Source organism: Dasypus novemcinctus, chromosome 8, assembly GCF_030445035.2.
Source record: "Dasypus novemcinctus isolate mDasNov1 chromosome 8, mDasNov1.1.hap2, whole genome shotgun sequence".
Lineage (NCBI taxonomy): Eukaryota > Metazoa > Chordata > Mammalia > Cingulata > Dasypodidae > Dasypus > Dasypus novemcinctus.
In genome coordinates this window covers 96,170,228-96,286,400 of record NC_080680.1, presented here as the reverse complement: position 1 = coordinate 96,286,400, position 116,173 = coordinate 96,170,228, and the positions used below count along the sequence as shown (strand labels likewise).

At 38.6% G+C, this 116,173-nt stretch overlaps 2 protein-coding genes and 1 pseudogene across 2 annotated transcripts; all 3 read left to right on the top strand.

The window, feature by feature from the left end:
- Positions 1-47,322: 47,322 nt before the first annotated feature.
- LOC101428013 (olfactory receptor 1J2-like) lies at positions 47,323-48,252 on the top strand (annotated as a pseudogene).
- Positions 48,253-65,827: 17,575 nt separating this feature from the next.
- LOC101427583 (olfactory receptor 1J4-like) lies at positions 65,828-66,772 on the top strand. Its single transcript, XM_004460270.2, has one exon. The coding sequence runs from the start codon at positions 65,828-65,830 to the stop codon at positions 66,770-66,772; it is 945 nt and encodes a 314-aa protein (XP_004460327.2).
- Positions 66,773-94,655: 27,883 nt separating this feature from the next.
- Positions 94,656-96,321, top strand: LOC101427132 (olfactory receptor 1J4-like). Its single transcript, XM_058301358.2, is given in 2 exon segments — positions 94,656-94,676; positions 95,368-96,321. Coding segments are annotated over 2 exon segments (975 nt in total).
- Positions 96,322-116,173: the final 19,852 nt, after the last annotated feature.

Sequence of the window (116,173 nt, the reverse complement as noted above, 5' to 3'; positions counted from 1 at the left end):
AACTCTTAGACCTTGAGAGAACTTTGAGCAAGCCCAACCCAGATTTCCTGAGGATAAGAGACCACCTGGAGAATAAACAAGATACCTCAGGATGTAAGCAGCCACCCCCAAGTAACCTGATAGGTGATGGCAGAGACATGTGGCCTCCTGCATAGATGAGGCTGGACAGAGCAGAAGCACCATTCAGCTAAGCTCAACCTCCCCCAAAATGTCAACCCACAATATTGTGGTATAAGTAATTACTATTTAATCAAAAGTTTTGTGATGATTTGGTTTATAGTGAAATACAGTGTCAGACCTTGTCTCAGTTATCCTCCAAACTTTTCTTTTCAATGCTACTTTCTTTTTTTTAATCCCTGGTAAGAAATCCTTACCTGATTGTGTTTTTAGAATCCACAGAATTCATAACCTGCTGGTTCACAGATATTCTTTGTTAAATTTCATGACCAGTTGCATTAGCTTTCAGTATATTCATTCCCCTTTTTTCTCATAACTCTCGTCTAGGGCATTGCCTGTGACTCTCATTTCTGTCATGTCAAGTGTGAGAACAATATTCCTAATCAAGTTAAGGGACTGCCTTATTTGTTGGAATGATGTGAATGTCTTGCTATGATACCAAAATACATAAATCCTTTTTTCTGAAGGATTATACTACATTAGGAATATATGTTCCCTCTTTAAGAAGAGAACCACTTTCCTACTAAGATTAAAAGTCTGAAGAATATCACATTTTGGATAACATATCTTTTTACTCCTTAATGAGCACATAACTTATTGAAAAGAAAAGAATTCTCAAATGTAAGATGGTACATGTATTGATTTAGGAAAAAAATCATTATAATCCTTACAGTTGAGTTAATTTCAAGATGGTAAATATTATTTTAGAAAAATATAAAAAATGTAATTTGAATTTTGATGATAAATCATTATGTAAATCTTTTCTGTAAATGGGATAGCAATCAGATTTTTGGCTTTGTCATCTTTTTGTCTTTCTTTTTCTATGGTTATAGAAAGTAAATATGCTTCTAAGAGTTTAAGGTAATAGAGTTCATAATGCTTACCTTTAAAAGTATTTACTAGGTTGTGCATTTTGTTTGTTGATTTGCTAAAATATAAACATTGAAAATCTTTTGGCTTTATTATCTGTACATTTATTTGTCTGTGCCTGTGTGAAGAATCCATCAGAGAACAGACCAGTTAATCCCATTTCTACATTCCCAAACCAATGTAAAATGTTTTCTGTGTTAGACTTGGTGGGTACAGCCTAAATCTGCCTGTTTTATTCTAAACTCTGAAAATGAATTATCTTTTACTGCCAAAACAGCATTCCTGTGGATTGTACCCATTTGTAAATATGAACCAATGAAAACGTATTATCAGCTACATTTTGGACTCCTATTTACATGTTACCAAAATGGAATCAGGGAGTGCCTTGATCTGTATTTCCGGATGCCTTAAGATACAAGACCAGGAATCCAAGGGTTGTGACAAGCCTGCACCAGGAGGTATAGACTTCATGGAGAAAGCAAGGAGCTGATGAGCCTTGATTTTGGATTTCTTATTTCTGAATTTGTGAGCCAGTAAGTATGTGTACTTAAGCAAGCCATTTTGTGGTGTTTATCATATTAGCCTTGGCAAACTATGGCAGAGGGCGAGAGGAATGGGGAGATACACTCAATGGGTGCAGATTTCTGCAGAAAGGGTGATGAAAAACATTAAGCAATCAATATATGTGGGTAATAGTAGACAATATAGGGAATATAATTAATATCACTTAATTATACACCCAAAAGTAGATAAAATGGGAAATTTTCAGTTGTATATACATTATTACAATAAATGTTAAAATTTAAAAGTCCAGTTTTGTTGAGAGATCAAGAATGATGGAATAGGTTCCAATTTTAAGTAGTGCAATGAAGATTAGTTATATTGAGAGGAGAAATTTGAACAAAATATTTGTTTTAGTCTGTTAGGCTGCCAAAAACATTACGTAAGAATTGGTTTGGCTTTTACAATGGGGATTTATTGGCTTACAAGTGTATGGTTCTGAGGCTGAGAAAAATATACAAATCAAGCCATCATCAAGCAATGCTTTCTCCTTGAAGACTCACTACCAGCAATCCTGGACTCCTCTGTCACATGGCAAGGCACCTAGTGGTGTTTGCTGTACTCTCCTTTCTCTTCCTGGTTTTGTTACCTCAGCTTCTGACTTTTGTGGTTTTTTCTTTTGGTTCTGTGGTCTTCTCTTTTCTATCTCTGAATTACGTTTTTTTTATAAAGGACTCCAGTAAGGAGATTAAGACCCACCCTGGACCATTCCTTACTGAAGTAACCTAATCAAAAGGCCTACAATAGGTTTATGCCCACAGGAATGGGTTAGCTTTAGAAACATGATTTTCTGGTGTCCATATATCTTCAATCCTTTGCCTGCCATCCTCTGGAACCCACAAAGACATGTTTTTTTTCATGGTCAAAATTCATTTATTCCATCACAACATCTTATAAATCCTTACATTTTTTAAGTAACAATATCAATTACCAAGTCTGATCAAAATTGGTTATATGTATGGCCTCTTCTGGCACAAAATCCCCTTCTGGCTGTGGACTTGTGAAACTTATCAAACGAGTTATGTGCTTCCAATACACAATGGAGAGGCCGTTATATTATAAATATTCCCATTTCCATACAGAGAAATTAGAAGGAAAACAGGGTTACAGTTCCCCCCAAATAACTCCAGGGAACATTACATTAGATTTCAAGTTCTGAGAGTCATCTACAGAAAGATGGTTTGTTCTCTGGGCTTGTTGGATAATCAGCCACACCTTTTTCAATGATTTGTGCAGCAATGCTGCTTTCTCCAAACAAGGAAGGAGTTGAGGGCTCCAAAATCCAAGTACTGGGGTGATGGCCATGCTCTCAACTCCAGCCTCAAGAAACATCTCTGTGGTGGCTGAACTCTAGGTTCCATCCTCTTCAAGAATCTGGGTACATGGTAGAACTCTAGGCTACAACCTCTTCAAGCTTCTGGGCGGCAACCAGCCTCTTCACAATCCCCCAGGCATCTGAGAAACCATAGGTGGTAACACTCTTCCTGAACAATGTGTGGAAGGCCTGCCATTTCCCAGAACCAGGCCATACTCACCCTTTCCACAAACCTCGTTAGGTCTGCACTCTTGGCTCAAGAAGATATCTTAAGTCCAGACATCAGCTTCCATAGTTCTGTCTTTGAACTCAATTTTCCTTCAACTGCCCCTTTTCTGTCCCTTTTAGTAGCAACTGGTAGTGATTTTTTTCATACTAATCTAACAAAAAACTTGTTGGTTTAACACATAGCATACAGTGGTCCCAACTATCAGACAATAAAACTTTACACAAATCCTTTCTCAATAACTGCATTTCCAATTCTGACTTTCATTGAAATGGCTGACTTGTTTCATGTTCTGTTCAGTCTTCAAATGGGGCACTATTCTTTGGGGACTCACTTTCCTGAAGCTCAGAATTTTCCAAACCATCAATTTCTGTTTTCTTTGTGCCCAGCAATTCAGATCTCAGCTTATCCCTTTCCTCTTGCATTTGCTATAGGCTGCATAGAGAAGCTAGGGGGCATTTTCCACATTTACTTTGTAAATCTCCTCAGCTAAATATCCAAGCTTTTCATCACTTTTAATTTCTGCCTTCTATTAGACATCAGGACTCAATTTTGACAAAGTTCTTTGCCACTATGAAACAAGAATCACCTTTCTTCTAGTTTGCAATAACCCATTCATCATTTTGGTCTTTCAGCATCCATAATTCTGCCAACATTCTGTTCAAAGCAATCTAGGTCTTTTCTATGATGATCTCAAAATTCTTCCCATCCCTATCTGTTAACTAATTTAAAAGCCTTTTTAAATTTTTAGGGCTTTGCTATAACAGCACCCCACTTTCCTGGGACCAAAACCTGTTTAGGTCTGCTAGGCTGTTGAATCAATATACCAGAAATGTGTCGGCTTTTACAATGTGGATTTATTGGAATACAAGCTTACAGTTCCAAGGTTGAGAAAAATGTCCATATCATGGCAACATCAGTTGATAATGTTCTGCCCCAAAACAGCTGCAGGCAATTCTTGACTCCTCTGGCTCATGGCAATGCACAAGGCACATGGTGGTGTCTGCCGGTCCCTTCCTTCTCTTCTGGGTTACATTGTTTCAGCTTTTTGCTTCTGTGGCTTATTCTAAAATTTCTATGGCCTCTTCTCTTCTCTCTATGAGTTGCATTGTCTTATAAAGGACTCCAGTAAAAGGATTAAAACCCACTCTGGGTCATGCCTTATTTAAGTAACCTAATTAAAAGGCCCTTAATAGAAGTAAGCTATTCCAAAGGAAATACTTACAAGAGGTTTAAATCCATAGGAATGGATTACCTTTAAGAACATGATTTTATGAGGTCCATGTAGCTTCAAACTATCACAGGATTGAAGGTGACAAGGTAGCTAGGCAATGATCGTATTTGTAGGTTAAGCATTCAAGGTAGTGGAGACAACAACTGCAAATTGCTGATATGTGATAGTTCCAGCTATGCTCCAAGAATCAAAAAGAGGTTAGCATGACTGGACAGAAGTGAGAAGGTAAAAAAGCAATCAGAGACCGTTTTGGAACTAACAGTAGTTAAGATCTTATAAGTCTGGTAACTTGATTTTTCCTGTGAATTATTTGTGAAGCCCTTGGAATCTTTTCAGCAGAAGACCAACATAATTCAGTTTTAACACACATCTTTCTGTATGTGTGTTTGAAGTAGATAGTTGGAAACATGTCAGGTGTAGAAAGAAGGAGAACATCTGGGAAGCTATTACAATATTCCAGTTAAAGGAAAAGGGGGTGATTCAGCCTGTGCTGGTAGCAGTGGAGGTGGCAATCTAGTTGGAAGCTAGAACGGGGGTTGCTGATGAATTGAGAGCAGTGTGAGAAAGATAAAATGAGGGTTACTCCTACTTTTTTGTTTGAATAACAGCTGTTCTGAGCTACGGGGCTATGAAACCAAAATTGTACCTAGGTGTGAGCATCAGAATGCAATGAGTCTATAAATAATAACAATAAAATAACTGATATTTATGAGGCCCTCTATTAATAAATTCCAGATAATCTAATTATGGGATGTGTTTTCACTCATTTAATCACCTCACCCTTTTTTAGAAGTAGGTTTACTACAATGCACACTGCACAATTTTAATGTGGGAAATGGTAATGATGCCTTACTGATCGCAACTGGAAATGCCAAGGAAAAGACACTGGCAGACATTACAGAGAACTCCACATAGAGGATTTCTTTGGAATTCTTGGAGAATCCATCATTTTCCCTATGACCCCAGTTGGCTTGTTTCAGGGAATAATATCAAGTGTGGCCAAATTAATAAATTATGGTCAATCAGTTTACTGGGAATATCTCCAGTTTTCTTCGTTCTCCATCTGCTTTTACCCCTTCAAGGATAGCAGCCTAATGTTTGTTCATCCTTGTTTATTATAGTAAATATCTAGCAAACTCCAAAAGGAAACTAAATGCATCTGAGTTATTGGTTTTCCTTATTTAGAGAAATTGCCAGTATACAGAAAAATTGTGCATCAAGTACAGAGTTCCCACATATACCACCACCTCAAACACAGGATTTCTTATTAACAGTTTATATTATTGTGGTCCCATTGTACAATAGATGAAACCATATTATAATTATTATACTAACATCTAATTGTTTAATTTAGTGTCCTTGATGGTTTTGAACAGTTCTATGGTTTAAAAATGTTTATTCTTGTAATATATATATTACCTAAAATTTCTCTATTTAATCGCATTCAAATGTATATCTCAATGATGATGATTACATTTACAATGTTGTACTACCATCATCGCTATCCAAGAGCAAAACTTTTCTATCACTCCAAACAGAATCTCAGTACCATTTCAGTATTCTATCTCCATTTCCAACCTACCTTGCCCCTCTTATCCTGTATTCTAGTTTCAAACTCTATAAATTTATATATTTTAATTATTTAATATCATTGAAATCACACAATATTTTCTTAGTTTTTCTTGCTTATTTAAGTCATCATGATCTCCAAATATCATCAACATTGTAGTATGTATCAAACCTTCATTACTCATTAAGTGTGAATAATATTCCATTGTATATCTCATCACCTTAGGAATACCTCCATTTTAAAGGATTCCAATGCCTCCTCTACTCCTTCTGAACTGGACCCACCCCCCACGCCCACCTCCAGGGTGCTCTTCTTGTATGGTATAAAGCAGGTAATCCTTTGCCTAGCCTGCTTTGACTTAATTGCTTTTAACATTGCAGTAGCTGTATCCAACTGCTTATCGGCAACCAAAATTTTGGGAGGTCAAGCTGGAGACAAATATTCTAGTTGTCTATTTCTAGCTGCCACCCAATAATTGGCACCAACATATAGGAACCTCAGTATGCACAAAGGGGTTATTCTGTTCCCTCCAGAAATGATCCACTAATCCACATAAGGAGTGCAGGCAAGCTCGATATCCCATTGGGGTAGGGGTATTGATTCCCATAAAGCCACCCCTACTCCTCCCCCACTTGCCTCCACTAACAGCATCTTTCATTAGTGTGGTGCATTTCTTACAATTGATGAACACATACTGAAGCATTGCTATTAACCATGGTCTATAGTTTACATTTTGCACCAAGCAATTTTATAAGTTTTGACGAAAATATATAATGGCCTGTATCCATCACTGCAATGTCATGAAGGACAATTCCAATGTCCCCAAAATATCCCATGTTATACCTATTCTTCCCTCTCTCTCCCATCAGAACTTCTGGTGGTCAGTGCCTTTATATCAATGACAGAAATTCTTCCATTGCTAGAAAAATAGTAAGTCTATTTAGACCATAGTTGCATTCCCCCCTTATGTTTGTTCGTTCCTCAATCTTGAGGATTCAAGGATGATGATGCCCACTCTGTATCTGACTGAAAGAGGACTTAGATCCTTGGGACAGATGGATGGAACTGTCTTCTTTGAAGTTATAGATACTCTGCTTTTTGGGATGAGTGTTGTCTATCAACATCCTTTTGTTAGTTGTCCTGGGCATTTCCGATGAACTGGAGCATAGGTGTTGCAACTCCCTGAGATTCAGGGCTCACCTAGCATATGAACAGCTAGAACATTTAAGACTCTGGGACATATATTTAATGAGTATAGTGTTAATTATTGGTACAAATAAAAGGGGCAGAAGAGTCAGGTGTAGGAAAGTTATAAATGAGTCTAACTCTGTTACATTGGGAAGCATATATTCCAAAATAAGGCTTACTGACAGGGTGTTGAATCCTGAGATTGTCTGCCCTGCCTATAGTGCCTAGATGTTTCTAGAGCCCTCAGAAGCCCCATCATTTGAGGCACTGTTTGCTGTGGCAGTCAGTCAGAGCCTGCTGAGACATGCATAAGTGTAATCTTTGGAATGACCTCTCAACTCACTTTGAGATTTCTTAGCCATAAAAACTCATTTGTACTTAATATTTCCCCCTTTTTGTCAAGATATTTTTCCAAATGCTTGGCTGGTTGACACTTGGTAATAATCCCTTGGTGCCAGGGAAACTCATCCCTAGGAGTCATGTCCCACACTGGGGGAAGGTAGTGCATTTATATGCTGAGTTTGGCTTAGAGACAGGTCACATTTGAGCTACCGGAGGTTTTCAGGAGGTAAATCTTAGGTAATATGTAATACTAGGCAAAGTTTCAATTTCACAAGAACAAGGTTCATGTGTACAACCATCAGTATCAAGAGCCTGGCATAATGGTCTGTCCTCCCTCACTAGGCACTGCCCATGTACTCAGGGGATTCTTGCAGTGGCAAGAATCGTGTGGGTCTCCACCCACTGAGACAACACCCCACAACCATTTGAATATATTCATATGCCATACAGGCATGTCCCAGGTGTACTCCTCCCCACATATCCCCCCTTCACTGATACCCTGCACCAGTAATCCCCACCTGCCACAGTTGTGACCCTTATGTCACCCAAAACCTCCCCCAAATCAAAGCAAAAAATAAACAAATAAAAACAATAAGAAAATAAAATAATAATAATAATAAATAAAATAAAACTTTTTTCATTATGTCTTTCATAACTACAGTATAAGTTGCCTTTTATGTACAGTGGAAATTTCTTCCATGTATTCCCACAGGGTCTTAATTTTTTTGCTTTATCTACAAAGAAGCATTAGGTTACAGAAAAGTCACATAGAAAATATAAGGGATTTCCCTATACCCAATCATCCCCTTCTTCCACTCTCCCCCACTAATATCATTTTACATGTGTATGGTACATTTGTTACAATTGATGTACAAATATTTAGGCATTGTTACTAACCATGTGTAACAGTTTGATATTATTGATGAATTTCAAAAAGAAATATTGGATTATTTTTTGTAAACTGATCTTTTCGTCTGGGTATATTAGATTATATTGGATTCATAAGTTTACTTGATTAAGTAATTATGTAAACCTCTTGTGCCAGTAGGGATATAGCATGACAAAGGGTTCTTAGTGTTGGAGTTTGATGCTGAAGCTGGAGCCCTGGGAGGAGAGGAACTCTCAACGGAGAGAGAAGCAAAACCCAGGAAGGGAGGAACCCAGGAAGCCTGAACCCTGGCAGATATTGGCAGCTATTTCGCTCCAACACATGAAAATAGACTTTGGTGAGGTAAGTAACTTATGCTTTATGGCCTGGTATCTGTAGGTTCCTACCCTAAATAAATACCCTTTATAAAAAACAACCAATTTCTGGTATTTTGTATCAGCAACGCTTTGGCTGACTAATACACCATGGTCAATCGTTTACATTATGGTTTACATTTTATCATGTATACTTTTACAGGATCTCACAAAATTTTAAATGACCTATATCCATTATTAGATGATCATGCAGAACAATTTCAATGCCATAAATTGCCCTATGTTCCTTCTATTCTAGTCTTCCCTCCCAATCCCCTCAGAATCTATGGTAACCACTAAGTTTCAGTTTTTGAAGGATAAGTTTCATAGTTATATGCAATAATAATGAGGTCTTTACATATTTCTCTGTTTCCTTTTATTAGATATTTCCTATGTTCTTGAGATATTCTTGCCCTTCTAAGTGAGAACATAGCAGGACACGCCAGGATGGGAGTTTAATATATTTTTTTTGTTTGTTTATTGTGTGGATCTCCACCCACAGAGATAACACACTATGACAAGATGGACGTTTTCATATTCCATAGAAGCATACCCAGGTGTGCCCTATTCTGTATACCCCACCAACACAAACACTCTGCACCAGTAACCTTCTCCTGCCATATTTGCCAAAAGGACATTCCCACCATTGTACTTTTAATCCCAAACCTACAGATATCCAGAGTTCCCTGCTCTTCCTCAAGCCCTTCTTCCAGTTTCATAGATAGTCCAACCTAACAACACCACCCTACTACCCTCACATTCCAGCATCATTGAATTCAATCGCACCACTGCACTACCTTCACCCCATCAACTACCCAATCACCCCCTTCCACCTTATCATAGATTTTTGCCCATATGGGCATCAGCTTACCACCCTCTACTCCCTTTCTGTCTCCTGATAGCCTAGATACCAGACACTAGCTCCGTGAGTCTGCTCACTTTGCTTAAGTCATATCATTGAGGTCATGTAATATTTGTCCTTCAGTTACTAGCTTACTTCACTCAACAAAGGTCTTCAAGATTCGCCCATGTTATCCCATGAGTTCATAATGCATTTCTTCTTACAGCTAAGTAATATTCCATTATACATATATACTATATTTTGCTTATGCGTTCATCTGTTGATGGACACTAGGTTGGCTTCCAACTTTTGACAATAGTGAAAAATGTGCTATGAACATTGGTGTGCATAAATCTGTTCATGCCCTTGTTTTCTGTTCTTCTGGATATAAACCCAGAAGTGGCATTGCTGGGTCATATGGCAGTTCTATTGTTAGTTTCCAGAGGACCTGCCAAGCTGTCCTCCACAATGGACAATTCTACATTTCCAACATTAGTGGATGAGGGGTCCCTTTCCTCCACATCCTTTCCAACACTTGTAGTTTGTATTTTTTAAAAATAGCAACCAGTCTAATAGGTGTAAGATGACATAACATTGTAGTTTTGATTTTAATTTTCCCAATACCTAGTCATGTTGAGTATCTTTTCATGTGCTTTTTATCCATTTGTATTTCTTCTTTGAGAAGGGTCTATTAAAATATCTTGCCCATTTTTAAAATGGGTTGTTTGTCTTTTTATTTTCAAGATGCAGGATTTCTTTATATATGCTCAATATTATACCCTTATTAGATAAATGGTTACCAAATGTTTTCTGCCATTGAGTAGGCTGTTTTTTTTCAAATTCTTGACAATATCCTTTGAAGCACAAACATTTTTGATTTTGAGAAGGTACCATTTATTTATTTTATCATTTATTGCTCACACTTTGAGTGTAAATTTATGAAACCACCTACTACAAGATCTCCTAAATGCTTCCCTTCATTACCTTTTAGGACCTTTAAGATCTTGGTTCTTACATTTAGGTCTTTGACTCATCTTGAGTTAATTTTTGTATAGAACATTAGGTGGTGATCATCTCATTCTGTTGGATATGGATATCCAGTTCTTCAAGCACCATTTATTGAAGAGACCATTCTGTCCCAGTTGAGTGAGCTTAGTAGACTTGTTGAACATCAGTTGACTGTATATGTGAGGATCTATATCAGAACTCTCAATTCAGTTTCATCATCAGTATGTCTATCCTTGTACCAATACCATGTAGTTTTGACCACTGCTTTAAAGTCAGGTGTCATGATTCCTCCAAGTTCCTTTTTCTTTTTCAATATACTTTTTGCTATTCAGGGTCCCTTGCCCAGCCAAACACATTTCTTTCTTTTTTTATATAGCTTTTTAAAAAAATTGTCTTTTTATAAAAGATACGTAGATCACAAAAAATGTTACATTAAAAAATATTTGAGTTCCCATATACCCACATGTCCCCCACTCCTCCCACATCAACAACCTCTTTCATCATTGTGGCACATTAATTGCATTTGATGGATACATTTTGGAGCACTGCTGCTCCACATGGATTATAGTTTACATTGTAGTTTACACTCTCCCCCTGTACATTCAGTGAATTATGGCAGGATATATAATGTCCAGCATCTGTCCCTGAAATATCATTTAGGACAACTCCAAGCCCCCAAAATGTCCCCACATCACATCTCTTCTTCCCTCTCCCTGCACTCAGCAACTACAGTGGCCACTGTCTCAACATTAATGATGCAATTTCTTCCATTGCTAGAGTCACAATAATTCTATAGCAGAATACCAGTAAGTCCAGTCTAATCCATATTTTATTCCTCCATCCTGGGGCCCCTGGAATAGAGATGTCCACTCCACCTCTAAATTGAGAGGGGGCTTAGATCCCACATGGTTTATGGATGTGATTCTCCTGCTTGGAGTTGTAGGCAATCTCAGTTCCCTGGTGTGGTGTATGACCATCTTCACCTCCCTATTAGTTGACCTGGGTAAGCCCAACGAACTGGAGAGTAGGAGTTGCAACTCTGCTAAGGCTCAGGGCACTGGCACATGGCTAGTCCAGAGATTCAAGTCTCCTGAGTATAGACTAACCCCAGCACCAACAACAGGTTCAGTAAAAGAGACAGAAGAGACATGTGTAGAAAGGTCACATCTGAGTCCAACTCGGTCACACTCAGGAGCACAAATTCCAAAGTAGTGCCCACTGACAAGTCACTGAACTCCAGAGCCATATGCCATGATCATAGAAACTGTGTGGCTCCATAGCCCTCAGGAACACGAGTACCTGTAAATTTTCCAATTCAATAAAAAATGCTCTTGTAATTTTTATTGGGACTGAGTTAAATCTGTAAATCTATTTGGGTAGGACAGACACCTTAGTGATATTTAGTCTTCCAATCAATTAACACATCCTTTGTTTAGGTCTTCTTTTATTTCTTTTAACAATATTGTGTAGTTTTCTGTGTATAAGTCCTTATATCTTTATTTATTCCTAGGTATTTGATTATTTCGGTTCTATTGTAAATGGTATTTGTTTCTTGATTTCCTCCTCAGATTGTTCATTATTGGTGTACAGAAATGTTACAATTTTTGAATGTTGTTCTTATATCCTGACACATTACTGAACTCATTTATCAGCTCTAGAAGCTTTGTTGTAGGTTTCCCACAGCTTTCTACATATAGGATCATGTCATTTGCAAATAGGGAAATTTACTCCTTCCCTTCCAATTTGGATGCATTTTATATCTTCTACTTGCCTGAATGTACAAAGAAGTACTTCTAGCACAATGTTAAATAAGAGCAATGACAGTGGGCATCCTTGTCTTGTTCCAGATCTTAGAGAGAAAACCTTTTGCCTTCCACCATTGAATATAAAGTTATCTGTGGATTTTTTATATATACCCTTTTGCATGTTCAGGGAGTTTCCTTCTACTACCTACTTTTGAAATATTTTTATCAAGAAAGTGTACTGTATTTTGTCAAATGTTTTTTCTGCATCAAAAGAAAAAAATGACTTTTTAAAAAATCTCTTAATGTGTTGTATTACATTGATGTTGAACTATCCTTGCATATTAGGAATGAAACTTGGTCATAGTGTATAATTCATTTGATGTGTTGTTAAATATGATTAGCAGAATTCTGTTGAAGATATTAGCACCCAAGTTCATTAGAGAGATTGGTCTGTGGTTTCCTTGTGGCATCTTTATCTGACTTTGGTTTTAGGGTGATGCTGGCAACATAGAATGAGTTAGGCAATGTTCTCTCCACTTCTATTTTTTGTAAGAGTTTAAGCAGGATTGGTGTTAGTTCTTCTGGAATGATTGGTAGAATTCATCTGTGAAGGGATCTGGTCCTGGGCTCTTCTTCATTGGGGTTTTAAAAATTTTTTTTTATTCTTTCATTTTTTTAACTTTTTTTTGTCTTTGTTTTTTTAAAATATTACATTAAAAAAATATGAGGTCCCCATATACCCCCCACCCCCCTCACCCTGCTCCTCCCTCCATAGCAACAATCTCCTCCATCATCATGAGTCATTCATTGCATTTGGTGAATACATCTCTGAGCACCACTGCACCTCATGGTCAATAGTCCACATCATAGCCCACGTTCCACCCAGTGGGCCATGGGAAGACATACAATGTCCGGTAACTGTCCCTGTAGCATCACCCAGGACAACTCCAAGTCCCGAAAATGCCTCCACATCTCATCTCTTCCTCCCATTCCCCACCTTCATTGGGGGTTTTTTGATGATTAATTCAATCTCAGTACTTGCAATTCTGTCTGTCGAGTTCATCAATTTCTTTCATCAGTGTAGGCTGGTTGTGTGTTTCTTGAAATTTGTTCATTTCATCTAAGTTACCCATCTTCCTGGCATATATTTTTTTAAAGTATCCTCTTATGATATTCTTTATTTCTGTGGGATCAGGGGCGGTATCTACACTTTGTTTTTTATTTTATATATTTGCATCTTCTCTCTTTTTATCTTTGTTAGCCTTAATAAGTGTTTGCCAATTTTATTAATCTTCTCAAAGAACAAGGTTTTTATTTTGTTGATTTTCTCTATTTTTTAAATTCTCCATTTCATTTAGATCTGCTCTAATCTTTGTAATTTCCTTCTTTCTGCATACTTTGGGATTAGTTTGTTGGTCTTTATCTAGTTCTTCCAGGTGTGTAGATAGGTCTTGATTTTAGCTCTTTCTTCTTTTTTAATATAGGCACTTATGACTAAATGTCCCTCTCAGCACTGCTTTTCCTGAATCCCATAGATTTTGATATGTTGTGTTCATTTTTATGTAATTACTGATCTATTTTGTAATTTTTTCCTTAACCCACTGATTGTCTAAGAGTGTGCTGCTTAATTTCCATATCTTTGTGCATATTCTGACCCTCTACCCTTATTGATTTTCAGCTTCATTCCATTGTGGTCAGAGAAATAATTTTGTATAATTTCAAACTTTTTGAATTCATTGAGAGTTGTTCTGTGACCTAGCATGTGGTCTAGCATGGAGAATGTTCCATATGTGTTTGAGAAGAATGCATATTCCACTGTATTTAGGTGTATTGTTTTGTATATGTCTGTTAGGTCTAGTTCTTCTAACATATTATTGATGGTCTCTGTTTCTTTATTGACCCTCTGTTGAGATATTCTCTCTAATGATGACAATGGTATATTAAAGTCCCCTACTATAATTGTAGAGACATCTATTTCTCCACTTATTTTTTCCAATGTATGCCTCATGTATATTTGGGCACCCTGGTTAGGTGCATAAATGTTTATGTTTGTTCTTCTTGATACATTACCCCTTCATTAATGTATAGTGTCCTTCTTTGTCTTTTACAATAGTTTTTCACTTAAAGTCTAATTTGTATGATTTTTCGGTTAATGTTTGTATGTAAAATCATTTTCCAGTGATTCACTTGCTACCTCCTTGCATTCCTGGTGAGGCTTGCAGACAGCATATAGGTGGATGTAGCAGTTTGATATTATTTATGAATTCCTAAAATAGATATTGGATTATATTTGTGAACTGGTCTGTTCTTCTAGGCATATTAGATTGTATTAGATTCAGAGGTTTCACTTTTACTTGATTAAATTATGATCAAGGCTTTGATTCAGCCAGGTCAGAAGGACATTGAGTCCCTGCCCCCTTGGTGGGTAGGGACTCACAGAGAATATGACAAGACAGAGGAGAAAGTTGGAGTTTTGATGCTGGAGCCTTGGGAATTAAACACACAGGAGAAGAACATAAAGGAATGAAGATGGCTCCATAGACATGGCAGAGGTTCTGGGAAGAGAACCTGGTACTCTACAGCTGACCTTGTGAAAGACCAGAGAAACTGAGGCCTGGAAGAAATGAACCCCCAGGAAAGTCTACAGCTGAGACCAAAAGAAGCTGGGACAACAAAGACTGAAGAGAAAGGTTGATCCCTCACAAAGACCTACAGCCATCTTGCTCCAACATGTGGCAATAGACATTGGGTGAAGAGGTATCTCTTATGATATCTTGAGTTGGATTCCTTAGTGCCTTGTGAATGTAAGCTTCTGCCCAAAATAAATACCCTTTATAAAAACCAACCAATTTCTGGTAATTTGCATCAGCACCCCTTTGACTAATACAATGGGTCATATTTTGTATTCCATTCTGCCAATCTGTGTCTTTTGTTTGGAGAGTTTAATCCATTGATATTCAATGTTAGTCCTGTCAAGGCAGTACTTATATTAGTTATACTTCTTTCAGTTTATATATGTCATATTTTGTTTTGATTTCTCTTTAATATTTTTAATAATCTTCCTTTCTACACTCTCCTCTAACCCTTGGTCTTAATTTTTCCTTTAAACCTGCAGAACTCCCTTTAGTATGTCTTGAATGGCAGGTTTCTTGTTGATGAACACTTTCAATTTCTGTTTATCTGTGAATATTTTGAATTCTCCCTCATTTTTGAATGCCAGCCTTGCTGGATACAGAATGTTTGGTTGAACTTTTTTCTTTTACCACCTTAACTATGTCATACCACTCCCTTCTCACCTCCATGGTTTCAGATGAGGAATTAGTGCTTAATCTTAGCATCCTTCCTTTGTACTTATCATGCTTCCCTTGTACTTGATGGATCTCTTTTCTCTTGCTGCTTTCAGTTTCATCTTGAGAGTTTCACAATTTGATAAGTTCATGTCTCTGGGTAAGGTTGTTAGGATTTATATTGTTTGGAGTGTGCTGCACTACCCATTCATGGACATCCATGTCCCTCAAAAGAGTTGGGAAATTTTTGCCATTATTTCCATCAACACTATTTTTGCCCCTTTCACTTCTCTTCTCTCTGTGGGTTGCCTAAAATGCATATGTTAGTGTATTTCATGTTATCTTTCAATTCCATGAGTCCCTGCAGAATTTTTTCTATCTTTTGAACTATCTGTATTACCATGTTTGATTACAGACATTTTCAATGTCACTAAGTCTTTCCTCTGCCTCTTCAAATCTAATTTTACATGCAGTGTGTTTTTTAATTCTTTCACTGTGCCATTCATCAACATCAAGTCCATTATCATTTTACATTAATTTGTGACTTCTTCAATATGTTCATCCAGTGTCTTTTAATAGCCTTTACCTCTCTCTTCACTTCATTAAGTTGGTTGATGATGTGTGTTTGGACATCCTTGATTAGTTGTTCCACATTCTGCATTTCCTCCTGTTTTTTTAGTTTGTTCATTAGACTGCATTATGTCTTCCTGTTTTATAGTTTGGCTTCTAAATTTTTTTTTTTTTAGGCATCTCTATCTTGATAGGCTGATTCAGATTATTAGTATCTCTTTCTAATCTAGGATTTTGTTTTATTGTGTGTGTGTTAAGGTTCCTTTTTGACACTTGGTTCCACTTATTCTATACCCTTGTAGTTGTCTGTGTTCCTTTGAAACAATATTAGTGCATAGAAAAGGAATGAAGGAGAAGAGAAAAAAATAGTAATATTTTACAAGATAGAAAAGGAACCATGAAAGATGCAGTAAAATAAATGAGTGAAAAATCATAAATATACATAGGAATAAGAATTAAAAGATGGAATAAAAAATGAAATGAGAAAAAGTAGAGTAAAATAAAAGACTGGAAAACTTAGAAGAGAATAGAAAGAAAAAAAGAAAAGAAAAATAAATGAAGACCAAACAACAAAAGGTGGAATGAAAGAAAAGCAGCATCAGAGGGAAAAGTTAAAAAAAAAAAGCAATGAAGGAACTAAGGAAGAAAAATTAAGGGAAAGAAAAAATGGAACCAGCAAGATGGTGGTGAGGTAAGGAGCACATAGAGTCAGCTCACGGGGTAGTTAGTAAACACCCGGAGCTATCTGGAACTATCTGAAGCACCTGTATGGGGCTTCAGGAGTCCAGAAAAGCATCCTGCAATATACTTGAAGGAATGGAAGGAGGAAACTGCCCATCTGCAGAGAAGATTTGTAAGTAGAGAGCCCACACCATAGAGTTTGGTACCCATCTGCCATTGTTATGTGGCTGGAATTGAAAGCTCCCCTACCCCAAAATAGGGGAGGAAGAGATGATTGAGCACCAACTTCAGCTACTGATGAGTAAATTCAGTGGGCTAAAGAATAATCCTAAGAACAGCTAAAGTTTGAGACTGTCTGAGACAGAAGGAGGCCAGTAGCTGCCATTTTAACACCATGCCTGGCATGAGGGGAAGCAGGGCAGACTGAAAATCACAGTGCTGATAGGGACTGGCTTCTTTCCATCCAGATCAAATTTCACCTTTAGCCTAGACCCCAGTGCCATGCCCCACAGGGAGGAAGTTGTGGGGACCTGTGCCAGCCTTTCCTGGAGATTACTGGGCAAGCTGGGGAGGCTGGTGATTATTCTACACTGGCAGTGGGTACAATCCACCCCAGGAACTGTTCTGTGTCTGGGATTGGAAGCTCCATTTCCCAAAAACAGAGGAAGAGGAGAGAGTTGGCTACCGATTAGGAGATTCAGCTGGCTAAGGTAACCCTAGGAAGAGCTGGGGTATGAATCAGTCCAAGTCAGACAAAGGTCAGGGGCTGCCATTTATTTATTTATTTATTTTTTTATTTTTTTATTTTTTTAATATTACATTAAAAAAATGAGGTTCCCATATAACCCCACCCCCCTCCTCTCACTCCTCCCCTCATAACAGCAATCTCCTTCATCATCATGAGACATTCATTGCATTTGGTGAATACATCTCTGAGCACCACTGCACCTCATGGTCAATGGTCCACATCATAGCCCACACTCTCCCACAGTCCACCCAGTGGGCCATGGGAGGACATACAATGTCCGGTAACTGTCCCTGCAACACTACCCAGGACAACTCCAAGTCCCAAAAACGCCCCTAGATCTCATCTCTTCCTCCCACTCCCTACCCCCAGCAGCCACCATGGCCACTTTCTCCACACCAGTGCCACATTTAGTTTGGAGATTTTTAATGACTGATTCTATCTCTTTACTTGTGTTTGGTTTGCTGAGATCATCAATTTCTTCTTTCATCAATAGAGGATGCTTATGTGTTTCTAGGAATTTGTCCATTTCCTCTAAATTGTTGTTTTTGTTGGAATATAGTTTTTCAAACTATCCTCTTATGATGATCTTTATTTCTGTGGGGTCAGTGGTGACATCTCCTTTCTAATTTCTCATTTTGTGCATTTGCTTCTTCTCTCTTTTTTTCTTTGTTAGTCTAGCTAAGGGTTTGTCAATTTTATTGATCTTCTCAAAGAACCAGCACTTGGTTTTGTTTATCTTTTCAAGTGCTTTCTTATTTTCTATTTCATTTAGTTCTGCTCTTATCTTTGTTCTTTCTTTCTTTCTTCTTCCTGTGGGGTTACTTTGTTGTTTTTTTACTAATTCCTCCAAATGTGCAGTTAGTTCTTCAATTTTGACTCTTTCTTCTTTTTTGATGTATGAATTTATGGCTATAAATTTCCCTCTCAGTACTGCTTTTGCTGCATCCCATAAGTTTTGGTATGTTGTGTTATCATTTTCATTAGTTTCAAGGTAGTCATTAATTTCTTTTGAGATTTCCTCTTTGACCCACTGTTTTTCTAAGAGTGTGCTGTTTAATGTCCATATCTTGGTGTGAAATCTGGGCCTCTGGCCCTTGCAGATTTCCAGCTTCACTCCACTGTGTTCAGAGATATTATTTTGTATGATTTTGATCTTTCTGAATTCATTGAGTCTTTCTTTGTGGCCTAGCATATGGTCTATCTTGGAGAATGATCCATGTGCACTTGAGAAAAATGTATATCCTGCTTTATTTGGGTGTAATGATCTGAATATGTCTATTAGATCCAGCTCCTCTAATATACTGTTCAAAGTTTTAGTTACTTTATTGATTCTCTTTTGAGATATTCTGTCCAAAGTTGATAGTGGTGTATTAAAGTCTCCCACTATAATTGTAGAGGCATCTGTTCTTTCACTTAGTTTTTCCAGTGTTTGCTGGTGCCCTTGTTAGGAGCATAAATATTTATGATTGTTTGTTCTTCTTGAAAGATTATCCCTTTCACTAATATGTAATATCCATCTTTGTCTCTCACAATTGTTTCACATTTAAAGTCTATTTTGTTCGATATTAATATAGCTACTCCTGCCTTTTTTTGGTTATTGTTTGCTTGTGAGATTGTTTTCCATCCATTCACTTTCAACCTCCATGAATCTCTGGGTCTAAGATGTGTTTCCTGTAGACAGCATATAGATGGCTCATATTTCCTTATCCAATCTCCCAGGCTGAATCTTTTGACAGGTGAGTTTAATCCATTGACATTCAGTGTTATTACTTTCAAGGAATTATTGATGTTAGCCATATTTTCTTTGGACTTGTGTTTGTCGTATTTTGTTTGCTTGTTTTTTCCTTCTCTTTTTGTCTTTTTTGTTGCTCTTACACTCTCCTCCAACTCAACTTCTCCTGTTTTTTTCTTTCTTCCTGCAGAACTCCCTTTAATATTTCTTGAAGGGCAGGGTTCTTGTTGGCATACTCTTTCAGTTTCTGTTTATCTGTAAATATTTTGAACTATCCATCATTTTTGAATGCTAGCTTAGCTGGGTAGAGTACTCTTGGTTGGAAATTTTTTTCTTTTAGTACCTTGACTATATCATACCACTGCCTTCTTGCCTCCATGGTTTCAGATGAGAAAGCAGCACTTAATCTTATCCTTTGTATGTGATGGTTCTATTTTCTCTTGCTGCTTTTAGAATTTTCTCTTTGTCTTATGCATTGGTTAATTTGACAAGTATATGTCTTGGGGTGGGCCTGTTGGGATTTATGGTGTTTGGGGTGTATTGTGCTTCCTGGACATGTACATCCATTTCTCTCAGTAGATTTGGGAAGTTTTCAGCCATCATTTCCTCTAACAGCCCTTCTGTCCCCTTTCCCTTCTCTTTTCCTTCTGGGATGTCTATAATATGTGTGTTTGTGCATTTTGCATTGTCATTCAGTTCCCTAAGTCCTAGCTGGGTTTTTTCTATCTTTTCATCTATCAGTTCTACTCTCTGTTTGATTTCAGATGTACTGTCTTCCACATCACTAATTGTCTCCTCTGCCTCTTCTAATCTGCTATTTGCTGAGAGTGTATTTTTGATTTCTTGAACTGTGGTGTTCATTACCATCATATCTGTTATCTTTTTGCATATGTCTGCAATTTCCTCTCCAAAATGATTTCTTCATATTGTGACACTCTTCCTTTACTTCATTAATTTGGTCTCTAATATATGTTTTGAGATCTTTAATTACTTGTCCGATGTTCTGTTCCCCTTCCTGGTTTTTAGTTGTTCATTGGATTCAGCCTTGTTTTCCTGATTATTGGTTTGGTTTGTAGTTTTTTTGTTGCTGTCTGGTCATCATTTTATCTTGACAGGTTTAATCAGTTCCTTAGCTTCTTTGTCTTATCTTGGGGGTTAATTAGTTGTTGTTCATGCATAAGTGTTATGTCTTCTCTTTGTCACTTTGTTCTTCTTACTCTATTTTCTTGTTGCTGGCTAAGTTTACTTTAAAGAAAAATATTAGGACCAGGGAAAGCAAAATGAGAAAGAAAAGAAAATGTATAAAGTAGTATTGGTAAGAAATGTTAACAGAGCAACAGTGAGATCTAGGAGAATGGATATTAGACTCACGTAAGTTGTGTAGATTTATAGCAGTAAGTAGAGTACTGATAATGAGATAGTTAACTGAATATGGGGAGGAATATTGTATGAATTAAAAGGCCAGTGTTTTCATGAGAGAGGGGAAGAGAAAAAAATCAATAATATCAAGAGTGGATAAGAGACAGAAAACAGAACAAAAGTATTAGAAATAAAAAGTCAGATGGGAGCCAAAGAAAGGGAGGTAGAATGTAAGAGAAACAGCAGATGATGGAGGTTAGAAAGATATGGGGGAAAGGGCATAGTGTAGGTGGCGAATATCAATACACACAGAAAAGAAGAAATAGAGGATGAGGAAATACAGTAAGTGTGAAGTGCTCCCTGCAGCACCTATTATATAAAGAAAGTAAAATAAAAAAAGAAGAAAAATAGAGAAAAGAAAAAAAAAAGAGAAGAGAAAAGTGTGTGTGGGGGCAAATAACAAGGAGGGGAAACAAGCAAGAAAAAGAAAAAGAGAAAAAAACTAAATAAGTGAAAAAGGACCTTGGCTGATACAATGGGAGAGAAGACCAGGAGACAATGCAATATTAGCAACCATGCCAAAAAAAAAAAGAGCCAACGTTTCAAGCTAGGAATCTTCTTTGCAGTTAAATAATACACTTAGGGATCTGATCTTCCCCCTTTCTCCTTTCCTCACTTCTCTCTCTCCCAGGGCAGCAGGAAAGCTGCCTGACAGGTCCTGTAGGAGATTCACGTAGGTCCTTGTTGAACCAACTCAACACAGAAGACTATGACTCTTTATTTCCAGCGTGAGAGCACCTACACCTCACCAGAAACCTCAAATATATTATTGGAAGCTTGGATAGCACCTCCTGCAGTTGCTTCCCCTTTGGTGTGCTAGGGGAGGTCTAATTGATTTTCTGACTCCACCTTCTCCCAGGCCAAGTTTCCTATCCCAGGATGTTTAGGTAAATTGGTCTTTCTCAGCAGATTCACCTCTCCTTTCTTCCTAGACTTCCCCCAAGACAGCTGGTACACTCCTCCAAGTTCAAGGAGAGAGAGGAAAAAAAAAACCCACAAACGCCAAGGTCTAGGGTATTCAAGGACCTCAGATGGACCTCAGGATGCAGTGGATTCAGGGATGGGAAATCTGTGATACTGCAGACTCAAGGTGTGTGAGTCTCTGGAGTGTGGGCCACCAGGGTTTAGGGGACACAGACCCGGGAACCATGCAACCAGTTAACAGGGGGCCTGGGTCACCACAGCACTTCACAGCCTTCAGGGATCCCTGCAGTTGGGCGCCCACCCTAGGGCGAGGGGTCCCACCTGCAACCTCTGACTTCCATGTCAGAAACCCAAAATTCCACCTCTCACAAGAATCTCTTCTGTCACTGTCTCACCAAATCAACATCCAGACACCTCCTGCCCTGCAAGCCCCTGAAACAGCCCTCTCAGGGTTTGGGAGTGCTGCAGCACAACATAGATTTCAGGGACCACCGCGGATGGTCAGCCCTGGCGGGGGGGTCTGCGTTCTGCCTACAACTTCTGAAATCCATGTCAGAAACCAAAAGTTCCACCTCTTGCAAGAATCTCTTCTGTCACTGTCTCACCAAATCGACATCCAGACAGTTCCTGCCCTGCAAGCCCCTGAAACAGCCCGCTCAGGGCTTGGTAACTCCCCAGCATGGCAAAGCCTTCAGGAATTGCGGCCACTGGGCCACCAGCCCCAGGGGGAAGGGTCCCACCCACAACCTCGACCTCTGTGAAAGAGATCTAAAATTCTACCTCTTGCAAGAATCTCCTCTGTCACTGTCCCAGTAAATTGATGTCCAGACACCTCCTGCCCTACAAGCACCTGAAACAGTCTGGTCAAGCAGGACTCCAATCCTACTCAGCTGCTTCTTTGCAGGAGAGATTATGAGGTGCACTCACTCAGACGCCATCTTACCCTGCCCTCCCTCTATAGTGGGGGGCTTTAATATACTACTATTACCATTGGACAGAACATCTCAAAAGAGGATCAATAAATAAACAAAGACTTTGAGCCACATATTAGAGGATCTGGACCTAATAGATATATACAGAACATTACACACAAATACAGCAGGATATATGTTCTTCCCAAGCTTGCATCGATAATTCTCCAAGAAAGACCACATGCTAGTCCACAAAGAAAATCTCAAGAAATTCCGAAAAATTGACATCATACAAAATAATTTCTCTGACCACAGTGGAATGGAGCTGGAAATTTGCAAGCACCAGAGACCCAAATTTGACACCAAGATATGGAAGCTAAAAAACACACTCTTAGAAAACCAGTGTGTCAAGGAGGAAATCACAAAAGAAGGCAATCACCTAGAAACTAATGAAAATAATAACAAAACATATCAAAACTTATGGGATGCAGCAAAAGCTGTACTGAGAGGGAAATTCATAGGCATAAATTCAAACATTAAAAAGAAGAAAGAGCTAAAATTGAAGACCTAATGGCATACTTAGAAGAATTAGTAAAAAAAACAAAAAATTAAACATGAAGGAAGAAGAAATAAAGAAATAACAAAGGTCAGAGCTGAAACAAACGAAATAGAAAATAAGAAAGCACTTAAAAAATAAACAAAAAGCTGGTTCTTTGAGAAGATCAATGAACTTGACAAAACCTTAGCTAGACTAACAAAGATGAAAAGAGAGAAGATGCAAATACACAAAATAAGAAATGAGAAACAAGACATTACCGTTGACCTCACAGAAATAAAGACTATCATAAGAGTATAAATTGAAAAGCTATATTCCAACAAGAAGGACAATTTAGAGGAAATGGACAAATTCCTAGAAACACACAAGCAGCCTACATTGATAAAAGAAGAAATTGATTAACTTAACAGACCAATCACAAGTAAAGAGATAGGAGGGCTTTTCGGCAAGATGGTGGCTGCGTGAGCTTGCCTGGTAGTGTCTCTGCAGGGGGCGGCTGGGCAACGTTGAAGGCTCTTTGGGACCGTGCTGTTTCAGGGATTTTTGCTGGTTGGAAGGTGTCTGGACGTCAATTCGGTGGGAAGGTAACAGAGAGGATACATCTAAAATATATAAACGGAGGTCCCAGCTGGGCTCGGGAAGTTCCCTCCTTGGGTGGGCGGAGCCGCGGTAGCCGGCGCTCCTGAAGCTCCGGAGCCGCGGCGGCCAGGGTTTTTGTTTTTTTTTTCCTTTTACTAGAGGCTTTGCGGTGCTGAGAAATTCGCGGATACTGGGCTGGCTGGTGAGGGATTGTTGGGACAAGACTCCTTTGCAGATTGATTTGGGGAGACAGACGGTGTTCTCTTGTGAAGCGGGGGACGTTTTTGGTCGCGGGACAGGGAGGAAAGCGCTTCGGCCTGGAGTCCCATCCCCACAGGTCCGGCTGCCGATCTGCAACGGAATTGGATTTTGGACAATAAGGGGACACAATTGGGAGACTGTTGTAGGGTGCAGTGAGGGAGGAGGACACGTCTGGAAGCTGATTGGGGGATATTTTGCGAAGTTTGGGATTTCGGATCTTAGAGTCTGTTTTCGGCGTTTCCAGCTGAAGCCCACCCCACCCAGCGGGGCTTGGGATCTGGGTCATTGAACTGGCCGTGGTGTAGAGGCGCCCTCAAGTGGCCGTTGTGAGGGAGCACAGGGAGGGAGCTGTCCAAAGGCTGATACCCCGAGGAGTTAGGTGAATTTCAGGGATCAGAAATTCAATATAAAATTCACGGATCTGGCTTCCCCCACAGGGCTGGCACCCAGCTACGGGGATCCCTGAGGGCTGTGTTGCACTGCGGGGCTCCTAAGCTTTCTGTGGACCAGATTTGAGCTTGCCAGGTCTGGGTCCCCTGAACTCTGGCGGTCCACACCCCAGACTCACACCTCTTGAGTCTTCAGTGTCTCAGACTTTCCACCCCTGAATCCATCACGCTCTGGGGTCTACCTGGGGTCCTTGAGTGCCCTGGACCTTAACGTTTGCGTTTTATCTTTATTGGTTCGTATTGTTTTGTTTTTATTTTCACTTTATCTTATTTTTTTACTCTTTTTGACGCCCTGATTGCTAATATTTCATTATTCCCTAGTCTTTTCTCCTTGCGTCTCCCCCAAAGTCCTTTTTTTTTTTTTATACAGATATTTAGGGGTTTTTTTGGTTGTTGTTTTAGATAGTGTTGCAATTGTGACACGTGTATACCTGGATCTCTCTTCCCCCTATCTGTTCCCCACCGTTTGCCTATCCTCTTTTTCTTTCTTCCTTTCTTCTTGTCTTTCTTTTTTTCTTTATTATAATTAGTGGTTTTTTTTTTTTCGGTTCTCTCTTTCCCTCTTGTCCCTCATTTTCCACTTATTTTATTTTAATTCAAGTACACAATACGTGCTACAGGGAACACCTCACATTTGCTGGGTTTTCCCATCCTCCACTGCCTCATTTCTGTGTGAACTGATTTAGGCTACCTACACTATCCCTCTTCCCCTGCATCTTGATAACCACTATCATCTACTGTCTCTCCTATATTCCACCCCCCACCTCCCATTCTTTGATCCACAAAGTGTCTAACTCTTAATTTCTAATACCTTTGTTCTGTTTTCTGTCTGTTATCCACTCTTGAAACTATTACCTTTCTTTTCTTTTTCCCTCTCTCATGAAAACAATAGCTTTGTAGTTCATACCATATTCCGCCTATATTCAGTCATCTACTTCATAAAAGATACTCTACCTACAGCTATAACTCTATACAATCTACATGAATCTAACCTCCATCCTCCCAGATCTCATATTCTTGCTTTGTTAACATACATTACCAATACCACTTTACACTTTACCCTTGCTTACACAATTGCCTTTCCCCAACACTAATACTTTCTTCTAAAGTGAACTTAACCAACAACAAGTAACTTGAGTAAGAAGAAAAAAGTGACAAAGAGAAGATATAACACCTATGCAAAAATAACAACTAATTAACCTCCAAAAGCAGACAAAGAAGCTAAGGAACTGATTAAATTCGTCAAAATAAAGAGATGACCAGAAAGCAACAAAAATCTACAAACCAAACCAATAATCAGGAAAACATGACTGAATCCAATCAACAAACCAATAATCACGAAGGGGAGCAAAACTTGGCACAAGCAATGAAAGAACTCAGAACATTTATCACCGACAAATTTGATGCAGTAATGAAAGAGGTTAACAACATGAAGACATCACTTGGAGGGGAAATTGCAGACATATGCAAAAACATAACAGATATGATGGGAATGAACACCACAGTTCAAGAAATCAAAAATACACTTGCAGCAAATATCAGCAGACTAGAAGAGACAGAGCAGAGAATTAGTGATGTGGAAGACAGTACCTCAGAAATCAAACAGATAGTAGAAGGGGTCAATAAGAAGATAGAAAAAATCCAATTAGGATTTAGGGACCTGAATGACAATGCAAAACGCTCAAACATACGTATTATAGGCATTCCAGAAGGTGAAGAGAAGGGAAAGGGGTCAGAAGGAGTGTTGCAGGAAATAATGGCTGAAAACTTCCCAAATCTACTGAAAGAGACAGATGTACATATCCAAGAAGCACAGCGCACTCCACAAGTCATAAACCCCAACAGGCCCACCCCAAGACATATACTTATCAAATTATCCAAGGCTCAAGACAAAGAGAAAATCCTAAAAGCAGCAAGAGAAAAGAAAACCATCACATACAAGGGAAGCTCAATTAGATTAAGTGCTGATTTCTCTTCTGAAACCATGGAGGCAAGAAGACAGTGGTATGATATAGTCAAGGTACTAAAGGAAAAAAACTTCCAACCAAGAATACTCTATCCAGCTAAACTAGCATTCAAACATGATGGAGAGTTCAAAATATTCACAGACAAACAGAAACTGAAAGAGTATACCAACAAGAAACCTCCCCTTCAAGAAATTCTAAAGGGAGTTCTGCAGGAAGAAAGGAAAAAACAGGAAAGGCAAAGTTGGAGGAGAGTATAAGACCAACAACAACAACAAAAAAGACCAAAAAAATATACAAACAAAATATGACAAACACAAATCCAATCAAAATATGGCTAACACAAATAATTCCTTGATAGTAATAATACTGAATGTCACGGATTAAACTCACCTATCAAAAGATTCAGACTGGGACATTGGATAAGGAAATATAACCCATCCATATGCTGTCTACAAGAGACACATCTTAGACCCAGAGACGCATGGAGATTGAAAGTGAATGGCTGGAAAACAATCATACAAGCTAACAATAACCAAAAAAGGGCAGGAGTAGCTATATTAATATCAGACAAAATAGACTTTAAATGTGAAACAATTGTGAGAGACAAAGAAGGATACTACATTTTAGTCAAAGGGAAAATCTGTCAAGAAGATCGAACAATCATAAATATCTATGCCCCTAACAAGGGTGCCTCTAAATACGTCAGGCAAACGCTGGAAAAACTAAGTGAAAGAATAGATACATCTACAATTATAGTGGGGGATTTTAATACACCACTATCAACTCTGGACAGAACATCTCAAAAGAGAATCACCAAAGAAACAAAACATCTGAATAGTATATTAGAGGAGCTCGATCTAATAGACATATATAGATCGCTACACCCAAACACAGCAGGATATACATTTTTCTCAAGCGCACATGGATCATTCTCCAAGATAGATCATATGCTAGGCCACAAAGAAAGGCTGAACGAATTCAGAAAGATTGAAATCATACAAAACATTATATCTGACCACAGTGGAGTCAAGCTGGAGATTTGCAAGGGACAGAAGCCCAGATTTCACACCACGATTTGGAAATTAAACAGCACACTCTTAGAAAAACAGTGGGTCAAAGAGGAAATCTCAAAAGAAATCAATGACTACCTTGAAACAAATGATAATGATAACACAACATACCAAAATTTATGGGATGCAGCAAAAGCAGTACTGAGAGGGAAGTTTATAGCCATAAATTCATATATCAAAAAAGAAGAAAGAGCAAAAATCGAAGAACTAACTGCACATTTGAAGGAATTAGAAAAACTACAACAAAGTAACCCAACAGGAAGAAGAAGGAAGGAAATAACAAAGATAAGAGCAGAACTAAATGAAATAGAAAATAAGAAAGCACTTGAACAGATAAACAAGACCAAGAGCTGGTTTTTTGAGAAGATTAACAAAATTGACAAACCTTTAGCAACACTAACAAAGAAAAAAAGAGAGAAGATGCAAATACACAAAATAAGAAATGAGAAAGGCGATATCACCACTGACCCAACAGAAATAAAGACTATCATAAGAGGATATTTTGAAAAACTATATTCCAACAAAAATGACAATCTAGAGGAAATGGACAAATTCCTAGAAACACATAAGCAGCCCATATTGACAAAAGAAGAAATTGATGATCTTAACAAACCAATCACAAGCAGAGAGATAGAATCAGTTATCAAAAATCTCCCAACTAAGAAGAGCCCAGGGCCAGATGGCTTCACAGGTGAATTCTACAAAACATTCCGGAAAGAACTGACACCAATCCTGCTGAAACTATTCCAAAACATCGAAACGGAAAGAACATTACCCAACTCCTTCTATGATGCCAACATTATCCTAGTACCAAAGCCAAACAAAGACATCACAAGAAAGGAAAATTACAGACCAATTTCTCTGATGAACCTAGACGCAAAAATACTTAACAAAATACTTGCTAATCGTATTCAACAATACATTAAACGTATTATACACCACGACCAAGTGGGATTCATCCCAGGTATGCAAGGATGGTTCAACATAAGAAAATCAATCAATGTAATACACCATATAAACAGATTGAAGGAAAAAAATCACATGATTATATCTATTGATGCAGAAAAAGCATTTGACAAAATACAGCACCCTTTCTTGATAAAAACACTCCAAAAGATTGGAATACAAGGGAATTTTTTGAACATGATAAAGAGTATATATGAAAAACCTAAAGCCAATATTGTTTACAATGGAGAAATCCTAGACTCCTTCCCTCTAAACTCAGGAACAAGACAAGGATGCCCACTGTCTCCGCTCCTATTTAACATTGTCTTAGAAGTACTTGCACGAACACTGAGGCAAGAACCAGAAATAAAAGGCATTCAAATTGGAAAGGAAGAAGTCAAAATTTCATTATTTGCAGATGACATGATCCTATACATAGAAAACCCTGAGAGATCTACAACGAAGATTCTAGAACACATAAATGAGTTTAGTAAAGTTGCAGGTTATAAGATCAATGCGCAAAAATCAGTAGCATTTCTGTACACCAATAATGAGCAAGATCAGGAGGAAATCAAGAAACAAATACCATTCACAATAGTAAATAAAAAAATCAAATACTTAGGAATAAATTTAACTAAAGAGGTAAAGAACTTATACAACGAGCATTATACAAGATTGTTCAAGGAAATCAAAGAAGACCTAAATAAATGGAAGACTATTCCTTGTTCATGGATAGGAAGACTGAACATTATTAAGATGTCTATCCTACCAAAACTGATCTACACATTCAATGCAATCCCAATAAAAATCAACGCAGCCTTCTTTAAGGAACTAGAAAAACTAACTATGAAATTTATTTGGAAAGGAAAGAGACCCCGAATAGCCAAAGACATACTGAAAAAGAAAAACGAAATTGGAGGAATCACACTACCTGACTTCAAAACATACTATAAAGCTACGGTGGTGAAAACAGCATGGTATTGGCATAAGGAAAGACACATAGACCAATGGAATCGAATTGAAAGCTCTGATATAGACCCTCACATATATAGCCACATAATATTTGATAAAGCCACCAAACCCTCTCAATTGGGAGACAGTGGCCTATTCAACAAATGGTGTCTGGAGAACTGGATAGCCATAGGTAGAAAAATGAAAGAGGATTACCATCTCACACCTTATACAAAGATCAACTCAAGATGGATCAAAGACCTAAATATAAGAGCCAAGACCATAAAAACCTTAGAAAGCAGTGTAGGGAAACATCTACAGGACCTTGTAATAGGAAATGGATTTATGAATATCTCACCAAAAGCACGAGCAGCAAAAGAACTAATAGATAAATGGGACTTCCTCAAAATTAAAGCCTTCTGCACCTCAAAGGAGTTTGTCAAGAAAGTAAAAAGGGAGCCCACACAGTGGGAGAAAATATTTGGCAATCATATATCTGATAAGAAACTTATAACTTGCATATATAAAGAACTCCTATATCTTGAAAATAAAAAGATAAACAACCCATTTAAAAAATGGGAAAAAGACTTAAACAGACACTTCTCCGAAGAAGAAATACAAATGGCAAGAAAGCACATGAAAAAATGTTCCAAATCTCTAGCTATCAGGGAAATGCAAATCAAAACTACAATGAGATACCATCTTACACCCATAAGATTGGCAGCTATGAAAAAAACAGAAGAATACAAGTGCTGGAGAGGATGTGAAGGAAGGGGAACACTCATCCACTGCTGGTGGGAATGCAGAAGGATCCAACCATTCTGGAGGACAGTATGGCGGTTTCTCAAAAAACTAGCCATAGATTTGCCATATGACCCAGCAATACCACTGCTGGGTATATACCCAGCAGAACTGAAAACAAGGACACAAACCGATATATGTACACCAATGTTCATAGCAGCATTGTTCACTATTGCCAAAAGTTGGAATCAACCCAAATGCCCATCAACAGATGAGTGGATCAATAAAATGTGGTATATACACACAATGGAATACTACTCAGCTGTAAGAACAAACACACTACAAACACATGTGATAACATGGATGAATCTTGAGAACCTTATGTTGAGTGAAGCAACCCAGACATTGAAGGACAAATACTACATGACCTCAATGATATGAAATAAACAAGCTGCCCTAGATAGCAAGAGACTGAACGATAGGCTTACAGGAAATCGGAGGGTGGAGGAAGGATACGAGCCGATGTCTGCAGGGGTGGAACTTAAGACGAGATGGTGGTAAGTATGAACACAAAGAAGAGATAAAATGGGGGCAAGGGGTTGCCTTTGGTTGGGGCTTTACGGGTTTGAGGGTGGCTGGGGAGGGACGGTTGGGTAATGTTGCCCAAAAGTGGGGGGAGGGAGGGGTAGCATACGAACACAGGAGAGGGTCAGGAGGTGGTGGAGAGTAAAATGCAAGAAAATAATATCAAAATATAATAAAGAGGGTTACCTGTTTAGAATGCTCGGAGGGGAAGGTCTGATGCAGGACGGGCTCCTGGGGAATGTCTAAATGCTCATTCTGCCAGAGTGGGTGACACCATGGGGTAGAATCCCAAGTAGTGAGAGTGGGGGTGGACCCACATCCTGGGGAGGACTAATGCCACCAAATAGAGGGAACTCTATCCCTCGAGAGAAAGGGTGGCTCCCAGGGCATTGGGGCAGATGAGCAAGTTAGGCCCTAAACACTATTCCATCTGCCTCTGGAAGTGGCCCCTCAGGAAACGGAGGTTGGCTGTCACTGTGGGCACCAAGGTGGAAGGGAAAATGGACGTTAAATGTGTGGAACCAAAGTAAATGGGGGGCAAGGGAGGAGTTTCTTGAGAGTACATAAGGATGGATATAAAACATGTAATATTACACCATAACATATAGGAGACGACAGACTGATAATGTAAACCATAATGTAAAACATAGGAGAACTAAAAATGTAAAGAACTGTGTATCCTAAAGTATGCACCATAATGTAAGCACAGATATTACCATGTTAGAAAGCTAATATCTCAGACTCTGTACATCACCTAATTAAATATGATGTGAATAGGGTGTAAGAGTATCGCTGTGGAAGGAAAAAGGTGTTGTGGTGGATGTATGGGAGTGCTGTATATTATATATATGCATTGCTGTGGTCTAGGACTCCTACGAAGAAATGCTGAATAATTGGGGGGGGGGGGAAAGGATAGGATGTGGAATTTTTTCAAGTCAACATTCTTTATCTAAGTTCTTTATCTAACTTTATCCAAGTTCTTTATCTATCCTTTAAACCCATCGCTATATGCCATTCCCTAGTAAGGGACCATGACATTATATTGGGCTTCAAATTTCGGGGAGTTCTGGATCACAGAGTGTTTCAACAATGGCAATGGAGGGATACTGGTATGGGATACCAATGACAGGTGATATATGGCTGACAGGGAGCTGTACAGAACATATGTCCAGGGTGCATGGTAATGATTGGATATACTCATAGTGGCAACAATTAAAAACCCAGCAGGGGGGGTACTGGGTTCCTGGCCAGTGGTGCTCTGTCGTGGTCCCTAGGGGAGCAGCGATAGTCTCCCAGGTACAGCGGCGGGGACCGGGAGGGAGTGAGGGTTCAACAGTGAGCCCCTGATGCTAATGACTATGCTTGTGAGCTGATAAACCTAAAATAAGAACAAGGCCTAGAGCAACATTGTGCCTGGGAATTTCCTCCTGTCAGCCTTCATGTTACTCAAATGTGGCCAGTCTCGAAGCCAAACTCAGCATGTAAATGCAATGCTTTCCCTCCAGCGTGGGACATGACACCCAGAGATGAGCCTCCCTGGCAACGAGGGACCACTATCAAATACCAACTGATGATGCAACTGGAAAAGGACCTTATACGGAAGGTTCAATGCGGATCAGCAGAATATCCATGTCTACATAAAACAACATGACTTTAAAATGCTGTTTGACCTAAAGTAAGGGGGAAATGGAAAGGAGAAATGAGTTTATATGGCTACGAGTTTCTAAAAAAGAGCCTGGAGGCTGGCAGAAGGATTGCCCTCATGCACAACTGAGCAGAGTCAGAGAGACAGATAAAGCAGATACAACCCCCAGATATTGGTTCCTATGAAGGCTAAAGAGACCCATGAGAGTTATGGTCATGGCCGATGGGGTTTACTACCAGGGCAGATGGCCCCTCTCTGGAAATGGTGTTTATGTGTGATGAATCTGGACTCAGATGGGATCTCCCTTCATAAGACTTTCATACTAATCTGCTGGAGGTGCAGTTAACGTTGGGGTTTAAGATATAGTTAGGGGATTTGAATCTCTGGACTGATAATGTGATAGCCAGGTCCTGAGCCTCAACAGACTCCAGCACCTACAATCTGATTTATTGGACTTACCACACTCAGCTAAGATGGAGTTGAAGAAGGACAATCACCACACCATGGAGCCTAGAGTGATTACAACTGAAAATGGGAGGATGGCAGCCAGCATCCATGTGGAATCTGAGCCTCCTCTTGACATAGAGGTGCAATGGACACAACCAATCCAATGTCCACATAGAAGAGGTGGCATTGGATTGGGAAAAGTGGACATGGTGGACGATGGGTATGGGGAAGGGCAGGAAGAGATGAGAGGTGGGGGCATATTTGGGACGTGGAGCTGCCCTGGATGGCGCCTCAGGGGTGATCACCGGACATCGTGGATCCTCACAGGGCCCACTGGATGGAATGGAGCAGAGTATGGGCCATGATGTGGACCATTGTCTATGAGGTGCAGAGGTGCCCAAAGATGTACTTACCAAATCCAATGGATGTGTCATGATGATGGGAACGAGTGTTGTTGGGGGGAGAGAGGGGGGGTGGGGGGGTGGGGTTGAATGGGACCTCACATATATATTTTTAATGTAATATTATTACAAAGTCAATAAAAAAAAACACAAATATATTAAAAAAAAAAAAAAAAACAAAAACAAGTAAAGAGATAGTTTCAGTCATTAAAAACCTTCCAACTTATAAGAGCTTTGGGCTAGATTGCTTCACAGGTGAATTCTACCAAACTTTCCAGAAAGAACAAATACCAATCTTGCTTAAACTCTTCCAAAAAATTGAAACTGAAGGAGTATTGTCTAACTCATTTTATGATACCAACATTACCCTAATATCAAAGTCAAACAAAGACACCACAAGAAAGGAAAATTACAAACCAATCACTCTAATGAACCTAGATGCAAAAATCCTCAACAAAATATCCAACAACAACATTAAAGGAATTATACACCATGACCACGTGGGTTTCATTTCTGCTATGCAAGGAAGGTTCAACATAAGAAAATCACTTAATATATTAAACCACATAAACAGATTGAAGGAAAAAAAATCACATGCAGGAAAAACATTTGACAAAATACAGCACCCTTTCCTGAAAAAACACTGCAAAAGATCAGAAAAAGAAACTCCTTGAACTTGGTAAGGGGTATATATGAAAAACCCTCAGCTAACATCATTTACAATCTTTCCCTCTAAGATTAGGAACAAGATAAGGATGTCCACTATCTCTCCTTCTATTTAACATTGTGTTAAAAATACTTGCTTGAGCACTGAGGCAAGAACCAGACGTAAAATGCATCCAAATTGGAAAGGAAGAAGCCAAAATTTCACTATTTGCCAATGTCATGATCCTATACATAGAAAGCCCTGAGAAGTCTACAACAAAGATTCTAGAACTTATGAATGAGCTCAGTAAAGTCACAGGTTATAAGATCAATGCGCAAAAGTTAGTAGCATTTCTGTACACCAATAATGAGCAATCTGAGGAGGAAATCAAGAAACAAATACCATTTACAATAGTAAATAAAAAAATAAATTTCTTAGGAGCAAATTTATCTAAAGATGTAAAAGACTTATACACAGAAATATACACAACACTGTTCAAGGAAAGAAAAGAAAACCTAAATAAATGGAAGAATAGTCCCTCTTCATGGATAGAAAGACTAAATATTATTGAGATGTCTATGCTACCAAAACTGATCTACACATTCAATGCAATCCCAATAAAAATCAACACAACATTTTTGAATGAAGTAGAAAAACTAACTATGAAATTTATTTGGAAAGGAAAGAGGTTCTGAATAGCCAAAACAAAAAAGAAATCAGAGGAATCAAACTACCTGACTTCAAAACATACTACAAAGCTATATAAGTGAAAATGGCACAGGTATAGACACACTGACCAATGGAACTGAATTGAGAGTTTTGATAAAGATCCTCATATATACAGTCATATGACATTCGACAAGGTCACTGAACCCACTCAAATGGGAGAGAATGGCCTCTTAGCAAACGGTGCTTGGAGAACTGGATATTCATGTGCAAAAGAATGAAAAAGGATTACCATCTCACACCTTATACAAATATAAACTCAGAATGGATCAGAGACCTACATATAGAAGCCAAGACCATAAAAACCTTGGAAAACAATTTAAGGAAGCATCTACAGGAACTTTTAATAGGAAATGGCTTTATGAACTTCACACCCAAAGCACAAGCAGCAAAAGAACAAATAGGTAAATGGGACCTCCTCAAAATTAAAGCCTTCTGCACCTCAAAGGAATTTGTCAAGAAAGTGCAAAGACAGTCTACACAATGGGAGAAAATATTTGATAACCATATATCTGATAGGAGACTAATATCCTGCATATATAAAGAACTCCTATATCTCAAAAATAAAAAGATAAAAAAACCCATTACATATTGGGCATGAGATTTGCACAGACACTTCTCCAAAGAAGAAATACAAATGGCTTAAAAGAACATGAAAAAATGCTCAAAATCACTTGCTATTAGGGAAATGCAAATCAAAGCTACAATAAGACTAGTGGCTATCAAAAAACAGAAGACTACAAATGTTGGAGAAGATGTGGAGGAATGGGTACACTTATCCACTGCTGTTGGGAATGCAGAAGGATCCAGTCAAATATGTATAAGAGTTTATAGGCTAAAATGTAAACCATAATGTAAGACATAAGGCAATTAAAATTTAGAAAATTGTACAATCTAAAACATAAACCATAATGTAAACTCAGACTTGAATCTCTGGACTGTCCATGTGATAGCTGGGCCCTGATCTTCAGCAGAGTTGCAGCTCCTGCTCTTTGGTTTGTTGGACTTACCCCAGTCAGCTAATAGGGAGGTGAAGATGGTCAATCACCAACCAGGGACCTGAGAGTGCCTACAACTCCAAGCAGGAGAACTGCATCCATCATCCATGTGGAATCTAATCCCCCTCGATACAGAGGTGGAGTCATCATAACCATCACAGGGTCCACAGGCTGGAGGAATAGAGTATGGATTAGAGTGGACTTACTGATACCCTACCATGGAAATTTTGTGACTAGTAATGGAAGAAATTGTAGCATTGATGTAGAGAAAATGGCCATGGCAGTTGCTGAGGGCAGGAAAGGGAAGACGAGATATGATGTGGAGGGTATTTTTGGAACTTGGACTTGTCCTAAATAATATTGCAGAGACAGATCCTGGACATTACATACCCTGCCGTAACCCACTGAATGTACTGGGGGATAGTGTAAACTACAATGTAAACTACTATCTATATGGTGCAGGAATGCTCCAAAATGTATTCACCAAATGCAATGAATATGCCACAATGATGAATAAGGTTGTTGATGTGGGAGAAGTGGTATGAGGGGGAGTGGAGGGTATATGGGAACCTCTTATATTTTTTGAATATAACATTTTTTGTCATCCAGTTATCTTCAAAAAATTCAATAAAAATTTGATGGGGGTTGGGCAGTTGGGATTGGGGTGTATGGGATCCTCTTATGTGTTTTAATGTAACATTTTCTGTGATCTATTAACTTTAAAAAAAGATAATAAAAAAAAAAGAAAAAAAAAGAATGACTCTCAGACTGAAATTGAATGGAAGATGCCCCGCAGGTTTACTCAGCTGTCAAGGACCCATGACTCGTGTTTCTCTCCCAATCTCTCCTTATTGTAATAAAAATGTTTATCCTTTGTCTTTCCATTTGTGTATTGGAAACACATAAATTGTTTTGTAAGTTTCAGAAGTCTATAGCAGATGATAGTTTGCGCCAAGAAAAAGTGTATTTCTTTAAACGGATTGTGATATGATTTAGTACTTGCATTGTTACTGATTAAGGTTTTATTTGAATATTGTAATGTCTTTTTGGAATTCAGATGGTGGAGCATATCAGCTTGATATAGTTATGAATTCCAAAAATAGATATTGGATTATGTTTGTAATCTTGCGTGTTACTGGGCATGATTGAGTTTTGATTAAGGCTTTGTTTGGGCAATGTCATTAGAGTATTGAGTTCCTACCCCAGGTAAAAGGCATGTCAAAGGATAGAATTGGCTAATTTGATGTGAAGGTTTTTGATGTTGGGGTTTTATGCTGAAGCCTTAAGCTGGAGCCCTGGGAAGTGAGCTTACACAGGAAAGAGAAGAAATACCCAGGAAGAGAGGAACCTTGAGCCCAGGAAGAAGCAAGCCCTGGAAGGAAGGAACCTTGAACTCAGAGAGAAATAAGATCCTGGAAGGGAGGAACCCAGGAAACCAGAACACTTGCAGCCATCAGCAGCCATCTTGCTCCAACTCATGAAAATAGACTTTGGTGAGGGAAGTAATTTATGCCTTATGGCCTGGTATCTATAAGCTCCTATCCCAAATAATTACCCTTTATATAAAACAAACAAACAAAAAAGATGTAAAGCACTTGTATCCAGAAAACTATGATTCTTTGCTAAAAGAAATTTTGAAAAGACCTAAATAATTGGAAGAGCATTCTATGTTCATGGATTGAAAGACTAAATATCATTAAGATGTCAATTCTACCTAAACTGTTATACATATTCAAAGCAATCCCAATAAAAATTCCACCAGCATTTTTTAAACAAATGGAAAACACAATTATCAAATTATTCTGGAAGTGTAACAAGGTACAAATAGCCACTTTTCTTAAAAAAGAAAAGTGAAGTCAGAGGTCTCTCACTTCCAGACTTTAAATCACATTACCTAGTTACGGTGGTAAAAACAGCATGGTATTGGCATAAAGATAGACACATAGACCAATGGAACTGAATTGATGGTTCAGAAACACATCCTCACATCTATGGTTAAGTGATTTTAGACAAGTTTGTCAAATCCACCTAGCTGGGACAGGACAGTCTATTCAACAAATGCTGCTTGAAAACTGGATATCCATAACCAAAAGAAAGAAAGAAGACCCCTGTCTCACACCTTAAACAAAAATTAACTCAAAATGGATCAAAGACCTAAATATAAAAGCAAGTGCCATAAATCTCCTAGAAGAAAATATAGGGAAATCTTCAAGACCTGGTGGTAGATGGTGGATTCTTAAACCTTATACCAGAAGCACAAGCAATGAAAGAAAACATGGATAAATTGTACCTCCTCAAACTTACACACTTCTGTGATTCAAAGGACTTCATCAAGAAGGTGAAAGGGTAGCCCACTTAATAGGAGAATATATTTGGAAACCACGTATCTGATAAGGGTTTGATTTCCAGTCTATATACAGAGATCATACAACTCAATATTAGAGCAAGCAATCTATATAAAGAGATCATACAACTCTATAATAAAAGAACAAGCAGTCCAATTTAAAAAAAAAAGACAAAAGATTTAAATAGACATTTCTCTAAGCAGGAGATACAAATGGCCAAAATGCACATGGAAAAATGTACAACATCACTGGGTATTAAGGAAATGCAAATCAAAACAACAATGAGATATTATCTAACACCACATACAAAGACCATTGTTAAAAAAACAGATAACAGTAAGTGCTGAAGAGGATGTGGAGAAATAGGAACACTCATTCACTGTTGATGGGATTGTAAAATGGTGCAGCCTCTGTGGAAAACAGTTTGGTGATTCCTCAGGAAGCTAAATATGGAATTTCCATTTGATTTATTAATTCCTCCACTAGGAATATATCCAGAAAACTGAAAACTGTGACACAAACAGACATCTGCAGACCAATGTTCATAGCAGCATTATTCACAATTGCTAAAAAATGGAAACAACTCAAGTGTCCATCAATCAATGAATGAATAAACAAAATGTGGTATAGGCATACAATGGAATACTATGATGCAGTAAGAAGAAATGAAATTGGGACACATTTGATAAAATGGATGAATCTTGAAGACATTATACTAAGTGAAGTAAGTCAGAAACAAAAGGACAAATTTGTATGGTTCCATTATTATGAATAAACATGAAGAATAAACACATGGAGTTAAAACCTAGAGTATAAGTTGTTAGGAGACAAGACAAGGGTTGAGAAGAATTATAGATGCGTAAGTATGTAGAAGTTTTAGTTAACTTGACTGTAAAAATGTGGAAATAGAATTGATGATAACATATTATAGTGAGTAGTAGCTGGTTTATAAATGAAATTGTGGCAGAAAAGGGTAGTCTGGGGAAGTAAATGTCTATTGAAAGAAAGCTAAAGAATAATCTAGGGACTGAATACCACAGGGAATCCAGGGGTGGATGAGAATTGTGGTTGAGGGTACAAATGAAATAGTGTCCTTCTGTGAACTAGAGCATATGTACATCACTATTGCAGGGTGGTAGGAATGTGGAGAAGTATGGGAAAACTACAAATGATGTGACCTATAGACTGTGGTTAACAGCAATGCTATAATATTCTTGTATCAATGTTAAAGATGTACTGTGTTGATAATGGAAGTTTATGGAAAAAAGTGTGCCAAGTGCAAGTTATGAACCATGGTTGGTGGTAATAATCAGAAGATATTGTGTCATAATCTGTAACAAATGTTCCACCACAGTGTGCTGTGTTAGTTAAGGGGTGTTGTGTGGGAATTCTACACATGTGCATGATTGTTTGTAGGTTCACAACCTCTGTAATAAAAATATATATTTAAAATGTAGGGTGAGTTGGGGAAAAAATACACCAAATATAAGAAAGGGACTATAATTAGTGGTCATATTTTGATGATGGTCTTGCATGGTTTGTAACAAATGTTTTAAAACAATGCAAGGTGTTGGTGGAGGGGTGATGTAGGGGACCCCACTATGCAGTTATGCATGTTTATGTTGTAAGTTCACCGTCTTTACTATACATATATTGTTTATGCATGTTCATGTATGTATATATAATTCAATAAACATTTAAAAAATATTTGGATTATGAACATTAATAGCAGATGAACTATATTTCATAGCAAAATATTTGCAATGATAATGAACTACATTTCAAAATTATAAATGTATTAAGTAATTAATAGTACATAATAATACTAATCATTTATGCTCCTAATAACAGACCTTCCAAATATATGTAGCAAAAACTCACTGCATTGTTAGGAGATTTGGACATTGCAATTATAATCCAATATTTAAAGACCCCACTCTCAATTTAATTTATTGAATAAATAGAGCAACAGTAAGGATATATAAGATTTAAGTCATACTTATTTAGTTTGCTTGGTTAGCTTAAACAATGGAAAACTATCCTCTCACAATTTTTGAGTCTCAAAGTCCAAAATAGTAGGTGCAGGCTGATCTTACTTTTTTGGACCCTGTTGGTGTCCTGCTGGAAATCAGCAACTCAATCTCTGCCACTGTCACTTGGTCTTCTGCTCCTACTCCACTGGGTACAATTTCTTCATAATAAGGACTGCAAACATTGGCTTAAGATCCAACCAGATTGTTTGTCATTGCCTTAACTAATAAAGTCATCAAAAATCTTATTTATCAATTGATTCAAATCCCCAGGAACAGTGCTATGACTTCGATATATTTTTTGAGGGCATATGATTCAATTAAAAACAGTCTGTCCTCTGAATCCCTAAAATGTGTATGGTTATAACATTCAAAATACATATAACCTTCTTAATATCCAAGAAGCCTTAATCCATGTTAGTAACAACTCTTTCTCCCAAATCTCATCTAAATAATTCATGGGTATGGTCTATCCAAAGTTAAAATTTACTTTCAGTGGTGGACCTGTGAAACCTAGGAAACATCTTCTCTCCTTCCAAACTACAATACTGGACAGATATAAGATAGATGTTTTCATTACAGAAGAGAGAAGGTGGAAGGGAAAAAGGGGGTCATGGGTCCAAAGCAAGCCCAAAACCTAGCAGGACAAATCCCATTGGCTTTCAATGCCTGAGTGTAATCTTTGGCTTGATGTTGTGCCCTTTGGTCCTGCTGGAGTGGCATCACCATCCTCTCTGAGCACTGCAGTTGTGGCCATGTTCTCCCATAACACTGGAATGTGCCCACCCTCTCCATATGCCATGGTCATGGCCCCTCTCTGGTGCCCAAGGAAGTCTATTCAGATCCAGACATTTGCATCTATGTTTCTGACCATAGGATTATTATTCCATCATGTTGCTCCATCTCTGTCCCTTCTCATTCAGACAGGTAGTGTTTCTTCTGATATAAAATTCTCAAAAAGTATTTTTGTTATTCTGTATAATTCAAGGGGCCCAAGTCACTGGCAAAAAAAAGATCTTCCACAGATCTTTCCTTCATAATCGCATTTACATTACTGACTTAATCTGTGAGTGTTGATTGGATCCCTGATTCCAACACAGTGAAGAAATAGTGTTTTGAGGATATGGTGCTAGAAGATCTTATTATCCCTATTCTTCAAAATGGAATTCTAGCCAGACCCTGCACTATATACAAAGAAAAACTCAAAATGGATAATTCACATAAATATAAAAGTGAAAATGAAAAACTTTCTAGAACATATTTGAGAAAAATTTATGATTCTGTTTCAACCAAAGATCTGTTAGAAAGATACAAATACACATTTGTTAAAGTGTTAAAATTAAAGCAAGTGACCATACCAAGCATTGGTAAGAATTAGAAGGGAATTGATCTCTCCTACACATTTGTTGGGAATAAAAATCAACTTTTAAAAATCTGCTGGCAAAAGCTTAAAATATTGATTGTATATTTACCATGTGATTCATTTTTCTACCCTTACACATATAATAATGAGCCATGAAAGCAATAACCATTCAAAGACTTATTCATAATGTTAATACAGCTTTATTTTTTAATGATCCCTAATAAGATGCAACCTAAATATTAACCAACAGGTGATTACTATGGAATACTGCTCAGCAATAAAAAAAGAAATAGTTCTTGATCCAATAACCACTTGGACGAATCTCAAAATAGTTATGCTTAAAGAATTCACACAAAATTAGTATAGTCTGTATGATTTCATTTACCTAAAATTCCTGAAGTGGAAAAATAATCTTTAGTGAGAGAGCATGATTAGTTTCTACATAGAGAAGGTATAAAAAGAGAGTTGTTGGAGGAATGGCTTACAAAGTGAAATAAGAAAATCTTTGAGGGTGTTGGATATTTTCACTGTCTTGATTGTTGTGATGGATTCCTGATGGTATACATGTGTCAAAATTTAACAGACTGTACACTTTAAATATCTTTAATTGTCTCTATGTCAATTTTTCCTTAATAAGCCAGAAAACTGGAATGAAAACTGGAATGAATATAGGTAACTTAAACATCAATGAAATAAATTTAACATTTCATTGAAACCACTGATACAAAAACCTCTAGGCGCAGATGGCTCAGTAGTAAATGTTATTAATCATTTTTGAAGAAATAATAACAATTCTATACAAACTTCTCCAAATATGAAGAGGAGTGAATACTTCTTATAGTAGGTTGAATTATGTATCCCAGAAGAAAACATGTTCTTAGGCTTAGTCTACAATGGTGTGAAGATGAACTTTTGTAGATGTTCCTTTGGTTAAGTGGCAGGTCCCTGAAACAGAATTCGTCTTAATCTGATTACTGGAGTCTTTAACAAGCAGAGGAAATTCAGATACAGGAAGAGAAATTCAGGTATAGGGAACCTGGAAGAGAAAGGAGAGGACATCACGATGTGACAGAAAGAAAAGACAAGCAATTGCCAGCAGCCGACCCAGCAACACCACAGACTTAAAAGAGAAAGGATTGCCTGATAAGGCCTCTATTTGGACTTCTACCCACTAGTAAATTTTCTGTTGTTTGGCCCAAGAAATTTCTGTTTATAAGCCAACCCACTGTGTGTATTTGTTTTTCAGCCAAAAAGGGAGACACGTCCCTACCCATTCATTGAGGGTAATACTATTCTAAAAAATACCAGACACACACACTGCAAGATAAAGATGCTCTCCATCAATATACTCAGGTACAGGGCAGCGGACTTGACCCAGTGGTTAGGGCGTCCGTCTACCACATGGGAGGTCCATGGTTCAAACCCCCGGCCTCCTTGACCCATGTGGAGCTGGCCCATGCACAGTGCTGATGCGCGCAAGGAGTGCCCTGCCATGCAGGGATGTCCCCCGCGTAGGGGAGCCCCACATGCAAGGAGTGCGCCCCATAAGGAGAGCTGCCCAGGGCGAAAGGAAGTGCAGCCTGCCCAGGAATGGTGCCGCACACACGGAGAGCTGACACAACAAGATGACGCAACAAAAAGAAACACAGATTCCCGTGCTGCTGACAAAAACAGAAACGGATAAAGAAGATGCAGCCAATAAACACAGAGAACAGATAACCAGTGTAGGCGGGGGAAGGGGAGAGAAATACATAAATAAATCTTTAAAAAAAAAATATATATATATATATATATACTCAAGTACATAGATATAAAAATATTCTTACAGTTTTAGCAACTTGAGGAAAACAGATAAAAAGGGAGAAACCTTGGACATTCTGGTTTCAGTAAGCTTTCATATTTCAAAAGGCTTTCTAAAAAACCAAATACAGAGAAAATTCATGGAAGCACTTAAGGAATACTTAAAATTTTGAAAATTAGGAGCCATGGACTGCTTTAGACTTCCTAAAAGGCATTTATTTAATGAAATTTAGTTTTCATTTTCTCTTACCAGTAGTTTAGTATTTGGAAAGGGAAGTTTTCACTTTCTTACTGAGTTCTTCCTGTTTTTTCAAATCTTGTTTCTATTTTTTTTTAAGATTTATTTTTATTTATTTCTCTCCCCTTCCCCTGCCCAGTTGTCTGTTTTCTGTTTTTTTAAAAATATATTAGTAATATTTTGTAAGCAGCTTACTCAGTTTGTTACATTTAACCATTAGAAGAAAATTTACCATGTGATTATTATTTCAGTTTATTTACTTTACATACCTTTTAGCACTTTCAGAGTGATCGCCTGTAGAGTTGTTTATCTACTAAAATGTTTTCAATGAATTGACCTGGTTCTACATAATTAAAGTAGGACGGAGACTCACAATAAAAGAGTGACCTGAATCCCCATTATTTCCCTCTTTCTCTGAAACAGGAGGTTAGAAACGGAGAAATAAAATGACATGTGAACTAGAGTTTGGAGTTAGGTGTGACTATAGTGGTCCCTTGATTTAGATGTTAGGGACTGGGTTTCACAATCTGACACTCGACGTGTCACTCTATATCTAGATATTGCAAGAGTCTTGAGTTGGAGAGAGGTGAGGAGTAAGGTACACAACATCTCTCCTCATGGTGATTATAAATTCTTGGGGTGCAGGAAAGAGATATGTCCCAAATATGGGGTAGTTTCAGTATAAGATTTAATCTGGAGTTTGTGGGCTGAGCATTGCCTAAAGGGAGAAAGATGGAACCATGGGAAGAATTCTGTCAAAATGGCCATTGTTGTAGAGTCAGAGCAGGGTATTGCCAGTGGTCCAGCCACTGTAGTTTCCTGAAAAATGCGTAAACCAGGGTGGACTAGAATTGGATTGGTGGATTTAGTAAAAACTGAATCAAATAATTCTTTGCTCTTCGTGGACAAGTTAGGTCTTTCTTAGGGATGGTGTAGGTTGGTATGAAGTTCTGACGATTTTAATAATGAATTAATTTAGTCATTCACTCAATATCAATAATTATACATATGTATGTATATAATTTTTTTCAGATATGAAGATTATCATCAGAATTAATTTTATTATGTACTCATGTGCTTTAATATTTATTTTCACTTAATTTTAACATCACAGATGACAATACTATTATTATGTGAATTTGTAGCAAATTAAACAAGGCTAAGAGAAGTTGCTTTCTTACTCAGCCTCAACAATTAATGACAGACATTTTCCAGACTCAGATCTAGTTTTGTCTGATCCAGCTCATTGGCTACATAAAAGTTGGAGAATGGCTGAGCCACTCCTTTCAGTTGGAACTCAATGCAGACAGAGGGAAGACCTGGGCGTTCCCCATAATTGGGACGACCTCTAGAGAAACTCTACTAGTCTAGTCTCCCCTGCCCAGGCTCTTCTCCAGGGTCTGGTGGCAAATTGGAGGCAATTAGCCGGCCAGATTATTTCCTTGGCCAGGAGTTGGGCACTTTTTCTGAGTCTTCTCTAACCATTAAAAAGTCTCCTCCTGCTTATTACTCTCTAACTCAAGGTCATAGATATAAAGCTCTCAAGGTTATGGGCTCACAGTCATTCATTTAAACTTTTGTTCAACACAAGTGGAAAACGCAGAAAAGTGGATGAAAAGGTGCCTGAGCTCATAGGCCAAGCACAGGTTAGAGTGGACTGAGAATTTTACAGTGGATAAGGTATCAGTGTGATTATAGATCTGCCTATGTAGTTCTGGTGGGTCTATGTGTTTTTGTTTTGCAAGTGTAATATACATACATGCATACTTCCATTGTGAGTTTATTGTCTGAGTGTGTTGAGTATGTGTGTGCACATGTGTGTGATGGTGTGTGTGACATGTAACTGGCCCACAGCCTGATTTTTCCCCCTTTGACCAAAAACATAAAAGTGCAAATAAATCCTGATAAGGAAATGTACCACTTGCGTGCATGGTCGGAATCTCTTAATCATGCCATTAATTCCAAATATTTGTCCCCTTTTCCTTCAATAATGAGCACTTTTTCACCATTGGACTGACATCTTAGCTAAGTAAATGAGAACATGGAATCCAGAGGAAGACCAGTGTGCGCCTCTAGCGGAGCACAGGTTTTCTGAATTTTCCTATTACCAGTTAAAAATATAAGGTTGGAATCTCTACTCGGTTACATGGGTGTGTGAGAACTTTTTATTTATGAGATTTATTTGCATGTGTGTGAGATTTGCATGTGTTTTGTGTTTGTCAGTTGTGTTCATTGTGTGACATTTATTTAATTTTAGGTAGGACTATGTGACTGTGTCTGCAAGTGAATGTGGCCCAAGTGACACGACTGACTGCTTCACCTGTGCTGTGTAGAGACTGGTGGGGCTGGAATCCCTCACCCAAGATGAGGGTGTATGTGTGTAACCATGTGTCATGGGTTGTTGTCTAAATGTGAAGAGGTATGGGTGTGCCATGGGTGTGCTTCTTATATTATTTGTGTGTGAGGAATGTGACTTTTGCTAGTGCTCACATGATTCCTTATGTGTTTCTAGACATAGTAATTGAATGTGATTTATAGATATGCAATTTTCAAATGTTGCTGGGTATTATATTTGTCTTGTGCCTGCTCTATATTTGTGCTTTCTGTGTTTGCATGTGGCTTGGCTTTGTTGTTTCTTATGTGCTGTTTGTTCAATCTTTGAGTGCATTTTTTTTGTGCCTTCTGTTTTTATGACCGTGTGTTTAAATGAACCTAGATTTATTGTGTTGTAATCGGTGGCTAGTAATACCTAATAAACTTCTTGTGTGTCCTTTTATATAATTCATGTTGGTGTTTTAGGGATTCTGGTAGATTCTTATTTTTTAAAAAATTCTTAAATTCTCTTTTAATTAATGGCCACATTTCTTCCAAGGGTTGGCAGATTCCTGGGCATTTCCACCAATGGGCAGGGATCATATTCTCAGGGACTGCCATAGGTCCAGCTTGGGCCCAATCTTCTTCCAGCTCCTACATGTTTTGTAACCTTAGGGAGTGACTTCAGCTCTCTTAGATTCAGTTTTTCTTTTGTTTTGTTTTTTCCTGCTAAAATAGGGACAACTTTCCCACTGCAAAACGCCTCTGTGAAGGTTAAATGAGGAAATACACAAATTACTAAGCACAGGGATTGGCACACAGACACAGAGACATTTCATTTCTTGATCTATATTCAGTACATGGTTTATTTTCTGGAATAAAGCTTTTTCTGTAAATGTTGAATGAAGAAAAATGTCCTCCTTCCATGGAAGGGAATCTTGTTGGTTATTGTGAAATTCTAAAGCATCACTGCAGAGAAAAGATGGGAGACTTGTGTTTTGCATATCAATAGTGTGAAGGATAAACATAAGGGTAGCTAAAAATCAATGATTTTATATTAGAAGAAAATTAGTATTAACAACATTTTGTTAATGGAGGGAAAGTATGTGAGGGTTAAGAGGTGGGTGTATGGGAACCCCCTATATATATATTTATTTTATTTTATTTTTTTAAAAATATTACATTCAAAAAATATGAGGTCCCCATTCACCCCCACCGCCCCCACTCCACCACTCCCCCCACAGCAACACTCTCCCCCATCATCATGACACATTTGCATTTGGTGAGTACATCTCTGGGCATTGCTGCATCTCATGGTCAATGGTCCACATCATAGCCCATACTCTTCCACGTTCCATCCAGTGGGCCATGGGAGGATTTACAATGTCCGGTAATTGTCCCTACGGAAACCCCTATGTTTTTTATGTAACATTTATGTGATCTAAAACTTCTTTAAAAATAAAAAATTAAGTAAAAACAAAGAAATAATAAGTTTAAGAGGATACATGATATAACACTCTAAAGGCAGTTTCCTTTCATTTGTTTTTATAGAATGGTAGTGATATAAGTAATTAAAAAAAAAAAAAGAAAATTAGTATAATGTTATGTTCATGCTCACAATTTTTAATCCTCAGCATTTCCAGTTTTCTTAATTCCCAAAAAAGGAAAGAGAAGTATGAGGTGAAAGAACCAGAGCAGCATGTCTGAATTCCTCCTCCTGGGACTCCCATGACCCAGAGCAGCAGGGCGTGTTCTTCGCCCTCTTCCTGGGCATGTACCTCACCACGGTGCTGGGGAACCTGCTCATCATCCTGCTCATCAGGCTGGACTCTCGCCTCCACACCCCCATGTACTTCTTCCTCAGCCACCGATGACTCTTTTATCTGTCACTGTACCTAAGAGGTTGACGGGCGTGCTATCTAATCAAAAGTCCATTACCTATGTGGGGTGCATTTCCCAGATGTATTTTTACGTAATGTTTGCTTCTATCGACAGTTTTGTTCTTGCAGCGATGGCCTGTGACAGGTACTTGCCATCTGTCACCCACTGCACTATACCACCATCATGAGGGTGGAGCTGTGTCTTAATGGTGACTGGGTCCTGGTTCCTCTCTTGTGCCCATGCCTTGTTGCACACCCTACTCTTTGCCACCCTGTCTTTTTGTGCTGATAGTACCATTCCCCATTTCTTCTGTGCTCTCACAGCCTTCCTGAAGCTGGCCTGTTCAGACTCCACCCTCAGTGAGCTAGTCCTCTTTAGTGAGGCAGGAATATATGTTCTCCTGTCAGTGAGTGCTATTTTGGGCTCTTATATCTGCACTGGGTCCAAGATCTTCAAGGTCCCCTCCACCAAGAGGATCTGTAAAACCTTGTCCACTTGTGGTTCCCATCTGTCCATGGTGTTTCTGTATTATGGTATTTTAGCCACTGCTTACGTCTTTCCTTCGTTGAGCAATTTCAAAATTGAAGATGTAATTGTTTCTGTTATGTACACAGTGGTGATTCCCTTGCTGAACGCTTTCATCTACAACCTGAGAAACAGAGATATGAAAGCAGTTCTGGGGATACTTCAAACAAAGAGATTACTTTCCCCATGTGATAGTTAGCTGTTCATATTCCTAATTTTCCTAGGGAACAAGTGATCTCTCATTGAAAAACTGCCTATGTGATTATGGTAGATTGCCCAACCATCTACCACACTGTGCAGTCCCTTTTTCATATGTGCAATCTATTTTCTTTCCCCTTAAATATTTGCAATGTTAATGAATTTCCTTGACAAATAGATATTGTAAATTATGTTGAAAGGCCTCAAAGTCTTTGTAGATTCTGTTCCAGCTGCCTTTGACCTGACAGGATGCCTGAAAATAATAGGTCACATGCAGGGGAATTAAGATGCCTCAGAAGGTATCAGTCATCCCATGGGACACCTAGGAGGTGATTGCAGAGGCATGAGACCTCTTGTGTAGATTAACTGAGCCAAGCCCATGCCCAAAAGCCAGTCCACAATATTGTTATATAAATAAATTATTTTGGTTTAAGTAAAAATTTTTAGAAGGTTTCATATGAAGCCAAATGAAATGTTTACGGTTATCTCAGTGACACTCCAAAATGTCCTTTTCAATAGTGCCTCCTTTTTTTTGATCACTGCTTAAATTTTCTTCCCTACCTACTTTCTAGAAACAACAGAATTCAAAACCTACAGTTTCTCAGAAACTCCATAATAATCTTCATAACCAAATGCCCTATCTTTAGGTATATACATTGTTTCTCCATTTTCATTTAGCCCTCAGTGTCTGGCATTGCAAGTGCTTCTCATTTTTGTCAAGTGTGAGAATGATATTCCTAATTGTGTTAAGGAACTGCCTACTTGTTGGAAGAGATATGAATGACTTGCATTGTTACCAAAATACATACACAGGATTCTCTGAAGGAATATGCTACATCAGAAATATATGCCTCTTTAAGAAGAGAAACATTTTCAGAATAAGATTAGAGGTCTGAATAATGATGCATTTTGTGTGATTACGACTTTTTACTGCTTAAGTTATCATTACCATATTGAAAAGATAAGAATTCTCAAATGTGATATCATACTTTTATTGATTAATAAAAACATTCCTTTGCATCCTTACAATTGAGTTGAAACTCTTAGTTTCAAGATTTGGTGAATATTATTTTAGGTAAATATCATGAAATGTGTAATTTTAAATTTAGGAATAAATCATAGTATATATTTTAATGTAAGTGGGATAGCAATTAGAAGTTTGGTTTCCCAATCATTTTGTCTTTCTTTTTCTATGGTTATGGGAAGTAAATGTACTTCCAAGTGTTTAAGGTAATAGGGTTCAGAATCTTTCCTATTTACTGTATTTTTCTAGTTAATGTATTATGCCTGTAGATATAAAAAAATATAAACTTATTTCAAAGATTTTGGCTTTATTGTCCTTATATTTGTTTGTGCCTGTGTGAAGAATCCATCAGTGGAGTATGGAAGAGTGAATCCCATTACTAAAACCCAAACTAATGTAAAGTTTTTTTTTTTCTATTTTTGTGGGATAACATGAATCTGCTTTCTACATTATAGACTAGAAATGAATTACTTTTTACTTCCAACATTTTGGGAGTAAATTATCTTTGACTTCCAACTAATCCAAAGCCAAAGAGTGTCACTTATTTTTTGACAATTATTTACCATGTTCCTGGATATTTCTAGAAATGCAAAAATTTGAAGCAAAAATACTTTTGCTTTGTAGAGCTTATATTTAGAGAGGAAAAATAAGAACAAGTGTAAATCACCAGATTTCATTATGTTAAATGGTTTAAGGCAGAGGCTTAATTCACTCAGTGTGATATCACAAAGATTCATCTCTGTTGTCTCAAGTACTAGAAAGTCACTACTTTTTATCTCCAAATAATATGCCCTTGTATAAATATGCCACATTTTGTTTATCTGTAAATCTGATGGACAAGTGTGTTGCTTCCACTTTTGGTAATTATGAATAATACTTTTGTGAACATTACAACACTACAACATTCTGTCGTAATCACTCAAGCTTTCATGTTGAGTGAAGTTAGCCATCATACTTATAGAAAATATAATAAATAAATTTCCAGAGAAAAAATATAGATTACAGTTTATTAATAGTTGGGTGGAGTGGTAGATTAAATTATGTCCCTAAAGAAAATTACACACTCTTAAACTCAATCTGCATTCTATGGGTGTATACCCACTTGTAAATGGGACCTTATGAAGATATATTTTCAGTTACAGTGTGGCTCATTTATGAATAAGATTTTCTAAATTCCTAGATAAATGTTGCCAAACTGAATCTGGGTGGGCATTAATCTGAATGCCTAATAAGAAATGAAATTCAGATGCCAAAATCAGATGACATAATGCATGTGACAGAGTCATGGGACAGGGGACAAAGATATAAGGCCAGAGTCCCCAAGGATTTTGACCAGCTGTCAGCAGAATGCAAGGCCTTCAGGGAGAAAGCAAGCACTTGGTGATGCTTTGATTTTGGATTTCTTACCTTCAAATCTGTGAGCCCCTAGTTTCCTTTAGTTAACCACCCCATTTTGGGTGTTTGTCAGAGCAGCCCTGGCAAACTAGGGCTGGGACCAGAGGAATGGAGAGTTATCACTTAATGGTACAGAAATTCTGCAGATGAGGGATGGAAAAGTTTAGGTAATATATATGGGTGTTAATAGCACAATAGAGTGAATATGATTAGTATCAAAGACTTATATACTTGAAAGTGTATAAAATGGGATATTTTGAGTTGCATATACATAATTACAAAAAAGGTAGGAAATTAGGGATCCATGTGCCTCGAGCAGTTGAGTGCCCACCTCCCACTTGAGAGGTCCTTGGTTTAGTTCCTAGTGCCTCCTGAAAAAACAAAAACAAACAACAAGCAAAACAAATGATAAAACCAATTCCAGGAAGGTGATGTGGATCAGTAGTTGAGCACTGGCTTCCCACATATGAGGTCCCTGGTTCAATCCCAGGCCCCTGGTAACTCAATAAATACATAAATAAATAAATAAATGGTAAAAAGGTAAGAAAATTTTAAAAAATTGAGTACCAATTTGGGTGAAGACATCAGGAATGAGGGAATAAGTTGAAATTTAAGTTCTGCAATGAACACTGGTTTCATCAAGAAGGTAATATTTGAACGAAGAATCAAGATATCAGGGTAGTGCGCTGAGAGGATATTTGTAGGTAAAACATTCCAGGGAATGGAAGCAATCGCAAATTTGCTGAGATGAGTGAATGGCAGCTATGCCCCAGGAAAGAAAGGAGGACAGAGTGACTGGGCAGAAGTGAGGAGGTACAAAAGCAGTTGGAGATAATTTTAGAGCTAAAGGAGAGCAGATCATATACAACTTGCAATTTTATTACTCCTGTGAATTTTTCGTGAAGTGCTTGGAACTTTTCTGCAAATGAACAACATAATTCAGCTTTTAGAATTATTATCCTGGTGGCAGTGTTGAGAATAGACAGTTGGAAAAAGTTATATGAGGAATAATCAAGAACATCTGAGGAAGCAGACTTGGCCCAGTGGTTAGGGCATCCGTCTATCACATGGGAGGTCCGCAGTTCAAACCCAGGGCCTTCTTGACCCGTGTGGAGCAGGCCCATGTGCAGTGCTGATGCAAGCAAGGAGTGCCCTGCCACACAGGGATGTCCCCCACGTAGGGGAGCCCCATGTGCAAGGAGTGCGCCCCGTAAGGAAAACCATCCAGCGGGAAAGAAAGTGCAGCCTGCCCAGAAATGGTGCCGCACACATGGAGAGCTGACACAAGATGATGCAGCAAAAAGAGACACAGATTCCCGTGCCGCTGATAACAACAGAAGTGGGCAAAGAAAAACACTCAGCAAATAGACACAGAGAACAGACAATGGGGGCGGGGGCGGGGAGAGAAATAAATAAATACATCTTTAAAAAATCATCTGAGAAGCTATTACAAGAGTGCAGTTAATAAATTAAGGTATTTCAGTCTATGCTGGTAACAGCAGAGGTTGTAATGTAGTTGGAAGTCTGAAGAGTTGCTGACAAATTGAGAGCAGTATGAAAGAAAGGTATACATCCAAGAGACTTAAAAATCTTTGGGCTGTTTATCTGCCAGTGGGGCCTTGAATCTCAATGGAGTTGCAATACCTATTCTCCAGTTCATTGGACTCACCCAGGACAACAAAAAAGAAGATGACGATGGACAACAACTACTCCAAGGAATTAAGAAAGTCTACAATTGCAAGCTAGAGAGTACCATCCACCTGCCCTATGGGATTGAAGCCCCCTCTCAATTAGAGGGGGAGTGGGCATCACTATCCAACAATCCTCAGGATTAGGAAATGAACTATGGAATAAAGTAGACTTACTGGTATTCTACTACAGTGTAATTCTAGCAATGGAAGAACTTAATATCATTGATGTGGTGGCAGTGGCCCCTGGAAGATCTGATGGCAGGGAGAGGGAAAACCAGGTATAATACAGGGGCATTTTCAGGACTTGAGAATTGTCCTGAATGACATTGCAATGACAAATACAAGTCATTATATATCTTGCCATAACCTACAAAATTGTGTGGATGAGAGTGTAAACTATAATGTAAACTATAATCCATGCTTAGGGGCAATACTCCAAAATATGTAATTAATTGTAACAAATATACCACACTAATGAAGGATGTTGTTAATGTGATAAAGTGTGGGAGGTGTACCGAGAGGGGCATATAGGAATCCCCTAAATTTTTAAAGTAATATTTGTGTAATCTAAGTATCTTTTTAAAAAAATTTAAAAGAATTTGGGATGGTTCTATATAAGAAATATGCCGAAATTTTAGCTTATAATTATAAAAGGTATCATTCAGTATGATTTCATTTGCATCTTTACCAAATAGTACAAATTCATTGTTTCATTGTGTACACATTAAGATAAAAGGTAATCTGTGATTACACGCCATTAATGAGACTTAAGTACTTTTATTTATTTGGCTTATGTATCGACATTTTTTGAAATGTATCGACATTTTTGAAGTGTATCAACAATTTTGAAAATTTGATAATTCATGTAAATAATTTATAAAGGTAAGAAATGAGCTATATTCATGTATGGATAATTAACCTAACAGTAAAATGCAAGCACAAAGAATTGTGTTGTTTCTAAAATTATTTTGGCCTTCATTCTCCAACTACAAAATAGCTGTTCAGATTTTACCGATGAGTGACACTTCAAGGCATTTATTAGTGAAGAAGTAATAAGGCATTCCTCTGGCCATCTCACCCTAGGTGGCACCATGTCAACATTTACAAAGAGATTGTGCTTCCTTGTTCCAACCCAAGTTTCCAACTTCGCTTCAACTTTCTGAAACACCCACCAGAGTTCCAGGACCCATCTGATTCCTGCACTGTTAATTTCTGTAATTATTTGCTTCCCTTGAAACCTAAGGATCTCTAGATTACCTGCTCCTAAGAAGATTATTCAAGATCATAGCAGTTTAGATTTATAGGTAAATATTCAGTCTTTCCCTCTTCTTGGCAAACTTGAACCCTGAATGACCTAACAAAAGTCCACTAAGCCTAAAAACTCTCGAATTCTTTCCTCATATAGGAACATTTCCTTTAGTTGCAAGATATAACATTTCTCCATCTTGTTATCCTAGGACAATCTGTAAACGCTTCTAGAGACTCATTATTATTCTGACTTAGATTTATGTGTTTTTCTAATTCCCTTAAAGAGACAAATGTACTTGACAGTTGGGACAGAGGCCCTGATTTTAGTATGAAATACAGAACATATCTAGCAAAAAGTAGTCAATGAATAATTACAATTTAATTTATAAATTTGAAAAAAATAAAAAGTGAAAGTCAATTACTACTTCTACTTTTTCATTTAAATAACAAAGCTGTACTGAGCTACAATGGTTACATGTGTGAAACCAAAGGTATGCATGTGTGAGCAGCAGAAAGCAATGAGTATGTAAATAATAGCAAAATATGACTGATATTTAATGAAGGCTTAATAAATGCCAGGAATCTAAATATGTGATATGTCTCACCTCTTTAATCCTTTAACTTTTTTAAGGGGTGGGTTTACTATCATTCTCCTGAGATATTCTCGTGTGGTTAATGATGCACTCATTTTTTATCTCAACTGGAAGTGCCAAGGAAAAGACACTGTCAGACATTACAGAGGTATTCTGCACAGATGATCTCTTCGGAATTCTTGGAGAATCCATCACTTTCCCTAATGCCCTGGGTGACCTGTTTCAGGGAACATTATCAAGTGTGCTGTGGCCAATTTGATAACTTCTGGTGAATCAGTTTACTGAGAATGTCTCCAGTTTTTCTTTCCTTTCCATCTATATGGACACTTTTTTTCTCTTTCATTGATGGCAGACTATTATATACAATGTATAGTAAACTGTAAAAGGAAACAAAATGTATCTGATTTTTTAAAAATTTAGACTCATTTTGAAATCCCTTAGCCATAAAAACTCATTTGCATTTAATATTTCCCCATTTAGTCTAGGTCTTTCTCCAAATGCATCATTAATTGGCACTTGGTATTAATCCCTTGGTGGCAGGGAGGCTCAGACCTGGGTGTTAGGTCCCACCTCGGGGGAAAGGCAGTGGATTTATATTCTGAGTTTGACTTAGAGAAAGGCCACATTTAACCAATAAGGAGGCCCTCAGGAAGTAACTCTTAGGTAATATATTTTACTATGCCAAGTTTTGAATTCACAAGAACAAGCTTCATAAGTACAAGCATCAGTTTCAAAGGCTTGGGGTATTGGTCCACCCTCTTTTGCTAGACACTGTCCATATACTCCAGAGACTTCCTACTCTAGGAGAGAGTGTAGCAGGACTCATCTGGATGGGAATTCAATAATCTGTCTGTTATTCTGTGGGTCTCCTCCATGGAGACGTCATCTCATGACAACATGAAGACACTCAAACTCCATAGAAGCATACCCAAGTGCACCCCACCCACATGCACAATGTTTTATTGCTGAATAATATTACATTGTGTGCAGTGTTGGCCTTAGGAATTCCCCCCATTTAGAGAGATCTGAATGCCCCTTCTACTTCCTCTGAAATAGACTGACCCCATCTCCTGTATGCACTATAGTATGACTTAAAGCAGGTAATGTTTTGCGCCAGGTTTATCTGGCCTGTTTGTTTATAACAATGCTTAAGCTATCTTCAAATGACATTGCCTGCAGGGTAGAGTGAGTTAGAACACAAGTATTCTAATTCTGTATTTTGTGCTGTAACACATGCCTCTTCTGTTGCTTTTACCGGACCTGTGGTTGGCACTGGGGTTGGTGTACACTCAGGAGACCTGAATCTCTGGACTGTCTATGTGACAGCCAGGCCCTCAGCCTCAGTAATTTGCAATTCCTACTGTCTGGTTTATTAGACTTACCCTGGCCAGCTAACAGGAAGGTGAAGAAGGTCAACCACCACACCAGGGAGCCAAGAGTGCCTACAACTGCAAGCAGGAGAATTGCATCCACTATCCATGTGGAATCTTAGCCCACTCTTGATATAGAGGGGTAGTGGATATAACAATCCCAGGGGCCACAGGCTTGAGGAATAGAGTATGGATTAGAGTGACTCACTGATATTCTACTTCGGAACTGTTGTGATTAGTAATGGAATAAGTTGTAGCACTGATGTGGAGAAATTGGCCATGGTAGCTGCTGAGGATAGGGAGAGGGAAGAAGAGATATGATGTGGGGCATTTTCAGGACTTGCTGTTGTCCTGTGTGGTACTGCAAGGACAGATGCTGGACATTGTATGTCCTGCCATGGCCCACTGGGTGGACTGGGGGAGAGTGTAAACTACAAGGTAAACCACTATCCATGTGGTTTTTTTTGAGCAGTGCTCAAAAATGTATTCACCAAAACCAATGAATATGCCAAGATGATAAAAGAGGTCGTTGATGTGGGAGCAGTGGGGAGAAGGGAGTGAGGGGTATATGGGGACCTCATATTGTTTGAATGTAGCATTTAAAAAAATAAAGAAGGAAAAAGTAATAATAATTTGCACCAACATTCTGGTACCCTACAATGCACATGGGGTTTACTCTACTCCCTCTAGAACAAGGCCAAGAACACACAAAAGGGAATTCAGACCAAGTGTCCGTTGACTAGGGTAGGGAAAGGTAGGGCCCAGCAAATGTGCCAGTAGCTCTTTACACCTGTTTTTTAAAATATTTTTTAGTTTTTAAAAAGATACTTAGATTACACAAAATGTTACATAAAAAATTTTTTAAGGGATTCCCACTCCCCACACCTCCCACCCTTCCCCATATTATCAACTTCTTTCATTAGTGTGGTAAATTCATTGCAGTTGATGAACCCATTTGAAACATTGCCACTAAGCATGGATTCTAGTTATACTGTAATTTATACTCTCTCCCACTCAATTCTGTATGTTTTGGCCATATACATAATGACCCATATCTGTCATTGCAATGTCACTCAGACAATTCCAAGTCGCAAAAATGCCCCCATATGACACCTCTTTTTCCATCTCCCTGCCTTCAGCGCCTGTAGAGGCCCCTGTCTCCACATCAATGATATAATTTCTTTCATTGCTGGTGCTGGAGTTGGTAGGTATAGATCCAAGAGATTAGAATCTTTGGGCTGTCTATGTGCCAACTGGGCTCTAAACTTCAGCAGAGTTGCAACTCCTATTCTCCAGTTCATTGGATTCACTTAGCTGGTGTAGTAGTCAGCCAAAAGGGGTGCTGATGTAGAACAGCAGAAATCTGCTGGGTGTTATAAAGGGTATTTATTTGGGGCAGGAGCTTAAAGTTACCAGGCCATAAAGCATAAGTTACTTCCCTCACCAAAGTCTATTTCCACATGTTGGAGCAAGATGGCTGCTGACATCTGTAAGGGTTCAGGCTTTCTGGGTTCCTCTGGGCTCTGCTCCTTTGTTTCCTCCACAAGGTCAGCTGTAGACTATATGGCTCTCTAGGCTTTGCCTCTCTCCACAAGGTCAGCTGTAGACTATCAGGGGAATGGCTCTGTCTCTTTCCCCAGGGCTCCAGCTTAAGACTTCAGCATCAAACTCCAACATCAAAACTCCAACATCAGATAACCTGCAACTCTGTCCTTTGATGTGCCTTTTATCTGTGAATCTCCACTGACCAAGGGGTGGGAACTCAATGCCCTAATGTTGTGGCCCAGTGAAAACCCTAATCATAATGCAATCAGGCCCAGGTACAGATCAGATCACAAACATAATCCAATATCTATTTTTGGAATTCATAACCATACCAAACTCTTACACTAGGTACTGCAAACTTTAACTCTTTTCTGGAGTTTTGAAGAAGATTAAGCTGCCGTTTTTGCTACTTGTTCAGAAATGTTATGGAGAGATGGATCCCTGGAGCACCTTATATGGCCATCTTGTTTAGTCTTTGAATATTTAGTCTTTGAAACCATTTTACAGTGAAGGAAACATTTTGTTTATACAACACCTTTGAGACCCAAGGTTACAAATTGTACCTTTAAACTAATAATCATTTCCCTTTTGCAGAGTTATCATAAACCCTTTTTTATCTACTCAATTTAATTATTTATTACAAATGATCTACTGTCACTAAGTCCCAGACAACCAAGGAAACCCTTGGGGTTCCAGGCATATGAAGGGGTATAAGACTAATATTATGAATAATGTTTCATACTGAGCTATCAGGAACTGTTTCTTGAATTACTGCACTCCATCCAAGGTGTCATAAAATCAGATAATTGGTACCTACCATTTACCATAGAGATAAATTTTATGTCACAGTGTAAAAGAATAAGAAACAAAAGTAAAATAATGGAAAAAGATAGTGTGCATTAATCCTAATCAATAAATCTGAATAGTGTACAGTAATATCAAACAAATTAATTTCATAGTAAAAATATTTACAGGGATAAAAAACATCGTTTCAAAATGACAAAGGTATAATTTTTCCTCTTAATAACAGACCTTCAAAATACATGTACCTGGGCATCTTTGGGGCATAAGAATTTTTCTGAATGATATTGTCATGACAGATACAAGCCATTATACATTTTGTCCAAATCTATAAAATTGTGTGTACAAAGAGTAAATCATAAAATAAACTATACACCATGGTTAGTAGAAATGTTTCAATATATATTCATCAATTTTAACAAATGTACCACACTAATGAGAGATATTGTTAATGGAGGAAAGTGTGAGAGGTGGAGGCGGTGGAGTATATAGGAATCCCCTATATTTTTGATGTTGCATTTATTTAATCTAAAGCATCTTTAAAAACAAAGAAAAAAACCTACAAAAATCTCTTAGCATTGCAAGGTGAAGTAGACATATCTACAATTATTCAGATATTTCAAGACAACAATCTCAATTCAAGATATTGAATTTCAATTTATTGAATAAATAGAACATGAGTAAGGATATAGAAAGCTTAAGTCACACTCTTTTAGTTTGCCTTGTCAGCCTAAACAATATGAAACTATTCTCTTGCAGTTTTGGAGTCTAGAAGTCTGAAAGCAAGGTGCTGACAGGATCATACTTTTTTAAACTCTCTCCTGTATTGGTGGTGGCCTGCTGGAAATCCATAACTCAATCTCTGCCTCTGTCAGATGGCCTTCGGCTCTTCCTCCACTGAGAACAATTTCTTGCTATTATATTAAGGACTCCAAGCATGTGGGATTAAGTCCCACCCTGTTCAGGTTGGCCTCACTTTAACTACTGACGTCCTCAAAGATCTTATTTATAAATGAGTTCAAATCCACAGGACCAGGGGTTAGGTCTTGAATATATCTTTCAATTCAAAACAGTCTGTCCTCTGAACTCCTAGAAAACACGTTGTTATCACATTCAGAAATGCTCATCCTTTACCAATTACCCAGAAGCCTTAAACCATGTCAGTAACAACTCTTTGCCCAAAACCTCATCTAAGTCATTCATGAGTATGATCAATCTTAAATCAATACTTTCTTCTAAGTGCACACCTATGGAATCTGGAAAACATGTCATCTGATTCCAAACTACAGTAGTGGACTGCATGGGATATATGTTCTCATTATAGAAGGGAGATTTGGAAGGAAAAAATGTGTCTCAAATAGTCGGGTAGATTATATGTATGATTTAATCTGGAGGTTGAGGGCTAAGGATTGGATAAATTGGAGAGGAGAGAACCATGTGAAGGATCTGTAAAAAAGGCAGTATTTGTCGAGTCAGAAAGGAGTATAGCCAGCAGTACAACCACTTTCAGTTCCAATAAATGTATAACAGAAGGTGGAATAAAATTGGATTGGTGGATCTATGGAAATCAAAAGCACATAATGTGTTGCTCTTCTTGGAAAACTTAAGCCTTTCTTAGGAATGGTGTAAGTTGTTACTCAGTTCTGAAGACTTTAAAAATGAATTCATTTAGCATTCAATATTGGTATATATATGTGTGTATGTGTGCATGTACATAATTAAAATTTTTGACAGATACAAAGTTGTGGCATTTAATTTTATTGTGCAGTTATTATGTGCTTTAGTATGCAGCATTTCGCTTAATTTTAATTACAAATTCAAAGATGATAATACTATTATGACGTTCAATATACAACTAATGAAACTAGTCTGAGAGAAGTTCCTTTCATGTTTAGGCTCAACAATTAATGGCAGACGTTGTCCAGACCAAGTTCCAGGTTTTGCTGACCCAGTGGATTGACTACATCAAAACCTGAGCTACTCCTGCTTTCACTCAGAACTCTGAACACAGAGAGAAGTCATGGGTGTTACTCATAACAGGGACAACCTCTCTGGAGGCTCTACTAGTCCATTGTCTCCAGTCCCTGACCAGGCTCCCCCCCAGGGTCTGATGGAAAATTGAAGGCAATTAGTTTAGTAGATTATTTCCTTGATCCACTTCTGAGTCCTCTCCAGTTGGTAAAAAGGTATCCTCCTTTTTACTCTGGACTTAAGGACGTACACAGAAAGCTCTAGAAATCTTGGGCTCACAGTCTTTCACTTAATTTTTTGTTCCTGGTGCCATTAACAGAAGTGGAGGACTCAGGAAAGTGGATCAGAAGGCGCCTGAGCTCACCAAAGACTGGCAAAGGTAAGCGTGAGCTATGATTCCAGTGGGCAAAGTGTATCTGTGTAATTATAGAACTGCCTATATTTTTCTGGTGTTTCTATGTGGTTCTTGCATATATAATGCAGGTATAGGCATATTTTCTTTGATAGTTCAGTCTCTGCATGTGGTGAGAGTGCATGTGTATGCATGTAATCATGTATGTGAAATGTACTTCACTTTTATACCAATTCCAGATGATTTTTTCAAATCTATTTTACAATATTTTACAACTTTTCAAGTCTTATTTTCTTTTCATTCTTTATTTTATCTTATTCTATTTTACAACTTTTCAAATTGTACACTACTAATTTACTTCAAGGAAATTGCCTGGCTCCCTGGAAATAAAGTAGGACAGTTACACTAAAAGTGTGTCATTAATCTCTATTAATTCCCTGCTTACCTGATGCAAGATGTCAGAGTGGAGAAATAAGATGACTTTGAGCTAGAGCTTGGTTTTAAGGGAGACTCTAGTGCTCTTTCTGGATGCCAGGGGCTGGTTTCAGACTCTCACACTTGATAAGTCCCTGTTAGTCCAGACAGTGCTAGTCTCTGAGTGGTGGGGAAGAGAGAAGGAATAAAGTATCCAAACTCTCTCTTAGAGGTGATTATAACTTCTTAGGACATAGGAGAGAAGTGTGTCCCAAATAGTAGGGTAGATTGTACATATGATTTAATCTGAATGTTGGGGGTTGAGGGTTGGGTAAAGTGGGGAGGAGAGAACATGAGAAGGATCCTATAAAGATGGCCATTGTCATAGTGTCAGAGAGAGTCTTGCCAATGGTCCATGCACTGTACACCCAGTAAAACATGTAAAACAAAGGTGAAAAAAAATTGGATTGGTGAATTTACTGAAATCTGAAACACATGACGTGTTGTTCTTCATAGACAATTTAGGTCTTAGTGATGGCATAGGTTGTTACTAAGTTTGAAGGTTTTAATAATGAATTAATTTAGTTTTTAATTCAATATTATTAACTATATGTGCATATGCATATGTATGGAATTATATTTTTGTAAAATACAAAAATAATTATAGTCAGAATTAATTTTATTGTGTACTTACGTGCTTTAGCATGCATTACCTCATAAAAATTTTTTTGTTTACTTTCAATTTTATATCAAAACATTGACTAATCTGTTTTGCCTCATTTAACTTTTTTTTTTCTTGAGCATTTATTTTTCATTGTATTTTTTGGAAGATATATAGATCACAAAAAATGTTACATTAAAAAATATAAGAGGTCCCACATATCCCACACCCCAACGCCCACCCCACTCCTCCCACATCAACAACCTCCTTCATCATTGTGACACATCCATTGCATTTCGTGAATAAATCTTGGAGCACTGCTGCACCACATGGATTATAGTTCACACTGTAATTTACACTCTCCCCCCAGTACATTCAGTGGGTTATGGCAGTATATATAATGTCCTGCATCTGTCCCTGGAATATCATTCAGGACAACTCCAAGTCCCACAAATGCCCCCATATCACATATCTTCTTCCTCTCCTTGCCCTCAGCAACTACTGTGGCCACTTTCTCCACCTTGATGCTATAGTTTCTTCCACTACTAATCACAATAGCTCTATAGTAGAATACCAGTAAGTCCACGCTAATCCATAGTTTATTCCTCCATCTTGTGGGCCTTGGGATGGTGACATCCACTCCACCTCTTTATTAAGAGGGGGCTTAGATCCCACATGGTTGATAGATGCAATTCTCCTATTTCCAGTTGTAGGCACTCTCAGTTCTCTGGTGTGGTGGTTGACCATCCTCACCTCCCTGTTAGCTGATCTGGGTAAGTCCAATGAACTGGAGAGTAGGAATTGCAACTCTGCTGAGACTCAGGGCCCAGCTGACACATGGCCAGTCCAGCAATTCAAGTCTCCTGAGTATACACCAACCCCAGCGCCAACCACGGGTTCAGTAAAAGTGACAGAAGAGGCATGTGTAGAGAGGTCACAGTTGAGTCCAACTTCATCACACTCAGGAATTCATTGATTTCATTACTTGACAATTTACAAGTAAAGAAACAAAGCTGAGTTTCCTTTCTTCCTAGGGCCAACAATTAATGATGGCATTGTGCAGACCTCACTCCAGGATTCTGAACCAGAACCTATTCCAGTTTTGTTTGACCTAGTGCATTGGTTACATCAAAGTCAGAGGTGACTGAGTTATTGATGCTTTTAGTCAGAACTCTGTGCAGGCAGAGAGAAGCCATGGGTGCCCTGCATAATTGGGACAACCTCTCTGGACACTACTAGTCTGATTTCTCCTATCCAAGCTCATCTCCAAGGTGTGATGGGAAATTGCAGTCAATTAATCTATTAGATTATTTCCTTGGCCAAGAATTTTTCTGAATCCTCTCCGTTGGTAAAATGGTAATCTGCTATTTTTTACACTAGACTCAAGGTCATACATCAAGAGCTCTAGAGGACTTGGGCTCATAGTCTTACACTAAATCTGTTGTTCCTGGTGTTGTTAAGTGTGAGATTACGTGAGGTAGGTCAAAGGTGCTTGAGCTTGCCAAAGATAGGAAAAGATCAGAGTGAGCTGCAACTTTTCAGTCAGCAAAGTATATCTGTTTGATTATAGATCTGCCTAGATATTTCTGTTGTTTCTACATGTTTTATTTGCATATGTAACATTTTCTTTGACAGTTCAGTCTCTGCATGTGGTGTGTGTGTGTATGTGTGATGGTGTGTTATGGTACACATAGTACACATGTTATGGTATGTGTACTATGCACCTGACTCAGCCTGATTTTTTTCCCCTTTTGACCAAGAACATAAGCTATAAATAGGCCACAATTAAGGAAGTGCATGACTTGTATGCATGATTGGAGTCTCTTAATGAATGTCATTGATCCCAAATATTTGCTCTGTTCTTCCTTGATATTTGTTGCTTTTTCACCACTGAAATGACAGTTTAGCTAAGTCAATGACAGTGTAGAAATGAGAGGAAGAACGATGTTCCCCCTAAGAGGTGCTTAGTTTTCTGACTTTTTCTATAACTGGCGTAAGAGTGAAGGCTTGAAATACCTACTCAAGGATGAGGATGGGTGAGATCTTTCTTTCATTTATGAAATTCATTTGCTTGTGTGTGAGACATTTATGTTTGCTGATTGTGTTTGTGTGTTTGCCATCCATTTTATTTGTGGGTAGTGATTGTGTGACTGTGAGTGAGTGTGGCCCAAGTGCTTCACACACTGCTTCACCTGTGCTGTAGGGTCTGTAGGCCTGCAGACCTCACTCTTATATGGGGGTGTATGTGTGACCAATTGTGTTATCACTTCTTCCCTAATTGTGAAGAGGCATGTATGTGCAATTGGTGTGTTTCTTGTATGATGGGAGTATGATTCATGAGGAATTTTTTAGTTCATGTGTACTTCCTTATGTGTGTCTAGAAACAGAGTATGAATTACAGATAAGTGATTTTCAAGTGTTCTGTTTGTTTTATATTTGTCTCATGACTGTTCCAGTATTTTTGTTTGCACATGGTTGTGCTGTTTCTTGTTTGCTGTGTGTTCAATCTTTGTGTGCATTAAAGAGCAACAGATTTTCTGTGTGGTTACAGGTGGCTGGAATTCCCAAACCAGCAACTTCAGTGTGTGTGCATGCACTGTGTGTGTATGTGTATAAGTTATTCATACATGTGTTTCTGGTTGATTCTCAATAAAAAATATTTTTTAAAGTTTCTTTCAATAGTGGCCACATTTCCTCTGAGGGCCAATAGTTTCTTGTGCATTCACACCAGTGGACAAGGATTATCTTCTCAGTGTCTGCCATAAGTAAGCTTGGGTTTAGCCAACTTCCAGATCTTGTAAGTTTGATAAATTAGGGAATGACTTTAGCTATCTTAGATTCAGTTTCTTCACTGGTAAATGAGGGAAAACTTTCCTACTTCAGGATGCCTTTATGAGAATTAATTGAGGAAATGAATGTAAATTACTCAGTACAGAGTCTGGCACACAGACACAGAGACCTTGCATTTGTTATTCTCCATTTGGTGCTTAATCTATTATCTGGGATAAAACTGTCAATCCAGTAATATTGGTTAAATAAGGAAAAAATGACTTCTACTTTCGATAGAAGAAAATTTTGTTGCTTATTGTGAGGTTCTTATGCATCATTGGAGAGAAAATGTGAGAAATTTGTGATTCATGAATCAACAGTGTGAGAAATAAAAGTATCTAAAAAGCAATAACTGACAGCCTTCATGTTACTCAAATGTGGCCACTCTCAAAGCCAAACTCAGCATGTAGATGCAGTGCATTCCCCCCAGTGTGGGACATGACACCCGGGGATGAGCCTCCCTGGCACCGACGGATCACTACCACATACCAGCTAAAGATGCAACTAGAAAATGACCTTGAATTAAAGGTTCAATGTGGATCAGCAGAATATCCCTGTCTACATATAATAACATGACTTCAAAATGCTGCTTGACCTAATGTAAGGGGGAAATGGAAAGGAGAAATGAGTTTATAAGACTACGAGTCTCTAAAAAAGAGTCTGGAGGTTGTCAGAAGGAATGCCCTTATGCACAACTGAGCAGAGTCTAAGAGACAGATAAAGTAAATACAACCCCAGGTATTGGTTCTTTTGAGGGATAAAGAGACCCACGGGTTCTATGGTCATGGCAGATGGGGTTCACTGCCATGGCAGATGGCCCTTCTTTGGAGCTGGTGTTTCTGCATGATGGAACTGGACTCAGAGGGGATCTCTTTTCACAAGACTTGCATACTACTTTACTGGAATTGTAGTTGGTGCTGGGGTTTAAGATATATCTAGGGGATTTGAATCTCTGGACTGACAATATGATACCCAGGCCAGAGCCTCAACAGACTTCAGCTCCAACACTCTGATTTATTGGACTTACCCCGCTCAGCTAACATGGAGTTGAAGAAGGTCAACCACCACACCATGGAGCCTAGAGTGTCTACAACTGAAAGAAGGAGGAGTGCATCCAGTATCCATGTGGAATCTAAGCCCCCACTTGACATAGATGTACAATGGACACAACCAATCCAATGTCCACAGAGAAAATGTGGCATGGGTGTGGGAAGGGTGGCCATGGTGGCTGCTGGGTGCGGGGAATAGGAGGAAGAGATGAGATGGGGAGGCATTTTCTGGACGTGGAGTTGTCCTGGATGGTGCTTCACGGTCAATTACGGGACATTGTAGATCCCCCCAGGGCCCACTGGATGGAAAGTGGGAGAGTGTGGGCTATGATGTGGACCATTGACTATGGGGTGCAGTGATGCTCAGAGATGCACTTACCAGGTGCAATGGATGTGTCATGATGATGGGAGAGAGTGTTGCTGTGGGGGGAGTGGGGGGTGGGGGTGGTGGGGTTGAATGGGACCTCATTTTTTGAATGTAATATTTTAAAAAATAATAAAAAATAAATAAATAAAAAGCAATAACTTTATACTGAAAAGGACATATATATATATATAATGTTTTGGGCATATTCCTATTTTACATCCTCTAAATTTCCCACATTTCTACTTCCCAAGGAAAAAAAGTGCATCATGAAGTGGGAGAACCAGAGCAGCATGTCTGAATTCCTCCTCCAGGGACTTCCTATCTGGCCAGAGCAGCAGGGCGTGTTCTTCGCCCTCTTCCTGGGCATGTACCTCACCACGGTGCTGGGGAACCTGCTCATCATCCTGCTTATCAGGCTGGACTCTCGCCTCCACACCCCCATGTACTTCTTCCTCAGCCACTTGGCCTTCAATGATGCCTCTTTCTCAACTGTTACTGTCCCAAAAATGTTGGTGGACATTCAGACTAATCACAAATCCATCCCATACACAGGGTGCATTTCCCAGATGTATTTTTACATCATGTTTGCTAGTGCTGACTGTTTTCTTCTTTCAGTGATGGCATATGACAGGTACGTGGCCATCTGTCACCCACTGCGCTACACCACCATCATGAGGGAGGAGCTGTGTGTCTTGTTGGTGGCTGGGTGCTGGATCCTCTCTTGTGCCCATGCCCTGTTGCACAGTCTGCTTTTGGCTCAGCAGTCCTTCTGTGATGACAATACCATCCCCCACTACTTCTGTGCTCTATCAGCACTCCTGAAGCTGAGCTGTTCAGACACCTCACTCAGTGATCTAATCATCTTTGCTGAGGCAGGAGTGATTTTCTTCCTGTCAGTGAGTGCTATTTTGGGCTCTTACATCTGCATTGGGGCCACAATCTTCAGGGTCCCCTCCACCAAGATGATCTATAAAACCTTGTCTACCTGTGGTTCCCACCTCTCTGTGGTGTTTCTTTACTATGGAACTCTTGCCATTGTTTATTTCTTTCCTTCATCAAGCAATTCCAAAATTGAGGATGTAATTGCTTCAGTATTGTACACAGTGGTGACTCCCATGCTGAACCCTTTTATCTACAGCCTGAGGAACAGAGACATCAGATCAGCTCTGGGGGTACTTTTGAGAATGGGGATTACTTTCCTCAAGCGATAATTAGCTGTTCATGTTTTTAATTCTTCTACTTATACTTTCTGTGATTTTTCTTTGAATATAGGTGATTATGGTAGATTGCAAAATAGCCAAATGTCTATACAGCCCTTTCTTACCATGCGGCATTTCTTCCCACACCCATTATATCTTGGTAGGCTTGGTGAATTGCTTTGGCTAATAGATATGGGAAGTGATATTGCAAAAATGATTTAGGAGGCGTTTGGACCCTCTGTGTACATCATCTGAGCCTTGCCAGACCAGAAGCACCATCTTACTGAGCCTAGACCCAGCCCAAAAAGCCCATCAACAGAACTGTGAAACAAATACATGTTTCTTATTGCAGAGAGTAAGTATTAGGATGATTTGTTATGCAACAAAATACAGTGACTGTGGTACACTCCAAACTGTCCTTTTCAATGTTTCCTTCCTCTTTTAGGTCCTGTTTAGATTTTTCCCTGCCAATTTTTCTATAATCCATAGACTTCAAGACCTGCAGGTTCACAGATATTATGTGATAATCTTCACAAACAATTTCCTTAGCACTTAGTGTATTTATTGTCCTCTTCTCTCATAACCTTCAGTGTCTGATATTGCCAGTGACTCTCATTTTTATATATCAGGCGGAAGAGTGATATTTCTAATCATGTTAAGGTGCTGCCTTACCTGTTGGGAAGATATGAATGAATGATTTCCTATAATGCCAAAATACCTAAACCACCCCTTTATGAAGGAAGCGATAACATCAGAAATATATGTTCCCTCTAAGAAGAGAAATAGTGTTAGATTAGAGGTCTGAATAATATTGCATCTGAAAAATTCTATCTTCTTACTCCTTAAATTAGAGATATATTATCAAAAAGACAAATGTTCTCAAATGTGATACAATTCTTGTATTTATATGCAAAACAGTTCTTATTTGGATCCTTACAGGTCAGTTAGTTTCAAGATTTGTTGAATACTTTAGATAAGTATTATAGATATTTATAAATATGAAATTTATTGATAAATCATAGTGGATATTTAAGAACAGAAAAGCATGTTCTTAAAGCTAATCTATTCCTGTCAGTGCAAACCTATTGTAAGTAGGAACTTCTGATTAGATTACTTCAGGTAAGATGTTTCCCAGGGTGGGTCTTCTTACTGGAGTCCTTTATAAATGGAATGCAATTCAAAAAGAAAAAGCCAAGGAAGCAAGAAGCTGAAAACAACTAAACCCAGAAGAGAAGGAAAAGACCACAGACACCAGTACGTGACAAAGAGTTCAGGATTGCTGCAGCTGTTTTTTGGGAAGAGAGGATTGCCTGATAATGCCTTGATTTCAACATTTTTCACAACCTCAAAATTGTAAACTTGAAATTAACAAATTCCCATTGTTAGAAGCCAACCCATGTTATGGTATCTGCTTTGAGCAGCTCTATAAAGTAAAATAGGTATCTTTTATGTATAAGAGACAGTGGTTAGATTTTTTTTTCTCTCATTTTCCATAATTATGGAAAATAAGTGTGGCTCCACATATTTAAAACAATGGCATTCAGCATGTTTACCTTTTTAAAGTTGTTGCTAGTTAATATATTGTCTGATGGTTTGCAAACATTGAAACATATTGCAAATATTTTGACTTTCTTATTATAAAATTTATTTGTACTTGTATAACAAAACCAACAGAGGAGTCCAGGACAGTCAATCCCATTGTTATATTCCCAAATCAATGTAAAATGTATTTTTTCTCTATTTGATTGATTCTTTTTGAGGAAAGCAGGACTCCATCTGCATATTTCGAGTCTGTGAACATGAATTATCTTTTACTGTCCAGACAGCAAAGGTGGCTTCCAAGTAAGACAAAGGTAAATGTATGCATGTTATTTACTCTTCTAAGAAGTATTTCCCATGCCCCTGGAAATTTCTAGAAATGAATGTATGTTAGACAAAAAAATTTTCACTTATAAAGCTCACTGACCAATGGCTTGTATTATTATTTGAAACCTTTTTACAAAGGAGGAAACTTGTATTTATAGCCACATCCATAAGACTGAAGGGTACATCTGTCATCTTAAAATTAATAACCATGATCCCTTTGTTCTATAGGAATGTTATTAACACTGATTTATATATACACATTAGCTAATGGTAAGGTGATGAAAAATTAGCTATTATCACTGAGGTTCCAGACACAAGGAATCCCTAGGAAACCTTATCTATATCCTTTAGCCTTAGGAAGGGGTATAGGATAATATTATGAAAAATATTTCCTTGTAGATTTATATAAGAACTCTTTCTTAATTTCCTGAATTCTACCAAAGATGAAATTCCTCCACAGTTATCTATATGGGTTCCTTGATAGCTTTTTGGTCAGCATTGTACTGATAGGAGACCTGAATTCTATTCCCAAATCTGTCAATTTATAGAGTTTAAGATATATTCTTATTACTATACAATTAAGATATAATTTAAGATGATTAATATTTTTCTATTACATTCTTTAATATTTGTAAAATGAGTTAATGTATTCCCCCATTAAATATATAGGAATGTTGAAAGAATTAATGCTACACACCAATAAGTATCAGACAATAGGGGCCCACCAATCAGAATAAGCAAAAATATTTTTATCTCCTAATACACAGCCCCAGAATGATTCTTATGTAATGAAATGTCATTCCTATATGTGCTGCATCAAAATGTGACTGGATTTTGGGATTTATCATCATTCTTTTCTGAATATTCAAAACATAGTGTTATTAATAGTTCATTAAAAGTCAAATGTGGAAGATGGTGGCAGAGTAAGGAGGTCCAAGAATCAGCCTGACCTACAGGGCAGTTAGTAATCACCCAGAGCTATCTAAAGCACCTGTTTGGGGGCCCAAAAGACCAGAGGAGTATCCTGAAATTTCCTTGAAAGAATGAATGGAGGAGACTGCCTATCTGCAGTGAAGTTGCATGAATAGTGCATTCCACGCTGTGTTTCCTGAGCTTCTGGGTAACTGCAGGCACTTTTGATCTGCACAAACTGGTTGTTGAGTACTTTTGATTCCATCTCCACCTTTCTACCCCCATAGGATTGGAAATGCTTGATGTTTCTTCGGGCTCTCAGGGCAACTGCAGGCAGTTTGGGCCTGCATGAGCTTGACTGCTGGGCACCTGTGGCTCCACTCCTACCCTGATAGGACAAGAAGGGTCAATGTTTCCCCAGATCGCTGGGTAACTGCAGGTGATTTTGACCCACACAGAACTGAATAGTCAGATGTCGGACACTTATTGCTCCATCCCCACCTCCAAGTAGGATAGGAGGGGAGCTGTGTTTCCTAGATCTCTCTGGGCAACTATAGGCATTTCCAGTCTGCTCAAACTGATTTTTGAGCACCTCTGATTCCATCTTCACCCTTCTACCCCCATAGGATAGGAGGGGCTTGGTTCTTCTTCAGCCTCTCTGGGCAACTGCAGGTGTTCAGCCTACATAGACTGGGTACTTGGACACTTGTAGATCCATCCTCACCCGTCAATAGGAAAGGAGAGGAGCTGTGTTTTATTGGCTTCTCCAGGCAACTGCAGGCACTTTTGGCCCATACAAACTGGTTTGTTGAGCATCTTCAATTCCATCTCCAACCCTGCTCTCCCCCACATAGTATAAGAATGGGTTGGTGTTTCCTCAGCCTCTCAGGGTAACTGCAGGCACTTTTGATCTGCACAAACTTGACTTTTGGGTGTATGTGTCTCCACCACGGCCTCTGATAGGACAAGAAGGATCAATGTTTCTCTAGTCTCTCTGAGTAACTGCAGGTGCTTTTGCCTCACACAGACTGAATAGGTGTACACCTGTTGCTCCATCCCTGCTCCCAAGTAAGATAGGAGGGGAACTGTTTCCTCAGAATTTCTGGGCAATGGCAGGCACTTTTAGTTTGCACAGACTAGACTGTTGAGAGCATGTGACTCCACCTTCAACCCCTAATGGGATAGGAGAGGGCTAGGGTTTCTTCAGCCTCTCTAGGAAATGGCAGGCACTTTTGGCTGAAACCAACAGAACTCTTGAGTGCTGTGGCTTCATCCCCACCCTCTTAAAGGCAGAAGGAACAGTACTCACTCAGCCTTGCAGGGCAACTACAGGTACATTCATCACATACATATTAGATTTTTGGGCACTCTGGAGGGTCCTTCCCCTCCTCTAGCAGGCCAGTGCTATGTCAGTTTACCTGGGCAACTGTGGTCATTTTGGGCACACACAGCATAGATTGTTGCCCACACCTGCAGTGCCATCCGTACCCCAAGCAGGGGAGGCAAGGTTGTGAAGCTTTATCGTCTTTTCAGGCAGCTACAGATGGTTTTAGCCTGGATGAACTGGATTATTACACATGACTGGCTCTGTCCCTACCTCTGGCAAAGGAGAAAGATGGGAGAAGCTTCATTGGTTTCTGGGACAACACAGTCAGTTTCAGCCTCCATAGCTTACAGTATAAATTACATCCTTGACTCCTATTGCACAAGCAATAAGGAAGAAGGGACAAGAAAGCCTTAAACTAAAGAGAGAAACTGGGCCCATAGTAAGACAGATGCCAAGAAATCTACAAAAAATTGCAATCCATACCAAGAAATAAGAAGATGTGACCCAGTCAAAAGAACAAGATAATCCTCCAGATGACATAAAGGAAATGAGACAACTATTCATAGATGTTCAAACAAATCTCCTTAATAAATTCAATGAGATGGCTAAAGAGTTTAAGGATATTAAGAAGACACTGGATGAGCACAAATAAGAATTTGAAAGCATACATAGAAAAATAGCAGATTTTATGAGAATGAATGGCATAAAAAATGAAATAAGAAATACACTGGAGATTTATAATAGCAGATTTGAGGAGGCAGAAGAAAGATCAGTGAGCTTCAATACATGGCTTCCAAGGGAAACATACAAAAGAACAGTGAAGAAAACAATGCTAAAATACTGAGAAGGGTCTCAGGGAAATAAATGGTGGCTAGAAACATGGAAACATATGTGTCATAGGTGTCCAAGAGGAGAAGAGAAGAGAAGAGAAAATGGGCAGAAGGCATATTTGAAGATATAATGGTAGAAAATTTCCCAACCCTTTTGAAAGGTATAGATATCCATGTCCAAGAAGCACTACATACTCACATCCAAATAAATCTGAATAGACCACTGAGACACATACTAATCAGAATTTCAAATGCCAAAGACAAAGAAGAATTCTGAGAATAGCAAGAGAAAAGCAATACATAACATACAAAGATACCCAATAAAATTAATTGTTGCTTTCTCATCAGAAATCATGGAGGCAAGAAGGCAGTGGTATGATATATTTAAGATACTGCAAACCAAGAATCTTATATCCAGCAAGTTTGTCTTTCAAAAATGAGGTAAGTTTAGAATATTCACATGTAAATAGAAAGTGAGAGAGTTTATAACCAAGAGACTGACTTTGCAGGAAATACTAAAGGTAGTGCTATAGCCTGAAAATTAAAGACAGGCAAGAGAGAGGCTTGGAAGAGAGTCTAGAAATGACGATTATACCAGTAAAAATAACTAAAAGAGGAGAAGTAGTGGTGAAAATAAAATATGACAGATAAAACCCAAAGGTCAAAGTGGGTGAAATAAGCACTGCATTTACAGTAATAACATTGAATATTAATGACTTAAAATCCCCAAATAAAACACACAGACTGGCAGAATAAATAAGAATATGTGAGCCATGTGTATGCTGTCTATAAGAGACTCACCTTAGACCCAAGGACACTAATAGATTGAAAGCAAAAGGCTGGAAAAAGATATTCCATGCATGCAGTAACCAAAAAAAAAAAAAAAAAAGCTGGAATACCTATATTTATATCAGATGAAATAGATTTTAAAAAAACTGTTATTAGAGACAAGGAAGGATATTATATATCAATAAAATGGGCAATTCACCAGAAAGAAACCATAATCATAAATGCATATGCACCTAACCAGAATGTCCCAAGATATATGAGGGAAACACTAGCAAAACTAAGGGAAGAAATAGTTATCTCTACAATATTATTTGGAGACTTCAATACACCATTCTCAGCATTAGAGAAAACATCTGGGCATTGGATCAATAAAGAAGGGCTATCGGGGCAGTGGACTTGGCCCAGTGGTTAGGGCATCCGTCTACCTCATGGGAGGTCCGAGGTTCAAACCCTGGGCCTCCTTGACCCATGTGGAGCTGGCCCACACGCAGTGCTGATGCGCGCAGGAGTGCCCTGCCATGCAGGGGTGCCCTTGCGTAGGGGAGCACCATGCGCAAGGAGTGCACCCCATAAGGAGAGCTGCCCAGCACCAAAGAAAGTGCAGCCTGCCTAAGAATGGCACTGCCCACACAGAGAAATGACACAAGATGACACAACAAAAAGAAACAAAGATTCCCATGCTGCTGGCAAAAACAGAAGTGGACAAAAGAAGATGCAGCAAATAAACACAGAGAACAGACAACCGGGGTGGGGGGAAAGGGGAGAGAAATAAATAAATAAATAAATCTTTAAAAAAAAAAAAAAGAAGGGCTGTGATGTGGACCATTGACCATGAGATGCAGCGGTGCTCAGAGATGTATTCACCAAATACAATGAATGGCCCATGATGATTGAAGAGGTTGTTGTTATGGGGGGAGGAGTGGGGTGAGGGGAGTGGCGGGTATATGGGGACCTCATATTTTTTGAATATAACATTAAAAAAATAAAGACAAAAATTTTATTAAAAAAAAAAGGAGGGAACTTGAATAACATGATAAAAGGACTAAACCTGATAGAGAAATACAGAACAATTGCACCCCAAATCAGCAAGATATACATTCTCTAGGAAAGACCAAATGTTGGTTGACAAAGCAGATCTCAATAAATTCAACAAGATTAAACAAAGCACTTTCTCTGATCATAATGGAATAAAGGTGGGAATCAACAAGAGGCAGAAAATAATCAGTGGGTCAAAGAAGAAAGTGTAAGAAAAATTAATAAAAATCTCAAGAAGAATGAAAATGATTGCACAATTTATCAGAACTTATGGGATGCAGCAAAGTCAGTGCTGACAGGGAAATTTATAGCTTTCAATGCTTACATTAAAAAAGAAGAAAGGGCTAAAATCAATGAGTTAACTACACAGCTCGATGAACTAGAAAAAGAAGGTGAAACTATTCCCAAAGCAAGTAAAAGGAACTAAATAAGAGCAAAAATAAATGAAATTCTGCACAAAAAAAATAAAAAGCATTAACAAAATCAAAAGTTGTGTTTTTTTGAGATTAACAAAATTGACAAACCCTTAACTAGATTGAAAAATAAAGAAATAAAATAAAAAATGAAAATAGTGACATTGTACTGACCCCACAGAAATAAAAATGCCATAGGAGGATATTATAAACAACTGTATGCCAATAAACTAGACAATGTAGATGAAATGGAAATATTCCTAGGAATGTACAAACAACCTACACTAACCCTAGAAGAAATAGAAGACTTCAACAAACCAATAACAAGTAATGAGATTGAAATAATGTATTAGTTAGCCACAGGGGTGCTGATGCAAAATACCATAAATTGATTAATTCATATAAAGTGTATTTATTTGGGGTAGAAGCCTCAAAAACCCTTTTAATTTGGTTTTCTCTTAAAGCTGTTTCTCCTTCAATCTCTCCTTTCCATGTCCTTTTATTCTCTTTATTTTTTTAATGCTAAATTAAAAAAAATATGAGGTCCCTATAGACCCCTCACCTCCTTCACCCCACTCCTACCACATCAACATCTCCTTTCATCATCATGGCACATTCATTGCATTTGGAGCACTGTTGGACCACATGGATAATGGTTTACATTGTAGTTTACACTCTCCCCCAGTCCACCCAGTGGGCCATGGCAGGACATACAATGTCCAGCATCTGTCCCTGCAGTACCACACAGGACAACTCCAAGTCCTGAAAATGCCCCTACATCATATCTCTTCTTTCTTCTCCCTACCTTCAGCAGTCACCATGGCCACTTTTTCCACAACAATGCTACAATTTCTTCCATTTACTAATCACAATATTTCCACAGTAGAATATCAGTAAGTTCACTCTAAACCATACTCTATTCCTCCAGCTTGTGGACCCTGGGATGGTTAGGTCCACTCCACCTCTATATCGAGAGGTGGCTTAGACTCCACATGGATGATGAATGCAGTTCTCCTGCTTGTGGTTGTAGGCACTCTTGGTTCCCTGGTGTGTTGGTTGACCTTCTTCACCTCCCTGTTCACTAGCTAGGGTAAGTCCAATGAACCAGAGGGTAGCAGTTGCAAGTCTGCTGATGCTCATGGCCTGCTGTCACAACAGTCCATGTTCTTTTTAATCCAAGCTGACAGTGGTTTTGTTCATAGAGCTCTCTCAAAGATCTTGTTGGTTTAGCATGCAAAAAGCAGGGATCCAAGCCATCAGACAGTGAGACTTTCTACAAATCTTTCCTACATTACTGCATCTTCATCCTTATTTACAATTCGAAGTTTAGTTAAGTTCTCAAATGGGGCACTATAATCTGGGAGCTTAATTTCCAGAGGCTTGGAATTTCCAGCATTAGTTCCTGTTTTCTTTGTGCCCAACAGTTCAGTTCAGAGCTTACCTCTCTCATCTAGCATTTTGCTATAAGCTGCAAGGAAAAGTCAAGTTGCATTCTCCACGTTTACTTTGGAAAGTTCTTCAGCTAAATGCCCAGCATTACCATTTTCAAATTCTACATTCTATAAAACAACAGGAGTTAATCTTGCTAAATTCTCTGCAACTTTAAAACATGAATCACCTTTTCCCCCATTTCCAATAATAGTTTTATCATTTGCTTCTAAGGCATCATAAAAAGTTTCTTTAGCACCCATATTACTATGAGTCTCTTCAAAACAGTCTAGGACTTTTCCATTAGGCACCTCACAATTCCTCCAAAAAACAATTAGGTAAGAAAAAGAAATAGAGGCAGCTATATCAGAAAGGAAGAAGTAAAACTTTCACTATTTGCAGATGATATGGTCCCATACCTAGAAAGTCCTAAAAAATCTACAACAAAGCTGCCAGAGCTAATAAAAGATTTCAATAGAGTGTCAGGATATAAGAACAATAAGCAAAAATCAGTGTTGTTTCTATACAATAATAAGGCACAATCTGGGGAGGAAGTCAGGAAAAAATTTCATTTACAATAACTAAAAGAATCACATATTTAGGAATAAACTTAATCAAGGATATAACGCACTTATATTCAGATTACTATGATACATTGCTAAAAGAAATTTTAAAAGACTAAAAAATAAGAAAAAGATTGGGAAACAGACTTGACCCAATGAATAGGGCATCTGCCTACCACATGGGAGGTCTGGTGTTCAAACCCCAGGCCTCCTTGACATGTGTGGAGCTGGCCCAAGTGCTATGCTGATGCAGGCAAGGAGAGCCATGCCACGGGGTGTCCCCCGTGTAGGGGAGCCCTACATACAAGGAGTGCACCCCATAAGGGGAGCTGCCCAGTGTGAAAGAAAGAAAGTGCATCCTGCCCAAGAATGGCAGTGCACATACAGCGAGCTGACACAACAAGATGATGCAACAAAAAGAAACACGGATTCCAGGTGCTGCTGATAAGGATATAAGCAGCCACAGAAGAACACACAGCGAATGGACACAGAAAGCAGACAACTGGGGGGCAGGGGGGGGGGGGAGGAGGGAAAGGAAGAGAATAAAAAAATAAATTAATTAAGAGGAAGAACATTCCATGATCATGGATTGGAAGAGTAAATATCATTTAGATGTCAATTCTACCAAAATGGATATAGAAATTCAAAGCAATCCCAATAAAAATTCCACCGGCATTTTTTAAACAAATGGAAACCACAACTTTCAAATGGCTAAATGAGACTTCTTCAATCTTAAACACTTTTGCAGTTCAAAGGACTTCATCAAAAATATGAAAACAGACCACTCAATGGGAGAAAATATTTGGAAACCACATATCTGATAAGGGTTTGATTTCCATTCTATATAAAGAGATCATACAACTCAACAATAAAAGAGCATGCAATTCAATTAATAAATGGGTAAAAGACTTAATTAGACTTTCTCCAAAGAGGAAATGCAAATGACCATAAAACACATGAAAAAATATTTAATATCACTAACTGTTAGGAAATGGAACTCAAAACAATGAGATATCGTTGTCACACCACGTAGAATGGCAATATTATTGGACATTGCATAAAACAGCCTTTTTTTTAAAAAAAGATAGATATACTGACCAATGGAACAGAACTCAGATATTGATCCTTACATATGTGCTCAACTGGTATTCGACAAGGCCACCAACCCCACTCAATTGGGAGAGAATGGCCTCTTCAACAAATGGTGCCTGGAGAACTGTATATCCATATCCAAAGAATGGGAGAGGATCACCATCTCATGCTCTATACAAAAATTAACTCAAAATGGATCAAAGATCTAAATTTAAGAACTAAGGCCATAAATCTCCTGGAGGATAATGTAGGGAAGCATCTGCAAGATTCTGTAGCAGGAAATGGTTTCATTAACTTTACACCCAAAGTACAAGCAAAAAAAGAAAAAAAGATAAATGGGACCTCCTCAAAATTAAAAAAACTTGCACTTCAAAGGAATTTGTCTAGAAAGTGAATAGGCAGCCTACTCAATGGAAAAGAATGTTTACTAACTGTCCAATAGGGCCCTAATATCAAGCATACATAAAGAAATCCTACATCTTGAGTATAAAAGGACAAACAACCCATTTTAAAATTGAGCAGGTGATTTGAATACACACTTCTTCAGAGAAGAAATACAGTACCTACTAGCTATTGGGTAGGTGCCGATTGGAACTGCAATGTGATATAGTCTTGCACCCATTAGACTTGTGGCTATTAAAGGAACAGAAGACTGCAGGTGATGGAGACGATGTGGAGGAGTAGAAGAAACAGTTGTTCACTGCTGGTGGGAATAGAGTGGTGCAGCCATTGTGGAGGATAGTTTGTCAGTTCCTTGGGAAGCTAACTATAGAACTTCCATATTATTCAGCAATCCCACTGTTGGGTATGTGTCCAGAAGAATTGAAGGTGTGGACGTGGACAGATATATGTACACCAATGTTCATGGTGGCATTATTCACTATTGCTAAAAGTTGGAAGCAACCCAAATGTCCACCAACAGATGAATGGATGAGCAAAGTGTGGTATGTATACAACGGAATATTACTCAGGCATAAGAAGGAATGCAGTATTAACAAATGAGATAACATGGATGAATCTAGAAGACCTTATATTGAGTGAAGTAAGCCAGGCACTGAAGAACAAATATTGTATGACCACACTGGTATGAATTAAGCATTTGAACATTTTCACAGAGCTAGAGTCTGGAAGATAGGTTATCAAGAGACAGAAAGGGTGTAGATGGTGGTGAGCTAATGCCCATATGGTCAAAATATAAGATAAGGTGGAAGGGTGTAGTGGGTGGGTATGATAGTGGTGCAGTAATGCTATTGGGTTTGGCAGTGCTGGTCCATGAGAGGTGTATGGTGGGGGTATCAGGTTGTTCTATCCATGGAACTGGGGGGAGGGTTGGAGGAAGGATCAGGTGAACTTGGGATTTGCAGGTCTGTGGTTAAACTACAATGTTGGCAATGTTCTTTTGGCAAATATGGCGGGGGCAGATTACTGGTGTAGGGTGTTGGATGTGGGGGGGTGTGGGACAGGGCACACCTGAGACAGGCTTCTATGGAATATGTAAGTATTTTGCTTATCATAATGTGATATATTAGTGAGTGGAGACCGAAACAGTAGACATCCTGGGGAATCCTGCTAAGTTCTCAAGAAGAGGGATAAGAGTCTCTCAAGAACATAGGCAGTGCCTAATAAAAGAAAGACCAATAAGTCAAGTCCTCAATATTATTGTAAGGAACTATGAATCTTTTTCTTCAAAAAGTGATACTTAGTGGTTACCATAAGTCCCAAGGAAAGAGGGAGGGAGGAATAGAACAGATGGAACATAGGGCATTAGAATTGTATTGCATGATCATGCAATAATGGATACAGGCCATTTCAAATTTTGTCAAAACGTATAAAATTGTATAGTCCAAAATTTAAATCATAATGTAAACCATTGACCCTGGTTAGTAGCAATGCTTCACTATTTTTACATAAATTGTAGCAAATGTACCATCTCCATGTAAAATTTATTATTAGGAGAAAGGGTAAAGGGAGATGGGCATTGGGTATATGGGTATCCCCTGTATTCTCTATATGACTCTTCTATAACTTTAAGCTTCTTTGATGATTAAAAAAAAAAAGACACTGGGGAATATATGGAAGAAATTTTTTAATTTTTTTGTATTTTATATGTTATTTTTAAAACTATCATTATTTTTGTTTGGTTATTTTCTTGGCTTCTTCTTTGGAGTGGTTTTGGATTGCAGAATGGTCACAATTGTGGCAGAGGAGTATCATTGGTGCAGGGTGTCGGTGAGGAAGGATGCATGAATGGGAGTTCATCTGGGGCATATCTTTAAGGCATATGAATATGCTCAACTGTTCATGGGGCATTGTCACAGTGAGTGGAGAGCCACACAATAACTGAAAGAATATCGAGTTCCTATCCTGGAAAATTCTGCTACATTCTCTAAGGGGACTGCAAGAATCCCTTGGAGTACAGGAGTGGTGCCAAGTGAGGGAGGACGAACCATTGCAGCAGGCCCTTGATACTGATGATTGTACTTATGAATCTTTTCTTGTGAAACTAAAACTTAGCCTAGTATTACATACTGCCTAAAATTTACCTCCTGAGGGCCTGCTTGTTCATAAAATGAGGCCTAGTTATAAGTCAAATAAATGCCGTACCTTTCCCCTCACGTGGGACATGACTCCCAGAGATGAGACTCCCTGGCACCAAGGGATTATTACCAAGAGCCAAAAAAAAAAAGACCTTGACCATAAGGGGAAAACGGTAAATACAAATATGTTCTTATGGCTAAGAGATTTCAAAGTGAATCAGGAGGTCATTCCAGAGGTCATGCTTATGTACATCTCAGCAGGATCTCATTGACTGCCATAGTAAATAGTGCCTCACATAGTGGGGCTCCTGAGGGCTCTAGAGACATCCAGACACTATATGCAGGGCACAAAGCTAAGGAGTTTGGTGCCCTGCTAGTGGGCCTTACTTTGGATTTTATGTTTCCCGGTGTGACAGATTAGACTCATTTTGTGGTTTCTCTACACATGTCTCTTTTGCCCCTTCTTTTTGAACCTATAATTAGTACCATCCTTGATAGGTCTATGTCCAAGAGATTTTCATCCATCCATGTGCCAGTCGGGCCCTGAATATCTGCAGAATTGCAACACCTACTCTCCAGTTCATTGGACTCATCCAGGACAACTAACAAGGTGATGATAATGGACAATGCCCATCCCAAGAAAAAGAGAAAGCCAGCAAATACCCACAAGATAGTTTCATCCCTCTGTCCCATGGGATGTAAACCCCTCTCAATTAGAGGCATAGTGGGCATCACCATCCCCAAATCCTCAGGATTGGTGAATGAACAATGGGCTAAATTAGACTTATTATTATTGTACTATAGACTTATTGTTTTTCTAGCAGTTGAAGAACTTGTATCATTGATATAAAGGCAGTGGCCACCAGAGGCTCTGAGGGGAGGGAATATGAAAAGTAGGTGTAATATGAGGGAATTTTTGGGACATTGGAGTTGCCCTGCATGACATTGCAATGACAGATACAGGCCATTATATATTTTGTCATAACTTACAATATTGCATGGGATGGAGTGTAAACTATAGTGTAAACTATAGTCCATGCTTAGTGACAGTGCTTCAATATGTGTTCATCAATTGTAACAAATGCACCACACTAATGAATGCTGTTGTTAATTTGGGAAAGCATGGGAGGGGGAGGGTGTGGGGCATATGGAAATCGCCTATAATTTTCATGTAAATTTTATGCAATCTAAAGCTTCTTTAAAATATATATATTAAAAAACCTAAACCCAAGCCTTGAAATACCAAGATGAACTTCCATTTTATTAATTGCTCTTAAATGAAAACAATATAATTCAAATGCTCAACAATTTGTCATCTATAATGTTTGGTATGCCATCAATACTTACAAGACATGTAAAGAAATAGAAAAGTGTTATCTATATAAAAAACAGATGCAGAGATGACAGATTGTTGAATTAGTACATAAGAACTTTTGAAAAGCTGTAACCAATATATCTAATGTTTTATTGGAAAAGGTGAGTATAATAAGTGAACAGATGGGGAATATAAACAGAGAAATGGAAATGACTGCAAATAAACTAAGTGGTAGCTCTAAAAGTGGAAAATGCAATAAATAAAATAAAATGGACACTGGATGCTCCTCACTGAGAAGAAAAAGGCCCCCAAATTTGACAAGAGTTCAATAGCAACTATTTAAAGTGAAGCACCTGGAGGATAAAAAGTAAAAAGTTTGAAAAAGAATTATAAGTGCCTCAGTGATATTTGCAGTATACTAATAGTCTAATACGTATTGAAATAGAGTCTCAGAAAGAGAATAGTGAGAGATTGTGACAGAAAACATAACTGAAAAAATGCCTGAAAATTTTTCAAATTTGATGATAAATATAAACCCACACATTCAAGGAAATCATTTACATATAGTCTGTATAAGCCAGGGTTCTCTAGGGAAATAGAACCAATAGGAGATATGTAAATAGCATAAAATTCTCTCACATGACTATGAGTATGCAGAAGTCCAAATTCTGCAAGCAGGCTGCAAACCAAGGGCTCCGAAGAAGTCTTTGATGAGTTCCCAGGAGACATTTTGCTCTCTGAAGTAGAACTAGAAATTCTCTCTCTGAATGTTGAAATCACTTCCCCTTTTGAGGCCTTCAATTGATTTTATAGGATATCTTCTTGGTTGATTATAGATGTAATCAGTCATCTATGCAATCAACTCACTGATGATAAAAGTCCATGAAATGTCCTTATATTGCAGTTAGCTCAGTGCTTACTTGACCAAACAACTGGGCACAATTACCTGACCGAGCTGTTACATTACTGTAACCATCACATAGCCCAAACATTGAAAACCAAAGTTAAAGAGAAGATCTTAAATGTACCCTACAAGGAAGCATTTATTTACAAACAAAGCACAAATGTTTTTAATTTTTCTTTTTCTGCTTGTACTGTGGGTATACTTTCTAAGTAACCCTTGACTAAAATAGGGTCGTGAAGATGCCTCGCTACATTTTCTTCTGGGAGTTTTATAGTTCTGGTTATTATATTTAGGTCTTTGATACATTTTGAGTAGATTTTTGTAAATGTTGTGAGCTAAGAATACACTTCTATTCTTTTGCATATGGACATCCAGTTTTCTCAGCACTATTTATTGAAGAGACTATTCTTTGCCAATTAGGCATCCCTTGTCAAAAATCAGTTGGCTATATATGTGAAGGTTGATTTCTGAACTTTCAATTAGATTCCATTAGTATATATGTCTGTACTTGTAATCGTACCATGCTATTTATTACTTGTTTGTTGGTTGGTTGTTAGGAGGTACCAGGGATTGAACTCAGGACCTTGTATTTTGAAAGCAGACACTCAACCACTGAGTTACATCTGCTCCCCAATGAGAGTTGAATTTTTTCATTTGTTTATTTAGGAGGTATCAGGGATCAAATCTGGGACCTCCTACATGGGAAGCAGGCACTCAGCTACTTGAGCTACATCCATTTCCCAGTGCTGTTTTGACTACTGTAGCTTTGCAATAAATTTTAAGATTGGGACATGTGAGTCCTCCAACTTCATTCTTCTTTTTCAAAATGGCTTTGAATAGTCAGGTACCTTAAATATTTGATGATTGACTTTTCCATTTCTGCATAAAAGGCTTTGGGAATTTTGATTAGGATTGTGTTGAATGTGTGGAATTGACGTCTTAAGAATATTTAATCTTTCTTGTTTGTTTTTTTTTTAAAGATTTATTTCTTTATTTAATTCGCCCCCCCTCCCCCGGCCGTTGTCTGTTCTGTGTCTATTTGCTGTGTCTTGTTTCTTTGCCGCTTCTGTTGTCGTCAGCGGCATGGGAAGTGTGGGCGTCACCATTCCTGGGCAGGCTGCACTTTCTTTCGCCGCTGGGCGGCTCTCCTTACAGGGCGCACTCCTTGCGCATGGGGCTCCCCTACGCAGGGGACACCCCTGCGTGGTGCGGCACTCCTTGCGCGCATCAGCACTGCGTGTGGGCCAGCTCCACATGGGTCAAGGAGGCCCGGGGTTTGAACCGCGGACCTCCCATGTGGTAGATGGACGCCCTAACCACTGGGCCAAGTCCTTTTCCCAAGAATATTTAATCTTTGAAACCATTAACTCAGAATGCTGTTTCATATATTCAGATCTTTGATTACTTTTAGCAATGTTTTATAGTTTTCTTTGTACAAATACTTTGCATCTTTAGTTAGCATTATTCCTAGATATTGATTCTTTCATTGATATTGTAACTGGAATTGTTTTCTTGATTTCTTCTTCAGATTGTTTATTATTTGTGATTTTTGGATGTTGATCTTGCACACTACTACTTTGCTGAATTCATTTATTGTCTCTAGTAGCTTTGTTGTGGATTTTTAAAAATTCATATCATCCACAAAAAGAGAAAGCTAGTTTCTTATTTTCCAATATGGATGCCTTTAATTACTATTACTATTATTATTATTAGTCCACTAGCTCTGACTAGAAGTTCCAGTACAATACTAAATTGCAGTGGTGACATTAGGCATGCTTGTCTTGTTTCTGATCTTACAAGGAAAGCTTTCAGTCTTTCATTAGTAAGTAGAATGTTAGCTGTGCACACTTCATATACATTTTTTCTCATGTTGAGTAAGTTTCAATTCCTCATTTCACAACGGTTTTTTTTGTCAAGAAGCAGTACTTCATATTTTTAAATCACTTTTCTCAATCAACTGAAATCATCATGTGTTTTTTTTTCTTTCATTTTATTAATGTAGTGTATTACATGAATTGATTTTCTAATATTGCATACTTGTGATAAATTTCACTTGATTATGGTGTATAATTCTTTTAAAGTGCTGTTGAATTTGGTTTGCTAGTATTTGTAGATTTTTGTATTTATGTTCATAAGGGATATTGTTCTATAATTTTCTTTTCTTGTGGTATCTTTATCTGGTTTTGGTATGAGGGTGCTTTTGTACTCATATAATGTGTTAGAGAGTGTTCTCTCCTCTTCAAATTTTTGTGTTAATTCCTGGAATGTTTGGTAAAATTTTATGAGGCCAAAAGCAGGATTGGTGTTAATTCATGGAATGTTTGGTAAAATTGTCCTGTAAAGCCATCTGGTTCTGGCTTTTTCTTTGTTAGGAGGTTTTTGATTACTGACTCAATCTTTTTACTAGTTATTGGTTTGCTGAGATCTTCCATTTCTTCTTTAGTCAGTGTATGTAGTAAGCATTTTCTAAGAATGTATCCATTTATTCTAGGTTATTTAATATGCTGGCATACCATTGCTCATGGTATCCTTTAATAATCTTTTTTATTTTTGTGAGGTCATTAGTAATTCTTCACTTTCATTACTGACTTTACTTCTTTGAGTACTCCCTCCTTGTTTGTCAATCTAGCTAAATATTTGTCAAAATTTAATAATATTTTCAAAGCCCCAACAACTTTTTGGATTCATGGATACTCTCCATTTTTTAATTGTCCTTTTCATTCATTTCTACATTTCTGCTCTAATATTTGTTATTTAATTTATTCTGCTGGCTTTAGGTTTATTCTGATTTTATTTTTCTCATTCTTCTAGTTATGAAGTTATTGTCTTATTTATGATTTATTTTTTAATGTAAGCATTTAGAGCTATGAATTTCCCTCTCAGGATTCTTTCTGCCTCCCCTATTGTTTTCAGTATTTGGAATGTAATCTCTCAACTTTCTACAGATTTAATCTGATATTTTCAAGTTTTTTTTCTGTCTTTTCAGTCTATTTGGGTTATCTCATAAACTCAAGTTGCACATTCACCCATTTGTTATATTTAGCAATTAGTAGATGAATTATTATTCGGCTATTATTTCCTACTAATTTCTTACTTAACTTGCTGTTTTCTACTTTCAGAGTGACCATTTGTAGAATTTATCATTCTAATAATTTGTTTTCAATGATTTGGTCAGGTTCTATGTAAGTAGAGTTATGCAGAGGCTAACATTAAGAAATATCCTTTATACCTATTAAGATCCTCTTTCCCTGATACAGGAGATTAAAGATAGAGAAAGAAAAGAGCCTGTGGATTAAAGTTTGGTCTTGGAGTAATCTCAATGGCCTTCCTATTTGAATGAAGGGGCTGAAGTTCAGTATGGACACTTGAGGGCTCCCTACAATGTCTCCAAGTCCTTGCTATGTTCCAAGGGGTGTGGAAGAGGGGAGGAGTAAAGTACACAACCTCTGTGCTAGAGGTGATTATAATTTTGGGGAAATTGGATAGAAATGTGTCCCAATAGTAGGGTAAATTATGTGAATGATTAAATCTGTAGGGATTTATTAACAATGCTTGGGTTTGATTGGCTTGAGGATTGGGTCAAGTGGGGAAGAAAGAGCCTTCAGAAAGGCCCTGTAAAAATGGCCATTTTCCAGAGATGCTGAGAGGTGCCCTGCCAGCTAACCTGCCAGTGGTGTTGCTAGTTGAAATGTGTTGAAAAACGGAGGCCTAAAGTTGGCTGATATCCTGGCATTTGAATCACATAAAGTGTTGCTGTGTTGGGACGGCTTAAGTCTTTCTGGGGACTAGCATAGTTTGCTATTAAGTTCTGAATTTATGATCAAGTAATTTAGTCACTCATTCAAGATCATGATTAAATATATATATGTGTATAGAATTGTGTTGGAAGGTGCAAAGATACTGACAGTATAAGCTAACATTTATTCTGCCCTTATTATATGCTTTAGTGTACATTATCTCTTTTAATATTAATTTCATAATAGTACAATTATTATATGAATAATAATAATGATTATCTTAAGATTATCTTCAGAGCAAATGAAAAAGGCAAAGAGAAGTACCTTATCTACTTTTTCTGACATCAATATTAGTTACACCAGGTTTCTTTTAGTTACTGTGGTATTTATTTTTATGTGGTACTTCTTTTCCATTTTATTATTTTACTTCTTTCTCTGTCCTTTTCTACACAATGTGTCCATTGTAAACAGTGTATAGCTGGGTTTTGTTATTTTTAGAACGATCTTGGTAATCTGGTCCATTTATATGTAATATAATAATGACGTAATTGAATTTTTATTTTCTACATTACATCTTCTGTTTGACACATCTGTTTCATAGCTTTTCTCTCATTTCCTTTCCTCTTTTGCTAATTAATATAGTTTTGTTATTTGGCATTCCCCTCTATTAATGTTAGTCTTATTTTATTATTCTTTTTGTGCTCCTGTTGAGATTACATTTTATCTTCTTGACTTATTACTGTCCAATGAAACTTGCTGCATTTACTTCTTCCTTATAAATGCCCAAACCATAGAATACTCCATTTCTACTAACCCGCCAACTGTATTTTGCTTTGTTGTTTTAAAGCAATCTAATTTTACCTCCACTTATAATTTATAACTATCTAATTATTTTAAAGATTTTCACTGTCTTTAGTTTTCTGTAGTTGGAGTATGATGTGCTAAGCTTAGTTTTTTGTGCATCAAACTGAAGGGATCACAAAGTTTCTTTTTTAAGTATGTTGGTATCTTTTATTGCTATTTGGAGTATTATCACTCATTATATTATGATATGTTGCTTCCTACTTAGTTTCTTTTTCTTATATATGAATTTAATTACATATAATGCATCTTTTGACTGCGTCACAACTTCATCTTTTTTTCTGAAATTTTAATCCATATTTCTTACCATACTTCAGTTCATCCATCTTTTAACCACTTGTCTTCCAGATCAAGAATTCTTTTTCTCCAGTATTTATTAAGCAGGGTCATTCAGGAGAGAGAAAGCACATAGTAATCTAAACATGGACATATAACATAAAGAACAACATGGGTCTGTCTAGTAAGATGTCAAGAGAACTATATAGAATAGAGACTGAAAATATATTTAGCAGTCATAATCTCTAAGGTTGAGACAGAGCATCCAAGAAAGGTGCTTCCAATGTCTGCATTTCAGACTTTATGGTAAAGGACACAGCTGTGACTCATGGCATTTCAGAGAAATCATTGTGATACATGCTGCAAGTAATTCCAAGAAATTCATCTTCTGGTATATGTTGGAAGTATGCCCTTTAGCGTGTTGATGAAAGCTTTTTAAAATTGAATTGTATCACCAGATTCACACAATTATAAAACCACCTGAATGGGATACCTGGGAGTCTGCTGGACATTGGGTGATGCTGGCCATTATGCACCTCAGACTCCAAGTGCTGGAGAAGTATTAATATTAGAAAGTTAGAAAATTCAAACAAGAAAACAGAAAAACAGAATCCCCACATGGCTGATGGATGTGATTCTCCTGCTTGCAGATGTAGGCACTCTCAATTCCTTGGTGTGGTGGTTGACTATCTTCACCTCCTTCTTAGCTGGCCTGGGTTAAAGTCCAGTGAACAGGAGAGTAGGAGCCGCAAGTCTGCTGAGGCTCAAGGCCCAGCTGGCACCTGGACAGTCCAGAGATTCAAATCTGGGCATACAAGAACCACAGTGCCAAACACGGGCTCAGTAAAAGTGACGGAAGATTCACGTGTAGAGAAGTCACATCTGAGTCCAACTCCATCACACTAAGGACCACAAATTCCGAAGTAGGGCCCACTAGCCAGGCACTCAAATCTAGAGCCATCTTTCATGACTGTAGGACCTCAGGAGCACCCCTTCCATGGGTTGTATCTACTTTGGCTATCACTGAGATCCTGCTGACATGTGCGTAAAGGTGACTCCTCTGATGAACTCCTGACTCATTTTGAAGTCTCTTAGCCATATAATCTCATTTGTCTTTACCATTTCTCCCTTTTATTCAAGGACTTTTTCTAGTTGCATCACCAGCTGGTGCTTGGTAGTAATCCCTCGGCACCAGGAAAGCTCACCCCAGGAGTCATGTCCCACAGTGGGGGGATTTACATGCTGAGTTTGGATTAGAGGATGGAAACATTTGAGCAAAATGGAGGCTCTCAGGAGGGAACTTTTAGGCACCCTGCAGCTCTAGGCCTAATTGAAATTTCAAGCACCAGACTTGTGTGCTTCTTTTCAAGCATAAAAACACAGTCATCAGTGTCAAGGGCCCATCATTGGACCATCCTTCTTCACTGGTCTTTCCCCTTGTACTTGGGGGATTTTTGCTGCTCCGTTGGGGAATACGACAGTTTCCTGGAAGCGGAACTCAGCACTCCCTCAGTTGTTGTGTGAAACTCTACCCCCTATGTCAATAGCCAATGAACATATGAACATATCTATATACCCTATATGCACAAGTCATCTAATCTTATGTGATTTAATATTTAGTTTCCTTAAGTGAATTTAGTCAAAAGGTCCAATCTACAATGGATTTACAGGTGTAGGAATGGGTTCACTTTAAGAACAGGATTTTCTGGGGTCCACAAAATACTCATACTAATGCTTATGTAATACTTAGAATAAGCAAAGTCTTAGAGATAGAAAATAAAATATTGTTTGCAAGGAGTGGCATAGGGGAAAAGGGTGATTTATTGTTAAATGAGTATGAGTTTTGGTTTAGGATTGTTTTTAAAAGTCTGAAAATATTGGTGAGCACTATGCAGTGTTGTCAGTAAACTTAATATCAAAGAATTTTCCCCTTAAATGCTCAAAATCTTTTTTGTTATATATATATCTATATATATAATATATAGATATAGATATAGATATAGATATAGATATAGATATAGATATATTACCACAATTGAAAATAAATGAAACCCAAAAAGGGATATAAGAAAATATGCATGTATCTACTCATTTGGGTATAAAGAAACATAGAAAAATAAAACAGAAATTAAGAAAATTGGTTATTGTGAAAAAGTGGGTAAGAATGGAGTGGAAAGAATGGGAGACAGGTATACCTATTTGTATAGTTTTGATTATGTTGTCAATTACCTAATAAAATAAATATATAAACCAAAAGGATAGACAATAAAGTAATGTAGAATAAGAACAAAATTATTGAATCTATTTTTTGTACAATTAACATAATTAAACTGAAGGGGGGAAAAGAATAACTTGCTTTAGTAATTCTAGCACACAGTAGTTTGTCTATGTACTCCTAAATAAAGACAAAAGAAACCTGTAAATATATATTGAATTTCATTTACTAGGTGTCCTCCACAACGGAATTGGTTCATGATTCTGAAAATTACTTAATGTGTATTATAGAATTCAGTTAATATGTAAAATTATTTGGGTAAATTGCATGACTCCTCACTATCAGACAAAGGTTTTATGTATATGAAAATGAGGAATGCTGAAAAGAACTCTACAGTGTAAAAGCATAATTGGAGGTATTTGCTGGAAATATATATGAAGAATATGCCAATAGGAAAAAAGATTATTTATTCAGCACTTGATAATGCAAGTGAGTCAGTCACCAGATCTTGTGTTTGCCAGAGGCTCAAAGACAGGCAGAGATGTGGGAATGTTTTGTGGTAGAAAAAGAGATGACCATAGCTATATCTTGATAGGAAACTATTGACAGAGGGAAGCTGGAGGTAGGCTAACTAGAAGCATGGCATCTCATGTGATTTATTAAGGGAGCTTATTTGGCTTTCTCTGGTTGTTCCAAAAGTGTAAGCAGGGACTAAAATTAGTGAAGTTGTCAGTTATTGATCAAGTCCTGGTTATTTGGGATCAATTGTTACATGGATCATGATTTGGCTTCTTGAACTTGTTGCTGTACATAGTGGCCAGCTTCCTGGACTGATTGTTGCAGGTAGTGGACAGTTTCCTCATCATTATCTTTTTTGCGTGTGTGTATTTCATTTAATTGCATTTTTTAAAGATACATAGATCAGGAAAAATGTTACATTAAAAAATATAAAAGGTTCCCACATACCCCACCCCCCACTCCACCCCCACTCCTCGTACATCTTCAACCTCTTTCATTATGGCACAGTCATTGCATTTGGTGAATACATTTTGGAGCACTGCTGCACAGCATGGATTATAGTTTACATTGTAGTTTACACTCTTCCCCAGTCCATTCAGTGGGTTATGGCAGGATATATAATGTCCAGCATCTGTCCCTACAATATCATTTAGGACAACTCCAAGTCCCGAAAATACCCCCACTTCACATCTCTTCTTCCCTTTCCCTGCACTCAGCAACTACCATGGCCACTTTCTCCAGGTCAATGCTACAGTTGCTTCCATTACTAGTGACAGTACTTTTATAGTAGAATAAAAATAAGTCCACTCTAATCCATATTTTATTCCTCCATTCTATGGACTCTGGGAAGGTGATGTCCATGCCACCTTTATCTATAGAGGAGGCTTAGACCCACCTGGCTGATGAATGCAATTCCCTTGCTTGGGGTTGCAGACATTCTCAGTTCCCTGGTGTGGTGGTTGACCATCTTCACCTCCCTGTTAGCTGACCTGGGTAAGTCCAACTAACCAGAGAGTAGGAGTTGTAACTCTGCTGAGGCTCAGTGCCCAGCTGACACATGGCCAGTCCAGAGATTCAAGTGTCCTGGGCATACACCAACCTCAGCACCAACCACAGGTTCAGTAAAGGTGAAAGAAGAAACATGTGTAGAAAGGTCACATCTTAGTCCAACTCCATCTCACTCAGGAACACAAATTTCAAAGTAAGGCCCACTGACAAGGCACTGAACTCCAGAGCCAACTGCCATGACCATAGAACATGTGTGCCTCTGTTGCCTGCAGGAGTACCTGGATTTGGTGTTGTATCTCCTTTGGCTGTCTCTGAGATTCTGTGGAGGCATGCATAAGTGTGATCCCTAAGATAACCTCCTATATATTCGTTGGGTATTTTCATAGTAGTTACAGCTACAAATGACTACTGAGTGAGTGCTGAGTTCCAAGCCAGGCAACATCTGTCACATTCCCCAATGGAACAGCAACAATTCCCCAAGTGCAAGGGCAAAGACCAGAGAAGAAGAATGTTCCAATGATGAATCCTTGATACTGATGACTATATGCTTATGAGCCTTGTGCCTGAAATCTGAACTAGGCATACACCTGCAGGGTGCCTAAGAGTTACCTCCTGAAAGCTTACATGTTGCTCAAATGTGGCCACTCTCTAAGCCAAATTCAGCATGTAAATGTATTTCCTTTCCCCCAGCATGGGTCATGACTCCTGGGGATAAGCTTCCCTGTCACCAAGGGATTACTACCAAGCATTAACTGGTGATGCAACTAGAAAAAAACCTTGAATAAAAGGTGGAAATGGTAATGACAAATGAGTTTATATGGCTAAGAGTCTTCAAAAAAGAGTCATTATCCATTTATATATTGAATGTTTCAATATTTTATGTTGTCCTTATCACTATACTTTCTATCTCATTTCAGACCCATCCCTTATTGGCAATCATTCCTGTTTATTAGTTTCTAGTTTATAATTCCTATAAATATCTATAAAAAATATAGCTCTGTCCTCTGTGATGATTTAAGAGGTTTTTTTAGCAATGAGCACTCCTAATATAAAATTTGCTGTCTAAATATCAGTCTTTTCTAAAAAGACCAAAGCAACTTGGAAAAAATGTCTGACTCCAGTGTGGGGCCAGGAAATTTTTGCTGACTAAGGAAGGACTTGATGAATCACAGAAACAAAGAAGCCATCATGAAGGGGCTCCTACTGGCCAAATATGGCATAATATGTTTCAAAATAGATAGCAACAGTAATGGGATATGATTCAGAGAGTTAGTAAAAATCCATTAATTCACATTGATATAATTGATCTGTGAAAAAATAAATTAATGGGGGTTAAGGAATATGTCCTCCTTACAGGAGAATCCAACAAATAAATGTAAAAGGAATGATGAAATTAGAAAATCACAATTGCAATAATTATTTCAAGCAAGAATCACCAATAGATGTTAAATATACTGGTGAAATTTTAATAAGAGAAATCATGGATCTATAGTTTTCAGATATCTACTTAAATGATGCTTATTAATTACATAGTTACAAAGAGTAGCTTTACAAGAGAGAAATCTGTCAGAGCCACCTTAATTCACTGAGTAACTTTAAAATCACTGGTAATTAGAAAAATAAATACTCTGTGCCTTCGGGAATACCTACTACCTGTTTACTTACCTACCTATATGCATATATATGTACTTATGATATAAAGCAAACATGGTAAAATGTTAAATTTTGGGGAATATAAGTGAGGGTATACAGGAATTCTTTGTAACATTTTACCACTCTTCTGTAAGTCTTATATCTTTTCAAAATAAAAAGTTAAAAAAAATTCCTGCTCCCCAGTTGGAACCATGACCAAGAAGAAAGGAAACTAAGGCATTTTTGACTCAAGGACACCTTCCCCTGTGACTCTGGAGATCTTACCGTGCTGGCTCATGGACATGCTGCTCCCCAAGGTGCTGTAAGAAATTAGCCAATTAGCCTGTGGTGGCTCCCGCCTTACTCAGAAGCTTGGGGGTTTATTTCAGTCCTCTCCTTGGTAAAATGATGTTTTGGCACATTGTTCTGGAGCTGGTTAAGGAACATGAAAGTCTATAGAAATTCTGGTGCTGCAAATATTTCTTCTTGTCTGGATACCAAGTTTCCTGAACAGAGTTTGAGGGTTTAGGCAACACTCTGGAGCAGAAATGGTGCCCTCCAATGACAAGCTCTGATCAGAGGGAGCCGAAATGGTCCATGGGGCAAAGGATCAAGCCACGTGCTTATGAGTTATTGTTTGTGTGTCTTTCTCTTTATAGGCGTATGTATCTGTGTGTGCTGTGATGCTTGTGTTTGTGTTGTATGATGGTTGCATGTGAGTATGTGTGCTCTGTATTGGCCCACAGTCTATTTCTCTTCCTGAGGTAGAACCAAACTTGAGCCTGTTATAACACATGCATGCTATCAGCCTCCTGAGCATGTGTTTTAGGGACTCCTCATTAGTGCCTATGATCGTAAACATTTGCCTCACTGTTGGTTAGAATGTCCGCATTTCCACCACTGGGCAGGCATCGCAGCTGAGGGGATGAGACTCAGCCTCTGGAGTAAGACTGCTGTGCTCCACTGCCTGGAGAAGATGCCTGAACTCACCAAGAAACACTGACGTCAGCGAGGGCTCAAATCTCTGCTCAGCAATGTGTGTTGAGAGTACATGTGAGTTATTTTGCTAGTGATGCATATGTGTATGAAAGAAGGAATTCATATTGTTTGTTTTTTCCTATATGTGTGTAGGATATATGTGTAAATTATCATGTGCACTTGTTATTGGTAGTGGATTAATGACTGTTTCAGTGATATAATAGTATTAATTGTCTTTTGCTGACTACCTTCACCTAGGGAGGGTATAAGTAAGAAGGGGCTTAAATACCTTTCCTAGTCATGGGAGCATGTATGTGTGGGTTTGTGTGTGTGACCATGTATACTGCTTGTTTGTAGTAAATGTCTGACTGGGCGTATGCGTCTTCCTTGTGAGTTTTTGAATTGAATGTGACTGTATTTTTTGGTGATGTGTGTATATATATATGTGTGAATTATGTATATGAAGCATGTGAGTGCATTTTACCAACTCTGCCATGTTTGTGTCAGTTGTGCATTCTGAGTGTTTGTGAATGGTTTGGTTTATTCATTGTAAATTGTGTATGTCTTCCTTGTGTGTTATTTGTGATTTGAATGTATATGAGTGGTATTAACTGAAACATATGCAAGTCATCCTACCCTGAGGATAGGAATTGGTTGAGGGTGGCTGCTATCCCCAAATCAGTGTATGCATGTGTGTGTGTATTTTGTTCATGTGTTTTGGGGCTTCTGATGTGCCCCATGACATAAAATATTTCCTTAAGTTCCCTCCTTCTATCTCATTTGTTATCAAATGAGATAACAATGCATCAAGCAACTTCCAAAATGGATCTGCTAACATTTTCATATACCTGAGTGTGACTGAGACTCTGAGAGTTCTGTAATCCTTCATTTTACTTAATGTCCAGGCAAGGTAATGATAGGCATGTGGCTGAATGAACTTAGAGTACAGAATCACCAGCAAATAAGTGTGAGAATTTAGGGAAGTCACATAATTTCTGGTCACAGTTCCTGCAGCTATAATCACACTTCCTTTTTGAACTATTATTGGGCCTTCATAAATATTTATAATTTAAATAGAAAATAACTTATGTGGGAAACGGACTTTGGCCCAGTGGTTAGGGTGTCCGTCTACCATATGGGAGGTCTGCGGTTCAAACCCCGGGCCTCCTTGACCCGTGTGGAGCTGGCCATGCGCAGTGCTGATGCGCGCAAGGAGTGCCGTGCCACGCAAGGGTGTCCCCCGTGTGGGGGAGCCCCACGCGCAAGGAGTGCGCCCGTGAGGAAAGCCGCCCAGCGTGAAAAGAAAGAGCAGCCTGCCCAGGAATGGCGCTGCCCACACTTCCCATGCCGCTGATGACAACAGAAGCAGACAAAGAAACAAGACGCAGCAAATAGACACCAAGAACAGACAACCAGGGGAGGGGGGGGGGGAGGGAATTAAATAAATAAAATAAATCTTAAAAAAAAAAAAAAGAAAATAACTTATGTGAGAGCCTTTTATCATTTATAACGTGTAAATAAGAATGAAAGAAATTATTTAGGGAAGGAAGGAAGAATATTCTGGGCTTCTTTGGCTTCCTTGCAGTCTTAAAATAACTCAGGGCTCCTGATGCCCCAGCCAATGAAGGGGAAAACTTCCATGTGTAGTGGTTAAGAGCATGGGCTCTGATCATGTTGACGTATTTCATTGAAACACATGAAGTAGCCAATTTTTGACAACTGTAACCTACAGAAAATGGCAATTACATATAATTGCACACCCATACCTCACATATCTGTCTCCTACTGTTGTATGCCTATGGAATTTATATAATTTATGTTTCTATTTCTAACACCTAAAAAGGGAGAAGATTGTCTTAGCTGAATTCTTAGTGCAGCTGTGAAAATTTTATTTCAGAATGTAGGCATGATTTATGAATTTAATTGGGAAATATATATAAAGCCATTAGCCCAGTGCTCAGCATATAGTGTATACCCCAAGATGTTCACAATTATTAAGAAAGATAGTTCATCAACTATACTGGTTTAGATTATATTCCATTGGCAAAGGATCTTAAATGACCACCCATCTAAAGTGTCAATGAGTTTATAGCTCTTGGTCAAAAGGACCCAACCTACTCTGTAGGTATAGTGTGACAATGTTTCAACAAATCTACCTAAGCCCTGGGAATTTCACATTCTTTTAAGGCATAAACAGCAAATACCTGCTATATATTTCTGACACAGTGAATTTTTCAGGTCTGACTTTATGTTGATATGGTATTAATAAATCACCCTTCTAAGCTCATCAAGATGACAATTACAGTATGGAATATGATGGGTCTGACCATCCTTTCTGGGTTCCTGAGATTTCCAACACTTCTTCCTTAGCATATAGAAGAGCAAAATGTGACTGAGAACCAGAGCAGTATGTCTGAATTCCTCCTCCTGGGGCTTCACATACAACCAGAATATCAGGCTATGTACTTCACTGAGTTCCTGGGCATGTACCTCACCACAGTGCTGGGGAACCTGCTCATCATCCTACTCATCAGGCTGGACTCTCACCTCCACACCCCCATGCACTTCTTCCTCAGCCACTTGGACCTCTCTGATGTTTCCTTTCCTTCTGTGACTGTCCAAAAGATGCTGATGAATGTGCAGACTCAATGCCGGTCCATCTCTTATGCAGGGTGCATTTCACAGGTGTATTTCTTTATACTTTTTGGTTGCCTTGATAACCTCCTTCTCACAGTTATGGCATATGATCGGTATGTGGCCATCTGTCACTGTCTCCATTACACCACCATCATGAGGGACGAATTGCGTGTTTTTCTAGTGATTGGATCTTGGGTCCTTTCCTGTGCCATTGCCCTCTCTCACACTCTCTTTCTAGTCCCACTGTCCTTCTGTGACAACAGGGCCATTCCCCATTTCTTATGTGATCTTGCTGCTCTTCTCAAGCTCTCTTGCTCAGACACCTCCCTCAATGACCTGATTATCTTTATCTTAGGGGGGATGTCTACAATCCTTCCATTGAATGGTATATTGTTCTCATATGTCCGCATTGGGATCTCTGTTCTGAGGGTCCCTTCCACCAAAGGCATTTATAAAGCCTTTTCTACATGTGGCTCCCACATCTCTGTGGTTTTGTTATTCTATGGAACAATTTTTGGACTGTAATTTTTCCCATCACCTAGCAACTCAAACAACAGCATTATTGCTTCCATAGTGTACATGGTAGTCATTCCCATGCTAAACCCCTTTATCTACAGCCTCAAGAACAAGGACATGAAAAGGTCTCTGGGGAGACTTATCAAGAGGGTGAACTCTTCTTGTAAATGATAATTACTCAAGTTAATTATTAACTCATCCAATGACTTTGGTAAATCAGTTTCCTTGAGATATTGTGTGATAATCATATCTGTCATTTACAAATTCCCAATACTCTTGTTAATTTTATTCTCCCTTTGTCATTGCTTGTATACTTTCCCCACTTCCATATACTGATATTTGTATTTATTTATTCTACAGAAAAACCCTAGGCATATAAAATCCCTATAATATTCACTGTTAGTCAAGGAGGTTTAGAGCGCTCTTTTGGAGATTTGTTTTCTCCCCCTTATTGTCCCATTAAATTTGACATGTGGAATTCACTGTCATGACATATTTTCATTTTAGTTTTCTTCAAATCCTAACATTTCTTCACCTTAATAATGAGGAATTATATTTCAGAACAAACCACATAATTGTATCATCTTCCATAGTGTTTTAGTTTCCTTAGTTGTGCCAAGCAAAATCTGCTTCAGTTTCCTAGTCTACCTCAAACAAATACAGTGAAATTGTTCAGTTTAGAAAATGGGAATCAAAAAAATACATTTATATTTTTTAAAAAGATACTTAGATTACATAAATGTTACATCAACAATAAAGGGGATTCCCATATGTCCCACTCCCTACTTCTCCCACCTTTTCCCACATTAACAGCATCCTTCATTAATGTGGTACATGGTACATTCATTACAATCAATGGACACATTTTGAACATTGCCACTAAGCATGGATTGTAGTTTACGTTGTAGTTCACACTGTCTCCTCCACAATTTTGTAGGTTATGGCAAGATATAGAATGGCCTCTATCTGTCATTGCAATGTCATTCAGGACAATTTCCAAGTCCCAAAAGTGCCCCCGTATTACACCTGTTTTTTCTTTTCCCTACCCTCAGAATTTCCAGTGAGCATTGCTTTTACATCAATGATATAAGTTCTTACATTGATAGAATCATTTATTCACTTACGACTAACATTCTTTGAAAATATCCAAATCAAGTCGTCATCATCAAGGAGATGCTTTCTTCCCAAAGACTGGTTACCAGTAGTCCCTGGCTCCTCTGCCACATGGCAAGTTACATGGCAGTGTCTTCTGACCTCTCCCTTCTCTTCCAGGTTTCACTGCTTTTAGCTTCTTGCTTTGGTAGCTTTCAGTGTCTCCTTTTCTGTATTCAGACTCCAGTAATAGGATTAAGACCCATCCTGATTGAGGTGGGATGCACATTAACTAAATTAACCTCATCAAAAGTCCTACTTACAATTGGTTTACACCCACAGGCATGGATTAAATTTAAGAGCATGTTTTTGCAGGTACATCCAGCTTCAAAGATCCTCACAGCGGAAGTAAGAGCAGCAAGCATATTTACTATTTTTTAAGCCCTTATTTGCTTTAGCTCATTTAATTCTCATGACAACCCTACAAAGTACATTGTTATGTTTTCAATTTTATAGATGACGAAACCAAAGCAAATTCATGGCTGTGCCAGAACTCAAACCCATATCTACTTGATTAAAACTCATGCTTTTAGCTTTAAACACTTTGCCTCCTGAAAGAGAAGTCTTCATCATCCTTCTCCTTCTCCTTCACCTCTTCTTCAGCTTATCATGTGACAGCCTTTTTTACACCAAATTTGTTTCCAGCACTAGCTTAGTACATAGTGCATAATTAAGATGCCATAAATATTTATTGGTGGTCTAATTATTTTTCCTTCCCCTACTTTCCTTCTTTCAGTCTTTTATTTCCTCCTTCTACAAATATTAATTGAGTTCTAACTTGGTACTGGGCATAATAGTGGGTATTAGTGATAGAGTGGCAAACAAGAGAATGCATAATTTGCTCTTCTGGAGCTTTAAGTACTTTATGGAAGATGGATCTTGAGCATGTCGACATACCCATGTTGAGTACCACAATGAAGTACCAGGTGATAGTGTAGTATATTTCAGAGGGCTTTGCATATTAACAAAAAACTTATTTCTTAGCCTGTAATATAGGATCCATGAATTCTGTGATGAATATTTCAGGGTCTCTGACATTAAAGGACAACTCTGATGTTAAAAAATTTCCAAAAGTGTGTTTCTTTTTTCATTTTACTCACGGAAATTAGTGTTGCAAATAGTCCATATGAGTAATATGCGAAATAAGCGGTAAAGCATGAAGGACACATTAATAATGTAATTCAAAGTATAACTAATTTGCTTTGTTTGCCAGTATAAAAAGATAAAGACAAATGTACGTTAAACTAATTTTACCAACATTGCCCTGTTTTGGGAAAGGTGCCCTCTTCTTTGTTTGGTTCCATTTTACTTAACTTCCTCCAAAGTATTTTTCCTCCACAATAGACCAATAAACTCAGACAAATACAAGTTACCATAAAAAATAAATTGTCTGCAATTGTATAGCCTCAGAAGTATTCTTATGTATTCAAATGGCCTTCCAGTATTTTTTAAATTTATCACAAAGTGTTTGCATTATTTGGTCATACCTTTGTGCAAGCATTCAAACTAAACCCTCAGTTATTCATATTTGATTAAAAACTCAATATGGAAAATTATCAGGAGAGCACTAAAACACTGGCTATCCATGGTTTGTATAAGATTGTTTTTCTTCTTTCACTTGTCCTCTTTTACAAACTCTGTTTTTTGCCTTTGTTCAATGACTGAAATCTATTGAATGTTTGTCTTTGCATATGAGAGCAAGTCTTAGTGTGCTTTTAAAGTAAAAAATATTATATTTGGCTACTATTTCACAGAGAAGGAATAGAGACATAGAGAAATCAATTTACTTAGGCAAGCTGTACAGGTAGGGAAGCAAAGAAGTATGCATAGAGATGCCCTTGATTCTTTGGATAATACTCACATGCACAGGGGCAGGGTAAGACTTTGCTATGGCTGGTAGACAACAGCTAGCAGGGGACTTTTAAATAGCTGGAATGGAGAGGCTTTTTAAAATAGCCTGATAATTTACTTGAAGTTCTAGAAAGGTCAACCTAAAAGTAGTTCTGCCTTAGCCTTAAGACTCTAGAAAAGAAAAAAAGAAGGGTAACATAAACCCAAATTAAACAGAAAAGTGGAAATAATCAGGGCACAATTCAATGAATAGGATATAGAAAATAATCAGAAAAATCAATGAAACCTAAACTGGTACTCTGAAAATATCAATAAAATGATAAACCTCTACCAAGAGAAGATGTTAATTACTAATATCAGAAATGGGAAGTGAAATCAGTACTGATTCTAAAAATATTAAATGTATAATAAAGAGTGTATCGAAATTTTAGGAATAAACTTATATAAAGATGTAAAGGAATTGGACACAGGAGACTACACAACATTTTTGAAAGAAATCAAAGAAGACCTAAATAAATGGAAAAATATTCCCTGTTCATGGATTGGAAGACTAAACATCATTAATATATCTGTCCTACTCAAATGAATCTACAGATTCAATGAAATTCCATTAAAAATTACAACAGCATTGTTTACTGAATTGGAAAATCTAACTATGAAATTTATTTGGCAGGGCAAGGGATCCTGAATAGGCAAAGACATTTTGAAAAAGAAAGATAAAATTAGAGGAATCACACTACCTTATGTTAAAACATACTACAAAGACAGTGGTCAATACTGCACGGTATTGGCACACTGACCAATGGAACAGTACTGAGAGTTCTAATATAGATCCTCTCATGTTGGGGACATTCAGGACAGCGCTTGCCTTCAGCAATACCAAGGAGCACATAATGGATGCCAGAGCTGATACAGTAATGGTCTACAGTATACTCAGCCTTCTTCATGGAAGAAGGTTCGCACCCTTTCTCGCAGTTACCGCCCAGCCAACGCCTCAGGCAGTCAGTGCGACCACCAATCAGTAATTGCCTCCTAACCTTACTTCTGCTATTTCCCTCAGTAACAGCCAGAACCAATCACCTTACCTCTGCCACTTCCCCCAGCAACAGCAGCTGCCAATCCCAGACCGCCACCTGTCCTTACCCGCCACCCCCCCTCCTCCCTAGAGTGTATATGCTCAGCCCCTTCAATAAAATTTTGCGGCAGCAGCAGCTTGCAGCTTGATCTGAACTCTGTCTGGCTGTCGTCCTTCATGTCTCTTGTCCCATAACATTCCTCCCTGACCGGTACTCAAGCTCCTGTCAGTGTCCCATGGGCTGGGACGACCTTCACAGCTGGCGCCCAACGTGGGGCTCGACGGCCACGCCAGGACAGGAATGCCGCTTCACCATGGAGGGAGAGAGCTCTCCAGATACTCAGCCGAGGAAAAGACCAATCTTCAGGGGCGGAAAGGAAGACTACAGTTTGCAGTTCCGTAGCAGCGGAAAGAAAGGCAGTTCCATAGCAGCGGAAAGAAAGGCAGTTCCGTAGCAGCGGAATGAAAGACTAGCGGAAACTTCACAGAAGACTTCAAAACAGGTAAGCCCCCCCCCCTTCATTATGGGACAAGGATCCTCCACTCACCTGTTGTTTATTAGCCAAGTAAAAGAAGCCCTCAAGACATGAGGAGTTAAAGTTAAGAAAAAGGATCTTATTCGTTTCTTTGATTTCATACTCAGAACCTGCCCTTGGTTTCCCCAGGAGGGTGCTATCATCAAAGGTGCTGGGAGAGGGTAGGAGACTGTTTAAATGACTATTATAGAACATTTGGTCCAGAAAAGATTCCAGTAACAGTCTTTAACTATTGGCAGTTGATTTATGATATGTTGAAAGTCACCCCTCTTGCCCCAGATATTAAAAACATTATCAAAGAAGGAGAAAATACTTTAAAACTACATTCCCGCCCCGCTTCAGTCTGCAGTGCCCCAGATAGAAACATTATCAAAGAAGGAGAAAATATCTTAAAACTACATTCCCGTCCCGCCTCAGTCTGTAGCTCCATTACCATCGACATGCCCGAAGAGCCACCAATTAGCCCTACTGCCCCCCCCCACTCACTCCTTGAGCGCCCCAGAAACTTCCCATAACGCCTTAGAAGGCGCAGATTCTAAAAACGGCGGCGTCTCTTATAAAAAGGGTGAGCTGCGTCACCTCCCAGCCTTCCACCACCCCCCTTATGCGGTCACCCTGCAGCCAACTTTACACCCGCCCTGGAATTTACTCCCACCCCTCCTCTACCCAGCGGCAATTAAATTGCCGCCGCCCTTGCATGAAGCCGTTGCCGCCTTTAAAGATTCCCTCACCCGGCAACTTGAGCAAGCCACTGAACTGCTCGCCAGTGTTCAGTTAGCCACCCAAAGCGTTTTATCTCTTACATTTCCCCAAACTGCAACACTCGCCTTCCCGGTCACCAGAAGCCAGGCCCGACAACCGCCTGCCTCCTCTAGCGAAGCCCGCCAATGCTCTGGTGCCCAGGATGGCGACCAAGAACACCCTGATTCAAACGCACAAAATGGCAACGCGCCAGCAGACCCTGAATCCCAAAATGGTGACCAGGACGAAAATGGTAGTGAAGCCAACTCCCATTCTGATTCTGGTTCAGAGGATGAAAATGCCCCAAATGCCCCCGAGAGTGCCCCCCCCCAAACCCACTGCTAAATACAAGCCCCTTAGTCTAAAATATCTAGAAAAACTAAAAAAAGTGGTGCATTCCTATGGCGCTACCGCCCCTTTCACGCTTGCTCTCCTCGAAAGCTTGAGTGATCAAGCGCTCGTGCCCAATGACTGGTTTCAGCTAGCCAGAGCAGCCTTAACTGGTGGCGATTTTCTGTTATGGAAATCTGAATATGAAGAGAATAGTAAAAATTTCGCCGCCCATAATATCCGTAAGGCTGACTCTAAAGATTGGACATTAAAAAGGTTTTTAGGTCAAAAACCCTACCAAACTAATCAGAAGCAGGCTCAATTTAGTTCTGGCCTCCTTGCCCAAGTACAAATGGCCGCGCTTAAAGCCTGGAAAAAACTTCCTCAAAAAGGCGCTACTACTTCCTCACTTGCCAAAGTGCGGCAGGTGCCGAGGAGCCATACACTGAGTTCCTTAGCTGCTTACAAAGCACTGCAGAGCGCCTGTTTGGAGATAGTGAAAGCGAAAGTGATTTTATTAAACATCTGGCTTTCGAAAACGCTAACGCTGTGTGTCAGGCTGCCATTCGTCCTTTCCGCAATACTGACCTCAGCAATTACATAAAACTTTGTGCCAATATTGGACCTACCCAAACCCTTGGGCTAGCCATTGGCACAGCCTTTCAAGATCTAAAAAAGAGTCTAAATAATCCCCCTACATGCTTTAATTGTAAACAACCTGGCCACTTTGCTAAACACTGCCCTAAATCTAGTTTCTGTTAATGTGTTGTAATTGTTTTGTGTTTGTCTGTTTGTTCATTAATGGCAAAAAATTAAATAAGCGCTTATATTAATACTTAAGTTTATTATATTAATACATAAGTTTAAATGTTAATAAGATATCTATAATAATAAAAATCATAAGTCTTAATTAACAAAATTACTATGCCTTTTCATAAAAAATAGTTCTTGCCTAAATTAAAATAACTTATCTTTCTTCACAAGATAATATGAAAGATGCAAAACTTAAATGAATATTTAGTTAAAAGTTTGTGAAAATGCTAACAAAAATATAATAAGTTTTGCAAAAAGGCGTATTTTGTCCTAAAGTAGGATAGCTAATTTTTCATAAACTCTTAAAACTTAATTTGCATGTGGCAAGTTGTAGAAGGTATTGTGATAACTTTAAGTAAGAGAATGTGTTCAGTAAAGATAAAGAATGTGTTCTGTAAAGATAAAAATAACTAATGAGTTATCTCAACTTTTCACTGACTTAAGGGAATGTGTTCTGTAAAAATAAAATTTGTCTTAAATAGTCTATATGGTTATGGATAATTATAGGAGGTTTAATAAAGCATTGTTTACATTAAGGTATTTGAATGGCTAATTCCAAAAAGTCATTATTAAATATATATAAAACTAAATTAATAATAATAATAATAAAAGGTAATTTTATAACAAGAAAGATTAGCAGCAACCAGCCTCCCCTGCCAACTCTCTTCTAGGAAACTGTTTCTAATATTGCATGCTACTAAGTATTTAAAGAAAAGTTCATTTAATATGTTATAAGTTAAATGAAAAGTGTTTTAAAGTGCCACACAAGTGCAACAAGCCACTGTCATATGGCATAACCCTCTAACCTCACAATGGAATAAACCCAACCCAGTAATTATTTGGAAACAAGGCTCTGCCTGCATATATAACCAAAAAAGGGATGGCCCTCATTGGCTCCCAGAGAGACTGATAAAACATGTTAAACCCCCCACTCCTAAATCAAGGGGTAATGAAAACCCCTCTTTCTCGTACTAACCCTTCCAGGGAGGAGATTTCCCCCTGAGAAAAATATTCTCTCTCTCCCTTTCAGCCCTTCCAGCAATCCAAGAAAAACGTCCGCTCCTGCTGCAACCCACCTCGAGAGGGCACTTCGTCTCAACCGAGTGGCCTCCAACAACCACAACGCCTCCACCTTGAGTCTCGCTGGAGCCGGCACCGGAATTGCAGCCCTCACCGCACAACAGACATCTCTCTCCTCTATTAGGTGAGCCGTGGATGAAGATATAGCTCGCATCGAAACCTCCATCTCCCATCTAGAGAAATCCCTAAATTCGTTGTCTGAAGTTGTCCTCCAAAACCGCAGAGGTCTAGACCTCCTCTTCCTTAAGGAGGGGTGGATTTGTGCCGCGTTAGGAGAAGAATGCTGTTTTTATGCCAATCATTCCGGCCTTATCAGAGACAATATGGCCCAGCTTAGAGAGGGACTAGCAAGGCGCAAAAGAGAAAGGGAGACCCAAGGAAACCTCTCCTGGGGATTTAATGGAATCCCTCCTTACATTCTCCCCATACTAGGACCCTTAGTAACCATACTCCTGATAATATCTTTTGCACCTTGGGCCATAAAAAGAATTATACAACTAGTAAGAGACCAAATTGACTCCGCTCTGGGCAAGCCTATTCAAGTGCACTACCATCGACTCCATCTTGCTGACCAAGGCATATGCTCGAAATATCTGGACACTGTCCAGCCCCCTCCTACGGGAGCAGCATGAAACTGGAAAATATGCTCCTCGCCAGGCAAGAACAACGCCTGAGCTGAGGTTGGTACCTCTGGGTGTGAGGCAAAGCACTGCAAAGGAGGGCCAAAACAAAAGGCCGTTTTCCAGCTCCTTGAGAAGCATGCCTCATTAGCATAGGGGTTCGCTCTGCACAAAAGCAAGATTCGCTCAGTGCGAGTCCTACTCCAAAATCCCCTCCCCAGAAAAACAGAGCCACAAACGGCATGGGGAATGAGGCCTCTACTTCCCCCAGCAGGTTAAAGCCAAAAGAACGCTCAACGAGCATTCTTCCTCCAAACCCTTTAGAGAAAAAGGGAGGAGATGTTGGGGACATTCAGGACAGCGCTTGCCTTCAGCAATACCAAGGAGCACATAATGGCTGCCAGAGCTGATACAGTAACGGTCTACAGTATACTCAGCCTTCTTCATGGAAGAAGGTTCGCGCCCTTTCTCGCAGTTACCACCCAGCCAACGCCTCAGGCAGTCAGTGCAACCACCAATCAGTAATTGCCTCCTAACCTTACTTCTGCTATTTCCCTCAGTAACAGCCAGAACCAATCACCTTACCTCTGCCACTTCCCCCAGCAACAGCAGCTGCCAATCCCAGACCGCCACCTGTCCTTACCCGCCACCCCCCCTCCTCCCTAGAGTGTATATGCTCAGCCCCTTCAATAAAATTTTGCGGCAGCAGCAGCTTGCAACTTGATCTGAACTCTGTCTGGCTGTCGTCCTTCATGTCTCTTGTCCCATAACATTCCTCCCTGACAGGTACTCGAGCCCCCGTCAGTGTCCCGCAGGCCGGGACGACCTTCACACTCTCATATATGTCAAGTGATATTCAACAAAGCCACTAAGCCCACTCAAGTGGGAGAGAATGGCCTCTTCAACAAATGGTGCTCATAGAACTGGATATCCATACCCAAAAAAATGAGAGAGGATCACTATCTCATGCGCTATACAAAAATTAATTCAAGATGGATCATATCTAAATATAAGAGCCAAGGCCCTAAAGCTCCTGGAAGATAATGTAGGGAAGTACCTAGGAGATATTGTAGAAGGCAATGGTTTCACGAACTTTACACCCAAAGCAAGTGCAATGAAAGTAAAAAAATAGATAAATGGGACCTCCTCAAAATTAAAAACTTTTGCACCTCAAAGGAATTTGTCTGAAAAGTAAAAAGGCAGCCTACTCGATGGGAGAAAATACTTGGTAACTATATATCTGATAGGAGCCTAATATCCAGCATATATAAGGAAATCTTACACCATGAAAATAAAAAGACAAACAACCCATTTTAAATTGGGCAAGTAATTTGAATAGACACTCCTCCAGAGAAGAAATACAATGGCTAAAAATCACATGAAAAGATGATCAGCATCATTAGCAATTAGGAAAATGCAAATCAAAACTATAATGAGATATTATCTTACACCCAGGACTGATGACTATTAAAAAAACAGAAGACTACAGGTTTTGGAGAGGATGTGGAGGAATGGGAATGGGAACTCTTATCCACTAGTGGTTGGAATGTAGAATGGTGCAGACCTTGTGGAGGACAGTTTGGAGTTTCCTCAAGAAGCTGACTATAGAATTGCCATATGATCCAGCAACTCCACACCTAGGTATATACCCAGAAGAATTGAAAGCACAGAAACAAATAGATATATGCTCACAATGTTTATAGAGGTATTGTTCACTATTGCCAAAAGTTGGAATCAAGCCAAAAGCCCTTCAACAGATGAACGGATAAGCAAATTGTTGCATTTACATAAAATGGAATATTACTCAGATATAAGAAGGAATGCAGTATTTTTTTGCACTACCATCAGATATTTTATTAAAAAATTTTTTTACACTTTAAAAATTAAAGTTAATAGATCACAAAGAACATTACATTAAAAAACATAAAAAACATAAAAAACAGGAATGCAGTATTAACACATGGGATAACATGAATGAATTTTGAAGGCCTTATGTTGAGTAAAGCTAGCCAGGCACTGAAAGACAAATATTACATTACCTCACTGATATGAATTAAGCAAATTGAGTAGACTCACAGAGTGAGAATCTGGGAGACAGATTTACAGGAGACAGAAAGGGAGAAGAGTTTTGTGAGCTAATACCAATAAGGGCAAAATCTATAATGATGTGGAAAGCTGTAGTTGTGCAGTGAATGGGCATGACAGTGGTTTAGTGATTCTATTGTACTGGGCAGTGCTGCTTTGTGAAGGGATGGTGGTTTGGACTGTCCATGGAACAGAGGGAAGTGTTGGGGGAGGGCACAGGTAAACTCTGGAGATTTGTGGGTATGTGGTTGAAAGTACGATGTTGGGAATTTTTTTGGCTAATGTGGCAGGGGAGGATTACTGGTTTAGGGTGTTGAATATGGGGTGCATGCAAGCCAGGGTGCACCTGGGGCAGGCTTCTAAGGAGTGTGTGAGTGTTCATCTTGTCGTTCTGTGCTGTATCAGTATGTGGAGACCCACATAATGAGCAGGAAAGTGTTGGATTCTTATCCTAAGGGAATCATGTTATTTTCTCAAATTGAGGGGTTGGAATCTCTTGAGAGAATAGGCAGTGCATAATGGGGAGGGGGTGACAGGCGAGTATGTCAGTTCTTCAATGTTACTGCTAGTAATTATGAATCTTTTTCTATAGGGAATGAAGCTTGGTGTTTGCCAGGGTTTTGAGGGAAGGGAGACAGAGTATAGATTAAATGGAATATGGGGTATTTTTGGGGTGATGGAATTGTTCTATCTAATCCTGCAATGATGGATACAGGCCATTTTAAATTTCACCAAAATTTATAAATGTATATGGTCCAAAATGTAGACCATAATGTAAATCATTGACCATGGTTAATAGCAATTTATAAATATTTGTACACTCATTGTAACAAATGTACCATCCACATGTAAAATGTTATTGATAGGGGAAAGGGGTAAATGGGGAGGATGTTGGATATATGGGAATCCTTGATATTCTGTGCATGACTTTTCTGTAACCTAAAGCTTCTTTGAAGACAAATGATAAAACAAGACTCTGGGGGAATAAATGGAAGAAAATGTCACTGTATATACAAGACAACAGATCTTACAGTGATAAAAGAAATAATGTCAATTTTTTCTTTATTGTTATATTTTTAAAAATAATTTTTTATTATTTCAAAAATGTTTAAATTTTTTGAATTTTGTTTGTTATTTCAAAACTACCATTATTCATTTCATTTTCTTATTAATTGTATTTTGTTATTTTGTTATCTTCATTTTTTAAGAAGATTTGCATCAAGAAGGGTTACAGCTGTGGCAAGGGAGGATCATTGGTGTGGAGATTCAGTGAGGGGGATGCATGGGAGGAGGTTCAACTATGGCATACCTGTAAGGCATATGAATGTGTTCAAGTCTTCATGGAACATTGTCTTGGTGGGTGAAGACTGACACAATAACCGAAAGAATATCTAATTCCCATCCTGAGAGCTCTGCCACATTCTCTAATGGGACAGCAAGAATCTCCCTACTACAGGGACTAATGAGGGAGCATGGACAATTGGTGGGCACTTGATACTGATGACTGCACTTGTAAACCTTTACTTTTGAAATTGAATCAGCCTGTTATAGGGTGCCTGAGAGTTACCTGCAGAGAGCCTCCTTTTGCTCAAATGTGACCTCTCTCTAAGCCAAAATAAGCATATAAATGCAATACCTTCTCCCCACCATGGGACATGACTCCCAGGGATGAGCCTCCCTGGCACCAAGAGATTACCACCAAGCACCAAGTACCAAGTACAAACTTAACTGGAAAAAGACCTTGACCAACAGAGGGAAGGGGTAAAGACAAATGAGTTTATATTGTTAAGAGACTTCAAAGTGAGTCTGGAGGTTATCCCAGAGGTTATGATTATGCATGTCTCAGAAGGATCTCATTGACTTTCAAAGTAAATATTGCTTCATATAGTATGACTCCTGAGGGCTACAGAAACATCCAGGCACTATAGATAGGGCTGACAACTCAGGATTTTGGCACTCTGCCAAAGGGCCCTACTTTGGAATTTATGCCCCCCAGTGTGACAGAGTTGGACTCAGTTGTGGTTATTACCCTACACATGGCTCTTCTGCCCCTTCTATTTGAACCTATAGTTTGTACTAGAGTTGATAGGTTCATGTCCAAGGGACTTAAATTTTTGGGCTGTCCATATGTCACCTGGGCCCTGAATCTCAACATAATTGCAACACTTACTCTTCAGGTCATTGGAGACACCCAGGACAACTAGCAATATAATGATTATTGACAACAACCATCCCAAGAAACAGAGAGAATCTACAACTGCAAGCAAGATAGTCCCATTCATCTGCTCCATGAGACCTAAGCCCCCTCTCATTTAGAGATGGAGTAGGTATCACCATCCCAACATCCTCAGGACTTGGGAATGAATGATGGACTAGAGTAGACTTAATGGTATTCTACTATAGAATTTTTGTGGTTCTAACAATGGAAGAATTTTTATCATTAATGTGGAGGCAGTGGCTGCTAGAGGTTCTGAGATTAAGAAGGGAGAAAAATGATGTAATATAGGGGCATTTTCAGGAATTGGGAATTGTCCTGAGTGACATGGCAATGACAGATATAAGCTATTATATATTTTGTCATAAATTAGAAAATCGTGTGGGAGAGAGTGGAAACTACAATGTAAACTATGATCCTCACTTAGCGGCAATACTCCAAAATGTGTTCATCAATTGTAACAAATGTACCACACTAATCAAAGATATTGTCAGTGTGGGAAAAGATGGGAGAGGTCAGGAGTGGAGCATATGGGAAACCCCTATGCTTTTTATGTAATATTTACATCATCTAAGTATCTTTTTAAAAATTAAAAAGTATTTCTAAAAAAAAGGAAGGAATGCATATTAACACACAGAGGTAGAGTCTGGAAGATAGGTTTACAGGAGACAGAAAGGGAGTAGAAGTTGGTGACTCACTACCTCCATGAGTAAAAACTATAATAATTTGAATGGTGTAGTTGTGAGTGGATAAGCATGACAGTGGTGCAGTGACGTGATTGGTTTCAGCAGTGCTGGTCTGTGAGGGAGAGTGGTGTGTGGGGGAGCTGACTTGTACTATCCATGGAATTGGGGGGAGGCTCGAGGGAAGGAGCACATGAACTCTGGGGATTTGCAGGTCTGTGGATAAAACTACAATTTTGGGAATGTTCTTTTGGCAGATATGGCAGGGGTGTGTACTGGTGTAATGTGGTGAGTGTGCTGGGGTATGTGGGACAGAATGCACCTGAGGAAGGTTCCTGTGGAATAAGTAAGTGTTCATCTCATCAATGTGTGTTATATCAGTGAGTGGAGACCCACACAATAAACAAGAAATTATTAAACTCCCATCCTGGGGAGTCCTGTTATGTTCTCAATTAGAGAGAACAGAATCCCTTGAGAACATAGGCAGTATCCAATAAAAGAAAAGGACAAATATATATCAAGCCCTTAATAGCAATGCAAGTAACCATGAACGTTATTCTTCAAAAATTGAAACTTAGTACTTAACGTAGTTTCCATGGGAAGGGGGAGGGAAGAATAGAATAGATGGCACATAGGGAATTTTTAGGACATTAGAATTGTTCAGCATGATCTTGCAATAATGGATTCAGGCCACCTTAAGTTTTGTCAATACCTAGAAAATTATACATTCCAAAATGTAGAACATTGATCATCATTTCTGACAAATGTACCATCCACATGTAAAATCTTATTAATAGGGGAGAGGGGAAAAGGAAGAAGGCACTGGGTATTTGTGAATCCCCTATATTTTAATATGTCTTTTCTTCATATGAAAGCTTCTTTGAACAGAAAATGAAAAAATAAATAAGGCACTGGGGGAATATATGGAGAAAATGTCATTGTACATACAGGACAACAGATCTTACGGTGAGGAAGGACAAACTATCTGAACATTTAAAAAAATTTTTATATTTCAATTATTTTTTTCTATTTTATTGTTTACTTTTAAAATTGTTATTCCATTTCTTTTTAATTATGGGTTACTTTGTTGGCTTCATTTTTGGAGAGGTTTTGGATCACAGAAGGGTCACAACAGTGGCAGGGGATGATCACAGGTGCAAGGTGTCAGTGATGGGGGGATGCATGGGAAGGGGTGCATTTGGGGCATAACTTTAAGGTATATGAATATGGGCAAGTGTTCATAGGGCATTGTCTCCATGGATTGAGATCCACACAATAACTGAAAGAATTTTGAATTCCTATCCAGGGGTGTCTGCTACATTCTGTAATAGGACAGCAAGAATCCTCCTAGTGCAAGGGCAGTGCCTAGGGAAGGAAGAAAGACTATAACACCAGGCCCTTGATATTGATAATTGTACTTATGAACCTTTTCTTATTAAATTGAAATTTAGCCTAGTATTATATACTGCCCAGGAGTTACCTGCTGAGACCCTCCTTGTTGCTCATATGTGGCATTCTTCTGAACCAAAATCAGCATAAAAATATGCTACCTTCTCCCCAGCATGGGACATGACTCCCAAGGATGAGACTCCCTGACATCAAGAGATTACTACCAAGCACAAGTACCAATGCAACTGGAAAAAGACCTTGACCAAAAGAGGGGAGGGGTAAAGACAAATGAGTTTATAGGGCTATGAGTCTTCATAAAGAGTTGGGAGGTCGTCAGAGGGGTCGCACTTATGCCTGGCTCAGCAGGATCCCAGAAATAGCCAAAGTAGATACAACCCCAGGTACTGGTGCTCCTGAGAGCTATGGAGACACATGGGTTCTATGGTCATGGCAGATGGCCCTGTAGTTCAGTGCCTCATCAGTGGGCCCTGCTTTGGAGTTTGTGTTCCTGAGTGTGATGGAGATGGACTCAGATGTGACCTTTCTACACACAGCTCTACTGTAATTTTTGCTGAGCTGTGGTTGGCACAGAGGTTGGTGTATACTCAGGAGACTTGAATGTTTGTTCTGGTATGTGCCAGCTGTTCCCTGAGCCTCAGAAGAGTTGCAACTCCTACTTTCAGGCTCATTGGATGTACCCAGATCAGCTGGCAGGGAGGTGAAGATGGTTGATCACCGCATAGGGAAGCCAAGAGTGCCTACATCTCCAAGCAGGAGAACTGCATCCATCAACCATGTGGGATCAAAGCCCCCTCTTAATATAGAGGTGGAGGAGACATCATCACCCCAGGGTCCACAGGATGAAGGAATAAAATATGGATTAGAGTGAACTTACTGGTATTCTACTATAGAACTATTGTGACTAGTAATAGAAGAAACTGTAGCACCAATGTGGGGAAAGTGGCCACGGTAGTTGGTGAAGGCAGGGAGAGGGAAGAAGAGATGTGATGTGGGGGTATTTTTGGAACCTGGAGTTGTCCTAAATGTTATTGCAGGGACAGATGCTGGGCATTATATATCCTGCCATAACCCACTGAATGGACTGGGAGAGAGTCTAAACTACAATGTAAACTATAATTCTTGCAGTGCAGCAGTGCTCCAAGATGTATTCCCCAAATGCAATGAATGTGCCACAATGATGAGAGAGGTCATTGATGTGAGAGGAACGAGGAGGTGGGGAGTAGGAAGTGGGGTGTATAGGATCCTCTAATATTTTTTAATGTAACATTTTTTGTGATCTATGTATCTTCAAAAAATATAATAAAAATTAAAAAAGAAGAAATGCTAAAAAAATAAAAAGATAAAGAAAAAATAGACAAATGAGTTTATATGGCTAGGAGACTTCAAAGCGAGTCAGGAGATCATCCCAGAGGATATGCTTATGCATGCCTCAGCAGGATCTCATTGACTGCCAAAGTAAGTATTGCCTCAAATAGGATGTCTCCTGAGGGCTCTGGAGATATCCAGAAACTTTTAGCAGGGCAGAGAGCTCAGGAATTCAGCACCCTTTCAGGGAGCCTTACTTTGTCATTTATTCTCCCCAGTGTGACAGAGTTAGACTCAATTATCAGTTCTCTACACCTGGCTCTTCTGGACTTTTTACTTGAACCTATAATGAGCAGTATATTTGAAAAATTTATGTTCCGGGGACTTAAATCTTTGATCTGTCCATGCGTCAACTGATCCCTGAATTTCAGCAGAGTTGCAACCCCTCCTCTCCAGTTCATAGGACTTACCCAAGATACTAACAAGGAGATGATGATAGATAATACCCATCCCAAGGAACAGGGATTGTCTGGAACTGCAAACAAGATAGTTCCATCTATCTGCCCAATGGGATCTAAGCCCCCTCTCAATCGGAAGAAGAGTGATCATCACCATCCCCAAATCCTCAAGATTGGAGGATGAACAATGAAATAAAGTATACTTCTTCTTCTTCTATGGACTTATTATTCCTCTAGCAATGGAAGACTCTTATCAATGACATAAAGGCAGTCACCATCAGAGGTTCAGAGGGATGGGAGAGGGAAAAATAGGTGTAATATGGGGGCTTTTTTGGGATATTGAAGTTGTCCTGCATGACATTGGAGTGATGGATACAGGCCATTATATATTTTGCCATAACCTACAATATTGTGCAGGACAGAGGGTAAACTACAATGTAAACTGTAATCCAAAGTTAGTAGCACTGCTTCAATAAGTGTTCATCACACATAACAAATGTACATAGAACATTGGAACGGCTATAATGGGCCAGAAACAGTACTAGCTTAAACATGCTGTGGAGAAATGGGGCATTGTCCTCCAGATTGGAACATGCAATATCGAATATTGGTCATTATATGGTTCTGTGTTAAGAATACACATCTAGGAACCAAGGTGTGAGAGTAGATTGGGCATGCTACAATTCCTCTGGTAACCATTGATATGAGACACAGAAATCCAAACACATTGTGTTTCCTCCTATGGGTCTTTCATATCCTGTGTACTTACTCTCTTGGCAACTTTAGGTTCTTTGCTTTTAGGTGTCTTGGTCTGTGATTGGGAGGGGAATTTCTACAACAAACACAGGAGGGGTTTCCCTTATCTTAAAATATGGTCAGTTGTAATTTTAGTTAGGTTTTTCCTGTTGGAAAGCATTGCCAAAGAATGAGCTACTTTTGAGTTCACTACTTTAAAAGGAGGAATCAGCCCAATTACTACCCAGAGTGCTTTCTGCCTGTTGATAACATTAAAGTGACAGTTGCAGTATCTACCGCATGATGGATAACCAAGAGCTCTCATGCCTCAGGGATGAAGTTCTAGGTCAATCCACCAGTCAAGCCACCAGGAATAGATGTATTGGATGAGGGTGAAGGAAATTGATATGGATGGTAGAGGAAGGAGATGTTTCTGGGACATATTTCAGCACTTTCTCAGAGGGTACAATGGATCTAGTCCTTATTGCCCATAGCAGTAACATGCTCATTAAGTATGTTCCATTGATTTTTCTGTTTTCTTTGCATCACTTTCCCCATTTCTTCAACTGAGCTTTCTGGGATCCTAAATAAATGCACCCATGTCCTGGTACTAAGCCCATCTCAGGTATAATGCTGAATTTTATTTTTTTTAAACAAGCAGCAACTGTGGTTATCAGTTATTCCAATTCGTCCAAGATTGGTCCTGGTTGTAATACTGAATGTCATGCATTCTGGCACATCCCTCAGACTCAGGCAATCTAGAACAGTTGGTAACTCTATGGAGCAATTGACATATATATACTTGCTAGCTGTTTATAGACAGAATCAGCTTGAAAGTGAAAAATTGTTACTGAGTGAATCAGCTCATTGCCTGATGTACATAGAAGTCAATGCCATAACACCAACAAAAGAAAGGCAGCCAAGCAAGGAGACAGGAGATAAAACTCAAATCTGTACCCTTGAAGGAAAGAATAGTAGGATTTTTATGGAAGCAGGGTGAAGGTAGTCCTAGAAGTTAGTGTGATATGATGTGGAATTTAGGGCTGGGTTAGGTGGGATATGCACAGTGGGGAATCATGCTTGTTCATGTATCACATGTTCAGAACATGGCAGCTTTAGCATAATGGGAGGGTGGAGATTTTAAGAGTTATATGGCACTAGGTTAGGGCCGTCAGTTCTCTGCAGGTTTGGGCCAGCTTGCCTTCACAAGGAGGCCCTGGGATGCGAACCCAGGGTCTCCCATATGGTAGACAGGAGCCCAATTCCTTAAGCCACATCTACTTCTCTATGAAATTTATTTTTAATAATCAATTACCAATGTTTCCATATTTGGGATAGAAATTTTCAGTTTTATACTTATTTCAACCTTTTTTTCTGTTTTTTTGTTTTTTATAATATATTAGGAAGTTGCCAATTTCTCATGTAATGCATTCCAACTTACCGTTCTTTACTCAACTTATGTTTAGGGATTCATAGAAACTTTATTACATGGTTATTATTTCCTAGTTATTCTCTTATTTTATTACTGCCTTACTAATAAATTACTGTCATAACAAAGCACCACACATTGGGTGGCTTAGAACAACAAAAAAAAACATATTGTCTAAGTTCTGGAGGCTAGAAGTCCAAATCAGGATGTTGACAAGGCCATGATTCCTGTAGGGGAGAATGTGTTCCATGCTTTTCTTTCTTTGCTCCTAGTAGTGGCCTGCTGGCAACCCACAGTGTTCTCTGCCTCAGTTGTCACATGATTTTCTTCCCTCTGTCTCTGTGTCAAATTTCCTCTTCATATAAGGACACTAGTCATTCAATCAGAGCTCATCATAATCCAATTTGGCCTCATCTTATCTAATAATATCTTTAAAGATCCCATGCCTAAATAGGATCTCATTTCAGGATCAGAGGTTAGGACTTGAATATCTTTCAGTGGAATACAATTCAATCTATAACAATTACCTTTTAGCACTTGGGTTGATAATTTGTAGATTTGGACATTCTATTAAATTATTTTCAATATATTGGTCTGGTTCTATGTAAATAAAATAGGACAGAGGATCATGCTAAGAAATATCCGTAATCCCTATTAGTTACCTCTTATTTTGACCCAGGATTTAGAAGACAGAGAAAGAAAAATGCCTGTGAACTTGGTCTTGACATTGGGATAACTTCAGTGGTTTATGTTTGAATGAAAGAGGATGGGTTTCAGAATCTGGCATTTAAAAATCTCTACTGTGTGTCCAAACTCATGCTAGGCTCTAAGTGGAAGAAAGAAGGGAAGAAGACTACACAACCTCTGTCCTAGAGTTGTTTATGACTTTGGGAAAAGAATATAGCCCAATTAGCCAAGCAAATTCTGCTTGTGATAATATCTGTGGCATGAGGGTTGAGAACTGGGAAAACTGGGGAAGAGAGAACTTTTTGTTTGTTCCTTGTAATTTTAAGTGTTTAAAAATTTTAAAGTAGCTTTAGATTACATAAATGTTACATCAAAAATACAAGGGGATTTCCCTATACCCCCAACCCCTGCCCTTCCCACACTTTCCCACATTAACAGCATCGGCATCTTTCATTAGTATGGTACATAGGTTACATTTGATGAATACATATTTCAGCATTGCTACTAACCGTGAACTATAGTTTACATTAGAGTTTACACTTTGCCCTGCAGTATTTTACAGGTTTTGACAAATGTATAATGGCCTGTATCTGTCATTGCAATGTCATGCAAGGCAATTCCAATGTCCCAAAAATGCCCCTTTATTATACATATTCTTTCTTCTCCCTCCCCTCAGAACCTCTGGTGACGACTGCCTATATATCAATGATACAAGTCCTTCCATTGCTAGAATAATAAAAAGTCTACTTTAGTCCATAGTTACATTCCCCCCTTATTATTTTCATTTTCAATCTTGAGGATTTGGAGATGGTGATGCC

Excerpts from the sequence above, each read along its gene's own strand:
- LOC101427583 (XM_004460270.2), top strand. The coding sequence starts at position 65,828 with ATGAAGTGGGAGAACCAGAGCAGCATGTCTGAATTCCTCCTCCAGGGA.